Source organism: Chelonia mydas, chromosome 15, assembly GCF_015237465.2.
Source record: "Chelonia mydas isolate rCheMyd1 chromosome 15, rCheMyd1.pri.v2, whole genome shotgun sequence".
NCBI classification, from domain to species: domain Eukaryota; kingdom Metazoa; phylum Chordata; order Testudines; family Cheloniidae; genus Chelonia; species Chelonia mydas.
The window spans coordinates 15,019,700-15,163,878 of NC_057856.1; the positions used below are offsets into that span (position 1 = coordinate 15,019,700).

The window sequence follows — 144,179 nt, forward strand, 5'->3', positions numbered from 1 at the left end:
GCTTGGGAAAACATCTCCAAGGACAAATAAAAATGATTTTCTTACCAGCATTGCTGACTTTGCAGCCTGTCAGAAAACTGACTAAACTTGAAGCTCTTTCAGTCAGTCACTTTAAAATATAGTCAGCATTGTGTTAAAAGATGAAATATACTAATTCCAAGCCAGGGTTACTCTGCTGCATCTCAAGGAGCTCCAGTAGGAATATAAGTAAAACTATGCTGTGCTAGCCAACGTGACAGAAGAAGCAGTCACAAAATATTGAGCTTGGATCTTGTGTGATGGTGAAGGTAACCAGATCTGTCCAGCTAATAAAGAAAAGCAATTACAAGCAAAACCATCCACCTGAAAAGGTACCCATGGAAAACAGGAGATGCCCATTAAGATTTCAGATCCAAGAGAGCTCATCATTTCTTGCTAAGGCCATAATCAAATGGTATAAAAAGATTGGTCAGAAAAATAGCTTTGGTCCTTCAACTCCTTGCAGCTGAAATCTAAAATAAATATAGGCCAAGTTTTATCACTAGTTACACCAGTGTGAATCTGGAGTAAATCCCAGTTTACACTTGTGTAACTGATGGTGGAATTTGAACCTAGAATTCCCTTTAGGAAAGTGCCCTGTGTTAGCCAGCATGCGATCTTCTGCTTCCTTGCTCCCCAGTATGCATCTGGGCCACAAGATTTACAGAGGAAACATTTTGCAAGGGTCTCACTGCAGCAGTAGGCCCATGCACAAATCTCTTTGCAGATCCAGTTTTAAAATTCTTGTTAGGACACAAGTGAAAACGGGTTTGTGCGTCTCACCTTTATTCCTAGTAGGCCGTTCTCGCCTGCTTTGCTCAGGGCCCCTGCAGCAAGGGTCAGGATAGAGGTGCTTTTGTAGTGGGTGAGGGGATGTGATAAACATGCACAGGCCTGGATCTAGCCCTAGCCAGTGCAATTCAATCCTTTCCTGTACTTTAATGACCATCGCGCGTACGCACTGTGTAGGTGCAGTGGTGAGTTGCATAGTTGAGTTGAGCATTTTACTTCTTGCAGCAGGGCAAAAATTCCTGTTTTAAACACAAATGATTTTATGTTGGGGCATGCATGCACAGATATATGCTATACTGGAGAAAAAGTCAAATCCAAACAGAAGGTATAATTTTCAATCAAGCTTTTAATGAAAAGATCATAAAATAACAGTTTCTTATCACTGTACATTAAGACTGTAAATTTCTGAATGCTGAGATCATATTATAGTTTCTGTATATTTTTATATGACACTTGTGTTGGAGCCACAACAGCATGTGGCTCTGACCTGAATTCAAGCTCTTGAAGGAAATGAACAGAACATTGCAGGAGTGTCGGTCCCCCCTCAGGAAACATCCAGGGCTCTTGGGCTGACATAGTTAAGGCTTAAAAAGGAGATAATGCAAACTCCCTTTTCCAGTTTTATTTAAAAGAAGAAGAAAAGAAAACCCACCCAGAACGAGACCCTCCTCCCTCCCCTCAGGAAAAGCCAATCCAAGCTGTTTGGGAAGTTATAGTAAGAGTGATCTTGGGTGCTTTGATTGGCTATTTGTGAATAATGTTTAAAAACATCCAACAGTTTGATGAAAGCAAAACCTAAAAAGTTTCCCCAGTGCCATCAGCACATTGTAGCAGGATGTGGTGCCCTATTCTAAATCTTCCCCACTCCATCCTGTAGGGAGTGCTCAGTAATATAAGCATCAGCCCCACCAATGCCCACATGTTTAATACTGGCCTACAAAATGTGTGGCAAATTCCCAATGGGGGAAAAAAGGGACGAGGGAGTTGGTGCCTGATGAAACGGCAGCAGTGGGGTGGAATTAATCTAACAAAGCCACTTCCTCCTCTCATTAAGTTCATGGTCCAGCATCTCAGAGCAGTAAATTACAGTAAGGAAAAGTGTGACCGCAGCAGGTCTGCATAGGACCGAGAGGAATCAGGGTCGCTCCTCTCTATGAGGTCCAGCTCAGAGCTCTACGCGAGTTGGAAGTGCCCAGTGGGAGATCTCAGTGAAGTTCTGGGCACCATCTCCTTTCAAAAGAAAAGAAGCAATTACAGAAACCAGTGAGAGAAAAATGCAGTTTCTCTCCCTGATCTACAACAAGGGAACACTTGGAAAGGAAGGGGCCTGGAAATCCGACACGGCCTGCCTATGCTGCTCCTAGAGAGTCTGGAGAACTGTGTGTTCTGTAACAAGCTCGTTAACTAATTAAATTAATAGGATTTTGAAGGTTTGCTTCTAGAGAATATGGCTAGGCATAGACTGCGAGAGTGAGTCTGTGAAGGGGAAGTGGTTTGCATGCATGGTCTTTGCTGTGGACCTGCTTACAGGTTTGAGGTCTACCAACCTCCCTCCAAAATATTCCTTTTGTCTTAAGCCAAGCACTGCTGATTGGAAGGGCTTTTTTGTTTTAGACCCCAGCTATGACTGTCTATCTTCAGCAAGCTTCAGTTTACATCTGAAGTGTCACAGCCAGCTATGTTTTATACAGATCTTGGACTCCACATAGCTACAACAGTGAATGCAGTGCTTCAACTTAAAATTGCAAATCCCATCACAATGCCAGGATGCTCTTTGGCTGCAGCTGGGATTAGACTTCTTCCAGTTATCTTGGGCACCAGCTCCTCACCTTGGAGATCCTTACTACTTTCACAGTAAGTATCGAGAAGATAGTAGAAGAACAGGCTATAGAGGCAAGGGAATGCAATCATCAGTCACCAGTTCTAATCAGCAGTGCCAGACCATCCTTCCTCCCCTACATTTACCCCCTCTCCACGTTTTTCCAACAGTCACTCAGAAGCCATAGGTTTTGCTTTGCAACATGCCCTGGATGTTTCCCTGGCCAAGCCCCACACTCCTGCATTTCAGAACTGAAGCAACACGGTAAAATACTGTTAACCCAGACTTTGAACCTGCACTGCTCAAAAACAATGCTTTCCACGCACAAGAGAGAGGAAAAAAATAAAAATAAAGACAGGAATCTTAAGAGTGACATAACTGGAAACATTTAAATACAGCGAAACATAAATTCCTCTTCTATGCAAAGCTACAAAAGTCCAGTCTTTGTATTGTCTTCACAGGTTATGGTTTATGGCTATGCTGAGTCTCTGAGATTTTTTTTTTTTTAATATATTTTTTCTTTTTTTTTTTTTCTCTTTTTCTTTTTCTTTTTTTTGAAATCCTGTAGAGAAGACCCTGCGGACACATCTTTGTGTTTGCAACTGTTCTGAATTTCATTGCAAAACTGTGCATACAGAATCTGAGAAATAAATACATTCATTACTGCACATACATATTGATACAAAAAACAACACTGTCAAATAGTGTTTGCACCATCTTTGTTAGATATTAAGACCAGGCAAAATTAATGTTTCATTTTCCATCAGCCTCCCTCAGGTGTTTGAAGTGGCTTTGGTGTCAAATTTTATAAACTAAAAAGAAATCATCAAGACTATGGGTGGGGAGCTTTTAGAGGGTTTTTTTTGTTTGTTTTGTTTTTGGCTTCAGCGGTATTTTAACAAACCATCGTCATTGGCAATCTTTAGACTATTCTAACATGCAAATCAAGCGTATGTTTCCACATGGGTTTTGACTGGGCTCTTCTACACAAGATATTAAGGTTTGGAGTGAATTAGTAGAGCTATCTTAATTAACAGAAGGATAAAACAGTCCAAACAGTTTGGCTCATGCTTCTGCACTATCCTGAATGTAGGAAGGGCGCTATATGTACAAATATACTACTTCCCTCAATCCAGACCATTAAAGCTACCCAGGTTGGCCTCTTCATTCCAGCAGGGAGTTCTGTGGTCTCTGCAATAGTTTTTATTCAGTGCAGAGGGCCAGTTGAAAGTTGCACTTTCCCTTCTCTTCCACAGCGACGAAGACTCACAGAAGCTGCGTGGCAAGAGCTCTTTGGTGTCTCCTGTGATCTTTGTGGCTTCTCTCAGTTACCCTACAGCACAGGGCTGGGCTTTTGGGTTTCTTTTGGCAGCTCCCACTAAAGGGATAGACTGTGAGATTAGCCCAGCTCTTGTGGCCAATGTTAGGGAAACGTGCGGGGTACGGTGGCTGGAGTCATTTGCAGGCAACATCAGTCTCTCCTTTCTAGAGTCTTGTATATTCCTCCCCACGCTGCTGGTCACACAGCCAGACCTTCAGAGGAAGAGCCGGGCTGCTTAGGACTAATAGCCACTCTCTTCTTTCTGCACCCGTTTCCCATTGGCACAGACCCACGGCCTACTCTACCTTAGTTGTCAATGATAGACTGTGGAATTTTCTTTTTGTAACTTAGCAACGAAACACATCAGATGAGGCTACCCACCCCCTCAACAAAGACTCCACACCCAACACAACCCTGCAGATGTCGTGTCTTTTTTCTCCTAAGACCTCTCTTATGGGTTATGAGGACAAAAATAAAATAAACCCATTTCCCTACTTACATCTCCCAGACCGTAAGTCGTGTTGGAATGCAGTTTGGTTCATGGCTGACTTTTTGTTTTTGCGTGCTTCTAGTTTAAGAAATGTTGTTATAGTCTTCAAAGACAAATCAATGGAAAAAGCAAAGATTAATTTTGACTGGCCCCTAGATCTGTTGAGGTCTGAAACTGTAAAAGTTTATGTAAACAATGAGATAAATATATTAGTATTTTTCTGAGCCAAGTGAGGTTCCATACTCATTCAAATGTGCTTTGGTTTAAAAAATAGTTTTGTGAATTTGGGTATGAGCTTTTTTATTTTTTATACAACTTTTGCTATTTTATCCTGTTACTCCGAAAACATTCTGGAACTAAGTGACTAAAGCATATATTTAAGCTGCCTGGCCTCTATTTTTGTTTTTAAATTGTTTTATTCCTCTTGAGGCTCTTTGTGTATCTTAAAAAAAAAAAAAAAAATTAAAAAAAAATAAAAAAAAACAAAATTAAAAAATGTAACTCCCTCCCCCCAACCCTAAAACTCTTAAAATCTTAAATATGAAACTAGTGTTTTGCTTTCTCATTAAAATACAGAAAAATGTTTGATACAATACTATGTCGTACAAATGCGGTTGAGTGTTCAGGCCCCCAAGCAGGCCTCAAACAGTCCCTGAAGTTTTGAGTATTACTAGTTATTCATCATTATTACTGTCACAATTTGGAAAATGTTGTTTAGAGTCAGTCTATGGAACACACCTCTAACACAGCTACTTGAAAAAGAAAAACAAATTTCCTTTTGTACAATACTCTTGCTGTACACAGACTTTATGTCGTATTGTTTAAGTGCTGAGGGGGGAAAAAATAAAATAAAGGAGGCTCCTTTACAAAATATATAGCATTGGGTCCTGAGCTTCAAAATGATTCTCAAGGCTTAAAAAACAAACCAAGGAGGGAGAAAAAACAAACAACCACCCACACACACCTGTAAGTCTAATCAAACACGGGGGAGTGGGGTATCTGCTCAATAACAGGGCCTAGCTCTGGTCTTAGCGCTCTCTGTATCTCCGGGCTATTCCACGTCTTGGCTCAGTCAGTCACAGCTTGAGCTAGTTTCCGAAAGCTGGATTCTGCGCACACACTCCCCCCGCCCTTCCCATTACCAGCTTTGCTCTAGCAATTCCTAGCCTGGCTAGTCCGGTCACTGATGCATTAGAGAGGGTGGGAGCGTGTGGCAGAGGCACCTCAGGAAACTGCAGCATGGAATGGAGACATTCACTGTAGCACCACAATCAGGAACAAAAAAAAAAAAAGGCCCCACAAAGGAAGCAGCAAAGCCCCATTGACAGCTGTGTTCCTGAACAAAAGAGCTGAAAAATCATTTTGAAACTCTGGACTCGGTGGTTTCTTAGCCAGCCAGTGGCAATGGGAACTCTGCACTGGCTGCACTCTAAACCAATATGGGATTCAATTCAGCTTTAGGAATTTTAGAGGGAGGGGAAAAGGCGGAAAGGGGGATAAATAAAAGCCTAGATGCTAATCTTGCACTGATGTTCCTTGGCCCAGCTAAAGACTTCTCTGAGGAGAAGGTGGATAGAAGAGGCCTTCACTATTCAAATGTTTCAAGGGACTTTCTCAGGAGGGTTTGGCAAGGGCTCAGAGGAAGAATTTTTTTTTTTCTTTTAAACATGGAAATGCTAAAGACACTAAAAAACAGCGCATCTCAGCACTTGGATCAAGAGATCCATTCTCCCCACGGGTGCCCCATGACTCACACTGACAGAGTCTAGGAGCAACAAGACAATGGCACTAGAACCACCATGGTGGTGTGGGGAGGGCAAAGGAGTGGGGACAAGTGTGTTCTGTGGAACATGACACCAGGCCAAGGCTCAGCAAGGTTTGGTTTGTCTATTGCATGGAGCCTGGATTCCAGTTTCCTCAGTTCATTCAAATGACCCAAAAAACTTCTTATGGACTAGTCTACCTTAACAGAAAAACACTAGTGAAAATGAAGCTTATATTTCTTTGTTTTAATTGAACATGCTCACTTGTCTTTTTTTGGTCTAAAACTTAAAAAAAAAAAGTTTTTTGTTTTGAAAACAAGACATGCAGGGTTCAGTGAACCCTACGGATACAGAGGACAATAGTTTTGAGCCGGGAGGGAAGGGGGCGGGGGGGGAGTGTGTAAACCTTACTCAGTTCAGAAGGGATGATTCTACTGGCTGTGAATTTTTACCACCACACTCCACCAGTCATGGGAGGCTTGAAATAAGCCATAGCTTTCCACAAGGTCACGCCAACAAAGTTGAGGGGCCAAGAATCGGCAGGCTAAACTCTCTGTCTTCTCTCCTAAACCAATAGCAGCTGTTGGCTGTGATGTCTTAGGCAGATGTTGCAAAAACGTTTTGTTGCTTTTTTCATTTTGAGGTGTATGTGTGTGTGTGTGTGTGTGTGTGCGCGCGCGAGCAATTTTCTAAAAGGGAGGATATGAAACACTTTGGTTTTTTTTTTTTCCCCCCTCCTCCCCATCTTATTGCACTCTGGATTCTAGTAAGTTATAGGCTGCTACTCCCCTCACCCTCTGTCCTGCCAGGTGTTTACACACTGACCCAGATGTGCTGGAAGAATGGAGGATGAGGGGACCTTTTTTCCATAGCATCCAGGTTCAATAAACAAAGCTGGAAAGGGCCCAAAAGCTCTAAGAAGTTTCCTTCCTTTTATCTAAAAGTGACTAAAAAAAGCCAGGAGTTTGCTGAGTGAACCATTCTAAGCATCTATGCACTGGGTCTCTGGCTTAATACATTTTTGTCTTTGGCCGAGCTTTGCTTTAATATTTTTCTAGCTGACTTTTGATGGAAGGACGGGGTGGTAAAAAATCCCTTAATTTTAATTTAGCTTCTACTTTATACATTTACTTACAATAAAAAAAAAATACCTGCCTAATCTTTCACTAACCATCTTATTGTTCTCATGAATTCAAGAGGTAGCAAAGGTAACGGGTCTGTTCACACAGACTCGCTCTTTAGTGAGGGAGGAAAGCTAAAAACATACACACACACAAAAATAAAATAAAAAAAATTTAAAAAAAAGTACCTAAGGAACTTGTAGCAAGTCCAGCCTACATCAAACCCCTTCCCTACCCCACCCACCCCAAGAATTAACCTCAGACCTTCCAGTTCAAACATTCACATAAACATTACAATGGTTTTTCCTTTAATAAAACAAGTACCTCTAAGCAAAGAATATTCATACGAAACTACTAGAAAAGTAAAGACTACCCCCTGCTCACTGAAAGAAATTTCCAGGGCACCCACACCCCTGTTCAGTCATGGGTAAGGCTGCAGAGGTGGCGAGGAGGGGTGAGGCATGTGGTTAGGTATGCCAAGGTTAAAGACTAAACCCAAAAGGGGGAAAAAAAAAAAAAGTGTTGCTATTTCCTGAACTGAAACACTACGTGGCACACACCTAGGTAGACTGCTTTAGCCATCTCCACCTCATGGGGAAGGATGACGACTCCCATCACCATCACAGCTTCCCACAGAATTTAAATGGGCTGCCAACCCTGTCACAGTCAGTCCACAGCTTCTGCACTGGGTACAGCAAAAGCAATGCTTTGTGGTTTTGTAGCACATTGTTGGAAAATGGGGTTCATTTTTTTTTTTTTTAAATTTTTTGTTTTTTAAAGGAGTCGCAAGAAATGCCCTTATTGAATCTGGTTGTAAGGACATTAGTAATGTAACATTAATGCAAAAGGAAAGGCAAAGCCCACAGAGTAGCCAGTGGATAACACGTTCCACTTGCACTTTTTGTTAGTGCAGAAAATAACACTTGATCAATGTCTATAAAGCACTACAGGAGTGCCAAGGAAGGGGGGGGGGAGGGGGAATAAAGAGTTGGTACAGCCCCAGCTGATCAGATGGAATGTCTCTCCCCATTCCCACTTACCATCCAACAGGCAGGAGACCTCACTCCTGCTACCTGGGTGGAGGGATCAAAAGAGAGACCAAGTCAACACCCACAAAAATAAATGGCATTTCTTGCCACGCCATTGAGATTTAGAAAGGGGGTGGGGGAGGGCGGGGAATGATTTGAGAAGGGCATCAGCTTGGCTGTGGACCTATGTTTCTTTGTCTTTTATTTAAAAAAAAAAAAAAAAAAATCTTAAAGCTACGTTTGTTTAGGCCGCCCATGACTGAACAGAGGAGGGGAGTTGCCCTCTTAAGCAGCAAGTCTACAGAAAGGTAAATCACTGCGGATGGGCTTGAAGCTCATTCTGGAGTCTTTGGCTTATGTGGGAGAGGTATGCATTCGCAGGTGGCTGATCAGATTGCGCTGCTGGGTGAATTTCCCACCACACAGTTGACATTCGTAGGGTTTTTCTCCTGAGTGGACACGCATATGCTCTGTCAGTCGGTACTGCCGGGTAAAGCGCATCCCGCATTCCTCGCAAGCAAAGGGCTTGAGCCCTAAATGGCTGCGCATGTGCCGTGTCATGGTGCCCCGCTGTGTGAACATCTTGCCGCAGATGTTGCAAGGGAAGGGCCGTGTCAGCCAGTGAGTCTTCTCATGCTGCCGCAGAGTGGCTGGATCCTTGTAGCTCTTCTCGCATACTGAACACTTAAAGGGCCGGGATTCTGCAGCATAGGGCTGGTTAGGGTTGGACAAATCCTCAGCTTCCTCCTTGCCGCCATATGTGCCTTCCTCCTTGATGTAGAGGTCTTCCTCGGTGTGCGTCTCCACGTGGGCGTTGAGCTGCTCGGAGCTGGGGAAGCCCTTACCACAGGGGATGCAGACATACAGGTTGTCACCGTAGGCCACAGGCTCAAACCCCTCCTGCCGGTAGACGTAGTTGGCGCTGGTGTGCCCCCCACTCTCACACTCGCTCTGTCCGCTGTCATCGCTCATCTCCTTGCCGTTTTCTATCTCCTCTTTACACTGGAATGCCTGCTCCGGGCCATAGGCGTTGCTCAGGTTCCGCTCGGCCGACTTGGACAAGGGACCCACCAGGATGCCATTGGGTAGCCCCTCGCCTTCCTCGCCACCTTTGCCCCCCTCTTTCCGGTCAAAAGCATTGTCTTTCTTGATCCACTCCTTCTTGCGCGCCGAGTGCCGGAGGCTCTTGCGCTGGCCGCTCTCCGCCAGGGAGTGGCTCTCCTCGTTCATGTCCATCTCCATGGGCTCGCTGCTGTCTGCTGCGCTCTGGGGGGCTCCGGCTGCAGACTCGTCGAATGATGAGGCACTGTTGGCTGCGGGGGCTGAGGCAGATTGGGGAGAGCCGTGCTGGCTTTCACTGTGCTGTGTGTCGTCCTGGGAGGCTGCCGCAGGGAGCGACGGGCTTTTTTTGGACAGGTCGAGGCCGAGCTCCTGGTCGCCGCTGCTTCCATTTGCACTGCCGCCGTTCTTGCTGGCTCCCCTGCTTAAGGAGTGAGAGTTCTCTTGGTTAGAGCTGCTGATGAAGATCTCATCGTCAGAGACCTTTCCCTTTGGCAGCTCCTTTGAGTGTGAGCCCTTCATGCCCTCAGTTGACCCTGAATAACGAGTTTGGATGACTGAAGTGGTAGAAAGCCTCTGACTCCTGGGGGGTCTCCCGACACTGGGGCCGCCGGCCCTGCCAGCGAAAGACCTCCCATTCCGCTTCAGCTTCTTCCTGCAGAGAGCTGCCAGGTCGTGCAGTTGGAGGTAGCTTGCTGCGGTGAGGAGAGCATTAAAGTTCTGTTCACCGGGCTGGTCAGTCGTTAAGAGCTTCCCAGTATAAATAAAGTCCAAGATCTGTCGGAACACGGTGGGGTTCACCATGTCCGTGTCTAAGTTAATCAGGTTGTCATGCAGGACGAGGGATTTGAAATACATGCTGCTGGCTGCCAGGATGTTCTTGTGGGCACGAAACAGGGCATTTTCTACCACAATAATCACATCACAGAGGAAACCTTTGGCTCGTTGCTGGTTCAGCTGCAGTAGCAGTTGTTTGGCATGATTTGGCAGTTCCATCTCCACCTTCTCTTCCTTTCACCTTCACTTTACCACCTACAAGACAAGAGAATAAGATCTGTGAGCCCACCATTTCCACTTGGACAAACCTGTGTTTAATAGACTGGTTTAACAGACTGCTGTTTAATATTAGGTTTGACACTGACTAAGGAGTTCTGGGTGCATTCCAGCACTGCAAGCTGTGCTCCTGCTAAGAATACAGGGAGAAACATTTCTCATGCTAAAGCCTCGGGGTTTTTAAAAAATATATATATTTTTAAACACTCATGATAGGCTGAAACTACCTATCCAAAGATCAGCAGGGAAGCAATGGTTAGCTTTCAGTTTGTTTTTTTCCTTCCGCGTGAACCCCTTTAAGGGGGATGGGGAAAAAAAGCAAGCTGTTTCACCATTATTCGTATATTTGAAACATGTAAAATATTTATCATAAGCAGCAGCAGCTTTCATTGCTTTAAATATGTGGTTTCTGTCTTTGGGGTTAAAAATAATACACGCAGCAATTTATTCCATATGCAATGCAAGTTAATTACATAAGGTGGGAAATCGGGGGAGGGGGACGGGAGAGGGAAGAGAAGAGGGAACTTGTAAGAGTATAAAATGTGAGTTTAAAAATTTCCCCCTGTTCAAATCCATATCCTGGTCCCCAGGAAGACAAGGACGACAAAACCAGGGCTCCAAATTAATTAGCATTGTTAAAGTTCTTTAAAGTGCTAAATGTTCTTGTTACCACTCCTAAAAAAAAGCTAGTCAATAACTTTACATTATTTTCTTGGATTAAAAAAGAAAAATGAAATAATAGTACACAAGGGTTTTGTTTAAACAGATGAATCGCCTATCTCATGTTTCCTCTCTCATTCTGTCCCCTGAATGATGGTGAGATTAAAGACCACAAACACCTTTTCTATCCATATATTGCATATTTTTTATTACACACACACAGAGTGCTAATATATCTGGACTTTTAATGTTGGCAGCACGACTGACTTTTAAACATCATAAAAATCCACTGGCTTTCCAAGCACTATTTTGTCTTTTGAAATGCATGGCAAGGGGGAAAATCAAGATCAATTACATTTGTGGATTTCCTGGGTATTACATGGAATACTTGACACTAACCCTCTATTATGCACATTGTATTTGGATTTCCAGTTCCTTTTATACTTCATTAGCTGGATTTCATACACACAGAATCCAGCCCTGTACTTCACTGATCTCAGCATTCAAATTCTGTGGAGGCATTTCCCTGACATCTATTTTAAAAAGTACCTGTTCCCTCCCAGCCAAACAAGTTTTGGGTAACCAGTCTGGGGTTAATGAACTTCCTCCAGATAGAAATGTAAGTTTCCTCTTAAAAAAAAAGTTTGTGATTTTTCTCATTATAAATGGTTGCTTAAATTCATTGATCTCTATTAAACACCAAACATACAACACACGTCAACACGTTCTCTAGACCTTGGTTAATTAGTTTGTAGATTATCCTCTATTCTTCTCCCTCTAGTGAACCTCAAGAATTAATTCCAATTAACTTTTGACCCAGATCTGGAATAAAACCACTATCATCTTCATTATGAAGCTCTTACCCAGGGAGAGTTCATACTGAAGTAATTGAATATAAGGACTGGTCTCCAAAAATCAGCAGTAAGCAACATGAGAAGTGAGAACAGAGAATTAAGCAGAGCGTTTGGAGGCCATAAAAGTTCTGGCTGGATTCTCTGGGATATACAGCATCTGCCAGAGCGTGTTCATGCTTTTAACCATCTCTGTGACTTGGGCCTGTTCCACACAGTTTTTGTACCAATTTAACTATTTCAGTTAATGCTGTGATTTTATACTGATATTGTTAAATCAGTACAACCGCTACACTTGACACACAAACAGTTATATTGGTATAAAGGCACCTTATACCAGTAGATCTTATTGCTATAACTTTAAGTACCTTTGCACTGATATAACTGTCACCACACTAGATGTGCCAACTTAACAAGACCAGTTTCAAATCAGTCTAGTTAAAGCAGTCCAGGAATGGAGGGTAGACCAGCCCTTGGATTTCTAAAAGGAAAAGAAGGGAAACGGGCTGGGCAAAGGCTGAAGGTTCCAATGTGCTGACAACTCCTTTAGAATACTCCAAAATATTCTCCCTCCCATTTGTCTACATCTTTCTAGTTCCCTCCATGCTCATATGAAATCCAGAACTGTAGTGAAAATTTGCTTCCACTAGGTCTCTTTCAGCATTACAAGCTTCTCTCCCACTCCCCATCCTGCTGTCTATCATTCAAATGGCTTTCTCCAAGGAAATAGGCCTGGAATATAGCAACATTCTGGTAGCAGTGAAGGGGTTAACTTCCTCTTTTTAAGCTCAGTAAGTTAGTTACCAGTTAATGTTTTTATTACTTGTGCTTCCCATTACCCCATTCAGACCCACCTTATCCCTCTGGGTCAAGTCTCATGTACTCAGGCTAAAGAAATATTGAATTATGTTGTCAATCTCGAGGCTTGAAGGAAAAAAAAATCCATTCTACCATTAGCCAGTGGTAAATGGTTAAGAGTTCCCTGTCAAGGGTGGCCTGTGCCATCAATTTCTGTGCCATGCAGGCTTTCACTGGACAGCGGAGTTTCTAGCTCTTATGGCTATATAGAAAACCTTCCAAATATAAGCCAATGCAAAGCTTTCTTCCCAAGTCGGCTAACAGGCTGCTCCTCCGGTGCTTCCACGGCTGCTAATAGTTTGCAAGGCAGTCAGTTTACTCTTCTACAAGACTCATTTTTTACATCTGGCTAGTAGGTGGATCTGACAGTGAGTAGGTGTTTGGTAAAATTTTCAAATCATGTTCATTATCCACATTCATCCAATCCAGTGCTCGCGCACACATACTTGGTATTTAAATTTAAATACCAAGAGCTACATTCACTGGTACACCCTGGCTGTTTTATATTGTCTCAGTAACACAAGGCAGCCAGAGCGTACTGGTGAATCTGGCCTCTACTGTGCAGAAGAGTAACACTGTTCCCAGAGATGGGTGGATGGGTGGATGCTAGAAAGGGTGGAGGACTAAGAATAAAATACAAGCCTGAGCAAAATAGTAATTATTCATTTCTTCTCCCCTCCCCATATGGCATTTCTGTCTGCTAGGGAAGCACACACTAGCTGCATGAAAGCCCTAGGAGACTAGGGTCTCCACTATTTGATACTGACAAGCACTTTAAAAAACTATGCATGCTGTAATTAGCCAAACTGGAGAGTCGCAGCACACATCCACTTTGTCTGGTTTTCATGGCTTGTTTCCGGAACTCCTGATTAAGGGGAAGAGACAGCAGCACACAAAAGCACCAGATACCCACATTTATCATCTAGTCCTGTAAAATATGACTAACTTCTGCGTCATCGAGCCATATGGACAGGGAAGGGGAGAAAAACGTTACTTACAACATAACTAAATACAACACCTACACATAAATAAATACCTATTGCTCAAGCAGAGCAAATGGTCAGCTAGTTGCATTGTTTTCACTAACAGTATGATTGTTGTTCTATGTGCATATAACACCCCTTCCCACAAAAAGAGAGTGATTTTAAGCTGTTCCATAAAGGAAATATGTGGGAAGGAAAATGAGAGACAATAATAAGTCTTGCCTAGCCAGACAAATGAGAAATTTAGTAGGTTACTGAACTAAAACCCAACTTATTTCACAGTTTGTGTCACTTGGAAATAGTGATGTCCAGGCAAATTTGTATACACAGAACATGCAATATGCCTGAATTGCAAATGCCAGTCTGATATAAGGCTTTGCAGAGATTAAAGGGCTCTTGCAGTTGCTCAGGGGAAAGACCTTTGATTAAATCATATCAAATAAATCAGGGAACTAGCTGAAGTAGCTGGCATATTCATTTCCACGTTACAGCACAAATGCCAACTATGGAAGTAACTATCCTAAATGGGCAAGTCAGTACTTGGAAGGGTGGGAAGAAAGAAGTTTTGAATTTTAACTCTTATTTATGAGATATGAAAATACATCTGACCTTCCTTCCTAAGTCAGTCTTCTTTAGTTTTTTTAGCATGGTGCGTGTTCTTTAATGATGACTGCTTATTACAGAGCTTCAATTTTCCTTATGTGTCTTTGTGCATCAGCATCACAAGTATTAAGTAATTACTACCACACATTGCTATTTTGTGGCACTCATGAAAAACAGTGAGCTTTCTAAAGCAATCATGGAGTAGCAGAGATGGGGTTGAAGATTTTAAAACCAGTAGTCAATTTTCAACTCCAAGCACTCCAATGCAACGTAACGGATTAAGTGTTCCCCAGACTAGAGATTCCAGTTGATTTAGCAGCAACAGTGTAGTGAACTCCATGAAGCAGCACTGTCCCAGGCCAGGTCTAGAGGCGCTTTGCCAGTATAGCTATATCAGTATATTGTACTAGCAAAAAGCTCCTAGTGTGGACACAGCTTATTTCAGCCTCCCCCCAAGCAAAATAAGCTTTACCAGCAAAAGCAGGTGGCACAACTATGCCAGCAGATATTTGTAGCGTAGACCTGGCCCTTATCTGTATCTTCTCAAGTGCTCAGCAAATCATCATAAATCCATTACAGACACTGGTCCAGAACTGACCAGCTCCAAACACCTACTTAACAGGGATGCATCCTGAGATGGAGTGCATCCTCTTGTTCACTAGATGGGTGCAGGAATTGTTCAGCAATCCATAGCATTTAGGAGACTATACAATCCCTAGGATGCTCCCAAACAGTAAGGAACAGCATAGATCCAATTAAAAAAAAATACCACAGCATTCCAAATAAATAAATGGTGAACATTACAACTTTATTATAAATACCTGGTGCACCTGTATCATAGCTCTGAAAGGGGACAGGATATTAAAGCTTTACAACTGTATTAGTGCTGAATGCTCAAGAGAGAGCTTCCTGAAAAAACCCAAAACAACAACTGTGGAGCATCAAATGCTAAGATTGTTTTTGGACCACTGAAAGAAGCCTTGCTCTATTCTAGGGGAAGGAAATAAAAAACAAAAGTTGTTCCATTCCAGGAGTAGCATGGCCACAGTGGGATTTCAGATGCTTTTCCATTAAGAAAGATACTTAAAAACATGGCAGACTCTCTTTGCTGAGTAGGAGACTTATTACTGACATTTGTGATCAAACACAGTGGAGCGTCCTTTGCATACTGTCTAGGACCAAACAGAACTAGGGGTGTATTGGTCACATAGTAGTAGAGATAACCCAGTTATAAAGGAAGGCTCCTGCCCAGTTTCAGTGACCCTGCAGTAACAGCAACCGCTTAGCATACACCGTTTCCAGAAGTGTGAACCTCATCAAGGATCCTGATGCACAATAAAGGAAGGAAACAAAATGGGAGTCTTAGCGTTACAGGGAATTCACCCCCACCCACAGCCAGAGTCTAGCTAATGGAAAAATGGGAGAGAACAGAAATGTTATGCTTCTAAGATGATATTACACACAATGAACAGCATTAAAATAAACCTACACTAACTAGGAGCTGGCAGTGTCTTCATAAGCAATATTGCCTAAGGAACTGGATGCTTGTGAGAATTGATAATCAATTTATTAAATCAGTGGCTCAAAGCCAAACGAGGGCATATTCTGGTCTGATGGGCATTGAATACAGCGTAGAACATACCATGTGCTCTAAGAGCTTTGCTGCTTTATTACAAAGTGATAAGACCTTCCTTTCCATCAAGACTTCGGAAGGAAATTGGTTAAAATTAGACTGTCAAAACACATACAAACAGTAACAAAAAATAATTACTTAGGATGAAATACTAAATGCCACTACAGTGCTTTAGGATTGTTTAAGGACCATAAAAAAAAGATAATTACACCCATCCCCAAAGCAAATCCCAAAGAAATGAAGAATAACTATCTTTGCAACCTATGGCAGGAGACGCTATTTGATTTCAATGCTGAGTTTCAGACTGGAGTGTTGGACAGTGTTTATATTTTGAAAGGAACACCAGTGAAGCAAAGAATTGTTCCAAAGCAGACCTAACGAATCCCTTGCTTCATTTAGAGAATTTGTGGGCGGCAGAGAGGCTAGATATGGAGAAGTTGTGTATTGAAGTAACTCTATGATTGATAAAAATCTAACATGTGGAGATTAGAAGCTCTGTATCAAATTAGATGCCATTAAACTTTAGCCTGCCTTGCACATTTTAATATACAAAGGAAAAGGTGGTATTCTCCTTGACTGCCTGCTGTCCCCAGCAGCTCTGCAGCACTCTGGTGAACATGAACAAAACAAACAAAAAAAACAAACAAACAAACGGGAAGTTTATTCCCTGTTCTGCTTTCTTCTTCCACCAATTTATTTGGGTCCCTCTAGCCTTTAACAGACAGAAGAATGCATGCTGTGTCCAACTGCCACCAAATTCCTGTGGGCAAGTCACTTCACTTCTCTCTGCTTCAGCTTCCCCATCTGTAAAATGGGGTGACAACACTTAGCCCTTTTCGAGAGGCTTGGGTGAAAAAGGGCTTTATCAGGATGTATTCCTACTCTAACGCTCCCTTCACCCCACGACCATCTGCGCTGTGGGAATACTGCCCACATGTTAATTTCATTGTGGTCTTTGGGACGAGGCGTAGGAAACGTGGGCTCTCACGGATGCTCACCTCCCTGCAGACTGGTGGTGCCTCACGGGTTCCCCTGGGGAGCTGCAAATGCCCCGTAATTAAACACACATGGGGGGCATGGGTTCAGCTCTAAAGCAGTCAAAGCTGGCCCTAGGGATGTGCTGATAGTGATATCCCAAACGGCAACCTCCCATCCCTGAACACAGTCAAAGCACTGGAGCTGAAGCAGCGTCAATAAAGTCCCCCTTTTCATTCTCTCTCTCTCTCTCTCTCTCTAAAAAAAAAGAAGAGGATCAGCAAAAGCTCTAGGTGGAAGGGGTGAAACCCCAGGAGATCCAGGTGGGAAACTGGACACAGCACCATGGTGTTCATGGAGAGAGAGTCTCACACTTCATCTCAATATATTTCAGACTAGCCCTGCAAGCAATACAAGGGCAGAGGTGTGCACAGCAGGGGCCGAGCAGCATGCACAGTAGGAACCGGCTGCACAGTTAAAGCGGTAGGAATGGGGATGGGGGAGAGAAGAGAGGAGTGTGATATCTTGTCAAACCGTAGGGTAAGATGTTGGGAAATTAACGTGAGCCACACTTGGGCTGCTGTGGTGAAATTAGTACTGTGCAGAACTGCTCTCAAAAAGAAAGGGAGTCTCTGCTTACTAAAGCAAATGCCTCAGAACTGCTGCAGAATCTGTTCTGCTTGGTTTTTGACACAAGCATCCTTGGGTTTGGTAGCCTGTGCTGTGATGTCTGGACATGAAGCATGAGGGAAAAACAAGCTCAGCAGCTAGGGACCCCTGGCTTCTGTCCTCAAAATGTGAAAAGCAAAAAGGTTTGAGGATTCCTGCAGCACTGTGTCCTCCTGCCCAAAAGGTAACAAGCAGTGCCAGATACCTGATGCATAGCAAACTGCACATGGGGCAGAAAAACTCAAGAGGGTGAAGAATGCAGGGATTCCTTAAGGCTAGTATGTGTTGACAATACCAGGAAAACAAAGGGCGATCAGGTCTGCGTGAAGCTGCAGCAAAGCAGGGGCAACTTGTTATGTGTTGAAACTCTGAGCATTAGAATGCACGTTAACCACTTTGTTGCCGCTTACCATGCCAGGTACATTGGGCTAAGGGCACCTCCATCCAGTGCTGCCTGACGTGCCAGGTACATCCCATGATGTTCCATTGAAATCACAACAGGCCATCAATAGAACGTGGCTGCACAGATGCTGAATGAAGAACCAGCAGGGACGCTGTTAAATGCAATTAAAAAACTGCAATCAAAATTGAAACGTACATTTCAAATGGCCACCTAATTTAAAGAAAACAACAACTGCTTCTATCGTTAACCCCCTCTCAGACTGTTGAACTGCACAGGGCAGGGATGTGCAAACATTATGGGGAACCCCTTGCAAACGTCTTGGATCCTTTTCCCTGGCAACCTCCTTTCTCAGAAATACAAGAACCCGAAGAGCTTCAGATGGGAACATGGAAATGCTTCCCAGGGAATAGCTGTCCATAAGACACCTTCATCACCTCATTTTGCCCCCTGAAGGCTATCTAGCAACTAGATACTACAGTGATGGGTGACATAGAAATGCTTCTCCATTGTTGAAGTCTTCATGCCACAATCTTCAGAGTCCCATACTCTACACGATGCTTTTCGCATGGCTTTGAAGCAGCACTTTTAAAAGCTGCCACTGCCCTACCTTGAAATCCGTCTGTCACAGAGCTGCCATTGCGTTAAGCCAATCTGGTTTCCTGTGGACCCAGTTATATACAGAAAGGGAAAGAGTCCATTATTCCAAGACCAAACCTCAGGGCATGGCCTACTGTACTGGCACTACAGTGGCACAGCTGCAGCTCTCCCGGGGAAGCACCGTAGCGTAGAGGCTTCTTGCACTGACGGAAGAGGCTTTTCCATCTACCTAGTTAATCAGTCTCTCCAAGAGGCAGCAGGTGGCTGTGTTTACACCAGGGATTAGATCAACCTAACTACAGCACTCACGGCACAAAAATGTTCACAGCCCTGTGTGACGTAGCTCTGCTGATCTAATTTTTAAGTGTAGACCAGGCCTCAGTGTACCACAATGATAATGGAGCTCTTTGACGATTTAAGACTTTCACTGTGTCTCAGTGATTGAGGATTAAACCGATTCATGGCAAACTACATCATGGTCCCCACCTAAAACTTAGGTCCATCAAACTACATTGTTCAGGGCTGTGAAAACGTTATGTCCTGGGCGACGCAGATAGCTCAACCTACTCCCCATTGCAGACACAGCTAGGTGGACAGAAGAATTCTTCCATTGACCTAGCTACCGCCTTGCAGAGAAAAACCCCTTCCATCATTGCAGGAAGCAGCTACACTGCAGTGCTGCAGCTGAAGGTTGCTATACATTAAAAATGTATAATTCCACCTTTCCTGCCGAAAAGAAAAAACTTACGCGACCTCCCCATTTTAAGTGAATGTTACATAGATGCTCCAGGCTTGTGAAACTTAGTGCAACTCCTACAGCCGCAGAGCCTCCTCCCTCAGGAGTTAGCATAATCAAATAAAGAAGGATTACTGAGAAGGATAATCCTTTGGATGAGACATTAAATATGGGTCCCTTTACAGGGCTGTTTGTAAAAGAGGTATATACCACTTGTGAAATCAGGGAAGTAATTAAAACTAAATTTTGCCTCAAATTGGAGGAGAGCCTGCAAAGCACTTTTAGTGCTGTGAATTTTGTTGTCAGGTGAACACAGTTACACAATATGTCTGGGCCTGATAAACCAGGGGTTCAAGGACAGAACATGGCAAACATTCTTTCCCTTCCCCACACTGTCTCCCAGCATCCCTCCTACTATTGGTCTACCTGGAAGCCTGTGGACATTCCTGTAACCCCCCCCCGCCCCCCCCCCCCCCCCAAAAAAAAAAAAAAACTCGGCCGGGGGGAGGCAAGGTAGGCTTTAAAGGAGGACAAGGTAAAACTCAGGAAGAGGAAGGATGGTTGGAAAGTTCCTAGACAGCATTTGATTTTTGGGCTCAGGCCTACCTGGCTTATCAGGCATAGTTTTTATGAGGGACAGTGTTGATATTTCATAATTCTCAGCAAAAGTAGAAATTACAATCTACAAAGCTTGTCCAAGAGGAAATAAACCCCCTGCCTAGCTTCATAGATACTCATGGACTAGAAACCTTGCCTAGCTTCACAGGACTCTCAGCAATGAGGTTCTGCTCCCCCGTTAGGGAGCAACACATTATACATTTGCATAGCTCTAGTTCTTTTTGCCTGCCTTGTGTGCCTGTCCAGCTGGGAGTTAATGATTGGATAGCACTTCTCAAGTTACGATCCTGGCCATCATTTCCATGTCCCAGAAAAAAAAATCAAACTGCAAGACACCTTCACTGTAATGAATTTCCTTAAAAAGGGATTGATAGTAAATGAGGACCACTGGCCTTGCAGCTATAAAGCTCCTCCCTGGAGAGGATACAGAATGCAGAGAGAAGGTTCTTCATTCTGCCTGGAGGTGTGCTGGGTTCAGGCCCGAAATATACAGAAAGCCGAACCAATACCACCTGTCACTTTTGTAACTAAATCATTTTTATGCTGAAATAACAGGCCTTTTGCATTAAGATTACAGCTGTCAAAACAGGCCAGATTGATGAAATCTTGTCAATAAAACAAAGGTGAAATTTAAGCACGTACACTCCTACTGACCCAGTTTACACTGGACCAGGATCAGCAGTGCAGAACCAGTTTAAAATGGACCACTGCCAGTGTGAAAAGCTGTGTTTAAACAGAGTGTCTGTATTAGCTTAGGCACAAGGGTTTCAGCCCCTGTGAACTGGAACCTTTACCTCTCGTCTCTTTCTGGAGTAAGCCAATGACATCCAGGCTGTGGGTAAGCTACTGCTGAGTACATAATGGTGACTGCATGTGCCAACACTAACTCTGGGAAGCACGTGGCGATACCCAGCTTAGGAGGGGGGTGCTGAGCAACGCATTAAAGCATTTCTGGAATCTGGAGTGAGACAGCAGCTCAAATGCAGATTTACATACAGATTACAGCAATTTGCTACTAGCTACTGTGAAGCAAGAAGCTCTGCTCAGTGGTTTCTGCTGCAAGGGAAAAACAGCTTGCGGAAACAACACAGAACTGTTTAAATAAAGATACATTTCTCACTGGTGGAGCCTCCCCATTCACACGGAGACCAAGCTTCCCACTGGTCTCTGCTTGTGCTGCCCATCCCTAAGCAGAAATCTTGTACAGAACACGTTTGTCTACTGCTGCCCGCATGAACCAGCACCCATGAAGCAGTGAAACCCTTGTGATATTTGCCAAGCATGATGGACTCCAGGGATGTAGCAGAACCATGAAACAAAAACCACAGGAGACAGGAGGAGCAGGTAGCAAGCAACAGACGCTGACACTCCTGCAACTCACAACTGGCTGAACAAGCTCACCAAAACCTGCATTTCGACAAAACCCACCAGACAAAGGCAGCCCTAAAGCCAAGCTGTCGTCTGACACAGCCTCTTATTTCAGAAAGACGTCCATATCCTTAAGCAGACCCAGCACATACAAGCAGAAGACACCCCTGACGCACCTACCAGCCAGGTCCCTTTGCCAGAAGCTGGAAATAGGTGACAGGGGATGAATCACTTGATGATTACCTGTTCTGTTCATTCCCTCTGGGGCACCTGGCATTGGCCACTGTCCGAATACTGGACTAGATGGACCTTTGGTCTGATGCAGTATGGCCGTTCTTATGTATGCAAAAATTAAGTATGCATCCGATGAAGTGAGCTGTAGCTCATGAAAGCTCATGCTCAAATAAATTGGTTAGTCTCTAAGGTGCCACAAGTACTCCTTTTCTTCTAGCTTCTTACAGTCAGTTAGCTTTGGGCCTTGATATACAGAGTTCTTCCTTTAAGATTTATCTGGATGTCTGAGACCTTTCGAAGACTTTCTTGCCTGGAGCAAGTCAAATGGTCAAGGTTTCCCCTACCTGCCCTGGCTTGCCATGTTTCATTTTAGGATGGCAGGCTAGGGGACTGGGCATAGAACAACTCTCTGCCAAAGCTGGCAAGTGACTCATGAGAGGTGGAAAGAAGTCCAGGAGATTCTTTGCCCATTCAGGGGACGGAATTTACTATGCTTGTATCTTAGAGCTTCAAGAATTAGCACATTTCCTCTTTGGGTTGTAGGGTTAAAACTGAAGTCAAAAACCTCCAGGCAGGCAGGTTTCCCCTTTAACGATCTTCCTTTGCATAAAACTAGTGTGACTGCCAAACCAAGCACCATGTACAATGGCAACCAAGTCCACCATCAACACCAGCAACATGCCTGCCTGACCCATGCTGCATCACATAAAATCAACGTCCAGACTCTACAGCCACGAACTAACCTATAAACCATGAGAGCTACATTCTTCAGCCCCATCATTCGTTCTCTCAACCCCTCCCGCACACCCTTTCCAACAGGACACTGCACATGCACTGGTGCTATAAGCAGCTCTGAATACTCTGCTGAAGTCCTGCTCCAATGTGAAGCCATGCCCCTCAGCGAACCCCAAGCATGACTATCCTTCCAGCAGTGACAGTAAATAAAGAGGTGGTCAGGGATGGGAAAGGAGCAAACATTCCTCCTGTCATAAGAGGAGCTGAACATCAGTGTGCTGGACAGCCTGGAGGAAGGAGGAAGCACTGGCTGCGGAGTTTAGTTGGCAAGGGAAGAGAGGAAAATCAGGTTTTAGATTTTCAGCCCTGGTCTACATTTAAAATTTAGATCAATCCAGCTACATTGCTCGGGGCTGGGGAAAATTCACACCCCTGAGCACCACCGTTAGCTGCTGTTAAGCTAAACTAGCTCCCGGTGCGGACACTGCTACATGAATGGAAGAATTCTTCCATTGACCTAAGTACTGCTGCTCAGGGAGGTGGAATACCTACACCAACAGAAAAAAAGCAGTTCTGTTGATGCAGGAAGCACCTACTCTACGGACACTACATTAGCACAGCTGCAGCTGTGCTGCGGTAGCACCCATAGTGTAGACGTACCCTTTCAGGATCCCGGAGTGGGAGGGAGTGCCCCACTCAATCTTTGGCACTCTCCTTTGCCCGACTGTGGCTGTGCCTACACTAGCAAACTTCATAGCTGTAGCTCCACTATTCCGATCTACTACCACTTGCATTGTTGCAATTGCCAGTAGAGAATTAAGAGTTATAAAGTTTGTTAAACCAGGCTCTGGAGTGCTGAGGGAACGGGGCAGATCTGGAGACAGACTCTCCCACACAAGTCCCATTTATTGTGTGTCCTCAGCGAGCTTTGCTGGTTGTGTCACGAGAGGAGCATTCCACACAGAGCTGGCTGCACAGTGTGACAGTGCAATAACCCCATACACTCATTGCTGCAGCAGCTGTATTAAAAACTCAGTGTGAAGGCAATGATGGCAGGGGCTGAGGAGAGGAAAAGGTGTATGAGCACATTTTGCGCTGCCATAAGAACTTAGACCAAGCTGTCATTACACTTCTACATCCTGACTACCAGAGAGCACAGAAGTTGGGTGTCCTCAACAGACAAAGAAATAGATTTTGTTATCACAGGTATGCGATTTTTGCCTAGACCCAAATGTCTGTGCAGCTAGCGATGACGTAATGCATTAAACAGCAAAGTCGTCATCCAGCTCCTCAGCAAGAAATGAAGGAGGTGCCTTTGGCGCTCAGTTACCTTGAGCAGCCATTATGTACTATGAATGGTTTGCTAAGTACTAACTGGTTCCTCAGCCCTGTACAGATTTCTACACCTCAGAGAAGTCTCCACTTCTGAGTCAGCTGCTAGAGATTCTTGTCCTGGAAAGTCCTCTCCCTCCCACCAGTAAAAGGCAAAAGAGTAAAACCAGTGAAAGATGAAATTGGCCACAAATTCTGCAGAACAGGGCGCATGCCTTACTTTGTAAAGCACCATTTAACTTCACAGAGTACCAAATAAGGAGTAGTAAATAATAAATAATCATCATGGAGCAGAGATGCTGTCTGTAAAATTGCAAAAACACTGCTGTTCCAAACCTTAATCAATGCTGTTGGTAGGACTGCTAGAGATACTGCTTGCCCTCACCTGACTTACTCTAACAAGCACCCTGTTTTTATTTTAGAGGTGATTTGGAAGATTTCCTATGCTGGACATCTGCTTTTATTGACACTGTTGAGATTAATGTTTTAACAGAGAGGTGATGAGGATGATTAAATATACTGTGGGAGATTTCTCTTCCCTTCATCCAGTAGAGTCTAATTTGCCAGTTTGCATCTGTGTACCACTAATGATTCATTTACAAAGCATCTGTGTCTGTCTAGGCTTTTATACCATGCTGAGCACCATGGTAGCTGAGCATATCACTTGCCAGTTGCTTCATATAGTTTGGAGGACCAGATTTTGCTGTTACTCCATGAGAATCTCACCCTGAGTTGGTAGAGCTAGAGTCTACAGCACAGTGATGAAGGGTTCCCCACCCTGGCTCTCTTTTAGTTCCCCACCTTCCCGTGTCGCTGAGTTTTCACGCTTACGTGTTCTGGCACCAGTTTCAAATACTGAGAGAATTCAGTGTGGCACAATCTAAAGCAGATCCAACAGCACCGCTTGCAAAATTCTGTCTGCTTGGGGTGTGCGATTTTTTTGTTTTCTGGACAGGTGAGTGAGATGCCATTAGAATTTTCCATCATCACCACCACAATAAAGGCAAGTGAGTAGATACTGACCTAGGCAGGTATATTGTCATAATTCTATAATGCCAGTTTAAAGTACATTCTATGGGTTACAAAACAATCAAGCCATGAGTATGGGGCAACTAGGAAAGTCCCATTATCAGGATTACCTATGGGTGTTTTGTTGGTAACTGCCTGAATACCCAGGGTTAAGTATTTCAAAAGTCATTCATCTTCAGTTACCACCTATGCAAACTGCTACTTTAACTGCCTATTCATTTGCTGAAGGACAGAAGCCTCAAGGAACATTTTATATGAAGACAGAATGGATTCCCTTAGTTCTTTAAGATATATTAGCACAACCTCATTTGGCAATTGCCCCCAAGGGTGCTGGGGAGCAGAGGGGTGAGGCAGATTCTATTTATAGAGGATAACCCTGGAAGAAACAGGAGCTACTGGAGAATCAACCATGAGGGGTGAAGCTGTGACAATGCTGAATCTAGCAAGAGGTGCAGACGCATAGTCTTTGTGCCAAAGAAAGCTCTCACAACATGCAATAGGTGGGGCCACGTTCAAGTTTTAGGCTTGGCTGGCAGGTTTCTTAGGCACTCCTGATGAGAATTCACAGAGGTGTATTCCAAAGCTGCAGGAGTGAAGAACTAAAAGGCTATTTAAATATAAAAAACTGCCAAGTCACTTCCTATAGAGCTCTCCCCTTCCCACTTGAAGGGGCAGGTGGTAAAAACAGCAGGTTGGACTGATTTACACTGGTTTAAATGGAGTAGTTGATCCCAGTACGTTTACAGCCATATCACTGATATCAGAGTCTGGCTCAGCTAAACAGAACAAACTATCAGTAACCACCTCAAGGAACATGGATGCTACATATCAGGGGGGAAAAGAATGGTTACCACTCTGCCATTTCCATCTGAGCTCACTAAAATAAAGTAACAGCATCAAGGAGCTCTCTAGAAGGGATGCCGATATGCTCTTTGGAAGAATATATTTGGACTAAAACTTTACTCTTGGCATGGTGAATTCTCAAACACCTGTACCCAGTATTTAACTGCCATTGCAGGACCTTGGCTGAACAGCATTTAACCACATGGTGGGCTAACTTAAATTTAAGCATCATTGTGCCACAGTGCAGGTGCATCAGCACAATCTGCATCCTTGCTGCCTCAAACAAAACACCAGGTGAGACTCAAGCAGGTGAAGAAACTGCACTCATCAAGAACCCTAACCACACTAGGTAGGAAACAGTCATACTCTGATGAAATCCAGCTGTCTTCAACCCCTGGTTGGTTGATTGCCTGATCAATCTACTACCCTAGCTATACAGCATTCAAGGTGATTTCTCTAGAATTCCGCAGAGATGTCAGTCTTTAAGATAAAATACACTGCTCAGCCATTTTAAAGAATTAGAATAGCAAAAACCACCTCACCATCCATCCATCCTGCAACAAGGAACTAGTCCATCCTGCGACAGGAGGAGAAGATAACGTACTAGTAGTAGGTCTTCTCCATCCCCGACTACTATGATGCTGATGTTTTCGGAGGCTTTTCTCCTCAGCTTCCTTATTAATACCAGTGTTCCTGCAGACCTTAGAGTAACGACGACAATGCACCCGTATCCAAGAGTCCTCGTATCTCTGAGTTCTCACAAAGTTAGTCCTTGCATATCCAGGTCTCCCACTGAAGTCAATGAGAGTTTTGTAACAAGGTATTTACTGGGCCCCTCGTCATCTTACACAGGGGAGAAATCCTAGATGGCTGGGAGCAGCCTGGAGAAACATTCCACTTTCAAAGGGGGTTATTTCCTTTTTTAAAAAAACACTAACTTTTTTTAGCCAATTTTTCATCAGTCTGGTTTAATGCATCCCAGCTGTATATGAGAATGCTGGCTCCCTCACAGAGATATTCCCAACTGTACATATTCATTTCTGAACAGGTAATGGGTCTTGGCACAGCGGCTGGATCTTATGCAGGAGTTGGATGTGACATGTTGGGAAAGGGGTTGAATTCTCATCTCCTGTTCTAACAGGAAGGCCATTCAATGAATACACCCAAGAACCTGAAACAGACACTGGTCTAAATTTGTGACTTTTTTTTTTAAACTACGTTTTACTGTTAGCATTTTTATTTTCAGTGCTATTGCTCTCTCCCACTCATTTTGCCCTGACTATTTAGCAGAGAGATTTTCTGACACCCATTCCTGGAGTTGATAACAGGGAGAACCCTACTTAGCTCTGTTGGGTTTAGCTGGTATACAAAGAACAGACATCACTGACAGCCACAGAAACATCTACAATGCTAACAGCAGGGTTTATGGGTAGCTTCTGCCCCTCAAACTGCAGAGCCAAAGGGATCTTGGACAGCAGGTTGGTGTGTCTCAGAAGAAAACTGACTTTTTAAAAAACAAAACAAAAAACATGGTCTTAGTAAGAAAGTGGAGGAAATAAACAGAGCTTTGGAATTCTGAATTCCATGACTAGGGTAGTTTTAAGAGAAATTCCTGCATTGGGCCTAAACACACAAGCTGAGATTTATAAAGGAGCCTAAGAGTATGTCTATACTACAATTAAAAACCCATAGCTGGCCCTTGCCAGCTGACTCGGACTCAGGCCAAGGGGCTGTTTAATTGCAGTGTAGACGTCCAGACCTGGGGCTCTAGGACCCTGAAAGGTGGGAGGGTCCCAGAACTCGGGCTCCAGCCCCAGCCCGAACAAATTGTCTACACCACACTTAAATAGCCCTGCAGCTTGAGTCAGCTGGCACGGGCCTGGTGTGGATCTCTAACTGCCATGAAGACATACTGTAAGTGACTTAGGAGCTGCTGAAATCCCCACCCACAGTGATTATTTATACATACTACAAATTTTAGAAACTGATGAATAGTATTCCCATTTTAGGATATAAAACAAGTTTTTTTTTTAAAAAAAAAGATATGGGCTTATCTAAAACACATTAGAACTTCAGGTAGAAGAAAATCCAGGTTCAGATCTGAATTTTACATTTAGGACTGCTTGTATTTAAGAAACAAAACCTAAAATCTAAACCTCCATAATTTTGCGTGAGCAAGATATTTAAATCTCCAAATAGGTGTTGGTTTCAAAGGCTTTTTTCCCTGGTTTGAATTAAAAAACAAAAAAACCACACAACTGTAAGGATCCATCCCTCTTTCCAGTTCTGGCAGCTGAAATTTCACAGGAAAATGCCAGACTTTGCCAAGGATGGTGGAAAGTCTCATGAGAATGCTAACCTACTAAAAAAATCCTCCACTTAACATGGCCAAAATCCCAGTGGATCTTGCTGGATCTCAGCCATTTGGAATTCAGCACCATTGAATTCAAACCTTAGCCCCCAGTGCATCCTTCTTGGATCATTGCTAATTAAAAAAAGAAAATTGTTATTCAACTCTGCTTTTTTTTTTTAAATTAATTGCTATTTTCCTAGAAAGAGTAAAGAGTATTTTTCTTTTAATGAGTCAAATTATTGGAGAACTCAGTGACAAATTATCTTAAAAATAGTTTGAAGGAAAAAAATAAATTAGAAAGAAAAAACCCCCCACAAAACAAGAAGCACTTTACCACCACAGGGTTCCTTTCCCCTGCTGTGCACAACCATTAAATGCCATTCTGCCTCCCCATTTGAGACACTGAATCTGAAAGATCCAGCATAAAAGGCCTGGTGAACACTGTGCCCGATAAGAAATGTTTTAAAAAAAAGATGGTTATAACGACACTGAAATAATTAGAATATTCACAAAAGTTCCCCTTGGATTCAAGTCAGCATGTGGGAGTGAGGGATTAAGATAAAGTATTCACAGCATTTCCCGGTCAGATGCTGAGATATCAAAGCCTGCGTACTAAGGTGTACTGGTGTAGCGGGGGTGACTACCTAATAGCAGACACTGCAAGCAGCGTGAGTGAGTGAGTATAGTTTGTTTTTTTAAGTTTGTGATCTAGTTTTAGTGCTCATATGAGAGAGTAACAGCTCTAGCCTAGTGTAGGCAGGCTCTGGGCAAGCTTTTCCCAAACCTCTCTGTCAACATATGCCAAACTTGAATTAAATCAGTACTGCTCCTTGATATCGCCCACACCCCCACAGCAAGCCGGAAATGCCAATTCTGTCAACTTCTTCAGTCAACAAATTGGGGCCATTTTATTGTCTCTTCTCCTACATGACAGTAAACAGAGTTACTCTTTGATTACAATAAAGCAGGAAGCCACCTGAGCAATGAAAGTATAGTACTGAATTTTGTCATCACCTTCCGTACCAGATCTCAGCTTTTCACAAACCTTCCTGGACACGGCTGTGAGGGAGAGTGAATGAGCGCATTACTCCCATTTTACAGCTGGGGAAAACAGGGCACAGAGAAATCAGTGACTTCCCCCAAGGCCATACTTCAAGTCAGTGACAGAGACTAGAACAGAACCCAGGTTTCCCAAGCCCCAGTCTGATGCTTTAGTCACTAAATCATTCTTCATCTTGTGGAAGGGAAAGGCTCCTTTCCATAGAGTTTGCGACTCCCTTTCTCCCGAATGGCCCTGAAGCTACAGCTAGAATCTGCTGCACGGGGGCCGTGCATTGTATCAGCCGATTCAGTAAGTAACAAGGTCTTCTGAAACCAAGTCGAACAGCTCAAGTGATTTAGTGTTCCTGCCTGGGCTTGCCAAAAGACCTTAATGCAAATACAGCCCCAGGAAAGTGAGGGTGGGCTCTATGGTTCCCTCCCCCTCAGGGCTTTTTCTTCAATCCCAATGCACTTCATTACAGTTACACTTCAACTGAGAATTCAGTTTATTTTCTGAAGCAGGGAAAGTGGGTTAGTAACCCACAAAGAGCGCAAACTCTGGTGTTCCAGAGGATTTGCAGTCATCTCAAAGGGGTGTTTTGTCCATTGACATGTTTGCTGTCACATGAGCCACTGGATTCCAGGCAAGTAAAACAGGCTCACTCACTCCAAGGAGTGACACATTCACACATGGCATTACTTTTCTTGAAGGTATTTACAGTTTACTTTTTAGTGCTACTTTAAGTTCAAAGGGTCTAGTAAAGCCCCATTAAGCCATTTACATCAAACTGGTTAGTTAATTATCCTGTTGTAGACTTTAAATTAGTGATTTATAACCCTTTCCCAGAGATGCCAGTATTTGGAAGCACTTCAGCAGGGCAGGGGTTTTGTGGGGTGGGGTGACAGATGGAAAACACACAGACTTGTGTTGCACTCAATTAACTTTTTGGAGGAGAGTGGGGGAAGACACCCCACTGTTTAACAGGCGGCAGGGTTCAGGAGACTATATAGCATGAGCTCTTCCCTCCTTTATAAGTCTGTCTCACTTCAATACTTCCTCATTTGTTTTTACATGGTGCGCTGGAACATCTAAGTTGGACCAAAATCCACGTGTGCTAGTTCAGATATAAAACCAAGGGCTGGATTTCCAGAAGTGGCCATCACGCAGCGGGTTGAGCGCTTGGAGGATCTGACCCCTTATTTTGGTGCCTCAGCTTTTTCTGAAAGCCCAGAACGTAGTGGCTAGAAAGGGAACCCGGTGACCTGCTCCGACCAGGGTTTATTTGGTCATTCCTTTTCAGAAAGTGCTCTTCTGCCAACCACCTCATTTTCAGCTGACAGCAGTTTGCTCTCTAGCACCTTTATGTCAAACTCAAAAAGCGCTAGAGAAATCCTTCCACTAAGCCTCATACGTAGGTGCTGGAACTGGGGTTGGGGAGGGCACTTGCAGTGCTGCCGCACCCCCTGGCTTGAAGTGGGTTCCATGGCTCTCAGAGCCCCTCCCCAATACAAACCGTTCCAGCGCCCCTGGCCTTATCCCTCTCTGAAATGTGCTATGCCCATTTTATACAGAAGTTCATCAGTTCAGCCAGGGGGAAGCCACAGCATGGATCAGTGGCAGAACAAAGTCTAGACCCTGGGAGTCGTGACTCCTAGGACCTTGTTCTAAGGACACCTCATTTTTAAAGGATATTTTTGTTCCAGTAGGCTCGGGTTATTCCCATTAGTCCTTCCAGCCCATTCAGGGGTTTTCACAGGTAAGTGGATGGTGCCCCTCAGACTGTGCCCCTAGGCCCATAACCACAAAACGCTGGTCAAGCCCCACAAGAACAGAAAATGGACAAATGTTAGTTTCTCTTCGCCATCCCTAACAGCTATTACCGGGCTAGAGGCAAATGACCTATTGGACCAGTATGCTGAGTTTTACTGACCAATTAAAGTGGTGACTTAAAACCACTGCTACATACAGACAGACAGACAGTTAGGAAGCAACTTTGGTGCCAATCCTGCAAACTGCTTTATGCTGACCAGTCCCTGTGCTCATCTGCAGCCATACAAAGTTCAGGGATCCAGTCACACAGGCCAGCTTGCAGATTAGGGCTTTCAAAAGGTGACCCATTCTGTTTTACCCTCAAATGAAGGTGAGTGAAAAAGTCAAAGAGTGTTTCCATTCAAAATATAACGAAGTGGTCCAATTGTGTGGAAAAGTCCCACAAAATGTAGTGTTTTTTCTACTCCCAAAATGGTCCCCTTTCCATGGAAAAGAAATCTTATTCTCAAGCAAACCCAATTTAATTTGTCCAAAAATATCAATTCACGTTGGAAAACTTTGAAACTTTTCATTTCACAGGTTTTTGATGTGAAAGCAGCCATTTCGTGAGGATTTGGCATAATACCCCCAAAGTTTTAGGGTCAAAAAGTGGTCTGGAACAAGAGGATGAAACAGTTTCACACAAAGTTCTGTGAAAATATTATCGCTTTTTCACAATTTACTGCTGCTAACTGCAAGCTCGAGGTCTTCTAATAAAAACAAGTAAACAGAGGAGTACTTAAATTGTCAAATAAATAATAAAACATTCTCTGAATTCCCCCGCCTTTTCTTGGAAGGAGTTACACCCAAACCATCAGTCACGGGTATGTCTACACTACAGCAGTTATACTGCTGTAGCACTGTAGTGTAGACTCTTGCTATAGGGACAGAAAGGGTTTTTCCATCGCTGTAGTAAATCCGTCCCTTTGAGAGGGGGTACCTAGGTCGATGGAAGAATTCTTTTGTCAACCTAGTGGTGTCTACACTGGAGGTTAGGTCAGCTTAACTATGTCTGCCAAAGCACACTTACATTTTAGGTGTAGACCAGGCCTCAGTCCAGTAGCTGTTCTGTTGTGCTAACCCTGCCGGGAACACATAGTAAGGTAAGAAAGTTCAAATGCAAATCTCAGCCACCAAACAGCCCATCACAACCTGAACATTAGGATTCTAAACAAAGAATATCAATTTTTCTAATTCAATAGGAAGGAGGGGAGAGAAGAGGGAAACCAGTGTGGATAAATGAGCAAACCTTTCTTTTACCTCCCTAAAACCTTCCATTTCTAAGGCATGCAACAGCCATGACCACTTCTAGAACAGGTGTGTCCCATTAAATACTTCTCATGTCACACTTGTGTCCCTTGGACACTGTTCTAGGGATTTAGTACCACTGCACACCAGCTGTAGTTCACCCCACAGAGGTATCCTGTAACACCCTACAAAGGGGGGGGGGAGGAGGAGGGGCTACTCTCAATTGCATGCAAGAGCCCCTCACCATATGACCTTCTACAGTCATTGATTGGCATCTTACAAACACTTGTGCTCTCAGTGCATGCACAAATACAGAAGCAAAAGGCATGCCCTCCTCCCCCAGACTCACATAACAACGAGTGTATTTCCAAGTTAAATGTACAAAGGGTTTCAAATAATTATGCTGGTTATTTTTCATTTATTACTTGCAAATCCTTGGCTGATTTTATGCCAAATGAAAACATGGAAGATCGCCTTGAAGGAGGGTACAGAACTACTTAACTAGGGAACAACTGCTCGGACTCACTTCATAAGCAGGAACTGCTATTCAAATATTGCATATGCAGGATCATCACAGGCTGACTGGCCCTTTAAGAGGAGTTGGGCTCAACCGTCCCTGAAGCAGGCCAGCCATCCTCCCAGCTGGTCCTAATGGACTAGGAATCAGAGGGCCCTGGTCAATTATTGGGCCCAGCTGGGGAGAGGTCAGAGGGTTTTTAACAACACAGCTGGGCAAGCTCAGCCAGAGGGAAGCCAGAAGGATGGCTGGGTTCTCTGGGACCCCAGAAAGGCTGGGAGCAAAGCCAGGGCAGACCCTTAGAGTGGATGAGCTGGGCCTGGTAGAAGATTCAGGTGTTTCATTTGGGACTTTGATTACTGTGGGAGGGAGAGTTGAGCCCTGGAGAAGCAGGTGACCAACCATCAGTTTTCTGTTACGTTAGGACTCTGAGGGAAGCAGCCTGAGAATCAGTGCTGTGGTAAAAAAGACTGGAAGAGGACAGAGTCTCAGCCCACAAGGGCCAGAAGGCTGTGGGGGCCAAGCCATGTGCATCCGCAGGAGTGACTGAAAAGTTGGATATGTGGAAACTGAGGCAGGGAAGCCACAGGGCCTCAGAGGAGGTTAAACTGTGACAAGAATCTGGAACAAAGGAAAGTGAGCAACATACACATCTAAAAGTAAGTGAAAAGCCACCCACATTGGGTGGGTGGGTGTTATTATTGGTTATTCGTTTTACTGTTGCACCTAGGGACCCTAGTCCTAGACCAGGTCCCCATTGTGCTAGATGCTGTATAAACAGAACACAAAGACTATCCTTGCCCTCCTGGGTGTACAATCTAAGTATAAGACAAGAGACAACAGATGCGGGAGTACAAGTAATCATGAGACAATACTGGTCAGCAGGATAGGGTGTAGTCTCTGCACACCATACTGCCTGTTGTCAAGTTTTCTGTAGCCACTGTGATAAGGGAGGGACTTGAAGGTGGATAATGAGGTGGCTTTATGGATGTTTGAGAGGATGCCACCAAGCGCAGCATGGGAGAAAGCACTAAGGTATGTGTTTGAAAATTCATGTGGGCAGTGGAGGCTGGCATCGTGGGTCGATCAGAGGCAAGCACCAGCAGTGTGATGGTGAATCAGAGATGGCAGGTAGGGTGGGGATTGACTCTGAAGGGCCCTGCAAGTGAATAGAAGCCGTTTATGTTTGATGTGATAGAGAAGTTCCAATTTAATTCTTAAGAAACTGTTAGCCCAAGACCTGGCATTTGCCAAAGGGACTGCAGGTTACGAAGAGGAAACTTGAGGCAGCAGGTCAGTAAGTGCCATCGCCTACAGCAGATACCAAGAAAGGGCAAATTGAATAGTAAAAGCTTCTGGGTAACACAAAGAGCAATGCTAGTTTGGTGGCCGGTCGTTACTTCTCTATCCTCCTCCACCAAAAGGGGCCAGCTGGACATCCCTACACATGTATACGGTCACTGCATCACCTCCTGCCCCACAAAAGACAGCTCAAAGTACGTGGTGGGGAGCCTGGGGACCGCTGGTGCCAAGCTGTCCCAGGATATCATAGGCTATAGCAACGATGCCCAAACTGTGGGGCGCAACCCCTAGGGAGGATGCGGAGGGAAGTTCGGGGAGGCATGGCGGGGACTAGGTCAAGCCCCACAGGAGGTGGGGAGGGAGTACCCCCAGCCATGCTTTGCCCCCAGATCCGCTCCGGCCCTGCTCTCAGTCCCCAGGGGGTGTGGACGGGGGAGGTGGGGGTGTTTGAGGACCACTGGGTTATAGAGTAAGGCCAGAAGGGACCACTGTGACCATCCAGTCTGACCTCCTGCATAACAAAAGCTAGAGAATTCCACCAAGTGATTCCTGCATCAAGCCCATAATTTCTGGCTGAGCTAGAGTATAGTTTAGAAAGGCATCCAACCTCAAATTAAAAAGACTCCAAGTGATGGAGAATCTGCCATACCCCTAGGTAGACTGTTCCAATGGTTAATTCAGATTGAACCGCCTGAACTCACATGAGTAGGGCCCTACCAAATTCATGGTCCATTTTGGTCAATTTCACGGCCATAGGATTTTTAAAAATCATAAATTCCATGATTTCAGCTATTTAACTCTGAAATTTCACAGTGTTGTAATTGTAGGGTCCTGCCCCCAAAAGGAGTTGTGGGGGGGGGGGGGGGCTGGTTTTGCAAGGTTATTGTAGGGTGGGGTCACGGTACTGCTACCTGCACTTCTGCGCTGCTGCTGGCGGCGGCGCTGCCTTCCGAGCTGGGCAGCTGGAGAGCGGCGGCTGCTGGCCAGGAGCCTTCAGAGCCGCTGGCGGCAGCAGTGCAGAAGTAAGGATGCCCTGCTACGGTATTTCCACCCTTCCTTCTGCACTGCTACTGGCGGGGCGCTGCCTTCAGAACCGGGCACCCGGCCAACAGCTGCCGTTCTTCGGCTGCTCAGCTCGGAGGGCAGCGCAGACGTACGGGTGGCCGTGCTGTGACCACCCCACCTAAAATAACCTTGCAACCCCCTTTTGGGTCAGGGCCCCAGATTTGATAAACACTGGTCTCCCCCATGAAATCTGTGTGGTATAGGGTAAAAAACACCCAAAAGACCAGATTTCACGGGAGACCACCAGGTTTCACGGTCCATGACGTGTTTTTCATGGCCGTGAATTTGGCAGGGCCCTATAGATGGGCATATCTGTCCACCCATACTGTTGTGAAGGTAGAGAGAGCTTCAGAAATCATGAGTAGCCTGCAGGCATGAAGCAAATGGATGCCCAAGTGCCTGTAGTAGGGCTGGGCAGAGTCCAGAGTTCAATCATCTTCTGAGACCCAGCTTTTTTAGGACTGGGTGAGAGCAGCTTAGATGAACCAGCTCCTCAGTCCAGTTTAGGTCACCAGTGAAGAGAGGAGTCCTTGGTTTCAGTCTAGGCCTTAGTAAACCTGCATCCATTTATCCCACAGAATCTCAAACTGCCTCTGTCTGCGCCGGGGAAGCCTAGAGCTGGGGCATCCTCTGGCAGTTCTGATTTGAGGTTTGTGTAGGCAAAACACACACCTAGCTCTAATCACTGTTCTCTCCCCTCTTTTCAAGCGATCCAAATTCATACCTACACAAACAGCTGTCAGCTGTACCCTTCTTCTTTACTCAACTTGGTCTTTGACCAGGAAAAGATCTATGGCATAACAACCACCACCCGGTGTTCTGTCACAACTGAAGTTCAACAGTTAAGCTTTTCCTAACCCAAAGATTTTAAACAGTTTCCACTCTTCACTGCTATTACAAATTTATTTGAGCATAAGTTTTTGTGAGCTACAGCTCACTTCATCAGATGCATTCAGTGGATATGCTCAAATAAATTGGTTAGTCTCTAAGGTGCCACAAGTCCTCCTTTTCTTTTTGCGAATACAGACTAACACGGCTGCTACTCTGAAACCCGCTATTACAGTGACTGCTACGTCAGGGATTTCTTGGCAGAGTATGTCTACACTGCAGCTGCAAGCCAGCCTTGAGCTAGTTCTACACAAGCTAGCATGCTAAAAATATCAGTGTGGACGTCACAGCTCTGGCGGAGACTTGGTTTAGCCACCTGAGCTCAGACCCATGGGCTTGAGAGTCTGAGTTGCCGCATACACACTACTATTTTTAGCATGCTAGCTAACACGAGTCTGTCTACCTGGGCTTGGAAGCTTACTTCCAGATGCAGTATAGACATAACCCAGCTGACCACTAAGGGTAAGGGCCCAAGTCACTCCACAAGAAAATGAACACACAACGCAGCTCTTCTGCTGTTTACCAGAAAGCCAAAACGCAGGATGTTAACATTCCAGCTACTGAAAACCAACCACAAGATCACATCTGCCTCACCTGGAGAGAAGTTTAAACCCAATTACTTTTCTGTTCCTCACAACAAACAGGATACAAATCTAGGGAATCTTTCATACTTAATTGCTACTTGGTTAGATATAGTCTTATTTAAGAGAGAGCAATAAAATATATTGTCTTCAGCTCTAGTACAATCACTCACTTTCTTTGCTAAATACAAGTGTCAGGAGTGGAAGAACTCATACCACCATGGACAAGGTCAACTTATAACTCTATCCGAACGTGCCCACATCTGGACTGGGATAGTACACCTTTCTGGGTCTTAATTTCGGTGCAAAGGGGGGAAAAATAGCTAATTTCAGCTTGATGCACAAGGATTTAGCTGCCAGTTGCTAGCTGTGTGGGAATTGAGCTGTACAATAGCCTACGTCCAGGACTCAGTCCAAGCGTTGAACTCTCACTGCTGCCAGCATAGCTAAGCACCTAATCCACTCGATGTTCTCCGGCAAACTATAGCTATTTTGAGAAATGTCAGTCTTGGGGGTATAAACTCCTAGCAACATTCCCTTTAAACGGGACTGAATGCATTATGTAATTGAAAGGAGTTTTATTAGTGAAACAGCACAAATCCCACTGCCATTAAGAATAAAAATTCATGAGCTACTGAACAGCAATGATTATTCAGAAGGCTGTCATGTTTGCTGTGAAACCATAGCCATGAATTAGGCTTTTTTAAAAATGTAATGTATAAATAACCTACATTTTAAAATAATTTTACCCAGCAGCTAGCTCAGCATTCAAACCGTTTTACCATTGGATGGACTACCTTTCAGATCACGTTTTTCCCTTTCCTAAATCACAAGACCAAATATACGGTTAAAGGGTTAAAAAAAACAACCCCTTAGGTTTTCTTTTTCAATACATAGAGCACAGGAAGACAGAACAGCTGTACATGAATGCTAGCATCCTGACAACACCAGATCACTTAAATTTTGCTCTCAGATTCCTATAGTTGATTTGCTCCCTGGGAGGTATGGAAGATTGGTGTTAGATGCCTGCTATTCCCCCTTCTTCTTTTTAAATTTTTGGGGATGAAAGGAAAATCCAAGGCTATGCTATGTCTGTGCATAATATTATAAAACACTCACATGCAGAGTGGGTGCCACTAAAGTTTTCTTGACATTTGTCATATTACAGTATGTGTGCTATTTCCTGTAATAAACTTGCCGTGGTGGTTCCTATTCTTAACGACCATGGGTGGTTAGCAACCACTTCTTCATGGCACCTACTGTACACTTCCCACAACCTCCTCCAGCCTTCTACCTATGTTCAATGCTGAAAGTGTAAGTAATACTAAAACCACACCCAAAAACCCCAGAAAATGCAGACAGTTTCCTGACCATTTCCATTCTGCTTTGCTTTCCATGGTGTAATGATGGAGATGCTGATGTGCTGGATACTGGTCACGCTGGAACCTCCCCCACACTTCCATAATACCCATTATTAGAAAATGGACATTGTGTCAGTTTAAAAAAAAAAATCATAATTTTCAATTAATGGTAACCATTTAATCCTGTTGTCAATCTACATTTCCTTTAGCTGCTTGGATTAGGGAGAGGAGGTTTTGGAAAAATATAGGACATGTCCCGAGTATAAAGATGAAGCATATATTGCCATCAGGGAAAGTATAAAAAACACACAGCCTTTTTCCTGAGCAGAGCCCACTTTACATGAAGAAGCAGAAGACAGGTATTCATCACATTGTTCCTATGGAAACTGACACTAAGCAACTTCCCTGTTCTGCCTTTTGGCTGTCTGCATGTGTGCCCACAGTACTGTCTGGAGCATCCATCCCTTAAAATGTTCTCTCATCAGGAGAGAGTGAAACTGTGCAGGAGGACAGCCACATTAGAGTCAGGGACTGGGACAAAACTAGGAGTGAAAATTAATGAGTCCTGCAGCTTGTTGAAGAGAACAAACAGGAGAGTAAGAAGCTGGCATGATGAAGAAGGGAATGAGATTTATCCCCACCTGAGCCTTGTCTATACTAGTAAAAAGTATAGCTTCTCTCTTTTCTTACAAGATAGCTTTCTCATTGTAAAAAACCCACACCATTATGCTTAGAATAGACGTGGCCTTTGACTGAACCTGTAAAGCCTGGAAAACAGAAGTGAAGCAGAGTTGTAAGTTCTCTTCTTATTGCACACCCAGATTTGACGTTAGGCAGCTGGTTAGCACCCCTGCAGGTGTACCTGGACTCTTTTAGTGGAAAATAAACATTCCGCTAACTGATGGAGAATAGTAAAAAGCTCACAGAGTCTTGTTTAAAGACTATAGATAAACTTATTACTCTCATAGCAAGTGGACATGCTAACGATTTCCTGCAGCTAAACCAATGCCATTGCAAAGCTAACTTGTTTGTTTTTTAAATCAAGGGACACTGATCCTGTGATGAGGTTTCTTGCCCAGCAATGTAGTTTCTCATACATCAGATGAGTGATTTAATCTGATGGCTGTTGGTAGAATGAGTTCTTCATTTTACCCCGTCATTAATATAGTACACTCTGATTGGCTTTAGGAACAGACCTCTTGTACACTTCAGCCAATCAAGAGGCAGAGTTAACCATAGAAGTACATAATAACTAGTCTGGTCCGGATTTAGTTATTAAGATTAAAACAAACAAGCAAACAAAAAAAACCCCATCCCACCCCACCCCACCCCACCCACACCTAAAGATCAGCCATCCAGTAACCTGTTTGGTGTAATTACAATGATAAAAGAAATCCTACATCAGACTGAACTAAGTTTTCCTAATTCAAGCATGTGTCAGGACAAGTGTGGCAAACGCCACTTGGCCACTCACACTTTCTGTGAGGTTAACTATATTGTTGGTTTTCAAATGGGGCGTGAAATCCTGGGGCAGGGCAATCAAATGGGGCAGGGCAATCAAATCCTGAACTTTAGTATTATGGACTGACTAGGCAGGAGAAAGAGGGGGGTATGTGGCTTACTTGTCATGTATTTTTGCTGCTTGTATTGTATGATGTGCAGGCCTGGTGTGACTCACCAGAGCATATGCCCTGGGTGGTGTAAGAGTTGGTGCTTTCCTAGTGCCTTCCACATGGGGATCTCAAAACTCTTAACACACACACGAACAACCTTTTTTAAATTGACTAATGGGGGAGGGGAGATTCCGACGGCGCACACTTCGAATAGAAGGTCCTGAAAATTAAAATTCAAGACCACATCTGGCCAAATAGTGAATCTGGTGACTCCTTTGGAGCTACAAATTTGTTGCTATCTATATTAATTCTTGTTTGCGTGTGAGTGGGGGGCAGGCAGGTGGATGGTTCAAAGACTAGTGTACTGTTCCTTTACACAGGGGCTGGAGGAGGTTCTGGGCAGCAACTTCAGAAAGAATGAAGAGTTTTATGGACAATACTACTTCCCTTATCTAATAAAGTTCTTCGTTCAGTGTTAGAAGAAAGTGACTTTTTGCAATAGTTTACCAATGTCCATGACAATTCCCTTAATAAGGAGGCAGAGGGGGCTGTTCTGGTCCCGTTTGGATAGGTCTTTTCTGCAATTAATCTGAATTACAGTAGTAATACCCATTGGCCCCAACTGAGATCAGTGCCCCACTGTCCTTACAATCTAAAGAGACAAGACTGATGGAGGGTGGAAGAGGGAGAAAACCCATGAGTAAGTGACTAAAAATATCCATCGGTTAAAACCAGAATAAGACCAATATTGTGTGCTTGAGGCCTTTGGAATTAAAAACCTGCTTAAAAAGGAGGAGTTACTTCCACGCTTGTTCAGTCCTGTCAGATAGGGAGGACAGTCCAAGACTGTAGACTCCCAAGAACCTCATTCCACAGAGATTTTAAAAGGTATTCGCGCCTGCCTGGTGTTAACCAGAGGGGCACCAAATCAGGCACACTGGGCAGGTACAACACTCCTTTGCCGACAGAAGGGTTGAACAATTGGGTTTTACTCAGACAAGTGTTTGCAAAAAAACCCAAAAAACAAACAAAAAAACCCCAACTACTCTTGTGCACTCCCAGTTTTTTGTTATATAAATCAAACAGACTAATTTCATCTTGGCACAACAGGAGCTCCCCCAAGACCCTTGCTAGAGCCCTGGCACAGAGGTAATTGTGAGAGCCAGGCAAAGACCTGACCACACCCATTACAACTACTTTGTGTGAATGGAACATTACATCAGCCCATAAGCATTACCATAGCCTAACTTCTCTCTCTGAATACCACCTCAGGCAAGGACTGTGTAGCCCAGAATGGGGAAAAACATTTCCAATTTTCTAAGATTCCCAGATCCTGCTTATCTTCAACCTTTCCCAAAACTACTGAATCCCTAAGACATGCCTTCTCCGAGGCTGCCTCCAGATGATAAAATTACCCTCTTCCAATCAGGGAACAGAAAAAGTACAAGGTAGCCTATATGACCAATCATAAATAGCAGCGTGAAGATTGAACAGTCACACAAAGAACAGGAGCAATTCATAGAGTAAAATAACTCACAAAACAGCTGCCAAATAAAATGTGACAGTGACCATCTGCTCATGGATATTCCATGGGCAGGAAGATGGGCTAAATTCACTGGGCTAGCTATTTGCTGATCATTGGGAGAGAGAGCCTGTGCACCAAGAAGCAGCTAGCACTGGCTGCTGGGAGTGCTCTCGGCCAAGAGCTGAGCATCAGCATGTTCCACCCGCTACTTTGGATAGGTACCCAGGGGGAGGTGGTGTGTATGCCATGTTAGCCAGCTTCAGCATATGCCAGGGAAATACTTTTTATCTCAGTCTAAACACACAGTTCCAGCTAATCAGGTTTCCAACAATGGTTTGGCTGGATACTGAGGATGCCATAGAACGTGACATGTTCTGACCACCTTCCAGGCCAGGTTTTGCTCTGTCAGAAGCCCAGTACTGACAGGACTTAGGTTTGGAATATTTGACAGAAACTGTTTGTGGAAAATGCATTTAAACTCAGGCCAGGTCTACACTCCAGACTTTAGTTGATGCAAGTTACATGGGCAAAGAGCTGCTAAAGTTGATATATCATTTGTGCACAGGCATAGATGGCTGTTTGGATTGGCACCATGCCTACTCACCAGGAGTGCTTTAGTCAGTGTAAAGTGTGGTGCACCAGAGATAAGTATCCCAGCATGCTACGTGCTGCCATCTAGCGTGAGGCCTTTTCACAATGTGTTCTGGGGTAGAAATCACTGTCCCAGGAATCTCTGGGAGCTAGGGGTCAAGTTCCCAGCATGCAACTTTTGCCATCCCATAATGTCATCCATGTCCCATAATCTTTTTGCCCTTTTTTTCCCAAAATCCGTACAAAAGTACAGTATTTTTGGCACTAGCCCACCTTGCTACCAAGTACATAAACAGAAAAGGCTAACTTTCTACGAGTATGCAAGTGTTGGTGGATCACACGACACCAATATCCAAGGCGGCTGGTCAGGGAAGACGCATGACACTTGAATCTATAAGAACACAGGACTGTTCATAAAGCTGCAGACAGGGGCATTCTTTCCCAGCTGAAATGCCCATAGTTACTCTGGGGACCCAGACTCCCTCTTGCTCACAAAGTCGTATACCAGCCACCTTGACAGCACCAAGGAGAGATTCAGTTATTGGCTCAGCCGGTGCCAAATGACTGTTGAATGTGCTGTTGGTAGACTGTTGGGATGCTGGCAGTGAGAAAAATACCAATGGTTAGAGCTGCCTGTAGTGACGGACGCTATCCAAGAGGAAAAGCCACAGCCAAGGTGGAGGTGCAGCAGCTCTCTGACTTTGAACAGCTAGACACAAGGCCCATTACAAGAGCTCAGCTTGGAGTTATGCAGTTGAGGGAGGTTTTGAAAAACCCCTTCAATGGTCAGCCACAGTAATGTTCTGTGCTGGACTGTTCTCCATGCCTGGAGAACTGGTGCTTCTAGGAACTATGTAGTGCTTGCTGTACATTTATAAATGTGTATTTCCCTCAAGCTAGGAATTATGCAGTGCTTGCTGTACACTTACCAATGCTGTGTGCTTTGAGTACCGCTGTGCATTCTGCAACATTTCTTGTGAACTCAAAGATAACAGTATTCTTCAAAAATAGAAATTTATTGACTTGCAAAACCAGTGCAGAAAACCAATGTGCAAAAAACAGCAGGCAATGAAATACAAACTTTAAATTTAACAGAATGGAACTTTGACATTGGAAAGGCAGCAAACATTTCTGCCCATTTCAGTGCACAAATGTAGTCTGTTGTGGCTACACGTACACTGACATGTAAGAGCCAAGGTTGGTGTACGTGCAGCTGTGGTTTTCCTTGCTGTCACCCAATGTGGAGTAGAAAGGCTAAGGATGCAGCCTGTGATGCCATGGGGGTGAGGGGGGGGATGGATGTAGGAAGCTGCTACCATGGAGTTCTCCAACGATGGCAAAGGAAGAGAGTCTGGAATCCTTGGATCTGTAGGTCAACCAGGGTCTGCAGCAGTTGGGTTTGCTGCCTGAGAAAATCCATTATGTGCTGGATCATCTCCCTCTCCTTTTCCTGATAAGATTCTGGGCCTGTCTCCTGTCCATTCTTTCCTTCTCCATGCCATCTGCCATGTTGGCCCTCCAGGCCATTTGTTTGCAGTGCAGCATTAGCTTGCAGGATCTCCCTGAATATGTCCTCCCTATTCCTCGTTCTCCTCCTAGTCAGGGCCAGGAGTTTTGTGAGCAGGGGAGGGGTGCCCCTCAAGGCTGCAAAAGCAGCAGCTGCTGATAAAAAACACAGATGTCATTGGATTTACAGTCCCAATGGAAAGGGAAAGAGTTTCAAAACTCCCTTCTCTTGTTCCCATAAACACTTAATATGAAATGCTTATAGATACTTCAGCTTTGGAGCCCAGCCACAAGGAGAGCAGCCCACCAAGGGCGAGGAAGGAATTTCAGTTGCATGAAAAAATAAATGTTGGTCTCTATTCCATGGTTACATGTGCAGGGCAACGGCACTGAATAGGGGCACTATTTTCCAAGGCAGCAGGAGTTTTAGCTGACATCTTGCCCCTGAGGGTAACGAAGGTATAGAACACTCAGCTGCCAGTGGCTGCCTGGGTCCACATGCCTCTTGCCTGTTCACTGCAATGGTGTGGGAACACGTCCTACCATGGAGGAAGAAATCAGCCATCCCTGGAAATCTTCAGGAGAGGGTTGCAGAGTCAGGAGAGGACTGCAGAGTATCTCCCGGATACAAGAGACTTCCCTATGTACATAAACAAGCTCCATGTGGCTCCCCTACCAGCTCCCACCTCTAATCCAACAGCTCTAACTTGTCTGGCAAGAGCAGAACAATGAAAAGCAGATACCTTTGTCTTAACCAGGGGATGGGCCAGGTGCCATCTTGAAATTTCAACATTGTAAAGAAAAATGCATGCTTACCGGAGGTCCCTTCCCCTCCACTGGGCTCGTCCATGCTCGCCTGCTGGGACTCGCTAGATGGGGTGAAGTCTCAAACAGGTCCTGGCTCATGACATCGTTGGAGTCTCGTCTCTAGTCTCTTCCTCGTCGCTGTTCACAGAAGAAATCTCTGGCTTCTCAGAGGTATCCATGGTGGTCTGTAGGGTCTCCGACAACTACGGCATGCCGCTCATTGTAAAAGCGGCAAGTGTGTGGCTCAGCACCAGATTGTTGGCCTCCCTGTCCTCGAGATATGCCTGGCCAAATTCCTTCGCTTTCATGTGGTGCTGCAGCTGGTCCCTATTATGCCCCTTTGCTGCAACCCCTGTGCAATCTTTTCATAGGTGTCTACGTTTCTACGGCAAGGCGACTTATGTCAACCTAACCTTTAGGGCTGTCTACTCTTAACTGAAGATATTCCAGGAGATTCCCCCCTCCCCCAACATTACGTAATGTCGTTTTCTTAAAATATCCTATTAAAATCTCCTGGATTGCTTTCAATAGTCTGTGGGAGATTGATGCCAATTCCAGGAGACTACAGGCCAATCCTGGAGGGTTGGCAACCCTGCTAACTTTGCAGCGTAGACCAGGTCCTAGTTCTGCTAGTGTCCTATTCCCAATGAAGACAAGTGTTTAAGAAGTGTAGCCAATAACACTGTTAAAACACAACACACCAGAAAATACCACTCCAGTAGATCCTCCACATCTTCATAATCTTTGGCCCTGAGCAGCATAGTACTTGAAGAGAAGTTATTGCTGCTAAGAGACACAGGCACTTCTGAAAACTTTACCCATAAGTCACATGGACTGGGGGGGGGGGGGCGGGGTGCGGGGGGGGGGGGGTGCGGGGGGGGGGGGGGAAGAGAACTTTGCAATTTGGGATGAATATTTTGAACAAAGTAAAGCAATCACCAACAAACTGATGTTGAATAAATACAAGGAATCAAATTCGTCCTTTATAGAGATGAGTTATAAAGACTGACAAGTCTGAAATGACCTGAAATAATAATTTTCCATGTACATGAATATTTCTAACACAACCATCCAAGGGACCGGAGAGAGAGTTTATTGCCTCTTAAAGGTGGACCTTTAACTAAAAAGGTTGAACAAGATTATAGTGGAAACCCTGAGGATACTTTGAAGTGGTTTTGCTGTGTTTGGGCACACCATCTAAAAACCACACTCTTGGGATTTTCCAGCAAGCTAGTACTTTCCTTGCTCCACCAACTTTCCTCCCCCCCCCATTATTAAAAGGAGAGTTGCTTGATAAATTAAAGTAGTATACTGAACAGAGAAACCGTGAAGAGGTTAAGTAACTTGGCCGAGGTCCCAAAGCATGCCCAGTAGAAGAGCATGGTCTACAACCCAACTCGCTGTCCTTTTGTAACAAATCCAACATAGCAGACAGGCAGTTAAGTAAATTACGTATCTGCATAGTTTGGACTAGAGCACTGATCTTTCAGCTCCCCCAAAACACACACAATGACGTCTATCACTTGGGCTAAAGCTGCTCCCCCATAGCTTATAATAATTAATAATAAAGCCCCTCTTCTTCTGAGGGCCAGACACTAGAGAATTATATTACAGACATACATAGGCAGTACATTATACACAGATCTATAGGGTGAGCCATGCAAAATGTAACATTTAAGGTGCCTATCACAGAGTTATCTAAATGCAAATATAACACTTTATAGAGACCAGACAAAAGCTCCCTGCCCTGAGTTGCTTACAATGTGTGTGTTCAAGTGAAGCAGAGAATCCTGCAAGGGGATGATAATCATGGTGATCACTGAGAGAATGATTTAGGTTTGAGACTGGAGGAAGGCCAGCTGGACTAACTTGTTAAGTGCTGTAGTTAGAATGGAATGGAGAAGCTCTGTTCCACTCCCGTCCCCGCCCCCCCGGCACTACCTCCCCCCCAAAAAAGGGGTGGAGGGAAAGAAGAGTCCAAAAGAAAAACAGAACTAACAGTACCCATGTCAGGAGTAGTATACCAAATATACCAAGAACACCATCATGAGCTCTCTCTCACAAAATAAATTCTACAAGAGCACCTCTCCCCTCCGCCCCCCGAAACACACACATTCACTTCCAGTCTTAGAAGCTCATATCAAATTCCAGGCCAAAATAAAAGTTATAAGCCTCCTGGTTCTTAGAGTCGGTCTTAGACAGGACTGTCCTGACACAGCATACACAGATTTTTTGTAATCGTAGGGACTGTTCATATGTTAGGGGTATTACACATAAACAAACTAATGGTATAAAATAAACTTGGTTTAAAAGTTGTAGCGTGGCCAGGACCTGTGTATCAGTTACCTGCATAAACAGCTCCAAACATACTTTGTGTTCACACATCACAAGGTTAATTCTTGTGTGGCAACTGGTAGCTTACAGTATTCCACCCCTGCCAGAAGAGAAAACGGGTCTTTCTATAACCAGTTCAATGTAGTTTTTTGCATGGTGAATAGAACAGCTCCCCCTACATACTCTATTGTGCACGTGTAACCAGTTTTTCTATTTCTACTCTCTCTCAACTAATAGTAATAGGGTATCATAGTGTGTAATGCCCCATTCACTGCTAATGCTACTCTAGCTGTAGGTCTTCCAAGAACACCCCTGAGACAGTATGGGATTGTGTTCCAGAATGCAATTATAGAGAGTTAGCCATTGTGATAGATGTCTACACCAGGGGTGGGCAAACTATGGCCCAGGGGCCGCATCCAGTCCTTCAGACATTTTAATCTAGCCCTCGAGCTCCTGCCGGAGAGTGGGGTCCACAGCTTGCCCGTTCCATGCGTGCCGTGGGTCCATGCGGCTTCCGGAAGCAGCAGCATGTCTCCCCTCTAGCTCCTACACATAGGGGCAGATAGCATCACCCCTGCAGCTCCCATTGGCCGGCAACCACAGCCAATGGGAGCTGCAGGGGGGATGCCTGCAGACCGGGCAGTGCACAGAGCCGCCTGGCCATGCCTCTGCGTAGGAGCCAGAGGGGGAACATGCTGCTCCTGGGAGCAGCCCTGATCCCCCTTCCATCCTCCAAACCCCTCGGTCCCAGCCTCCTGCACCCCAGAGCCTGGAGCCCTCTCCTGGACCCCAACCTCCAATTTCATGAGCATGTATGGCGGGCCATACAATTTCCATAGCCAGATGTGGCCCTCAAGCCAAAAAGTTTGCCCACCCCGGTCTACAACGAGGAAATGAACAGAGAGTTGTGCTGTGAAAAGAGCTGCTACGTGGACATAAAATTAACCGATGCTTGTTACAACACAGTTGAGACAAGAACTCGTTAAAAAGCCACGATTGTACTTGTAGCATAGAGAAGGCCTTATACACATGCGACATTTTTGCACTTTAAAACCTCTGGACAGATTTTCTTCAAATTTGGCTTATTCCTCAGATTTAAGTGAGGTCACAAGTCAAAGGGATCTTTGAGCTTTCTATGTTCATCCATTATTAGCGTAAAAGATTTCTGATCCAAAAAGGATGGAAAATGCCTAGCACATTAGTGATGCTAGGCATTATTGACTAAATTAAACACACACCTGACAAATTCTCTCCCCTCCCTCCACTAAACAGATGCAGATGTAAATAAAAAAAAATAGAAAACTTCATTATGTGCAACTGAAAGGGGAAATGGAGGAAAAACACAAACACTGAAATTCAGCCTTCACTACAGTGTGCACAACCTATGTCCACTACTATGTGAAGGCTTGTCATGCGCAATTGCATTAACACATTCATAAAGAATGTTTTTACATGGGCTCTGCACGCTTTTAAGGAAAGTACAAGTCAGGCCAAGTTTGGAATCCTCCAACCTATTCAGTCTGAATTACAGCAGCCCAAATTCAATTCCTTTGTGGAACTCAGATTCAAAAAAAAGAGGGGGGAAAAAAACCTCCCCAAACTTGGATTATCTAAGGATTTTATCATGAAGCCAGAGAGTAGTAATATTTATTGACATGCCAAGAGTCTTGCAGCGCAAGAATTTAGGAAAACCCAGAATACAGATACACCTAAATATCTTAAACCACCATTTTGTTTTATATAATGTAATCTTACAAGTGGGGATGATCACACTGCCCATTAAGGTTGCTTGATCCATTTCATCATAAGATGGTGTTTTCAGTTGCTCATAATTTTACCAGTTTGTAACTGATTGGACTGAAGTTTACCATGCTGTCTGCCTCAGGCTGATATTTTTATTTATTTATTTATTTTAAGAAAATTTGAAAGGAAAATAGTTCAGCCATTGCCAAGGGAGGGTGGGGGGAAAAATATATATTGTTTGGCCCATATTAAATTCTGGCAAACTTCTCTTTGAAAAACTCCAAGCCCGCTATGTGTTGAAGGTAGAACTTGACTTTTAGCGTGAGGGTGGCCTTGGTGAAAATCTGACCAAACCTGGCCAAGTTATGGAATTTTTTTTTTTTTTTTTTTGGGGGCGGGGGGGGGAGAGAACCCATGTTCTGTCATGCTCAGACTTCAGATTTTAGCAGCTTAATTACTACGATTATTAATACCTTTTCCAGAATAGCTATTCTGGTAAATTGTCAAGTATAGACAAACCCTCAGACTCTGTCCAATATCTGTGAAACCCACTGGCAAAGTGTCCCATCCTCCTCTAGTGCCAGTCCGCACAAGGTAACAGCCTACTACAGTTATCAGTTACTCTGTTTGCTCAAGCGGCAGAGGCCTGTTTGGTGCATCTGAAGGGTCCAACCTGCTGATGACCTACTTAGGTGTCAATATGATGGAATCAGCTTCTTCAGTTCTCTCTTTCTTTTTTTTTTTTTTAAAGTAGGCTATTAAAACACCCACAACCATGTTAAAAGGACATTAATGTCACAAAGTCAAGCCCTCAGAAGTTAGGAAATGCCAGAATTAAAGTGGCCTGTGCAGCCTTAATTTGGTCCCCTTGAACGTATGCATAAGTACATATTTTCCACAGGCCTCCTGCCTCATTCAGTGCCCAGGATGGATGGCGCTCACTTAATGAGCGGCTATTCACGATTTTGCTTTCTCGTTGCGCAGTGTGTGGCCCTGAGCCTTATTCACTGTATTCTATCCAAACCCTGCTCTGAGGCAGAGTTATCAATTTCCACAGTGGTTTTTCTATGATGCTCGTCACTACAGGCGGAGTACTTCAGAAACATTCATGAATTTATTTTCACAACACCCTGTGAGCTGAGGGAACACCATCCCCATTTTGCAGCTGGGATACTGAGTCAGATTAAGGTCAAAATTAACACTGAGTTTGGGTGTACAATTTGAGATGCCTAGGCCCTCGGAGCACTTATCATATCACACTTCATTTGTTCAAAGCAGAGCTCAGCTGCTTTAGTTGCAGCTGTGGGTGCCCGGCACTTCTGCAAATCAGAACCAGGGTCTCAAGCAGAGCACCCAGAAAATGAGGAACAGACAATTAGTGAGCACCTGTGCAATGTTTGGTTTAAGTGACTTAACTAGCATCACACAGGAACTCTGGCACAGGCATCAATAGTCACGTTCCCCAGAAATCAGCTGTCTTAACTGTGACACTGTCCCTTCTATGCCAGCAATCCCCCGCCTCACTCATGACATTCCTTCCAACTGCTGCAATAAGCAAAACATGGGTCCTACAGAAATACATAATTCTGAATCATCCCCAGAGCAGGTCCATCTGCAATATATGAGACAAGCATCCTGTGGGGAAAAAAAATACTATGATCATGTAATTAAATCCTCTATCAATGCATATGCACAAAAGGCTGACTTAAGGTTACACAGGCAACCTTAATAGTGGCATTTCATAACTTGACTTTGCAACCTTACTAATGTTCTTTTAATGTAGTGTTGTGTGATTGCTTTTGAAATAACATTTACAGACCATCTGTGAAAACACAAACTTGATTTTTCTCAGTTGAATTTGCCAGGTTTGGGGGCTGCTCAAGGCTATAAAAAATTGGAGCCTGAAGCAACTTTTGTGGGTTCATTTCCCCAGAGACCAGCATAGCTAAGAGGAATAGTCAACCTAATGGAGAGCGGAAAATTATAGTACGTGTAAATCAAATAGGGTCACAGAAGTAAACTGAAACCAGTTCTAATCTCTGTATCCCACAAATCCCTCTCCCATGTGCTCTCTGGCACCACTTCAGAGTAACCTGGGGAAGAAGCATGTTCACCTGTTTCAGTGTACACGATTTCCTCAGTGGCTACAGAAACAGGCACAAAGAGGATCCCACCTGGAACAGCCATTGTACTTCCTGACCAGAATCTTGCACATGGTAAACTTTATTTTGAAGGGGAGGAAAAGAACAGCCAGCCTGTGCTTGTGCCCTCTCTGTCTTCTTTGAAGAACTAATATCAGGAGATTTATATTCAGGGCAAGAGCCCATGCTGGCAGGAGAGGAAACTGCTTCTGAGAAGGAGGGGGAGGTGGGTAGAGGGAATAGCCTCCAGTTTCTTGGCTTGTGATCAGCAAGCTGGGACGCATTCTGTGGAACTAGGCCAAAGTATTAGTAGTTATATTCAAAAGAATACTTGAATCCCAGCTCAAGGGAGCCTAGTTTGTGGCTCTCATTTATGCTGTACATCAATTGAATATCAAACCACATTTTCTGCCTTCTGAATAATAAAGCTTAACAGTTTGGGACTCCCATATGGTCTATTGTTAAGATATTTCCAAACACTGGCGGCTGTTTTATTTCTGAAGGAAAGACGACTTCTCCCTCCTCCGAGCTTTACTTGGTAAAAATAGGCATGTGGCAAAATAAAAATAAAGTGCATCAAAAGTTCTGAGAGGAGCTTAAAAATGAAGGGGTTGAAAAGATGGGAAATACATTTTGAAATGTAAGGGGGGGGGGGGGAGGGGAGAGCCACTGTCTCATGCAAATGCGTGTTTCAGGCAGAAGCAGCTGGTGCCACCAGGCTCTGTAGTACAGAACAGGGGGTGCAGAAGCTTTCAGAGCCCACGAGCTGCCCTAACAAAGGAGGACCACACAGATTCAAGCCATTCACAAAAGGAGCCAGGCTGATTATTTGATGATTACTTACAGGGGGTCTTTGCCAGTAATGTAGGCAATAATACCGGAGAACCTGTTTAATGTGTAACCTGGGTTTGTCTTTTCACACGTCCCTCTTTACTCAGCTACTCATTCTCAGAGGGCAAGGCTGTTGGATGAAATCATCAATTTTCTACACAAGACACTAAAATTGTTAATAAATCAATCTACAGTGCAATACACACTGCCACTATTTTACCTGAACATTCAGGTGAAGACAGGGAGTATTTTTATTCCCACTTCACAGACAGGACAATGAGGCAGAGAGATGTTAGAAAACTTACTCAAGGTCAGAGTCATGGTCAAAGCCAGGATTAGAATCAGACCTTGCCCACTTCCTGTCCTGTGTTCAGACCAGTTGGCCACAAGGCCCTCTTTGAAAAAGAGTAAGTCAGTTTGTACTGTAACAAAATTTGACAAGTGTGCCCAAGCACCCAGTTCCATTCAGTAAAGGCCAGCGAACTGCTCAGAAACCTCTCAAGTCCTATACTACTAACAGACCGTGCTGTTAGGACATCCAACTGAACAAACTCCTGCTCTTAGCGAGAAGCACCACAAACTGGCCCGAAAGAGGGGCTATCCAGGCCTCCTCACGGAGGAAGATGAAACCCTGCATCTTGACCATCCATGGTGTAACATACTGGACTGCGTTTAAGCAAATGATCCAGGAAGATAAAAGAATTCTCATACCAGGCAGGGGTATGGGGACAAGCAAGATCACCAAAACCTAGCAGCCACTAGACTCCAAGGAACTATGGGGGCAGGAAGGTTAAGGAGAAGCTTTTTTTCCCTCCTGCTGTTGTCACTACTTCACCCTTGCCCCACAGCACCTTCTCATTCCTTCCTCCTCCCTTCCTCACACTCCTGCTCTAGAGAAGAACAGCTCACAGCTGTCACCTGCCTCTTCCCTAGAGCTATGCAAAACCCAGAATTTCCATCCCACAGGGAATTCTGACATTTCAACATTTGTCTTCATCCCGAATCAGGGCACAAAGTTGAAATTGTGAAACTTTTTGCAGAACAGAAATTCTGAAAAATGTGTTTCCAAAAAGTTGTAATGTTTCAATTGGACATTTTCCATCAAACCAGTTAGACACTGAAACTAAATAACTTCAGTTTGGGCAGTTTACTGAACTGAGCTGAAATGTTTTATTTCAAGTCAGTGTGCTATTAAACCTCAGTCACAGGAAAATCTGCGTTTCATTATGGGAAGGCATAATCCCCAGGGATTCTGCCCCACAGAAGATAAAGATGGCTTGAACAACTCCTCCCAAAAGGCAATGCGCTGTCAGGGAAATGCAGTGTAATGTTTTGTTGAACTGACCGGAAACATTTTGTTTCCGATCAGTTTTAACATTTTGATTTTTTTTTTTTTTTAAACTCTGGTTGAACCGACCCAAAATTTATTTCATTTTCCTAACCGGGGGGGGGGGGGGAGCTGAAGATTTTCAACAAAATCAATTTTCCCCACAGAAGACTTTGATTTTGCAGAAACTGCATTTTCCATTGGACAATCATTGACAGAATTTCCAAGTAGCTCCATGTCTCACTATGTATAAATGGCACTTCTGGGAAGCATAACGCAGAATCGAGGGGCACAGAAAGTATCCTACAACCCCACGTACACCCTTACCCACTAGTACAGCCTGCACCCCTTCCCTTGGCACCTATTCCCAGCCCTCATTAACTTCATCAAAAGTTCCATCAAATTTTATACCGAAGGATAACTTCTCTGTAGAGTTTCCTGGATCCTCCTAGAATAAATTCTCTCTCTGCTGTAGAATTCTGGGATACCTTAAAAATAAACTTTTGATTGAAGCTCATTCTCTAGAACAGAAATTTCTCTAAAATGGTATTTTAGACTTGAGTCAGTTTCACAGCTATGGAAAGGGTCTTTAGAAATTAGGGAAAACACCCCTTCCCTCCCCCCCCCCCCCCCCCCCCACGACCTCAAAAGGATTGAGGTCATCGTAAGACTGGACTGTGGGGTTTGGAAAGAATTTTGAGAGCCTCTACTATAGAGGTTACTCAACACAGGTGCCCGTAGGTAGATCCCATCCTTCTACTGCTTGCACTGTTGATGCTTCTTTACTCACTGGGTTGAAGCAGTGAGTGTGTATGGAGGTTCTTGAGGTTGTAAGTTCTTTCTCATCCCACACATGTGCCCAGATCATCCATAATGACACAATGGAGGATCCTACTGTTAGAAGGAGTGCAGGGTTACCCTCCCACTGTAAATAGCAAGATGCTGCATAAGGACCAATGTGTATTCCTAATTCTTATATAATCTTGGGAAAGGGGAAATGGGATGTGCATATATTTTGATTTACTTTTTTAAAAAAACACTTAGCCCACAGAATTCCAATGTTGGAAACTGTAATAAACCTCTTTATAAACCCCATAACCTTGTGACTGTTTTATAGTTGTAAGGAATCATAACCAGAGAAAGATTTAGTCTAGCAGTGATCTGCCCTCAAACATATTAATCTGTCACATCTAATATAAAAGCAACAAGGAGACTAATGATTTCACAGAGTAACTTATACAGACTGAGTATGGATTTAATGGGATCTTAAACTTAAAATTACCCCTGAAGCCAGAGTAAATCTCTCAGCCCAGCACCTACTAGCCCAAGGACTAAGCCTACTAGCCAGAGTGGAAAAAACACTGTTTTTATTCATGATTTTAAGCTTTCAATGTATGTTTTACAGTTGTATTTTACTGCTGTTGGACATTCTCCATATGGCTGTGACACACATGACCAGATTCCTTTTTATTTCCTCCTTTAGCTGGGAGATTTGATTTTTCTGTTTCTGACTACAGTAAGATATGCAGTGGGGGACGGGGCCTTTGCCACCATGCACTCCCCACAGCTATGCTGCCTGACATGTAAAGGAATACAATAACAATGCATTGTATACAACATTTTTAATAAAAAGAAAAAGGAGTACTTGTGATACCTTAGAGACTAACCAGTTTATTTGAGCATAAGCTTTCGTGAGCTACAGCTCGCTTCATTGGATGAAGTTGCATCCGTTCATCCGATGAAGCGAGCTGTAGTTCACGAAAGCTTATGCTCAAATAAACTGGTTAGTCTCTAAGGTGCCACAAGTCCTCCTTTTCTTTTTGCAAATACAGACTAACATGGCTGCTACTCTGAAACCTAACATTTTTAATATCAATTCTCTACTTAATATTTGAAATGTTAGTTTTTTCTTTTCTAGCTTCATTCCACTTTCTTTCCTAGCACAGATCATAGGGTAGGTCTTCTTGCCTTGTTTTTAGGGTATGTTTCATGTCTCCTTCATTTCCCTACACCCTAGCCTCTCTTTCCCCTCTATTTTCTCTCTCCTGCCTTCTTACTTGAAATCTGTCCTCTACTTCTCTTCTCTAGCTTAATAATTCAATCATCATCTAGATCTTAAACCTCTCCCTTCTTTCTCCTACCCACTCACACGCTCCTCAGTACCCTTCAGCGAACAGTTCTGGCCCACTCCACATTTGGTTCCTTCCTATCCTCCAGAGAAGTAGCAAACAGCTCCTAGGGATGTGCAACTCCCCACTCTTCCTCCAGAAAGGAAGACAGCAGCTCACTCAGTCCTCCTGACCCCGGACCTGCTACTCAGCCCTCTAACCAATCCCAATTAACCGCTCTTGCAGAGTGAACGGGCAAGTAAGTTTTTCCAAACAGAGATTAAGAGAACCCTGAATGCATTTTATAGTCGCTTGCATATAGAAGGAGCCTGTCCTGAAACCCACTACTGATGCTTACAAAAAGTCTTTTGGTGTTGAACCAGGGAGCCCTGGTTTCAACAGTAGCAAGACCAACGAAACCAAGCGTGTCAGCACGGCTAACTTAGGATACCAAAGAGAGTTTTCTACACTCTCACGTAGTGCTGTAATATAGACGCCTATGCCAACAGGAACGTTTTTTTCTGAACAACGTTGGCTAGGTCAGCAGACGCCTCTTAAGTTGACATAAGCCCCAATGTAGATGAAACTATGTCAGCATAGCTACATTGGTCGGGGTGTGGGTTTTTTCCATATCCATGACCTATGCTGCTAGGCCCACATAACCTTTCACGGTAGAATCCCATCAAGAACTTCAGAACATATGGGGAGGGACATTGGTTCATGTGGTGAATAACTGTATCCAGGAAGCAGTTTCCTACTGCTTCAAACATGAATTCCTTCTGCTATCAGGGAGCCAATCACCTCCCTGCTCAATATTAAATTGTAACATTATTAGTGCCTAGGATGAACTTTTAGTTCCACTCTACAGCAATGGACAGACTACAACATGTTGGAGAGACAGAGAGAAAAAAATATCCAGGTGTGAGACGCTTATTGCTCTGGCCACTGCAAAAAAATGAAGGCTTGAGCTCACATTTTTGCCTGATTGCATAGCTGTCTCTGCTACCCATCTAATCTGCTTAGAAAACTGGTTTTGAAGGATATGGTTCAGACATACCAGTCGGGGGGGGGGGGGGGGGGGGGGGGGGGGGGGGGGGGGGGAAGCAGCGAGAAGTGCTGCAGCTGCAAAAGATATCTCAGAGGTTGCAACACAAGCTCTCTCCCCCTCCTCCACATACAGTCAACTGCACTGGGCGGATAAGCTAGAGATTCTACAGTGTAAGCAAGAAGGCAGAACAAGGTGTGAGAGCTTCTCCCACCCCCCCTTTCCCTAATACCCACACCCTTTGGGGGTGCAGTGGAAAAAGCAAGAGGCTGAAAGTCCAGCCACCAGAAAAAGAGGGAGGTGGCAGAAATACCTGTCCTGGCTCATTTCAATTGTGAAACCACTTTCATGATGGGCTGGAGGGAAATACATGTCACTAGATGTTATACTGAAACAATATGTGGATAAGGAGTTGCAACGTCTGTTTGGTGGTTCGGTTTTGAATCCTTATTGTGTGACCTGATTTTCTCCTATTATCCAGACCATTTTGCAAACTCCAACACAAATTCAGTTGAGCCATGTGTCCTGGAAATTAAACGTATCAAGGGGGAAGGAGGGAAATCCACTGCATTTTTTGGTGACAATATCTAAAACTCACACACAGAAATCTCATTTTATAGGTCACTGCCATCTCTAAACTACGGCTGGACGATAGAGGGAGTATAATTTTAAGCGGCCCTTGAACACCACAAAATAGGCCAAACATTTCAGTCTATAACACGAATGGGTCACCAACAGAAGATGAAGCAGCAAAATTAGCGGACCAGATTCTGGTTGCACTTACATCACATCAGTTAAGTTACTCCAGATTTACAGTAGCAAAACTGAAATCAGAATCCAGAATCAGAAGCACGTAAGGAAGGCAGCTGCATTTTTTGTTTTAAATGCGTAGGACTTCAATCCAGTTTGCTTTGGTTCAGAAGTTTGCGCTCCCCTTTTCCGGGGGGGCTAATGGTCTTTAGCAGTTGAAAGAAGACTTCTAAACATTAGACATGCATGCTTTTTGTCTTCTTTGTGATGGCCAAAGAAGGTACAGGATAGATACTGGTATTTGTCACTCTCTCAAAGTTGTGGTTTTTCCTCTCTGTTTGTCATCTTCCTCTTCCCCCTCCCTCCTTGGAAATATCAGGAATGTGACACTAGTCATTAGGAGGGTCTCTGAGGCTGTATTTTGTGAGCGCGGACTCCTTAATTGGTGCAAGCGTATAGAGTCTTAAACAAAAACTTCCTCTCCCCAAAATGATTATCATTTAAGTTAAACAGGTGTTAATGAAAAGAATTTGAGTCTGACTAAAAATCCCTTTTCCCGCTTAATTGTTCAAACTATCACTGTCTTAACTCTTGCAAGGTCACCATTTCATTCTCTCTCAAGTCCTCAGAATCTTTCAGGCCACTCTTTCCTACCAAAGACCAGACAAGGTTCCAAGTGCAATTCTAGCCACCCACTCCCATTTGCTGGTCATCTCCCCCTCACGCCCCAATTTTTAGGTGTATTATACTACAGCTGGCTGAAGTACACAGGTATTATAGATGTAAATGGAAGCCAAAAATACAGCCAACGCAGGGATGCTTAGAACATCTGATATCAGGGGACACCCAATCCACTACAGCATACCACATGGTGTTGATAGGGCAAAACCCAACCTGCTTCTGCTGAAGCACAAAGCTAAAAGACCAAGTATTTTTCGCTATCCAGAGAAGTGCCGTTTTTTCCTCCTGCTTAACTCCCGTCCTCAGCACAGGGTACAATTCCGAAAAATCATTAGTAAAAGGTATTTGCGACTCTAGATAACATGACTAGTCCTTTGTATTTAAATAGGTCACTTGATTCAAGAATGTCATAGCGCTTGGCAGTGCTATTTGCCACTTCACAGATGTGAGGTTAGATGACTTGCTCAAGGTCACAAAGCAATAAAAGGGGGAAATGCCCAAGGTCAAAAAGCAATAAAGGGGGAAATTGGACATGGAGTCCAGACTTCTCCAATTCTGAACCCACTACCCTAACCTCTAGACCAAAGGCGTCAAACAATGGGGTCTGCAGGCCAGATCAAGCCCAGCCGATGGACTTGTCTGGTCTTTGACACTCAAATACTGCAAAATCTGAAGCTTTTATTTTGAAAAAAACATTTCTAGTCTTCATGGTTATGAAGGTAACAATCCAAATAAGCGTGTGAAGCCCAACAGCAGCATCCTTCCAGGGCTGCAGGCAGCCTGAAAGATGTTGACTGCCCACCCCCCATTAATCTCATTAGGATATTAATGCTGAAGCCCAATGACAACACTTCAGTGATCAGCAATTAAATGGTTAATGCTTCCATTTGAGCAGATGGAATGGGAGTTACTGTAGGGAAAAACAGAGGTGGCACAGACAGGGAAGGCAGAGAGAAGGAAAAGGAAGATGGGAAGACGACAAAAGGTGCAGAAACAGCAAAGATCCTGACGGGCAGCATAATTTCCCTCCTTGGTGCTAATTAGCAACCAAACCATGCAGCTTCTAAGACCCTCTGCAGACTAAGCTAGTCAGGACACGTTAGCTAAACATCACATTTCTAAATCCTAGTCGAAGCATTCAAGTCTATATAGATCAAGTTTCTGATGACATCACAGGGACCAAGAGCAAAGCTATAATGTGGTGTGAGGTCACTGGGATGACAAGCAATAGAGAGCACCTTGCATCTATGTTCTGGTGTATTTTATATTCGACAGACAAGAATAAGTTGTACTTCTCAGGCTGAAGGTTGCATGTGAAAAAGTTAATATTTCAATTTCTAGTATCATTTTGTAGTTAGACACTACCACAAGGCTAGTATTCTCTCTGCTGCTTCATCCAAAGCCCCATTACCCAATGGAAAAAGGGATTAAACTACTAGTTTGCACTCCCCTCGAACTTTCCAAATCAAAGGATTTCAAATTGCTTTAAAATCAATGACTCACCTACCTTGAACGCAGCTATAAATAGTATACCCGTTTGATAGATGGGTAAACAGTCCCTCTGAAGTCACCGAGATTGCAAGGCTGTGATTGAGGGCATATTTGACCCAAAGATGTTGACTTCAATGTGAGTTGTGGGTGCTCATCATTTCTGAAAGGGAAAAAAACAAAAAAACAAACAAACACCAATCAGGCTACTTTTACTTAATTATTGAAGCCTGGAAATTTTGGCTAACAGTAGGCACCTAAGTGACTTATCCAAGGCCACAGAGACCAAAACACTCACCCCCCACCCCACTTCAACAAGGGGACTACACTTCTTGCCAATGGTCTCTTTGTTCTCTAGAGCTGGGGTCGCATTATTAGGGGCACGGTCTCCTTGGTCTTTATGGCTCCAGAGAGTATATAGAAGGAGAGCAAGGAAACTCTAAAACTGAACTCTGAAGTTTTATTTTGTGGGAGTGTGGCATATACTTATGGGATAGGGGATTCTATCTGAGAACCAGTGATTCAAAGAGATTTGGGGTCATAATGGATAAGCAGCTGAACATGAACTCCCAATGTGATGCTGTGGCCAAAAGAACTAATGCAATCCTGGGATGCATCAACAGGGGAATCTCGCATAGGAGTAGAGAGGTTATTTTACCTCTGTATTTGGCACTGGTGCGACCACTGCTGAAATACCGTGGCCAGTTCTGGTGCTGACAATTCAAGAAAGATGTTGATAAATTGGAGAGGGTTCAGAGAAGATTAGAAAACCTGCCTTATAGCGATAAAATAAATAGATTGAGCTCCTTGAGTCTAACGAAGAGAAGGTTGAGGTGACCTGATTACAAGTCTAAGGGCTTGTCTACACAGACAGCACTGCAGCTATGCTACCGTAGTGCTTCAGTGAAGATTATGTCGATGGGACAGTTTCTCTCGTCGTCTTTGTTAATCCACCTCTGCGAGAGACGGTACCTATGTCAATAGGAGACGCTCTCCTGGGAACATGGCACTGTCTACACTAGGGGTTAGGTCAACAGAACTACATCACTAACGGGTGGATGGCCATAGTATCTCCATGGGGAACAAATATTTAATAATGGGCTCTTCCATCTAGCAAAGGTCTAACACGATCCAATAGCTGGAAGCTGAAGCTAGACAAATTCAGACTGGATAGGAGTAAATATTTGACAGTAGGGGTAATTGTTCCAGTGGTTAATTTACCCAGGGTCATGGTGGATTCTCCATCACTGACAATTTTTAAGATCAAGACTGGATGTTTTTCTAAGGGATATGCTCTAGGAATTATTTTGGTGAAGTTGTATGACCTGTGGTACACAGGGGGTCAGACTAGATGACCACATAGATTCCAAGGCCAGAAGGAGTCACTGAATCCGTAAGAAGGGAACTGGACTTGCCCCCTTTCCTCCTCCAGTGATGACCAAAGTGCTTACAGCAAGTTTTCAAGGGGCAATAAAGATGATGCCCTGGATCCCAGCAACACCATTTTCACAATTACCCGACTTATTATTCAAATACACAGAGTTCCCCCTTGCTGGGGCAGCATCACCCATCGACACAGAGCCGGTTCAGAGTTATTACAATAAATACCAGAAGAGTTATGAATCTTGTGGCGTCTTCTAGCCCTTTCAAGCTGACAAATTGTTCCCCAAATACTGCTGGAAGACTGATAATTTCTCATTGCTTGTCCTGGGCAATAGGTGTGCCCCTCACCAAATAGGCTTACCACTTAAAAGCTTAATTGCACCTGTGGTTTAAACATTATCCTCAACAGCACTTGGGAGTATTTGGATTTGGGCGTTCCAGGTGTGGGACTCGGGCCTGCATTCACAAACAGAGCTGGGCAAGCGGGAGTGGAAGCTGCTGGTAAGAGCAGGTTATATACACCACAGGGCAAAGGAGTGTTTTTGTTTTGATCAGATTTGGCTTGACTTGCATTTCCAGCTGGGTTTGGGTAATGTCCACCGCATTGTTTGTGACTAAGGGCAGGTTTCCTGGTCTCAGATTTCATTTCCACAACAAAAAGATCAAAGTTTGAGCCACTTGTACAGCTTGGGTGTTTGCAGCCAGCAAGCGGTAAGTGCACAGCAAGCACACTCCGCTGTGCTCCTTCATCCCACAGGCTACGTGAAAAATGGAGGAAGAGGAAATAGCCCAGGTCTGACCTGGATTACAAACTTGCCATCCTTCCTTTACAATCTGACGTTTTACAAAAAGGTTAATACTCCAAGATTAAAGGCACACTCAAATGCTTCTCTATAAAACCCTTTTAAAAAACCTGCAACCTACAGAGGCAGTCCTCCTTTTCTCCCCTCTCATTTGGCAGATAGGGATTCCTATACCCCACAGTTCTTCTGGAGAACACCACAGAAGATCAAGTTCCTTTCATTCACTCATTTGTAGACCCATTTAGTCCATGCAATGTAGACATGCAATGCACTCTGTTTCCAGAAAAGATTTTGTGCTGCTTCTTCGGAGACGGTGGGAGAAAACAAATAAAGTAGGCCTTGAAACTAGGTACATCATAGTAGCCAAACTTAGAGCCAGGGACCAGGAATCAGCATGTCTTAAATTCTAATCTCTGTTTACAGTGACTTACCATATTAACTCAAGCAGCGCACAAACTTTCCAGGTCTCAGCTCTGCAGTCTACAAAAGGGAGAAACTATAGGGTGTTGCATGGTTTTATTATAGCTCAGATATGGGGAGCTTTGCCCCTCTGAGGGTGTCTGAGCCCCTGTTGATGCTGCCTTTGTGTACTCCAGGATCTGGAAGGACCATGCCCACCTACAGGGGTCGGACTCCCTCCTTACTCCCCCGCCATAAGAGCTCATTCTGGGGGAGCCTACCCTTCTGGAAGGGTCAGAGGCCCCATCCCCAGCCAGGATCTGCCCTTTTGAGTGGGGGTGCAGAGAACAGGTACAGTTCATCCATATCATAGGCTCTAAAGCACACGAGAGGGATGGAACACCCAGAGAGATGAATGGAGCAGTTCACATATCTCACTGCTGTTTCAGGTTGTATTCGTCTCCATGGGGTGTTCTCATTCAGCTCAGACCATCACAGTGTGAGGAATGGACCACTTCAGACCTTTCAGAGCCTCCAATGCTACCGATGGCCAAGCAGAGGAGCCTTTTCCCTCTATCGTCCCTCAAGCCCTCCTGTTTAAAGGATGATGATTGTAAGGGCTTGTCTACACTTAAAATGCTGCAGTAGAACAGCTGCACCGCTGTAGCATTTCCGTGAAAATGATACCTATGCCAAAAGGAGGGCTTCTCCCACGCAGTGTAGGTACTCCACCTGCCCGAGAGGCAGTAGCTATGTCAAGGGGAGAAGCCCTCCCATTTAGTTCGGGATAACTGCGTTGCTCAGGGGTATAAATGCCTGCATGGATTTCCTTGAAATTTGCTATGCTTTGTGGGAGTGCAGGGTAGGGTTACTGACCCACATTTGGAGTCAATCGAGCCAGGGGTTCCGGAGATATAATCCCGGAGAAAAAAAAATAGACATTTTTGAAAAAGTTTCTAGGGTTTGACTTGTTTTGCACGGAGCTGAAGATCAAACTATTGCTGTGATGTGTGTCAGAATGGTCTCCAATCGGTCAGTTTTCACCCGAGGTAGTGCATGGTACCCACTAAGTCTTTGGAAAACCCAAATTGTGAATGGTATTTAAGAACACGTTCACTTCGCTTGCACAGATGTGCAGTCTGGAAGGACTGAAGTGTGCATGCGCCGATAAAGAAAAAACAATTTCTATGCAGCCACTTTGTGCTTGCCTGCGTAATCCAAGGGAATGTGCTGACACCAGTGCCCCAGTGAACACCTTGCCACTGATGTTTCTAGTCCGAACCTTTGTACCTCTGTGCACAAAGAGGGAAAGTGGCCTAGGCAACTTCTCTCCCCCCACCCTTTTTGTCTTTTAACAGTGTTAGACTGAATCCTTTTAGAGTAGCAGCCGTGTTAGTCTGTATTCGCAAAAAGAAAAGGAGTACTTGTGGCACCTTAGATTGAATCCTGTGAGTGAGTGTGAGCAGGCTACGCAAAGAGCTTGGACACTGTAGCAACTGTGTGTTAACGGGGCATAGCTGAAAAGAGGGCAGAGTTAAGATTATATGGACAACCTTAAGTGAGCATTTCCTGGTTTTGAGAAGTTTTAAATTTTGCTCAACTCTGTGTTCTGCAAGAGGCTCACCTACCACCAAGCAACCATAACTCTGTGTTAATGTAGTTTTTTGCCGCTGAATAAATATATTTTTGGGAAGTACACAGATCTTCATATAAAAACCTGTGGCTATGGGCAAGGGATCTGTCTGTCTCTTGGGCAGGGTAGATTGATTTAAATCAGCAAGCAGGAAACCCTGATTTAAATTATTGATTTTTAAATTGCATTTTGCACTGTACTTTATTTTCCTGAAGTAGGTGGATTCTTGTTAACACACGTTATTTGCAACTAAATATAGGCTTTACACTAACTTTGATGCTTCTCTTTGCTAACCAGGAGACTACACTATATCGATACACAATTAAATTATATAGCTCAACTTTATCTTTATTCAGATTCTTACTTTTTACATTTACTATGTTAGAAAATGCTTGAAGATGCAAGAAAAAATTTAGTAAATAAAAAATGTGATTTGTGTCAAGCTCTATTTGGATGGAAATTCAATTCAAAATATACAAACAATTTTAATTTTTTTAAATTAAACTACCTTAAAAGTGCCTGATATATTAACTCTTTTCTTACCAAAAGATGTTTTGATACGAAAATTGATTAAGCAAAGGAAGTATGAATAGTTAAGTAACTGAACTGATAGATTCTGGCCACCCTGTCCTTCAAGATTTTAGAACTAGTAGATCTTACCCTCTCACACCTAGTTTTTAATTCATAGATTGGAAGAGGAAAACAAACTTTCCTGCATTTTCAACTCTCAGTTGGTTTCCTCACCTTTTTAAATGAGCTGAACTAAAATGAAGAAAATATTCTCTGCATCTGCGGGAGAGATGACTGTTAAAAGCTGGTTTCGCTCTTTAACAAGTGTGGTTACAGGTGTTTAGCCTGTAACTTCCAGCAGCTCGTGGTTTGACTTTCTTTAAAACTTGGCAGCAAACGTACTGCTTAATTTTTTTGTATTAAATTATTCTAATAGATTATAATAAAAGTGTAGGCCTTAATGTAGGTTGTCATAATTTTCAAATTTAATTTTAAATAGGTTTATTGAAAAAAACCCCTGTATTTAAATGAAATCTAATTTAAATAAAACTGTAGGGTTTTTTTTATTATTATTATTAAAAATATGATTTTTATCCATCCTGCTCTTGGGAATAGTGAATTCCATGCATGGATCAAAGAGGGCATGTAGAGCTAAGAGAGACAGCAATAGGAGTTGGTTCTGTGTTAAAAAAAAAAAAAAAAAAAAAAGTTAAACTAGATATCCTGGAAACGGAGTATTGTCTACCAGGTTACAGCAGCTTTCAATTAAAGTTACATTTTATCCTTAGGCAAAGTTATACAGTATCTCTCTAATATTAGTGGGGCACATTTTCACTTATGTAGATCTTATTCCCCACACACCACATTAATAATAGAACAACATTGTGAACATCAACCAAATCATCTGGGAAATAAGAATTTTCTCTTCCCTCTCCTCTAAAGAAATATCCCTCCTCTAGAAATATCACTGAGCAACTGGAGTTAAGGGGGAGGGAAGTGGGGTGAAAATGCAGGGGGATGTTTGCTTCCCAGTAACGTGTACAATAGTGTGGCAGGAGTTCACACACACTATACGTTTTTGTGCAGCATGAATGACTGAACCCCCCACCCCCACCTCACACATATGTTAAGGCTCAGCTTCTGCTTTAAGCCATCATAACCAGAACAGAAGTAACACCAACATATTGTTTTGAACATGCTTCAGAAAGGTCTCGGGCTCTGGCCACGACTCTCCGCGAGTATTGCAGTCCAATGACAGAGGCAGCATTAGAATGTGATCTACAGCAGAGCCTCTCTCATCCCCTACCCTGCCTGGGAGGCATGCTGAGAAGGCGGCTCTTTGCAGCAAGTCTCCGGAATGCAGTATGGCCCCAGGCAGCAAGAGTGGTTTCCAGAGAGGCTGTTTGCCAATTGTTTCTTGTAGGGTCCCACAGCTCTATTCTTTAATATTAAAGACAATGGGGATCAAAGGCAATGGAATCTGTGCCTCTCCCAGCCCAGCTCCTGGGGAAAATTCTGAGCCTCATTAGCAGCCTTACCTTGCTGAAGAGGATTCCCATTCTAGGCACGGAAGGCAGTTGTTGGCAGCCAGGCAAAGGAGACCTTGAATAAAATAGTCAAGAGTCCCTGTATGATGTAAGTTCCTAAGTCACTTTAGCCTGCTCCGCACTGCACGGTTAGGTTGACGTAAGCTGCCTTGTGTCAACCTAGCTGTGGAAGTGTCTCCACTTAAATTTGGCTACCGCCAACATAAGTGCCTCTCTACAACAGGTCTACACTACAGACCTATATTGGTATAACTCAGGGGGGAGGACAGGACAGTTATATCAACCTACTCCCCCCCCAGCCCCCATTAGACAGTGCCGTGTCGATGGGAGAGCTTCTCCCACTGTCAGAGCTCCTGCCTCTCAGGGAGGTGGATTAACTATGCCGATGAGAGAGCTCCCTCCCGTGGTCATTGCAGCATCTCCACTTAAGCGCTACAGCTGCATCAGCGTTTTTAGCGTAGACCTGCCCTTAGCGACACCACCTCCCCAGGCCGCACAGAGCCAACGCTGATGTAGTTAGGTCGACGCAGCGTCAGTGTAGACGCAGCGTTGCTTACATCAACTGTTGCTGGCTTTCAGGAGCAGTCCCGCAATGCCCCGCACTGACAGAACAATCCATACAAGTGCTCCTGGTGAGGGACAGGCACTGCCGACATAAGGAGCCAAGTGCGCGCACACAAGCGATTTAATAACTGCGGTGACTGTATGCCGATGTAAGTTAGGTCCACGTAATTTTGTGGCATAGACATAGCCTAAGAAAGTCACAGGGACTAATGATACTAAGTCACATCTGAATCTGAATCCTTCCCATGCCATCACATTTTGCTTAGGGCAGTGGTCACTAGTCAATCCTAGAGAATCTCCCAGTCAATTGCGATCTCTGGCGGTGCAGCCGCTAAGGCAGGCTTCCTGCCTGCCCTGGCCCCACACCACTCCCAGAAGTGGCCAATGTGGCCCTGGGGACGGAGCGGCAGGGGTCTCCTTCCACACGCTGCTCCTGCCTGCAAGCACCGCCCCCGAAGCTCCCATTGGCTGGGAACAGGGAGCTGTGGCTAATGGGAGCTGCGGGGGCGTTGCTGGAAGAGAGGCACGGTGTGCAGAATCACATGCCCCCCACCCTCCAGGGGTGCGTAGGCCCCTTCCGGGAGCGGTGTACGGCTGCGGTAGGCAGGGAACCTGCCTTGCTGCGCTACCAACCAGGAGCTGCCTAAGGTAAGTGCTGCCTGGCGGGAGGCCGCACCCCAACCCCCAGCCCCTCCTGGAGCCAGCAGCCCAAACCCCCTCCTGCACCTCAAGCCCCTGCCCCAGACCTGAGCCCCTCCTGGAGCCAGCACCCCACACCCTCTCCTGCACCTCAACACTCTGCCCCAGTCTGGAGCCCTGTCCTGCATCTGAACTCCCTCCCAGAGCCTGCACCCCTCACCCCCTCCTAAACCCCTACCCCAGCCCAGTGAAAGTGAGTGAGGGTGGGGGAGAGCGAGCAACAGAGAGAGAGGATGGAGTGAGCAGGGCAGGGCTTTGGGGAAGGGGTGGGGTAGATCCTAGGTTGTCCTTAAATTCAAAAAGTGATCTTGGGCATACAAAGGTTGGAGACCACTGGCTTAGGGCATGAACAAGACCCCACCCTCTCTCCCTCCCTATCATGTTTGGCAGAACACCTACCTTGTGTTTCTATAACTTAACTTTTTACTGGGACAGGTTAGGCTGGAGGGCCAGTTGGCTACTTTTCCGGTGGTCCCTACCCTTTGACAGTCCTCCCTAGAGTTAAAGCTCCCACCAGCATTGCTTTAAAGGTCACTTAAACACACAAGCCTTCCTGCTGCATCTCATGATGTAGTCCCCAGGGAAGACCTAAGTCACTTAAGCACTTTTAAAATGTTTAACTTGTATCCCTGCATACAAGCTTGCTAACCTCAACCATGCTTTTTGGAACAATGCTGGAATGCTTGTTGCCTTGTACACTTGCTATTAAGCTTTCACCCCTGGTTCAGGTGCATGCACTGGCTGTATATACACTAGGAAAACTGGGACCTAGATTTTATTAATGGTGGTAGCAGCAGTGGAAACCATGATGTAGACGTGACTCAGACACTTCCAGTTGCATCATCTAACTGCTTAGAACAGGTCCAGAAAGGGCAGCGAGGAAGAATGCACATGCTTTTATGTTGTTAGCATTCGTGCTACAGCAATGGTGGGAGATTTTCAGAAAAAACACAAGCAACAGGATCATTACTGTGGATACTGGATGTTCATGACATGGGTTAAGAACTGCTTAGTGTATCCAGAGTCCACGCTGCCTACTTTTAAACACCTTCAGTGTCAAGCGTGGTGTTGTGTCTAGGTAGCGGCATGTTATCTAAAACATGGAACTGGTAGCAGCCTGTCACTGAATCAAACCCCAAAAAACCAACACCTTACATACAAAGTGGATGGTTAGTCAGTCAGCTTTTTCCAGCTGACTTCTGCACATCTACCGTGATAACTGACTGAAAGGCCATACTCAAAGAGCAGTTATCAATGGCTCATTGTCAAACTGGTAGGACATATCCATTGAAGTCCCACAGGGATCTAGCCTGGGTCAGGTACTAGTCAATATTTTCAATAATGATGGATGAAAGAGTAGAGAGTATGCTTATAAAATTTTCAGATGACACCACAGTCAGAGGAGTTGCTAGCACTTTGGAGGACAGGATTAGAATTCAAAATGATCTTAACAAATTGGTCTGAAAAATCAACAAGATGAAAAAGTCACTAACGAGAAGTACAATATTTACGGAGGGGGAAAAAATCAAAAGCTCCTATGCAACATAGGAAATAACTGGCTAGGCAGCAGTACTGCACAAAAGGATGTGGGGTTATAGTGGATCACGAATTGAAACAGTCAATGATGATGATGCAAAAAAAAAAAAAAAAAAAAAAAAAAACAACACCATGCAATATGTAAAACAGGGGAGATAATTGTTCCACTCTACTCAGCACTGGTGAGGCCTCATCTGGAGTAATGTGTCCAGTTTTAGTTTTAGGCTCCACATTTGAAGAAGGACATGAACAAATTGGAGAGAACTGGGGGCGGGGGGTGTTTAGAAAACATGACCTATGAAGAGAGGTTGACAGAAATGGGCATGTTTAGCCTAGGGAAGAGAAGGCTGAAGAGATACATGACAGTCTTCAAATAAATAAAAAGCTGTTTAAAAAAAGAGGACTGATCAATTATTCTCCATGTCGACTGAGGCTAGGGCAAGAAATAATCTGCTTAGTTTGCTGCAAGGGAGATTTAGATTGGATATTAAAACTTTTTTCCTAACAGGTTATGTAAGGAGGTTGTAGAATCTTTATTATTGGAGGCTTTTATGGAAACAGGTTACACTAACTCCTGTCAGGGATGGGTCTGGGTATATACTTCATCCTACCTCAGTGCAGGGGGATGGACTAAATGACCTCTTGAGGTCCTCCCCAGGCCCAGATTTCTGATTTTATTTTAAGAGAAAAACGTAGCCTCCATGGTGGCTTATCCCTCTCACTGAACAGCAGCCCCCCCCAAAAAGTCAATTTGGAAAGTGTCACATTAGAGGAAATTGGATATACTATGCCCCCACATCTGCCCCCCCAGAATTCAGTTAATTGGCACCCAATTCATCTCCATATCTCATTTAAGGGCCTGGACATGAAGATACATTGCAAAACCAGAGCATGAGAGGATTTACATTTTTCCCCCAAACAAACTTCTTTGTAGCAGCATCTAAATTCCCTCTGGTGATCGCTAAAGGAAGGGCACAACAGCCAGGGAAGTGTACTTGGACATCAGTCCAGTACTGTGTCAGGGTTAAGGTGTCCAACACTGACCAAGAGGCACTAGATTCTAGTAGCAGGCAGGAACAACTCTCCATCTGTCTTAGTTTTAGTGAGTTAAACATCAGCTTTTGATAAAGAACGTGATGTCCTAACCTTAGAAGTTTGCTCTTCTCCTTGATTTGGAGTTTTTCCACAGAGCAGGTGTTTTTCCCCCTGTACATGTATCTTGTTTCCTCTTATTCCATCTAGGCATTTACAGCACCCATCACTGGGGTATTCCACCTGCCCTCTCTAACTACTTAGATGCATTCACAAAGAAAATAAACCCAGATTTAAAAAAACCTCTCAGTTATGTCCGCACACAGTTGAAGTTTAATTAGAATTAATTAGTGGCAAAACAATGCTCTATCTACAAAGTCTCACATTTATTTATAAAAAGCAAAATTTGCCCAGGTCTATAATACAGGTCTTGGGCACAGCAGCACTGTAATAAAGTCGCCTGGCACAGTGCTTACTGTTGACTTTAAAAAAAAAAAAAAAAAGTAGTGTTGAAAGTGTTTAGTTGCAGAAACATCAAGGATGATCCATCTCTAGCAAAACATGCTTCACGTGCATGGAGAAGTCCCATTTTGTAAAGGAAGGGACAGAGCCATTGCTTTTCATTCAGAACACAACTGGAGCCTACCAACCAAGAAAGTGGGTTAGGATTGGTGCGGGAGGGGGCTCTGGGCTGGGGTACAGGAGGGGATTTGGGGTGCTGGCTCCAGGAGGGGGCTCTGGGCTGGGGTACAGGAGGGAGTGAGGGGTGCGGGCTCTGGCCAGGCAGCGCTTCCCTTGGGTGGCTCCTGGTCAGCGGTACAGTGGGGCTAAGGCAGGCTCCCTGCCTGCCCTGGCCCCATGCTGCTCCCGGAAGTGGCCGGCATGTCTCTGCAACCTCGGGGGGGCGGGGGGGGGGGCTCTGCACTCTGCCCCTGCCTGCAGGCATCCCCCCTCCCCCCCTTGGCCTCAGTTCCTGGCCAACAGGAGCTGCAGAGCTGGTGATTGGGTGCGGGGGCAGCATGCAGAGACCCCCTGGACCTCCGCCCCAGGGCCACAAGGACATGCCAGCTGCTTCTGGGAGCGGTGTGGGGTCAGGGCAAGCAGGGAACCTGCCTTAGCCCCGCTGCGCCACTGGACTTTTAGCAGCCTAAAATCTTCCAGTTTGGCTTCAGTAGCCTCCGACAGATAGAGTCCAATTCCGGGAGATTCCTGGCGAACCTGAGAGGGTTGGCAACCCTAGTAGTGGCCCTACTGCTCCCTCTAGCAGATCCCTGCTTTACAGGCCTATAAAAAAGGACCCAGAGACTATTTAGGTCAACTCTCCAAACCACACAAACATTGCTGAGCATCCCTTCTGAGTGCTCCCTTGCTGCTCCTGTCTCCATGCTGCAAAACATCTCCCGTCTTCATCTGAGGCAAAAACATAACAAAAACAGTGTGTAGGTGTCCAATGTAGAAAAGATCCCAAATTGCATCAGTGGGATAAAACTTCAGACCAAGAAGGGACTGAAAGTCTATTTCAATACCCCTGACCAAGGCTGGAGTCTATCTGTCCCTGCTGGAAGAGGTAACTAATGGGCATTCAGGAGGCACTTGAGATTTTGACATCAGAAGTCGAACAAAAGCTGAACATGCTGTGGTCGACAGATGGCCACTGATCACTGAGGCTCAGACTATTCTCAGAATTTCAAACTTGTCACTTCCCTTAAACACCAACAGTTCAGTTTTAAATACAAGAACGGGGAGAGGGGAGAAAACTTAAAACCACCTGAGTCAAATACCAAGAGCCTTTTTGATTCACAGTGCTTTAAACTGCTCAAAGACCAAAGATTAGTCTAACAAGAAATTCCTCTTTATGAGTACACGGCAGCCCAGATGACAAAAATTAAACTGCCACTCAGCCCTAGTAGAAATTCACCTATCTTTCACCTCCCACTGACATCATTAGCATGCTACTGTCAGCAATAAAGAGCAACTGAGATCAAACACAAAGGAGCAACACCACTCTTCCTCTGGTCTCCCCCTAATGGGTCAGAATTTTTGGCTGGAGCTGGTCTTTTCCTGATAGGGCGAGTTAGTTCACTTTTCCGTTCGTGCCACTGCTATGATACAAAAAGTACAGAGCCAGGAAATCCCATGTTCACACCAACGCGGTCCTTTTCATTCACACCTTTTAGCACATGGAACCCAACATTAGTCATCTAAATGCAAAAATTAATCTGTTTTAAATGTGGGTTTGGGCCTATAATCAAAAGCCTCCCCTGTTCCCAAGTTCTGAGGCCCTTTCTTAGATTTGGGATAAATTTTTATAAATCTCTCTACCACTTGATTTGTACAATAGTTTGCAACGCTATTTTTAAACTGCCAGTAACTAAGCTAAAACATGGCCTGAAACACCAAACCAACTGCAGTCACAGTCCAGAAATGTTGGGATTTTAAAACTCAAGTCCAGTCCTGTATAAAGGGGCTGCACACACATGTGTCAATCAGCCACTGTGGCAAACAGAGGAGCTCAGGCTGAGATTTCAGAATGGCACAAACTTTTTTTGTGGGGAGAGAAACTGCCAGTCCCCTAACACATCTGGAACACCCTCTGAATTGTTAGTATTGACTCCGGGGTTGGTACTTGGAGAAGCCAGATGCTACTCCATTCTAGTTTTGTTTATCTATCTCCAGTTTCACACAAAACGACACTTTTGGTAGTGACGAAGAAAAGAGGGAAAGAAACCAGTTATATATAAGCTATACAGGAGCTAAGTACTGTATGAATGAGAGTTTTACAGACTTAAACTGCCTACACTCAGGGCTTGTCTACACTTACATTTTATAGCGCTCTAACTTGCTGGCTCAGGGGTGCGAAAAATCACCCCCCTGAGCAAGCAAGTCTGAGCGCTTCAAAGCGCTAGTATAGACAGGCTCCCAGCGCTCAGAGCTAATCCCCTCGTGGAGGTGGATTACCAGGAGCACCGGGAGAGCTCTCTCCCAGCGCTCGCGCACGACCACACTCGCACTTCAAAGCGCTACCGCGGGAGCACTTGGAAGCTTCTAGTGTAGCCATGCCCTCAGTGTCCGGACATTCTTCAAGAGCTGGTCTGACATTTTTTACTTCAATCCGTATGAGGAAGCATCATGAATCCCCATCCTCCCGCTCCTAGCATCAGGAAAAAAAGAAGGAAAAAAGGAAAGCACCTACATGGTATTTATGCAGAGTGGTAAACAAACAGGTGACAAATCCCTGAGGTGTCAAGGCAGCAAAAAGCCCTGGCAGGAGGGCTGATATTGCCATGCGTTTGGATGCTCAGCAAAAGGCTGATAATTAAGAACACAGACCTAAGCCTACATGATATTGCAACAGCTCAAGTACTGTTCTGAAGCAGGTAAACTAATATTGCTTGTACCTGTTCCAAACCACATATTAATACATGGCTTCTGTTTCTACAAAGCCTGCTGGCAGCTCTCCTGGAAGGAGCTCCTATCTCCAAGACGATCTTGCATTTTTGCCTGGTTTCTGAAAAAGGATCTCAAATAAGTGGCTGGAGCCCACAGTTTTGGAAACCCCACTGTGTTTATCTTTACTGATAAGCCTGCAATCTTGGCTGGGAGTGCATCAGCCCGTGTCTGCAGCAAAACCCTCCTCTAGCCAATGCCTTCTTACAGTACGGGCTCTCAGCCTGGGCATTTCATTTAACCCCTTACTGGCCTGTGACTAATGGTCTTCTGCATCAGTGCCTTTGTAAAAAGGGCACAGACAGAAATAACTCCTTTGAGTCAAACCATCGGATCAATTAAGTGGGTTTTAGCCCACGAAAGCTTATTCCCACATAAATTTGTTAGTCTCTAAGGTGCCACAAGTACTCCTCATTTTTGTTTTCTGTTTTGTTTTTTGCTGATACAGACTAACGCGGCTGCTATTCTGAAACCGGTCTCTATTGAGTCAATCCCTGAGAGCCCTTTGGTTTTCTGAAGCTGGAGAACAGCGCAATGCCGAAGTGTAGCTAGTAGGTTTGATCCTTTGCTAGGGGACTGAAGGTCTGCTCGTGCAGGTTTGTTAGTACTTGAGCGTTCCATCCACATACACAAACCAAGGCTAAATATCAAGAGTCCCTAGGGACTTCCCACGGTTGTGATGCCTAGAGCTTGGGCAGCTGAATGCTACAAACAAGAGACTGTTCTCTCAGAACAGCCTCCACTTCTTCTCTTCCCCACTCCCCCCCCTCCAGTCCCCTTTCAACACACATGAGGTGGCCATCACCAAGCTGGTTTCAGTTAAGCATGTGCCTTGCCAGAGGTGTTTTTTTTAAATGGTGTTTTCAAAAAGTTATTTTTATTTATATTACGTGCATACAGTGCACCAGGCTTTCAGAAGCAGTACAAGCCTAGAGAGGGCCTTTGCACTCATGAGCTGCTGCAGCCTTTATTCCAGACACACCTCTTGCCAGGTGGAAGAGCATTTACTCATTAACTGATCCATAGAGAACCACTTTCCCTAGGTCTGCCTGTCCCCATATCCTAATCACATACAAAGAAAATAGCACAGCAAAACATACTACCTGTCTCCCCACTGCTCTTAGACAGCCAGCCAGCCGACTGGAAATTCCAGCTGAAACATTTTCATCTCTGTTTTGGAGCAATACAGTGGGTCCTGGCCTACTAGTCCTCCAGCAGAAATGAGACGCCAGACAAAGGATTATAATGAGTCTACTGGAATTTCCATTAGAGCATTACAGCTCGGAGGGACACAGTGCAATAAATAGAGCTGGGAATGCTAGCCGGTCAGTGTTCATATGGCCTGGCACTCCTTGAGCTTGACGAAGACAGCAAGTTTCTTCAGCAGCGTTTGCATGGGTTTATTTAACTCACGTGACCAGTTTCACACTTTCTTACTAAAGGAAAAACGAGAGCACAAAATTGTTTCTGGGCAGAAAAGCGTGCCCATCCAGAGAGACACACTTTTACTTGAGTGCCGATCCAAAAAAATCGTTTCGTGTGCAACTCTGCTGGTTTTGCTTTCACATCCAAATGCAAAGATAGCCGAGTTTCACTGTGCAGGTCCTCACAGCAATAGCTGTAAGTCGCCCATTTTCCCCTCACCCTTGGCTTGTCCTGCACAATCTAAATAAACCTTTGCCAGACACAGCCTTTCAGATCACAAAATAAATTCCTAGAACCTGAAAAATGACTTTCCTCTTCTGAAATGATCCAAACTGAAACATTTTGTCTTAATTGTACAAGTGGCTTAAAGCAGTGATAGAGGAGGAGTGGAGATGTGCTACAGAAGTAGAGAAACAGGAGGGGGCAGGCTGACCCAATTGCTAATGCCACTCAAAGCCCAGAAACCCTCACTGAAAGGGTCAGCTGCATGCTAGACTGCTGCTGGACAGAAATGGGCTCACTCTTGGGAGGTTCTGAACAAGTTTGTGCAAACTCCACTAGTCCTGCATTTGCCCTCCACTTTATTTCAATCCATTGGAACCATGAACGGTACAGCCATGTGCGTGTGAGTACAATATGGTTTTGGGTCCAAGAGCAACAACAACATAGGAAGGAAGAGAAGGTAACATTAAATCAGTTCCAGACAGAGAAAAAGACAACCTGTCACTAGTACATAGAGACTCACAGAGCACTCTCACATAGAAGGGGACCAGGCCAAGTGACTAACCACCCCCAGCCCATCTCTGGAGAAGTTTGATTCTGGAACTGCATCCAGATCTGAACTCCCTAGCTCAGGCCCACTAACGCTCTTGCCAGGTTGCTGAAAAGAGGGACTCTCAAACATCTTAAAGTTGTATTATTTGTTTGGATAGTAATGCCGAGAAGGCCCCCTTGGGCTGAACGCTGCACAAACACATAACAGAATCCCTGCCTCAAAGAGACTATAAGCTCTGTAGTACAGCACTATAACATCAAACGCCATACTATGTAACTTAAATACGTGCATTTACATAGTTTTTCCATCAGATGACCTCAAAGCAAAGCACTCTTCAGAAGTGAGGATTTATTATACCCAGTTTCCAGATGGGTAAACTGAGGCAGAGGTTAAGTGATTTGCGCCGAGGCAGAGCAAGCGAGAACCCAAGTAGTCCCAAATTCCCCCTTTCCAGGCTCTAACCACGAGACACACTGTCTTACATTTCACCTTTATACTGTTGTATAGTAGGCCAGAAAACAACTAACCACAGGTGAGCAATAAGGTCCCTCAGCTGGCATACAAGTCATTGAGCGGGGGTTTAGGGTAAGAGTATTTGCCAAGGTGAGTATGCTATGAAGCAGGGCACCATTTCCAAACACAGTATGTGCTAGTTTTATATATTGTCCTTATCACCAGCATTTTTTTTCCCCTGATGGTGGCAGTGAGGTGGGGGACTGGGCGAAGAATTTCTCTAATTTATATCAATAATTTAAAAAATAAATTTGTTGAGAGACACGCCTGCCACAATGGAATATTCCACCAGGAGGAAAACTCCCCTCCCAAGCGAGTGTAGATTGCGAAGCATTCTGTGAGCAACGTCCTTAAGCTAAATACAATACTGCTTCAGAATGCTGGGGAAGCCTGGGCACTGAGTGACTGCAGAAGAATTAGCAAATCAGAAATTAAGATATGCCACCCCCAGAGGTGGATACTGGTCCTGCCTAAAATTGGCTTCTGCCTCAACACCAGAAACGGAGTTGCTGCTTAAGGTCTTGATCCCCTCGAGCAAGGAGCTGACAAAGCCTCTCCCCCTTGTGCTGTGTTGCTTTGAGGCTATTTCACACCAGCTACCAGCAATATTGCTACGTGGCAGGACACACTGTTTATGCATGTAGTTGGTGATAAAGGGTTTAGCTGCTGGAAAACACTAGGCATGGGAGAGAAGATAGGGAGTTCTTATCTTGTCCTGCAATAGATGGTACTCAGTTATTGAACTCAAGTCTGTACTGAATGGAATGGATCAGCAGCTCCCTCCCATTCACTGGTGACAGAGAGAGAAGGAAGGGTTTATGCAATGATTTACTGAACAGGAAAAATATTGATGTGTCTGGTTAGAGCATCTTGGAACACAGTCTCATGAGATGACCATCTCCATAGCAAGTTATTTTAAGGTGTGGAACATCCGGCATGACCAACAGAATTCCAGGTCTAGCAGAAATAAAAAAAGATTGAGATTCAGGTAAAAAAAAAAATTACAGCATGAAAAGACTTTTGTAGGAGTAGAGCAAGAAAAGATTGGAGCTGTTTAGTTCACTGCGAAGACATAATGGAGGTTTGCAAAACAAGGAATGCTACAGAGAAGAAAGGCAAGCAGGCACTATTTATCCCCCCCTCAATAACTCAAAATGCATTTGAAACTGAAATACAACAACATGCAGTTAGCCTATGGAACTCATTGCCACAAGATACAAGAGGCTGGGATCTTAGGAGGATTAAAAAAAAAAAAAAAGAAAATTTAAAAATGGATGTGAATTCCCAGCTACACAAATTTGAATACAAATCTGATGGATAAAAGACCTCGTGCTTTAGTACATAAAACCAACTACTTGCTTCCCCTACGAGCAGGTTATTCCTTAACAAATTTACTTTTATTGGTCCTGCCACCTTTCTCTGAAGCATCTGGCATTTGCCTCTATTGGAGTGGATGCCAGACTAGACAGACAGATCCTGGTTCTGATCTGGCATAGCAATTCCTGCATTCCAAGCTGGAAAGGAAAGAACATGCTGGGGAAAGTGTAGAATATTAGATAGCAAGTTCCATTAACAGACAGCCCTGTTAGATAGCCTTTGCTCCCCATCAGGCCCTGCACTCAGGCTAGTGGGAAGCAGGAGAGCATGGCAGTGGGTAGGTTGCTTCAAGAACACCAAGGGCCAAACTTGGACTTCAGTTGTGGGTGCTTAGGGGGCTAAGTTTGGCCCTTTAAGCCCCCCTCAATGGGGTAAGGGGTACACTGGAGTAGATGTGTTACAAAATAAAAGAAGGACCAGCAAAACGGCCATTTGCAGACTGTACTGTAAAATGCTAGATTTAAAGCAGAAATACTGACAGCACCAGACATGAAGGTCCCAAGAGCGAGCTTAAAAAACAAAACACCCCAAACCAATCACTCCTGTGCCACGAGTGCTTCTGCAGCTAGAAAACTTAGTTTTCTTAGCGCTCTTTCCTATTAGCCTTTGGATGAGCCTCACCTCTCACAGCAGAGCGGTAGGGCAAATTCATACACCAGTTTGTAAACCTCAGGCCCAAGACACACTGCATCCACTCCAAAGGGGCATTTAAGACAATGGCCTCTGTCTTCCTCTTGAGCTAGGAGGTTCTGAGTCAGCTGAGGAAATTGCCATTTGGGGGAAATTAGGCCCATGTCTCTGGATGAAGCTTCCCCATTGGCTTTGGCTCCAAGCCAGATTAGCCCTCAGATTGAGGCCTTGCAAGGTGTACTCTACAGAAATTGCTACCGGATATCTGCCCAGAGCAGCATCCTGGAAAACCAGCTTGCTCATACCCCTGCTTTGCGGACACTCTGCTTGAAATCAGCTGCCATTGTTGCATTATTCATTATTAACTATTATCATAGCACCCAGGCACTCTAGACATGGACCAGAACCTCACTGTACTAGGTGCTATACAAACACAGAACAACCCCTCCTGCCCCCAAGTCCTCATTCAACTACCCATGCCAGATATCGAGCAGCAGGCACCGCCACAGACAAGAGACAAATAAACCGATCAACATTAAAAGTAGTTGCAACACTAGCTAATAAAAGCCAGGAAATCCAAAACCTACAAGTAAAGATAATCTTGCTTATTGTAAAACAGAGAAAACTACATTATTGTCCACACGGATGACTGACTATTTAACTTCATTTGAATTTCTTAACTCAGTTACTACTAGACATAAATTTGTCTAAAATGGTTAGCAATATTTCAATTTAATTCATTAAAGAAGAAGAGTTGACACAATAAACTTATTTTTGGACCAAAAAGGGCTACATGAACGAACCAAGGTTTATTCCATTATCTCATCAAATCAGTACATAAAAATCAAATGTCTCCATACAGCAATAGAACAAAATCCTGAGTCTGTATCACAAAAGAAGTCCTCAAAACATTGGGAATGGGGAGGACAAATTTGGCAGGCACAGGGTGACTGACAAACCCAGTTACTGTATATGTGCATTAATGATTCCCTTGCCTCTTAAAAAAAATACTACTTACTGTTATCCTTTAAAGTTGTACATAGGGTTGCCAGTTTTCGTTGGATGTATTCCTGAAGGTTTCATCACATGACCATCTTTAATTCCTAGAGACCTCCAGGACAATCCTGGAGGGCTGGCAATCCTAGTCAAACTTGTACATCATGGCCAGGAAAACTGCTTTTCGGAACATCTCATTGTTCCTTACTAACCTCTTTCCACCCCTCCAAAAAGGGCAGTCTATAGAATTACCCCAAAAGCTCCGTACAAGGGCAATGGTAACAAATCCATTAGGTGGAGGGCAAAACTACCATGTCTCTTGTCCTCTCAAGGCACATGTGTAACACCTTATTAACAATTAATAGGTTAATACCTTGCATTTATATAGCATCTTTGGTCTACAGGCCTCAAAGTGATTTACAGAACATTGGGATGTGTTCTTACCCCTGGTGAAACTGAGGCACGAACACACACACAAAACAAGTCAGGTGTCTCACCCAAGATCATGGAGCAAGTTGGGGCAGAGTAAAAATAGAAACCCAAGTTCACTGACTCCCAAATCCTGGATCTAACCACTTAACACTGCATCCTAAACAACAGGAGCTATGTATGTATCTAATAAAGAATAGTCCTCATCACCAGGGGTATTTAACCCATCACCCTGGCTCTGAAGCAGCTGAATATTAAGCATATCTGGTATAAATTTGTGCACCCTTGAAAAAGCAGAGCATTTGAAGCCCATTTGAGTTATGAACACTATGATGTTACAAGGAAGAACATCCACAGAAAAAACCTGTAGAATCAGAACGCTTTTACCTCGAGAAAGGAGAAAAATCCTGCTACTAATCCTTCAGACATTTTAAACAAACCTGCTAAAGTGAAGCTCTCTCTCTCCTTGGCAGGAGGGGAGGGGGGAAAACAAAAATCTTACTTCAACTGGGGGTATAAGATCGATCATGAAATTAATTTAAAAGCACTGAAGTAACAGAAACAAAAAAAGTGAGTACTTCACTTCTCCTCCTCCCCAACTCCCATAGCAGACAGCAGAAACAAACAGCTCACAGAGGGCAGAATGGTCAGACTCAGTTTTTAAAATATTAATAAGAAAAAAATCCACCCAGTGCAGCTTTAAAGATGAGAGCTCTTTATATTATTATAGATACACACACACACACCCTAGATTCCGGGGGGGATGAGAGATTTGGTGGCTACTAGCATTTGTCAAAGAACTGTAATGGAAATATTCTAAAATGCATGCAATAGTTATAGGCTATTTCATGTCTCTGGAGGGGTGGGCATGGAGAACAGTAAAAAGAGGAATTAAATCCTGTAGTTTTTTTTGTTTGTTTTTTTTTTTAAAAGTTTTCACTTCAAATAAAGCTTTGTTTTAAAATGCATACGGCCAGCTGTTAGTGCATTGAGGTGGAGGTCCTGGGTATTAGCCAACTAGAGCCTGTGAATTGTGTTTAGTGAGAAGTTTATTAGCTCAGTAAACACCATTCTAGTTCCCCTCACCCCCAACTGTAGAAGTTAAACCATGAGGGCATACGGGACCTCGAGCACCCAGAGCAACAGTTAGCTAGATTACAAGAGCTTTTTAAAGCAAGTTACTATAGCATTTACAGCAGTGAAATCACAGCACAAATGGTAGGTAACATTTGTGATGGTGGTTATCATGTTGTGGCATCAGTAAGCTAGTTTTCCTTTGGTAATTTTTATGAGGCTAGCAGTACCAAACGTCATCATGGGGGCACTTGGCAAGGCAGGACAGCAACTTAAATACTAGTGCGATAAGTAACAGAGAGGTGGGGGGGGGTTTGAATCAGAAAACATTCCTCGTGGTCTGTGTTTCTTGAGTGTGACCAATGACAATTCACTGTTTTAATCTGTTGGTGCTCTGTCACCAGGAGGCATGTATGGGAAAACCTGTCAAGTTCTTGTTCTGAGAACACACAGCAGGGAGGCTCAGTGCAGTCGGCTGTAGCTCAAGAGATGCACCATCAAGAATGACATCTTATCACTTGACCCAATCAGAGAGCTGGCAGAGCTTAGAAGCAGTCCGAGTAGGATATACGCATGCCAGGGACGCTGAGAGGGAAAGCAAGAACTGGGGGACCGCATGTGTTGGCAGAGCTAATGCTACACTGCAAGATAATTAGGTTTCGAGAGCACGAAGCAATAGGCAGAGTATCTTCAGACCAGCCAGGGCTCATGACAGCTGTACAAGACATGAGTGCAGAGATGACTTGTTTAGCTGAGCAGAGAAAGCTCTTCCCAAGATGTTCTGGACAGAAAGCGTAACTGGTTTTGACCAGCTACAGGCAGTATTTCAGTTTAGGCTATGTTAGACAAAAGGGAAATCTGGATTCCTGGTCACTGAAATCTTTCCTTGACTGACTTCCCACCCCACACCCAGCCCCAACAAGCAGAAAATGCTCGTGACCAGTAGGATATAGACAAACACTGCAGCCTACACAGATTAGTAACTAAATAAAGGTCCATTAAAGGGAGCCTGCTCCATTGGTGCAGTGAGTGAATGAGACAGTGGAGCCACATGTGTTTTCTGATTGCAGCTTGGATTCTATGGGTACGTCTACGCTGCAATTAAAAATCCACAGGCAGCCAGTGCCAGCTGACTCAGGCTTGTGGGGTTCTGGCTAAGAGGCTGTTTAAAGGCCATGCAGACATTTGGGCTTGGGCTGGGGCCAGGAGCTAGGACCCTACAAGGTGGGAGGGTCCAGAGCTCGAATGTCTACACCGCAGTTAACAGCCCCTTAGCCCAAGCCCCTTCGCCCAAGTCAACCAATTGCAGAGTACACATACCTGAAGGGGTGAAAAGCAGCAAAGCCAGGACAAATAGCGGTGAGGAACCAACTCTTCAAACCCTCTAGCAGCTAGGCTCCTCGCTGTTGCCTCTCCCTTTCCCACTCTGAGGACTTCCAGAGCTGTAACTACATTTGAATCAACACCAAACAACTTGGAGAACATAATATTTTTGAACATAGTGATAGGTGGGTAGCTGTTGTCCACGCCTTCCTGGATGGACCTGCGTGACCAAGACCACAGCTGCTCTGCCTTTTATATTTTCTTCAACGTTCTCCCATGCAAGGAGTTAGGGAAGGACTGAGAATCCAATTGTTACATTAAAATGTACAGTGAACTGGGAGAGCATTGGTGCATTCACTACCTGCAGAACTGGTATTCGTTTTCAGTCATTTCCCTAGCGAGAACTGAACATGCAGTTATACTTTAGCTGCCTGTCTGAAGGGACCACGAATTTTACAGTGGGTGAAATTATGAGTTATGTGTTTGCTTAGGGAGCCAAGACTTGGCCACTTGCAGCTGGAGACTTATTCTATAAAGATACTGGGAAAAAGATGCATAGGGCACATTCTGCGCATCCCAGAATGGCCACATCAAGTTAATGTTTGGGGTTTTTTGCCACAGATCTCCTCCAGCACAGAAAGTCCTTGGGGAAGTATTGGCAACTAGGATGGGTTATATCCAAGAGCCCAGGGAGAGGTCTACTTGCGGAGCTGGGCACCAGGAGTTCTAGATGTCCTTTCATGATTGGTCATTCTTCTTACGTAGCATCTCCTTTAAGTCAAGTAAAGCCTATCAACTTTCTAAGAGACCACAAGTAAGTTATTTTCACTTAGTCATCTAGGAAAATGGGAAGATGAGTGTCAATAGCCTCTTCTTTCTCTAATGGCTTATCTTTAGGGGGAGACACGGCTATTCTGGAACATTTCCCTGCGTGGACACACTGTTCTGAAATAAAGTGACTATTACAGAATAATTAATCCACTCATAAAGCTAAATTCTACCAGGATAGTTATAGTGGGATAGTTTCTTTGGAACAGCTTGATCGGTCAATTAGACAAGGCCTTAAGACAGAATTTCAAGAGTCCAAGTAAGAGGACTGAGACACAGGGATTTAGGAAAGAGTGCATGTTTCAGTAGACAGGGCTCTGCCACTCACCTGCTGTGTGAAACTGAGCCCATTAGTTCACCTCTGTGCCTCTACTTCCCCTCTCACCCTTTGTCTTGTCTATTTAAATTGTAAGTGCTTGGTGGCAGAGTTTGTCTATTACTTCGTTAGTACAGCACCTAGCAAAAACTTTAGTGACTTCACAATCCTAAACTAACATGGCCCTTTAGCCCCTACCTGTTTGAAGCTAAATTAGACAAGACAATAATTGCGACTCTCTTTATTAAAGAAATCTCATCTTCCAAAGTAAATGTTTTCTAAGTTGTTGCTGCCAGGCTCTGAGTTGAGGACCCCTGGATAAGGAAGAGCTACCTAACCAAACCAACCAAAGACACGCCAAGGCCATGTCAAACCCACAATAAAGCAGTTCCAGAGAGCACACTCAGTTCAATCCCCTCCTCCACCAGCAGCAGTTAAAGACAAGACATCCAGCTCTTTAAACTTAACCCTCTCCCTTCCAAAGAATGTCTGGAATTTCTTCTATTTCCCTACAGAGAATGGAGAGGAGAGGATTGGCAGTGGGGTGAGACAGATAAGAATGCTTGCCTTAGCTGCAGGTTTTGTTAAGTCCACCTGGATGCTTTGGGCATGTGATGGCAAGAAGGAGACAGCCTGGAAAAAAAGGGGCAAATTTTTAACAGTGAGGGTAATGAACCACTGGAACGTGGTGAATTCTCCATCACTAAGTCTTTAAATCAAGATTGGGTGCCTCTTCTAACGAATACACTGTATCTTAACCAGGAGTTACAGGTTTGATACAGGAATTACTGGGTGAGGTTCTCTGGACTGTACTATGCAGGAAGTCAGACAAGATGGTAATGGTCCCTGCTGGCTTTAAAAACCTATGAATCACATCTGCAAAAGACTCAGACTGCAAATAGCTGGTATGATAGCCAAGTAAACAGAACCTGTAGTTTACAGCATGGTTAGAGTATATAAAACACCTCCATAAAAACAACAACAGTATAATCCAATTGCTGCAGGCTTCATTTATGAAGCAACAATAAAGTTCCTTTTCCCCCCCTCCAGAGTGTCCTTTAGGATTTGCTAAGATGTTGTATAAAGTGCCAAAAGAGGGCTAACAGTAGTTACTGTTGCTGGGAAGCTACGAAAGGGTAGCATGCTGCAAGCTAGACCCACATGTTTAAAAGCCTGTAGTGCAACCATACATACACAGAATTTCCTGTGTGTGAATGCAAGTCCCTGCGCCACTGAAATTTGGGCCAGGGCAATTTACTTATTTTTGTAATCCTTTCCCAAAGCTGATGATATATGGTATTTAAAATGGTAGATATAAGACCACTGACCAAACTATTAGCTGCTCTACATCATGCATGCACTGTTTAGAATGCATCTGCCAAGCCCCACTGACACAGTCCCATAGTAGCAGGAGATTCAGCGTACACACAATGTGTTTTTTGGCAGTCCTGTAAAACTAAACAGTTGAGTGTGCAATCTAGGGGTCGTACTGGGTCCTGAGATCGTCAACTATCATCTGTGGTGGAGATTTTCTGTCTGCAGTCAGCAAGGAGCAAGGGATTTTTCCCCGCTCAGATAGGGTCTTTACCTGTTAACCATGTCTGTGTCACCTCCCTGTTGGATTATTGCAATGTACCCTTCTTGGGGCTACAGTACTACTTTGAGGCTTCAGCTAGTGCAGAATACAGCTGCCTGCTCACTTAGCTGCATTTCTCACAGAAATCACATAGGACACCTGGGTTCTGTGGTGGCTTCCACTTAGTTACTGAGTAATTCCAGGTGGTGCTTTTAATTACTGAAGCCCTGCATGATTTGGGTCCTGGCTAGAGATCAGCTCTCTTCTTGCATATTAACGCCCGGTTTTCGTTAGCAGGGCGGTAGGCTGGTAGTTATGCCACCCGATCAAGAGTCTATCTAACAAGCACAACCAAATTCCACACCAAAACTGTGGTATTTAGTATTGTAAGATTACCAACATACTAAAAAAATAAGGCTGCGAACAGTAAACAAAGAAACCTGGAAATATTTCCACTGTCTCGCAATATTTCTGTAGTCAAAAAATATTCTTAATACAATCTGCATCTTGGGGACAGAGCGCGAAAGACAGTAAGTGGAGTAATATTGTCATCCCTACCTGGTCACTTACAAAGGGAGAGACTGCACAATCCTACACATCTTAGGTGATTTCTGGATTCTCTTTCCCTCATTCGTGAGCCAGGAAGAATTAAAAATATCTGCCTACACTAAGCTAAAGGGAGCCCTCCCCTCACTTCAGACACAACCACAACAAACATTCCCAACAGTCAATGGCTTAATGGAGCACCACTTTGCGGTTATACCCACCACTGGGATTTCATCATGTTGAATTTATTGCAGCTCACATATCAAGTCAAGTCAAAAGGAGGCGTTCAAGATTTGGACTGTTTTTATTTATTTATTTTTTTTATTTTTGAGGGGAGAGTGTAAAGGACAGGACAGAGTAGGGACTGCTGGGGTATGTCTGTATATTTATAGACCTGCAAACTTGTAGACACTGAGAAAAAAAGTTATAAAAAGAATCAATTCCATTAAATAGCTCTATAAATCAGTTCCACCCAAAAATCAATAGGAAACTACATCCGCTAAATGCTAGGTAACACCCACACTGGGTGGAGTGCAGCTGTCTGTGAAAGCGGCCACGCCAAAGCCCTCAGTAGCTGCTCTTCACCAGGTTACTTGCACGACCTGCAGTGATACTTGTGTTCCCCACATTTCCCCCTCACCCAGCTCTCTGTTGGCCTGCATTTGTTCTATTTTAAACAGAGTATAGTATGGAGCTACAGGGTATATCTAGGCTGGAGCGGGAAGTGCAATTTCCAGCCCAGGCAGACATGCCGTGCTCTCTCTGATCGAGCTAGGGTGCTAAACACAGAAGTGTAGCCACGGCAGGACGGGCTAGCCACGGCAGGACGCGCTAGCCACCCCAACAGAATACCATCCAAGACCTCAGACCTGTCCTCAGGAGGCTAGCCCCTCTCTCCAACTGTGCAGCCACAGCTACGTTTCTCTTCTCACCATGCTAGCTCGGTCAGAGCTGGCAATTACACCTCCAGCTCCAGCACAGACACACCAATTGACTAAAGAGGATTCAGTGTAACCCCCACCCCAAAGAGTGGCAGGAGGACACCTTGACCAGAAACACAAACATGCACCAGTTTTATGCTCTTTTCCTAATAGGCATTGACTCCATGTATCTAGGCACTTGAAACCCTAGCGTTTGAAAGGAGCTTAGGCCTTTAGAAAGAGCTTCCCAACGTATCACATTATAATTAACTCTCTCTTCCTCCCCGCTTTGTGGATAGCTGTTGTCGTTACACCAGGCTGTGGTGTCAGGGGCCAAAGCTCATCCTCCATTTTGGAACAGAGGGCTCTGGCTGGCTTGCTGCGGCAGGCTGCTGATACCACCTCACACTGGCTGCTGTTGAGCTAAGTTACGTAATGATTAAAACGGAAACAACTTTTATTTGGCGACAAGCTCTCTGTGCCTAAAAGAGAAGAACACTACAGACGCCATAACTCTCCCCAGAGACAAGTGTCCCAATACTAGATGTCAGCCTTCACGTGGTTAGGTATCTGCCCATTGATGGTGATTAGCTACCACGCTCTCACTTTCCAGTTGCGATTTGGCTGCAGCTTCACGATCTTTTCTACAGGGGAGCAGATGTCTTGCCCCCATCTTTCCTGGCAGTAGAAAGCTCTGTAACTTTCATTTTGTCATGGCACAGCTAGAAGGGTACAGAAAATTCATATTTTATTTCAACCAGCAAGAGATTGACATACTAAATAACTGTACATGCTAACTTTCATTTTATGCACTTCATATCACAAATCGTGTCAAACCAACCTGATAGCTTTCTTTGACAGGGTAACAAGCCTTGTGGATAGGGGGGAAGCTGTAGATGTGGTATATTTTGACTTTAGTAAGGCTTTTGATACTGTCTCGCGTGACCTCAAACAAAATCGGGAAATACAACCTAGATGGAGTTATAAGGCGGGTGCATAACTGATTGAAAAATCATTCCCAGAGAGTAGTTATCAGTGGTTCACAGTCATGCTGGGAGGGCATAACGAGTGGGGTTCCGCAGGGATCGGTTCTGTTCAATATCTTCATTAATGATTTAGATAATGGCGGAGAGAATACACTTACAAAGTTTGTGGACAATCCCAAGCTGGGAGGAGTTGCAAGTGCTTTGGAAGATAGGATTAAAATTCAAAATGATCTGGACAAACTGGAGAAACGGTCTGAAATAAACAGGATGAAATTCAATAAGGACAAATGCAAAGTACTCCGTTTAGGAAGGAACAATCAGTTGCACACAAACAAAATGGGAAATGACTGCCTAGGAAGGAGTACTGCAGGAAGAGATCTGGGGATCATAGTGGATCACAAGCTAAATGAGTCAACAGTGTAACGCTGTTGCAAAAAAAGCAAACATCATTCTGGGATGTATTAGCAGGAGTATAGTCAAACAAGACATGAGAATTAATTCTTCAGCTCTACTCTGTGCTGATTAGGCCTCAACTGGAGTATTGTGTCCAGTTCTGGTCGCCACATTTCAGGAAAGATATGGACAGAGAAGAGCAAAAAAAATGATTAAAGGTCTAGAAAACATGACCTATGACGGAAGTTTGAAAAAAAATTGGGTTTGTTTAGTCTGGAGAAGAGAAGACAGAGGGGACATAACAGTTTTCAAGTACATAAAAGGTTGTTACAAGTAAGAGGGAGAACATTTGTTCTCCCTAACCTCTGAGGATAGGATAAGAAGCAATGGGCTTAAATTGCAGCAAGGGCAGTTTAGGTTGGACATTAGGAAAAAACTTCCTTACTGTCAGAGTGGAAAAGCACTGGAATAAATTGCCCAGGGAGGTTGTGGAATCTCCATCATTGGGGATTTTTAAGAGCAGGTTGGACAAACACCTGACAGGGATGGTCTAGATAATACTTAGTCCTGCCTTGAGTGCAGGGGACTGGACAAGATGACCTCTCGAGGTCCCTTCCAGTCCTATGATGCTGGGTGCTGCGTGTTTGCCTATTTTCATGCAAAATTTATGAAATTCAGACAAAGTTTTTAAATTGCAAAAGCGAACTTAAGGCTCAATTTTTTCTTTTCATATTTTGTAGTTATCCCAACAGGGAGGCTCTCGTCTGGTGTTATAGATGGGGCCTTATCATTTAGTCTGGGTTCCAATACTGCCCAGGGAGGCAGTGGAGAAGTGGACTGTACGTTGCCTTCCTCTTCGGTTCCATGGCCAAGTGAAGAGCTGATGTGGTCTGTGGGTTGCTGAAATTAGGCTTAAGTATTTATCCCACCAAAGCATCTGGGGCCCTTGTCATGGTCCAGGATGCCAGCATACTAGGCGCTGTATGAACAGAGAACAAGAAGATGGTCCTGACCCCCAGGGACTTACAAGCTAAGTAATTGCTGCAAGATACTGAGCACCTTCAACTGACTGATATCAGTGGCATTTGAGGGCATTCAGCATATTACAGGATCAGGCCCACAGTCACAGGTTCCCCCCAAAAGAGATAATCACTAGGCCCTGGATAGCCCTGAGGAGGCCAGTCCAGGAACACACAGATGGCACCCTGGTGGTTAGGCTGGATGTTTTTAAGAACAAGAACAAGCATGAATTGTCCGACTGAAGGCTTCAGTTTAACCACTGGCATCCAGCAAGAACGAAGCACATGCACCAACATCAAGCTCTCCTGCTTTCCTAATAGGTAAGAAAAGCAGAAGCAGCAGCAAACGGACACCCCTCACAAACTCCATCTGAACGGTGGTCAGGTATTCTTACAGGCCCAGTGTACACAGAGCAGTTCAACACAAACAGCCTACAGTCTATAGGCACAAGCAAGTGCAGCACACAAAGCACTGTAGGGGACTGTTATAAATGCAACGCTTCATGGAGTAGTTCAGTACGTATTAGATGGCTCGCTGCTCCATATAAAGTGCAGCATGAGACCCAATGCAAATCTGAGTGGAGGAGACAAAACAAGACGACGACAGACAGGAATGAGCAAGGTGCTAAGAATGGGAAGGTGCACAGGAGAAAGTAGGGCAGACACGAAGGCAGAGTTGGAAACAGAGGAACATGCAGAGTCTGGGGGCTCTGGAAGAAAGGCAAAACTTGACTTTAAAAGACATGGAAAGGGGAAGTCAGCATGGAGATCAGATGGTCAACTGGAATTTAAGAACTGGCATAGTAAAAGAGTTAAGTCATGCACCAAATTGTTTAATAAAAGAGACAGGTCAATTATGAGGACTGCCGTAGGAGAACTGGGTTCAGAGGATTGCAAATTATTTGACCATTAAAATTCTCCTCCCAACCCATCTCAGTCACTCAAGCATCAGAACTTAAATCCCATCTCCATCCACTACAAAGCTAAGCTAAGCTTTCTATGAATGGGATAGAAGTTTTTTTTTCAGAACAGTGCATGTTAAACAGCACTACTGTGCTGGTTCAATCTTGGACAGCATATTTTATATATTTATTTATTTTGATAGAACTGGATCAACAAGGTGGCTGACTTCATTCTGTCAATTCCTAGAACAAAAGAAGGGAAACAATACAGAGACTTTTAGGAACCAACTTGCTCAAATCCTCAAGCTGCCTACCACCCAAAACAGAACTGATGTTCGTTACCAAACAGTTCTCAAATCAAGTGACACTTTTGTGCAGTTGTCCATTGTAGATTCTGCTTTTGAGGGAGAGATTGTTCACTCTAATTCACTGGTATTTGAAACTACTATGCAAGAGAGTCTCCATTTTACTAATTACTGCATAGTGAAGAGTTGCTCTTCTATTAGGGACAGCTCCATTTCTGTTGACTCTGGTGCCTTGCAGAATCAGGTCCCATTAGAAAGCCATTCTTAAAACAAGTACAGTAACTCCTCACTTAACATCCCCCCGCTTAATGTTGTTTCGAAGTTACATCGCTGCTCCATTAGGGAACATGCTCGTTTGAAGTTGTACAGTGCTCCCTTATAACATCGTTTGGCTGCCTGCTCTGTCCGCTGCTTGTAAGATTCTGTGGAAGAGCAGCAACTTTACAAGGGAGCATTGCACAAGTTCCTCTTCTCCGCCTCCCCCCCCCCCCCCCCAGTACTTCCCCCGCTGCCAAACAGCTGTTTGGCAGCAGGTAGGACTCACTGCATCTCCACTCCTGCCCCTCCCTCCCAGAAAGTCCTAGGCACCACCAAACAGCCGTTTGGCAGCAAGGAAGCACTCAGAGGGAGAGGAACAGGGACGCGGTGTGCTCCGGAGAGGGGGTGGAGTGGGGGTGAGAAGAGGTGGGCCTGGAATGGAGCAGGAACAGGAAAAGGCGGGCCCGGAGCATCCCCCAGCAAAGTCAGCACCTGTTCTTCTTGGGGGAAGCTGCCGCTGCACAAGGTGCTTCCTAGCGTCCTTGCCTGCAACGGGCTGTGCTTGTGTGGGGTAAGCCAGGGGCACCTCCCAACCACAGTACGGTACTGTACAGTATACAATGCCTTTTGTCTGCCCCCAAAAAATTTCCTTGCAACCTAACCCTCTGCATTTACATTAAATCTTACGGGAAAATTGGATTAGTTTAACATCATTTCACTTAAAGTTGCATTTTTCAGGAACATAACTACAACGTTAAGTGAGGAGTTACTGTACAGTATCATTTTTTTAAAAGGTGGTTTTTATTTTATACACCAAAGTGATAATGTTTGATTTAAAAAGTTGACCAAGGTGACTGATTAGCAGGAGAACTGCAAGTAAGATAATAAGTTGTCCATTTCCCTGCCCTTCAAATGAAGGTTTTATGTTCTCATCAAATGCTTCTTTCACATTATTGTGTGTGGTGTTGTTTTAGCTGTGTTGGTCCCAGGATATTGGAAAGACAACATGGGTGAGATCTTTTATTGGACCAACTTCTGTTGGTGAGAGAGACAAGCTTGCAAGCTCTGTAAGTTTGCAAGCTTCTCTCTCTCTCACCAACAGAAGAGATATTACCTTGTCTCTCTTTTACATTATGTCAAGTAAGTGTTGCATGTCCTTGAAATTAGGTAGTTTTCAGAGTAAATCCAAAAAAAAAAAAATCTCTGGGTCCACTGGCCCATCAGAGAGAAGGATTTTTGGTAATTCACTGACTAAAAAACCTATTCAGGAGGTTTTAGGGTTTTCTTCTTTTTAAAAAAATAAAGACCGACAAGAAGAGCCAGAGACTTACTGGGAATCACTCATGCCAATCTATTTTACATGGAAGGCACTGACATTATGATAATGGGCAATAGGACAAAACCCTGAAATGCGTGTGCAGCTGGAAGAATCATGTCTTATCTCAAACCTCTACACTGTGGCCTGAGGCCGACTGGTCGAAGAAGAAAATATGCATAGGGTTCGGACTCGAACATGCCTTCCCCAGACGGTCCCCTGCAGCGTCTGAGCCAGTCCCATTGCTAGAGAGAGGAGGTAGAAGGTGCCGCTTCTCAAACTGCCCCCACCACTTCCTCTGCAGCCTCACGAGCAACTGTAATGTCAAAATGGACACCCCTTTCCGGTCGCAGCTCCCCCTGCTGCAGCACAGGGGAGGGACAAGAGTGGCGCTGGCTCTACCATCTGCTTCCCAGCCAGGCTCTGGGAGAAAGGAGGAGAGCCGGTCTGAGCTCAGCTGCCTCTGTCTGAGCATAGGGGCGCACCTAGCAAAGGACAGTTCCCCTCCCGGATAAAGGACAGCCCGGGAAGCAGGAGAGTGGGAGGAGTGGGGACTGAAGTAAGAGAAGCTGAGAACCCACACCCAGTGAAGACTCTCCAATGCTCTGCGCCAGCCCCAATGTGGGTTAAAGTGTGCTCCAGACACATGCCCCTTCTCACTTCCTGCACTAGGGACTATAGCAGCTCCACACCTGTTTGAGCCTCCTTCACATTTTGAGAGAATCTCCAGCAGGAGACTTGCAGGTGGTTTCCGTTCCCTTTACAGAGCACAGGGAGCAGAACAGGACCGAGAAGCTGTCCCAAACTATCAACTGTGACCCAGGGACCATTTTGAAATAGTATCTTCAGCTCCTGGCCCAAAAGACTGGACCACACCAAGTGTCAGTTACAAAGTAGGAAAAAGTCCACTAGACTTTTGCCTTGGTAGTGTACAAAGCATTCACCCATGTGAGAACCAGGCCTTTGCCAAGAGCCCTCTGCATAAAATCACAAATAATCATAATAATCCACCAGCAGTTCTCTTTTGTTCAACAGCTACAATGTCCCCACTCCTTGGACTGGACTGTGCAAGCCCTTACTCCAGCAGAGTCACACTGACTTCCGGAGATGTGCCCAAACGTTTGCAGAGTCTGACCCCAATCAGTTATCTGTCTTGCACCTATCTGAGCCTTTGATTTGCAAGCTCCTTAGGCCAGGAAGGCAGTCTGGTTTTTGAGTACATTCTATCAGCTGCAAAGTGCTCTGTGTCCATCTGTGGCACTAAGTCTAATTTTTGGTGCAAAGAGCAACTCTACACTCTATCATATGCTCATAGGGGCTTTTTCCACTGAACATTTAGCTCTGACCAACAATTAGTTTGCACTAATTAATTGATTTCTTTATTTTACTGCAAAAGTCGTGTGTTCATATTACCACTTGTTTAATATTCAAACCCTGACCCTAAATTAAAAGAAAAAAAAAAATCAATCTGCAAAGTACGGGCTTGCAGAAATACCTATATGGCACAGCACTGAAGTCCGTGCAATGCCAGGATACCCTTTGCACCTTGGCATTCCCTCCTTCTGGAAGATTTAAGAAGAGTGGGAACTGAAAGTTTTTCTAGCACAAACATGCCCAATTAGTTTCCAATAATTTACACTAAATTTAGCAGGGACTGGGTTCTCTCTCCCACTGCCAATATACGAGCTCCTGGCCAACACACGAATCACTCCTCCCCCACCTCGTGAGGCGCAGCTCAGCATGGGGGTGGGGCAATAACATGGCACAGCACGTAGCGATTCTTATTTTTGGGTGCGGGGGGGACTTTCTGAAACTTCCCCTGAATTGCTGCATGCCACAAAGGACAGCTGTTACCTTCTCACTTACAAAAACGTGACCTCAGCCAATCAAGCTACAGCCCTAGGGCTGTAAGATACCCTCTTACTCACCACTTTGACTGGCCAAACCTAGTGAAATAAGGCAGCTTTCCTCTCAACCTCAAACAGGCATGTGCATGAGAGACAGACAAGCGTGGGTCTATGTATGATCAGTGAGGAGACAAAAGGCAAGTCAGCAAATATTTTGAATAATGTCAGAACAACTACACATCAGTAAACTGGCTTGGACCTATCTGGACTCCTGTCCCTTCTCTCTTGTCTAACCAGTTCACTGAGAGCGGGGGGTGGAGTTGGGGGGTGAGATGAACCCCCAAGCGTCTAACACATACTACTGGACATGCTGGGCTGATTTGGTACACTGCCATCAGTAAAGTCGAGCTCTGCCAGGGATGCAGCTGGTTTCCCTGCCCTTGGAGGGAGTGGGGGGATATTATGGGTGGATTTGGTTTCTCAGGACTCTGTTGGATGAGGCTGTATTTCACAAAACCCTACTCACATATGGTTCAGATACAGATCCCACTCATCTGAATCCCCCAGATTCCGGGAGGGGAAAGGAGTCACAAAAGATTGGTTAAGTTTTACAGTTTAGTTTGCTCTACGTGGAGAGGAAATATGTACCATCACACACACTGATGGTGTGACCTGGGCGGGGTTGAGGGGGTGTCGGGGAAATCACAGCATTACCATATTTCAGATCTGGAAATGCAGGCACAGAGGAGTTAGTACCATCAATCTGACAGTTATGTTTATAAAGCACTTTGAGATCTTTGGATGAAAATGCTATATAAGGACAAGTATTCTACCACTTCCAACCTGTAACCACCACTGTTTTCATGTAAAGCTACTGTATATATTCCTTTTCCCATAGCCTACAGTAGCTGGCCACACCCTTGAAACAGCTTTCCATTTAACAAACTGCTTCCCACTGCAGCAGTATTGCAAGTTCGAACTGCTTTTCCTTAACAACCAGCTCTCCTTGGAGATATGGGCAACTGAACCAGAAGTGTTAAGCCTGAAATAATTAGGCAGTTTTCACCAGAAGAAATTAGACAATGGTAGCAGCTATTACTCCTTTCCTTTCATAAAACATGAAGGAAAAAGCCCAGGAGGTCATCTAGCCCATCTTTCAAATATCATGCCCATTATACAGATGGGGAAACAGAGGCGCAAGTGACTTTCCCAAAATTACACAGCCAGCGAGTGGCAAAGGAATCATTACATCCAAGCCTTTGTTTTAGCCACTAAACCAGGGATTCTCAGACTCTTTCCCTGCTGCGTACTGCAAGTTAACGAGGAGATCCCCTGGTAGCCTTCCAAGCATGGACCACCTTGCCTCTAACTGGTGACGGAGTAACAGCACTATGGCAACTACAGCAGCTGATGACATTTAATAACTGGAAATGACGAGTGCCAGCACCAAGTGGCCAGCCAGCTGTCTACTAACCACTATCAAGTGGTCCACAGACCACAGTCTGGGAAACTCTGCATTAGACCATGCCCTTTCCTTTTCAAGCAGTCCCACCCATTATAACAGGCCAGTATTTTCAAACACCTCCGCAACTTGGATGGATGTAGAGCGCAACACGCATTAAACTGTTCTTCTTGGAGTTCGCTTAAGAGTGCTGCCAACTTGTAAACAGTAGAGTCAGTTTGCTGCCAACATAATTTTGACCTAGAGCAAACGGAAGTGCTTTTCCAAGAATCTCGAAGGCTGTTGAGTCACGCTGTATGCTGGCACTGGACCACGTAACCCAAGAGGGGAAAACAAACACAAGAGAAGAAACCACTCCTAGCAGAGGTTAAAGGGGGACAGATGACTGTTTTCAAATTATTCGGGGACATTTCCAGGAAAGAGGTGGTGGTGCAAGAGACTCTTTCCGAAGAGCTATTCGCCACAGGGGAACAAAATCGCATTCGTATTTTCATCGTTGTGGTAAGGTTAAGTAGATTTGATACTCCGGATGGTAAATATTCATGATATTTTGCAACACTGATTTAATAACCGTACAACAGAGCCTAACAAGCCCAACTTACAAGAGGCCTGGATATCAAGTTTTGCATAACATCATTGACTTAGCCCTTTAGGATGCATCAATAGTTTAGAGGTTTTTTTAGGATTATTATTTGTATTATGGTGGCTCCTAAAGGCCCGCAACTGAGGTCAGAGTCCCATTGTGAAAAGATCTAGTAAAATACAGTCCCTCCTCCAGAGGGCTGAGAGCTAAATAGACAACGGACATCATCCCCATTTTACAGATGGGGAACTGAGGCAGAGAAAAATTAAGTGACTTGCCCTAAGTCACACAGGAAGTATGTGGCAGAGCCACAAACCAAACCCCGATCTCCCAAGTCTCAATCAAGACCATCCAGAAGAGCTGACATACAAGCCACTGGTGCATTCATATGCACCAACTCAGGGCAGAACAAGGTTTTCCCTCTTTTTAAACGAACAACGTCAGACCAGTTATTAAACCAACTCAGCAGGTATAAGAAGCTTTCAGCTTTGGGAAACTTGGGTATAACTGGATTTCAGGTCACAAGTGAAATTACTTTCAAACCAATCCTAAGCAGACATCAGTCTATGAACCTCACAAAGCTACAAAACAACTGGTCGTCTCTGACGAAAGGAAACCTTTTAAGGACATCACCCACAGGTCAGGATTTAAATGTACGAGCAGAGCTCTGAAAATGCATATGTGGGAAGTTAATGGATACATTCTCTGTGTCATACAAACATTGGTAGGCCTGGTCCCGGCCCCAAAACACTTACAGATTTTTCTTTGAAAAATAGGTTGTGTCAGGTCAGCAACATCAGAGTATGAAGAGCTTTCGATCGCCTCTGAAAATGGACAACAGGTTTTTTTCAGGGACTCAAAGAGTTTAATTCAAAAATATTCCCCACAAACACTGCTCTGAACTCTTTATTGGACAAAAGGAAAGGTTTCACAGGGTCAGACAAAACTCAGACGGGCCAGTGGCATACTGACAGCACGTGGAAAGACTAAAATAAGCATGATGATTTTAGTCCTGTATGACAGTATCTTCTTGTGGCACATTGAAGACTGGATCCATGTACAATGAATGCTTCTTTTATTTAAAAGAATAAAGAAAAGCTACAAACATACATTTCATGAGTGAGAATTTTCTGTATACCTAGGTGAAGGCAATTTAGGGGTGAGCTGGGCTTGCAAAATGTCAAGCAGCATAGTAAATTAACTTCTGTGATGTGGCATTTCCAATGGCCACCATATCATGCATCACTTTTAAAACCCAGAGTTGTAAAAGCAAAGGGAAACAAGGAGAAGTCTATGGCCAGCGGAGTTAAGGACAATAAGGAGTTTTTCAAAGTATATTAGAAACAAAAAGAATCCAAACAATGGTATTGTCCACTGGTGGAAATTATAGAATTATAATGCAGAAGAGGCAGAAGGTTTCAATAAGTATTTCTGTTCTGCATTCGGGGGGGGGGGGGGGGGGGGGGGGGGGGGGGGGGGGGGGGGGGGGGGGGGGGAGAGGAGGAGATAATGTAGTCATATCATCGGACGACACTCTTTCCATTGCACTAGCATCTCAGAAGGACATTAAACAGCCACCATTAAGGGGACAGAAGCTTCTCTTTTACCAACAGAAGTTGGTCCAATAAAAGATATTACCTCCCCCACCATGTGTCTCATATCCTGGGATCCACACAGCTGCAATGCCACAAACAGCAGCTACTAAAGTTAGACATCTTTAAATCAGCAGATTCAGATAATTTGCATCTAAGAATTTTAAAAGAGCTGGCTGAGGAGCTTACTGGACTGTTAATGTTTGATTTTCAGTAAATTGTGGAATACTGGGAAATTTCAAAAGACTGGAGGAAAGCTAATGTGACAATATTTAAGAAGGGCAAACTGGATGACGTGAGTAATTATAGGTCTTTCAGTCGGACATTGATCCTGGGCAAGGTAGTGGAGAAGCTGATATGGGACTAGATTAATTAAGAATTAAAGGGGTGATAATATTGTTAATGCCACAGGGGTTTGTGGAAAACAGAGCCCATCAAATTAACTTGATTTTTTTTTTTAAATGAGATTACAAGTTTGGTTGATAAACGGTAATAATGTTTATGTAATATACTTAGACTTCTGAAAGACATTTGGCATAGCACAACATTTTGATTAAAAAACTAGAAAGATATAAAATTAACATGGCACATGTTAAGTGGATTAAAAACTGGCTAACTGATCGATCTTAAAATAACTGTAAACAGAGAATCACCACTGAGGAGGTGCTTCTGGAGGTTTCCCCAGTGAGCAATATTTGGCCCTCATCTGTATAACATGTGTGTGAGAGACCTGGAAGAAAATAAAATCATCACTGATAAAGTTTGAAGATATCATAAAAATTAGGGGAGTGGTAAATAATGCAGAGGACAAGTCACTGACGGAGCAATCTTGTTCACTTGGTAAACTGGGTACAACCAAACTATGCATTTTAATATGGCTACATGTAACAAAGAACACAGGCCATACTTACAAGATGGGAAACTCTCTCCAGGGAAGCAGTCACTCAGAATAAGATGTGGGGGGACATGGTGGATAATCAGCTGAACATGAGCTCCCACTGCAATGCTATGACCAAAAGGGCTAATGAAATTCATGGATACATAAATAGGGGAACCTCGAGTAGGAGCAGAGATGTTTTCACCTCTGTATTTGGCACTGGTGGAATACTGTGTCCAGTTTTGATGTCCAAAATTCAAGGAGGGTGTTGATAAACTGGAGAGGGTTCCAGGAAGAGCTATGAGGATGATTACAGTATTAGAAAACACGTCTTATAGTGACAGATTGAGCTTGTTCAGTCTACTTAGCTAAACAAAGAGGGAGTTAATAGGTGACTGGATTACAGTCTACATGTACGTACATGGGGAACAAGTATTTAACAATGGGCTCTTCAATCTAGCAGAGGAAGGTCTGACACGATCCAGTGCTAGAAGCTGAAGCTAGACTAATTCAGAGTTAATTAAGACACATTTTTGGGTGGTGGTGTTTTTTGTTTTTTTTTTTAAACCAACGAGGATAGTTAACCATTGGAACAATTTACCAAGGTTCGTGGTGGATTCTCCACCATGGACAATTTTTAAATCAAGATTGGACGTTTTTCCTAAAAGATCTGCTCTAGGAATTATTTTGGGGAAGTTCTATGGCCTGTGTTCTACAAGAGGTCAGACAAGATGATGACAATGGTCTCTTCTGGCCTTAGAATATAAGAAGAGCTGCTTCGGTTTCATGATAAGTTCATGTATCATTGAAAGTTACCCCTTCTTCCTTTACCTAAGAGACTGAAGGACAGATAATGCCTCAGGCCAGCCTGCTAAAGCGCAATGCTTTCTACCTCTCTCAGCCAGAGGATGAGCTAGGGCAACAGTGGAAAGTTTTTAAAACCTAGTCCTGCCGGACGACACCTGCTTTAGCTAACGGGTGGAATCACACCTAGCTCTTGGACAGCACTATCAATACATCCGAAAGCTGTCTGCAAAGGAAGCAAAAAACGAATAATGAGGCATCCCAGTTTTGGGTCCAGTGGTATTAGGAAAATGAGCCACTGATGACAATGTTTTTCAGACGTGGACTTCCTGCTTTTCCGTAAACAGTTTTCACCGCCAGCTGAATTGACAGAGTAGGGAGACAGAATGGATCAGTATCTCCATCACGCTGGCTGTTGAGCCTGGTAGAACATCAACACTGTAACAGAAAGCGCGATGGAGATGAACAGTTTGTTCCAGCTATGCTAGCGACAGAAACCCATTCAGCACTGGCTGAGGTGGCTCCATTTCTGACTACCATTTTCTACAACAGATCTGTTCACTAGCAGAGACAGGGCCTTCGGCTCTCAGGTTACAATTTTAGTTACTGTGTAAGTGCAGCCTTGTCTCTTCAAGTCCTGCAACATACATTTCAGGTTGCCTGATGGGTAAGAGACGTAGGCTTGGGTAAATCAGATTCCCCACTGCTTTCCAAACTTTTTCAATAACTCAGATCTGCAAGTAGAGCCCTTGTTTGGGATCTGCAATTACCAGGATCACTCTCCACCCCTTCCTCCTCAAACAATACGGGCTCTAGGAAGGCACGAGGGTTGTCATTTCAATAATGCAAAACCCGGTTGCTTCCACTCCAGAACAGCTGACTGCAGGTGCATAGTAGGCTGTGCTTATTAACAAAATAGGAAATTGGATATATAGAAAGAAAACACTGAGGATTAATCCTGGATTGCAGTTTGTGGCCAACACTGGGCCTCCATCCAAACACCGATGACAAGGAGCGAAGTTTTCTCCCACCTGTCACTTAAAGCAGGTACAATTATTGCAGTGTTGTAGTCTCTCTCCCCTACAGCTATTGTGACAATCACTTTTATATCAGTTTCACATTCATGACGACCTCATTATTTTGTTTCTTTCTTGTTTTGCCAACAACCAGCAATGGAGGGTGAATTCTCCTTCCACAAAATTGCGAATTAAAAAAAAAAAAAGTGACTAACTCTTACAAATTTTGACAGCTAGCTGCTAATGCACACATTCTTCAGGGAAAATATTCTGGTCTTCAAATTGGCATTCTGGTGGAAGTTTGATGGGCCAATTTAACAGGAAAACGCAACTTTAAAGAATATTTTGAGGCAGATTTTGAACTACTCCAGGCAGAAGAAAAAATAATTACATGTACCATTGCGGCAGCTTAAAATAGTTGCTTTAGCACCGAAGCTGCAGAGCAGGAGACAAATCTCTATCGCAATGCACTATCCCTGAAATGGAGAGTGTATTGTAAACTCACTTAAGCAGCCTCAGTGATACAGTCAGTCCTTTTCAATCACAGCCAACCCAACAGGGGAAGGCTTTTCAGATATTTTTCTCAAAAATATTCTTCCGCTTGTAGTTGGGCCAGGACTCTGGTGTTGTAAGCAATTCCACAGCTGAGCCCTGTTAATTCTTCTCCAAGCCCAGCAGGCTAGGCATGTCCACTGATGCTGAAATGGTCCCCCTTCTCACTGAGCTTTGCCTGTCACAGTACAGCCTACGTAATGGCTGCATTGCAAATGCAATTCCATTTTCTCCCACTCTGAGACTGTATCTGCTGTGGTGTTGAAACCCAGGGACTCACTTTGTGGCAAGTATTGTTGACTGCCATTAAATCACAAGATGCAGCAGCAGCTTTGGGGTACAATGAATCGTTAAGTTACAATAAAGTCCAATTTTGCTAGTGTACCAAAAGTTTGGTGTCCTGTGGTAGGGAAACTGAAGACCATCTTTCTAGCAGTACCACGACCTGCTATCTATCAAGCCATGATACATCCATCAAAAGATGGCAGTGCAAAACACCATAATCAATGCAAATAGGAATTCTGATTCTAAAGCAACTATGCATCCACTAAAAAGCATTATCCTATTTCTCTATACCTATTAGCCAGAAGTATGGATGGGAATCAAAACAGAGCTATACATTCCATTTTCTACAAGGTCAAAAGAATTAGTAATATGCAATTTAGGTTTATCGCTACAAGCTTTAAAAATGCTGGAATCTAAGAACTCGCAGCAACATCCTTTAGTCAAAATTTGGATTTTCAAATCTGATCAGTATTTTTGGATTGCAGTGGTTTGGGGGGCTTTTCAATCCATTCCACACCAAAACAGATTAGCCATAAAAAAAACAAAATAAAAAAAAAGTACCATGATGCTAATCAAAGTAAATTGAGCCATGCACCTTCTAGGACTGATGCCTCCTCACCCCCTTTATCCTTTCACTCATTGGCCTCTGCCAAACAATTCAGTACAGCCACTACAACACAGCACATGACAGCAAGTGCTTCAAGCATCTTACGATATTTATTACTATCTACAGGTCTATAAGTCATTTTGCACAGCAACGTATGTGGACACTAACATGAGTTATTGCATTAAAGATGTAAATCTCTCCCAGATCTTTGGCAAGAGAGTTGTTTTTAAAGGGGGGGGGGGGGGGGGGAGGAAGAGATAATTTTGTATTTTTTCTACATTTCACCCAGAATAGAGAGGATACACTAAGAGAACAAGTGCTACAGGCTCACACTCACTCCCTTTTGCACCCCACCACACTTAGATCAAACAAGATATTTTAGACCCCAGAGAACAAGGTATTTATGGTTGGTGTCTTCTCCCCACATTTGAATGGAAAGTAACAAATGTAAGCAGCCGTTTATTCTTAATGCTGATCTCCCCTATAACTAAAATGATATGCCAGTGGCAGGTGGCAAGTTTGAGGGGGGGATGGGAGTTGTTTCTTTTCTTTCTTTCCTTTTAATAAATATAACAACAAAGGGCAGCCAGATTTGACCTAATGGGTCAACCATCAAGAGTTAAACTGATTTAAATAATTAGACCTAGAATGTCAGGCACCACCACAAATAATTGCTCCTAATGCTTTTAGGATTAGATTGCTAATGAAAAGGCACAAAAAAGAGGCCACTTGCAGTTGTGGAAATAAGTCAATTTTCCTTTCATATGTCATTTTCTCCATGCAGAGCTGCTGTGATATGATCCTAAGGAGCCATTTATGGTTCCCTCTCCAGCACTGCTGCGGCATAAGCAATAGCTTTAAGTCACAAAAAATTCTGACTGTGCTATTTATATGTACAGTGCATTTATTAAACATAAAAATTAAATATTTTTGTTCAAAGTTCAGGATGTTTTTTCAGTGAAAACTGTGAGGAGCAGCATATTGTTATCTCCCTTAGTTGGTATATAAATTCCACCAGATTATTCAAAGAGCATTTTGCAGTATTTTAAGCTTCCTTCAATCAAAAGATAAAAACAGTCATTTTGTAATAAATTGTGTTCTTATTGGTTTTTGGCTTGTTGCATGAATATATTCCATAATTAAGTAGTATCCAGTGGGATCTGAGTAGCCCTCTGGTACATACTTGGTTTCATATATAATTCATTAATTTTATGTAGAGCTATACACCCTTACACTCCCAAACACTGAATGCAAAGTTACAGCTCTCTCAGTGACAAGAGGTAGCGGCTTTATTTGGTTTCTAAACGGCAAGTTTTCCTAGCAAAAAGTTCGCAGAAGTTATAAAAATCCCAGAGTATATTCTAGGGTACACAAAAGACTCCAAGCTGCGCCTAAATAAAAAGCGCTCTGCTCGCATTAGCGACGAACCGACTAGCTACTCTCTCTGCACTGTATCCAGCACTGCTGTGAAATGACCAAATAGGAGCGCCCAGCTGGCAGCACTGATAAAGGGATAAACAGACATGCTGGAAAACCCTCCACCCCTCGCTCAGATGCCCACTTCTACGTGGGACAAGTGCAGACCGAAGTAAATTATTGACTTCTCCCCTCTCGCACCGGTCACGATCAGCTCGGACTGGGTGTTTACAACACGCACCGAACTGCGGCGAGCATAATGGGCGCCTCGGAGATCGCCCCGCAGCAGCTGCCGAGCGTGGTCATTTCCCGGGCGCGAGAGGTTTTCATTCAGAATTCGGCCGGGGCAAAAGATTCACTCACACGTCTCACAATTCTTATTGATCTGGGAAGAGGGAGCCCACGTAAGCCTCAGAGCCCCCATTGAGAAAAAGAAGAGTTCACGGCTTAGCCATGGGGATCCCACCGGGTCTTGCTTTGTAACCGAGGGGAGGGGGGGTATCGTATACAGCTGAAGGGGGGCAGAAGCCCCACTCAATGGCAGATAAAGTGTTACCCTCCGGTCTGATTTAACAGCAGCTTGGCCAGGTTTTAAATCTTTTCCCCAGGTAGCTCGTACACTAAAGGGACTAGGGGGGGGCCGCACCGGGAAGCCGGGTCCTAGCGAGCCCCAAACAGTGGGGCTGCGTAGTATCCTCAGCTCCGTCCATTGCATTGGAGACGGTGCAGTCGGTAACAAAAGCCAGAGACACCCCCCCACACACACACACACACAAACACACACAGCAGCAGTGGCGGCTCCGTCCCTCCTTGATCTCAGGGCGGTGGGGAGGAGGAGATGGGGCAAAAGTTCAATGCGATCCCACTGAGCGGTAGGGGTGCGTGTTTGGGGGAAGGGGTCAGCTTTATGGGGAGGAAACCTGGCCTCCGGGCTCCGGAGAGCGGCATGGGAAGAAGAACAGTGGCCGGCGATTGCCACCCCTATCTCGACCTCCCTCCTGAGCGCTCCGGGGGGAGGGGAGGGTGGAAATAGGTGGACCGGGGGGGGGGGGGGGAGAGATATTCATGGGAACCCCTAGCACAATACAGGCAAACGCAAAACACGCCCCCACCCCAATGCACTGCACCCTCCCTGCCCAAGAATGGCTCAACCGCGATCTCCACGCAGGGGGCGGGGAGGGGGCTGGGGCAGCTAGCGACTCCAGGGGCTGCTGGTCCCCCTTGGCTCCTCCAGGCAGCAGCTGCCGCAACCTCCCCGCTGCCCCCTCCCCCCGACCGCTAGGCATCGAGCAAAAGGGGCAGAGCACCCGGGGGGGGGGGGGGAGCAAAAAGTTTCCAGCCGCTGCCACCAAATAGCAGCGATTTACCATCCAGCGATCCATCCAAATTCACCCCCTTCCCCGCCCCCTTCCCATGCAGCAGGGGCAGCACATGGGGGGGAGAGAGCAGCGGCTGCCAGGCACTGCAAGGCAGGGGACCCCCCCCCCCGCGCCCCTGTGCGTGGGCCCCCCCCCCCCATTGCACCCGAGCAGTGGGCACATAAAGAGCACGGGGCAGCAGGGCTGGGCGGAGAGCCCCGAGCAGCAGCAGCCGCTGGGCTGGAGTCTGCCGCGTCCGGCCCCCGAGCGGGGAGCCCCGGGCCCTCCACGGCGACTTTGCCTCGTTACCTGTTTTCTGTTTTATTGTACGGGCAGCCGCGGCTTTGCTCCCCCTTCCCCTTCGGCTCTCGGGCTATACCAGCCTGTTCCTCATCTCACAGCCTTCCTCCCAGCGCCATCTTGCAAGCTTGTGACGTTGGGAGCTGCTCACCCCTGACCCACATTTGAATAGAAGCCAAAATGAAAAAAAAAAGGGGGGGGGAGAAAGAAAAGAAAAGGAGGAGAGGGGGGAAGAGAGAGGGAGAGGGGGAAGAACAAAAAGAAAGAGAAGGAGAGAGAGAAAGGCAACAGCCAAGCAAGTGCTGCGCCAATAACACATCAGCTCCTGCCCTCTTGCCAGCTAGTTTAGTAATAAGCAATTTCCTGCTTTTGCAATAAATGTTGCAGCAGCAGCGCTGGGAGAGAGGGACAGCGAGCTTTGTAATTCCCATTAAAGGACGCAGGCTTCCCCCACCCCCCTCCCCTACCACCCACACCTCCGAATTCAATCCCGGAATCCTAGCACTCGTTTATGGCAATCTAAATATTGCTACCCACGCTCCGATTTTCAGCAATTAGAAAGGCATTTGTGAAGATTATTTCCCCCTCTCCTAGTGAGATCTAGACTGTGTCTGTAAAATAATTATAGGGACTATAACCTGTAAATGTGTTGAGATTTTATTTTAAAAAAATTAGTTTCATGCTGTATGCAAAACCAGAAAATTTTACAATGCAATCTGTATGTTATTCGTTTATTACCATTATTTATTTGTTAAACACTGCCAGTGTGTTCTGTATCATACAAGACAGCAATAGAGACATAGCCCTTGCCCCAAGGACTCAATAGGAATTTGAGATTTCTTTTATTTATTGGAACTGTATTGGAGGAGAAAGTTGTTTGGGATTTACATCCCTAGTCCTGCAAGCATTTACACGTGTTTAATTTTACACACATGAGTAATTCCCTTGAACAAAATGGGACTAAGTGCTTAAATTGAGCATGTGCATAATTTTTTTTAGGATTAGGGCTTTAATTTTAAAATTTTTGAACTGATAGGTAAGCGTCAACTTTTCCACATTGATGAGCATGGCCAGCAACATGCATGTAATGCTGAATAGGAATAATATTTAGTATTACATTTTCAAATGTGTTACATTTTCCAAATGCTATACGGAACTTAACTAATTAACCTCTAATAATGAAGCAACATATATGACCACATATTATGGCAATTAGATATAAGATTCTTTTGCTCCGACACAGAAATAATTGGAATATTTGCAAGTGTGAGATAACGTTTTCTTTTATTTGATATGTTATATATTTATTAATAAAGGAGGAAATTATTGTGCCAAGGAGGTTTTGCCTCTCAGAAGCAAAGTCCTCAATATCGCCCAGGACCCAAGTCCCTTTTACATTGGGCAGGGTGATGACATTACTGAAGTTGATCCTATAATTTGTAATGTCTCTGAGAATTTGATGGTAGCCCTGGCAATATCAAGTATTTCAGGGGCTTCTTGTGCAGATCCAGGCAGTTAAGCTCCATCATAGCCCCACAGCCTATATTAGCCTTGTCTGATAATAAAGTTCCTTTCATAGTTGCTCACCTGGGGTTTTTGCCACAGAGGTCTCAGTCCCACCATAGGGGCCTGAATAGACAAATAAAGATAAGAGAGATCACAACCGAGTGTCAGAAGGGTCTGGACCTGCAGTACTCTCACCATACTCTCAGTAAAGAGCAGAAAACCTCCGCTGTGGAGAGAACAGCAGATCTGACTGTGAGTACAAGACACAGCAAATTAGATCTAGATCAGTTCAAGATTCCTGCCTCACTGATGCTCACAGGGAAATGGTGATGGGAGTGGTTCCCAGCTATATTTTAAAGCTAGTGGCCTTGCAAAAAGCTAGAGAGGTGCAGAGAGCCATCTTACTCCATGCTGTGCTGGAAGAGTCATAGGAGAATGCCCAACCCTTGTGGCATGTGAACTAAGCAGGGAAGAGAGACTAATCTGGAAGCTGTTTTAGCCAAGTTTAGAAATTACTTTCATCCAAAATCTCCATGGGACCCTCTGTTCTGGACACACCCACTCTAAGGAAATGGAGACATGGACAAATACCTAATGGAGCTGAGACAAAAAACTATACATTAGGAGGTTGGCACGGTGGAAAATGCTAAGATAGGACACAAATCTGTGTTCAGCTTAATATATACATTAGAGTTATATGGCTAAAGAGGGGCTAATGAGAACGCCAGACTTGGACGTTCCATTAAAACTGTGGATAGCTGAGAATCTGCTGGAACAAATAGGGCACAGGCTATGACCACACCTCCATTTGAACAAGACTTACAGGCATACAAGAGAGATACCAAGATACTTATAGTGTGTCCAAACAAGGCACACAGCCATGGACGTTGCCATCCAAACAGACAGTGCCCCCAAAACACATCCGCTGTGGGCATGTCTAGCATTGGGTACAACATGTGCCAAGTAAAAGTACTACTCAGGCATGGACAGCAGCAATGCCAGGACCAAGACCAAATGAGAAAGACAACTCTGGCATAAATACATTGTTCCTGGGGATTGTGGTGTGGCACATAGGAGTAAGTTGGACTAGATGACCTCCTGAGGTCCCTTCCCACCCTGATATTCTATGATTCTAAGTTTTGAGAGATGGTTGGTACTCAGTGATATCTTGAGGAGGACAACCATTCCAGTTCTAATCAGATACTGGTGCTTATAACAGTTATTTTTATATATATATGCTGCAGTAGCCCGCTGAGGCCCCAATCAGGATCGGGGCCCTTTGTGCCAGGTGCTGTACAGACACATACAAAGATACTGACCTTGTCCTGTGGATGGTGGTGAATATGTTGAAGACACTGGATCTGATGCAAGTACAACAAACAGATTTCATCCTAGTAGTGTATAAATAGTTCAGAATAGAACCTGAAGAGCTAGTAAACCTGACTGGAATTATATCCCCTACTCACATTAGTCTCCAGCCCTTCCTCATAAACGTCTCAGTGATGCTGTTTCTGAGCAGAGAAGCATCTGTGGACCTTAATATTAAATACAAGATGGAGGTGCTGCAGGCAAAATTGGTAGATAGGTTTTCAGGGCTGTAGTAAGTTTAAAGGCACTCACCACGCATGGATGGACTTTAAAGCACCTCCAGCCTTTCAAAGCTATGCTGATGGCTGGCTTATGCTCATGGAGGAGGACATTGCTGTGATGTGTAGAGCTGAATCCCTACCCTGTGGGTCAGCAGTGAAGCCCTCACAGAAAAGAACATGTCACTGCAGAAAGTAAAGAGGACTCCGGAGCTGGTGTGCCCCTGTGCCCTGACAGCCATTCAGCACCACCGCTCCCAGCGGCAGTGGATGTCCAGTGCCACCTAGCAGGCAAAGCAGTTGTTTACAATAGTGAATGAAAAGGGTGGGTATGGGTGAGTTAAACTCGGCATCGGCTAGTACTGTGTTCTCTTTCTGCACCTTCTAGTGCAGGTGCAGATTTAAATAATCACTTTTTGCAGTTAGACAGCAAGGGAAATTTTCCAGCAGTGAAACTTCCAGAGAGGTACAAGAGACCCACTTCATTGGCTTATTGCAATGTCTTTATTGCAGGTGCAACACAGAAAATAATCTGACTGCAAGGTATAAAATGCACAAAGGAAGAAAATTTTGAACTAAATCAGGAATAAAATGCAGTTCTAGGAAGGAAGCAAAGTACGGGGGCAAATAATCATACCACCAAAGATTTGACTGAAAGGAAAATACAGGCAATTGCGAACCTATCAGCTCCACAAAGACAAGAAGTGGCTACAGCAGTTTCTATGCATGGTGTGCTACCTGATTTACTGCATCCCGAATGGGACAAGACTAAGAGTCCAACTGAAAAAACTGTTTCTTAATGATACGAGGATGAGAACATAAGATTGCCTATGAGCAACTGAAAGATGCATCTTTTTAGGCATTGGAGCTTAAGTTCTGACCTAGAACTGTGCGAATTGTGCTCAAGTAGAAAAAGACCTGTTGGTAATAGTATATGCAATGTAGTCATACCAATGTCTGATAAAGAAGTTCTTCTACAATCAGACCATAAGCCCCTGGAAGGCAAGTTCACTAACCCTCTGAACAAGAGACACTCCAGAATGGCCATGGAGGACACTGTGTTTTATGCCAAGATGTATTTGAAAAGCTTCTCCATCTCTTCTATCTCTTCATCTGTAAATACATCCATGCACTATTAGACTATTCTCACTAAGACCTCTTCATAATTAGGTTATTTCAATTCCCCACCCCTTTTTGTGGATTATTGCTACTCGAATTATTATTGCAGTTGATGGACGCTTGCAGAAAAATTACTTTTTTACCCTTGCATATAAAAACCTCCACCTCTAAAAAAATTCTTTGATAATTAAATTCTAGATAGTGCTGGAGTTCCACTTTCATTTTTCATGGAGCTTTGTTCCAATGGAATTGAAAGGCAAAACACAAGTTTTTAAGAAACACGTGTTTAATTTAGAAGGAATCTTTACTGGAAACATAATATGAATCCAGAGCTATCTAGTGAAGAGATGAATTGTTCAGGTCCCGCCTCTCAGAGCTATTGTTTTTGTGTGCCTAGCTGTAAACTCAGTGGGACAGTCCTGCGCTGGTTCAGATTTGGAAGATTCTCTTTGCAAACAGTTCAATATCATATACACAGTGATATATTATTTTAATTTTGGGGGGAGAAGGAAGGACAGTTGTATTGCTGTAGGATGAGTTCTTTTGTTTTATACCAAACATTTTATTAATGCACTATAAAATACCTATGTCTGAAATGTTAGTGGCTATAGTCTGTGGAGTGGTTTATCTCCATTAGATTATGGGTACACAATATCACAGGTGGAAGACAAGTGATCAGTAAGTGTGTGTACAAATTTCAGTCTGATTTGTTCAGTTCTACTTTTATTTTTGTACTTATAACATCTTTGGTTAGAGTTTTTATGTTATTATTTATTGCTAAGATAGGGGTACTAAGTCGTATTTTAGATTGTCTATAACAAACCATAGAACCAGCAGGTGCTTGTTAAAATGCAGTTCTGAAATACTTGTGGAGTAGATTTTCAGATTACATGTAGCCTAGAATTAATCTCTCTCTTTCTACATGTTAGAGATAAATATTAGAAAAGCAAATACAACAATATATAAATACTTTTTACTTTCTTTGTGTGTGTGTGCCTGTTTGAATGAATGTGTATGCTGCTTATATGAGTAATTAAGATTGCATGCTGAAAGATTAACCTATCATAAGATGGATAGGAAGTAGATAACATGGCCAAGAAAGCCATTCCAATAAGAGGAGTGCATTAAGAAGTAACATGTATTGGAGAACAGTACACTGGTTGCCAGTTGGTGTCTAGGTGGAATTTAAAGTACTGGTTTTGCCTGAATGCTTTGGGACCTACTTGGGAATGGTGTGAGATGGCTCATTCGCCGGTGTAAGCGTGATGGAAGAAATGGAATTTATTCCAGAAGAGGAACACAAAGGCTATGTCTACCCTGCAAAAAGAGATGTGTTCTTACATTGGGTTAGCTATCTCAGACCTTGTCTACACTACAGGTTCCTTCAGTATAACTTACATCGCTCGGGGGGTGTCAATAATCCACACCCCTGAGTGACATCAGTTATACTGACCTCAGTGCCAGTGTGAACAGTGCTATGTGGATGGGAGAGCTCTCTCTTGTCAGCTTAGCGCATCTCCACTCCACCACAAACTCTGCCGCTGTAAGCGCTGTAGTGTAGATATCGCCTTAGTGTAAAACCGTACTGGAGACATGTCACAGTCACTGTATCTAGTGGAGGTCAACCTTATACCCCTCCTACCTGGGGTTGATCTTGACTAGCAACTCTGAGGTAAAAACTACCCGTGCCTGTCTGCTCCAGGGTTTTACATGGAGATAGCTACCTCATTGTACAAACACACCTATCTTGCCATGAAGATGTAGCCAAAGAGAAGAGCCCTCATAAGGCTATTCAATGACAAGCCCTAAAAGGGTGGGGGAAATTGTCCAGAACAGAATTAAAGATCAAGGCAATGCTCCAGACTTGGACAATCCAAAGCAGTCTTCTGAATTAAGACGGTGAAGAAGGTAGTCACCAGATACAGATCAGACGAACAAGGAAGATTCTATTAGGTTCAATTACATGCAGAGACGATCCTGGCATGTTAGGACATATTGCACTGCAGCTGCATGGCAAAAGCTCCTTTTTAAAATCCATAGAAATGCAAACATCACTTTCTCTGTCTCATTTTATACCGTAGGGTGAAATCCTGGACTTGGTGGAGTTTTGCCATTGACTTCAATGGAATCAGAATTTCATCCATAATCTTTATCTGACTCTCTTCCATCAACTTTTTTTCTGGATCGTCTGTGTTACTCTTTGCAATGGGGTCTACTCCGTGCAGGTGATGAAAGGGTTAATGTTGGCTTGAGAGGTCAGTTAATCACCTGGTTGCACCTGGAGGGTGGGTCAGGCCTAATTAAGAATGAAACCCAGCTGGAGAAGATCTGGTTGGTGCTATGAAGAGAGGAAGTCAGGAGGAGAAGGGGGCTGTAAGGAGAGGAGAGAATGCTGCCGTGACCAGTCACTTTCTTGGTAGCAGAGAGTGGAGAAAACTGTGGGGACCAGGAAGGCTCCTGCCGGTGAGCAGGAAGCCTGGAGTGAAAGGGGAAAAGACACCTGAAAGACGCAGGATTGGAGCAAGCTCCTGTGCATGACCCTGACACAAGGGTAGAAACTGGACCTCTGGGGAGAAGTCTTGGGGGGTGCTCTGGTCAGAAAGAGCTCAGGAAGGGGCTGGGGGAAAGGCCTGTAGACGGCTAATGGTAGGAAGGAGTCATAGGAGGCAATGGTGAGGTGTCTGATGGAGCAAAACGTGGCTGCTTGTTCTCGGGATACTGGACTGGAACCCAGTGTAGTGGGTGAGCCTGGCTGGGTTCCCCTACCACTCTGCAGGAAGGTGCTGTGAAGCCCCCTGACATGGGGGAGCAAGGACAATTTAAAGCCCTGAGAGAAGAGTGTGAAGACCACGGGGCCAAGAGGTGGAGTGGACTAGGTGTAAAGACACTGGGTTTCCTATTGGACTTTCTTTTACCTGTCCAGTGGGCTGAGTCGCGGGAAAAGAGACCTGCCCAGGAACAGAGCGATTGCCTGCAGCGGGTGCTAAAGAGGACAGAGCGGCCACGCCATGCCCCGCAGCGAGTTCAGTCTCCTGCACCGTCATAGGAATTAGAACATGTCATGTGCAAACACACTGACAAGAGTGGGTGACAGTTACAGAGTGGCTACTTCTCCACCTGTGAAAGTGCCCATTGGCAGGTCAGCAATGCCTAGTGGCTAACGGTAACAAAGGCTGCTAAATGCTAATAAAACCCATATGTCCTTTTGCCAACAGGACGGCACTGGTTGAGGACTCAAGCCTCTATACCAACAGTGAGTCATCTTGTTTGGCACCAGAGCAGACTGTGTTTATTATGACCTAAAATATTAATGCAAAAATATGGGTGTGAAGTATGTGTTGCTTTATGCTGGCAGAGGATTTGCCTTGGAGGCCAGACCGCCTTACTCTACCAGATGCTTTGCTAATTTCAGAGGCTGAGGCAGTCGAATGCACCTGACAAAGGAGAAAATAGCTTCACTGAGACTTTCCCTTCTGTTGATTTTGATCTGTTTTCTTCTTGTCTTCTAAAAACCACCCTCCCGTCTGATCTTGATATCACTGTTCCTGGTGTAAATCAGGAGTAACTCTACTGGCATCCATGAAGTTATCCTGGTGTATGTCAGAGGAGAATCCAGCCCAGTGTTTGATGTGGTTTAAATGAGGTTATAAACACTCAGGGTCAGTTCTGAAAGTCATCTTCTGTGATTAATGCTGATCACCATGGAAAGCCTTGCAAGTCATTTCATACCGTGTAATGGAAGGTGACTATAGTTCAGGGGACAAAGAATAAAGGGGTTGGGTTTTTTTCAGCTGCAGACAGAAGACTGGTTATGAGCGTCTGGAAATGTTTAGTCTCCTGATTGTCTGTGTTGGCACTGAGGTATTAACGTGGCTTTCCGGCTGGCTTTGGGTGTGAGATACCAGTCCAGGGTTGATAGTGTGGGGACAGAACTCCAGTTATTAATTTTTTCTTTCCTCTCTTTAAGATTTGTAGTCTATTTTTCTTTAAGACAGAAGGAACATGGCCTTGCCCTCACATTGTTCAAGCTCAAAGGACAATTCAAGTCCAACGTGAACTGCTAAGAAGCTAAAGAAAGCACACAAAGCCCATGCCATGCAGTGTGGTCCCTGTACCCTCTCCTAGGGATCATATGCCAGTGGTGTGAGACAGAGCTTCCCCTGGTTTGCTCTAACCAGGGGAGAATGTAGCCTCCTGACTCAATGGGTGCACTGCACTAAACTCTAGTGTAATTGCAGTAAGTCACACAATAGCTTCTTGGACATGATTTTGAGTTGTAGTGAAGGAGGGCACTGGCCACCTGCAGCAGCACCCACTGCCCGGGCACTGCAATCCTAATCCTGGCCTGGTGTGGTGGAGGAAGGCCCTGGGGTGTGGTGGGGCAGGACAGTGAGCCCTCTCTGCACTTACCCAACAGCGGCACCTCCCCTCCCACGAGGCTGGGCCTGGCTTGCCATTTCAGGCATTGCAACCTGTCTCATGGGGTTGCAGCACCACTTAGATTTGGCACCCTTGGTTGTGTGATTTCTGTGCAGTTGAACCCACACTAAACCCACCCCGGCTCTAACTGATGCTGGGGCCAAGCTGGTGCAGAATCACGGAGCTGTAACTGGCTCCCTTACTTTTCTCCTGCTTCCTGTGCAAAGTGGAGTTCAGACGCAGGGGAGAATGGAGAGCTGCATACTGGTTTATCACCGCCATAGTTTCAGGCTGTTAGTAAAGTAACTGCAGCAAGAGGTACTCGGCAGGCTTTCATCTTGGATCTCTGCAGGGGAGAAGGGGTAGAGTACCTTAACTCTTTATGCTAACCCAATTCTCTAGTGTGATATTTGCAAACTGAATCGCATGTTACCAGGTGATATTCTGCTTAATCTAAAACCCAAGTAAAGATAAAAGTTGATGTAGGGGAGAGGGAGGGAAAGAGAGAGAGAAAATTGACATCATGAACAATAATTGCAAAACATATATCTCTGTATCATAAATAAAATGTAGCATTTACATAGTGCTTTTCAGCAGACAGTAGCTAAGCCTTCTAAGCAGACAGCCTTCTAAGATACAGGGCAGTAAATATTATCCTCATTATTCCATAAATGTGGACAAATTATTGCTTCCAGTAAGCAGGTGAACAAGGGCCTTCACATCTGGAACGGTATAACAACACTATGGTAATAATAATAATTAATAAAAGCTGCCTCAGAACTTCTAGTTCAGTGGTTTTCAACATTTTGTCATTTGCAAACCCATAAAAAATTTCAAATGGAGGTTGCGGATCCCTTTGGAAATCTTAAGACATAGTCTGTGGACCCCCAGGGGTGCGCAGACCACAATTTGAAAACTGCTGTTCTAGACCCATGTCAGCAGGGTTACGGTACTGGATATGCTTCAGAAACTACCCTTATCAAACTGGTCAATGGTCTTCTGAAGTGTCCATAATGACAGTATTAGATGTTTCAGCCGCTTTTAGTACTGCTAATCATGAGGTGATGTACTCATAATTAGGTCTCGGAAGATTGTACCAGGAAACTGCTCATTGCCATCATGCAGGATGCTGCGGGGTTCCATCTTATTAACCCTCTTGTTCAGTATGTATGTGGGGCAAGTCAGTGAGATAGGGCGGAGACATGACTGGTGGCGGCATCAGTATGTTGACGTCACTCCCTTCTATACCTTCCTGCTAACTAATCATACTGGTGCAGATGAGTCTTGCGGCAGGGATGAAGGATAATTGGTTGAAGTTCAATCAAAATAAGATGGAGGTGAGGAGAGCAAGTTCCACCTACCGATCACCAGAGGCAGTTGAGCTAGAGCCCACTTGATTTATGTAACAGGGAGCTGCTGGCAAGCCATTCTCCTTCCGTTTTGGAATTACTGCACCCTTTTGGTCCAAAATGGCTTAAATGTGTTGACCTTCAGGGCATGCTACTGAGACGATGTATTTTCCTGGATATTTGGAAAGGTGGGGTGTCATTGTATGGCTGGATTTCATTGGCTTGAATGATTTTCTGTATTTTAAAATTTTGTGTGCAATGTTTTACACCTGTGAAGGCTCTTAGGAGTATTGCAGAGGCACTTCTTTTCGTCTTTTAAAATATCATAATAAACAAATAAATGGAATCTGTTCCTGTTACTTTGCTGCTCAGAATCCGGGAGTGACATAAACTATTTTAAGGAAAATGAGAAAAGATATTTAAAAAAAAAAACAACAGACAGTGCCCTAATAAAAAATGCATGGATATCTGTTGGTGTTGTTTTAAAAGTAAGCCCCTGCACCTTTGTAATTAAGGATTAAAGTGTCTATATGCACATACGTACAGTGAAGACCCCCCAAGTGATTTTGAGATGAGGGTAAACTGTATTTTTTTTGCCTAGTTGGGTTGAAATTACTTACCACTTGAAGAGCATCTGCAACAGCGTATGGCATGGAAGCAATTTTTCTTTTGCAAGAAGATGAAAAAGATGTAAAAAAGGAGTCAAAGAGTAAGCTGGCTGAATGGGCCATTAGCACCAAACTCTAAAGATGTAGAAGTCAAATAGGATAGAAAGGCCCCATAAATTTTTACAACTCCTTGGAGAAAAACACTGTGATTATTAAAACATGAAACCTTGCTTTTCTAAAATGCTTAAAAGATTAATATAGAAATGTCATACTGTGGCTGCTGGAGGGATTATCCTTAATGGGAATGTTAGAAGTTATTTTAACGTGAAGCAAACATAGCCACTGAAGAAAGATCAAAAGTGGAACAAATTCAAGGCTCTTAATTTCAGGAAAATGAAAGGATTTCTACTTTGTTAATTAGAATGAGCAAATTCTCCATAAATATTGTCCGTATGTGACAACATCAAATGTGGTGACCTCATCTAATTAGTCATTACTTAGTCCAATCACTGGTGCGAGAGAAAAGCTTAGTTCTCTTTTGGGAGGAATGCAAAACTCCTAGTTCCCATTTCTACATGAGGAAAATATCCTTTTTTGCAGAAGTAGTGTTTTTTTGGTGAGGTCATGTGTGTAGCCAAATAATGTCTGTGGTAACGCATGGTCTTCAGGCAGGGTTAGGTACATCACATGATGCAATGGGAAATGATAACTGAGTTTGTGGTCTCTTCAACGCAAGCCCCAAGGTTACATTTAAGAGAGGATTTTTTGACTTTCAGTTTTCTTTTTAATCCAGCTTCTTCCAGCAAACTGGTCACGATGCTCAACATGCTGCTCTGTGCTCTAAGTAAAACTGCAAAGTTTAAATTAATGACTCGCTGTTAGTAAGAAACTTAATATTCTCTTTGCCATTCTGAATGGCACTTAATTTACTGTCTCTCCTTGTTTGGTCATTGCTGCAGTCAAACACCTGATTCTCTTAGAACTCCAGTTAGCAGCACAAGACCATCAATTCCAGAGGCTGTAATTGGTTTACAAATTGTGCTGGCGTCTACTTGTTTTTTCCACTAATGGGAAGCATGAAACCACACTACACCATGCTGCAGTCCTAACGCATTACTGTCCTTGTTCCTCTGTGAAATGGTTGAGCAGATGGAACACAGGTTCTCTTAATATTTATTTTTTAAATGATCCATCATCACGTGAACATTCAGTTTGAGTCAGCTCTCCTGCTGGTAATAGCTCACCTTACCTGATCACTCTCATTACAGTGTGCATGGTAACACCCATTGTTTCATGTTCTCTATGTATAGAAATCTCCCCACTGTATTTTCCACAGCATGCATCCGATGAAGTGAGCTGCAGCTCATGGAAGCTTATGCTCAAATAAACTTGTTAGTCTGTAAGGTGCCACAAGTCCTCCTTTTCTTTTTGCGGATACAGGCTAACACGGCTGCTACTCTGAAACCTAGTTTTGCAAGAAGAACATTCCTGGAAAGTGAAAAATAAAAGTGCTCTATCACTATATTCTGTCCCCACAAGTGCATTTAATACAAAGTTCAGTGATGTATATGCTGAAAACAATACTATTAGTGAGTAACCAAATAGCAATGATAACACGTGTCTTGGAAAAAATAGTTTGCAACTATTTAAAATAAAATCCTGATTCATCTGACAAAATCTGCTTCTTTGCATTGTCTTCCACAAGACAATAAATTGATGCCTAGTTCTAAACTCTGTTGAACACAGAGTGGGGTGGGGGGAGGTATTTTTTCATGCTTTGTGTGTATAAAAGATCTTCTACACTTTCCACTGTATGCATCCGATGAAGTGAGCTGTAGCTCACGAAAGCTGATGCTCAAATAAATTGGTTAGTCTCTAAGGTGCCACAAGTCCTCCTTTTCTTTTTTACAAAAACAGTGTCATTCTTTTTGACCTGTCACTCGTCTGCATTGTAAAATCATGCAATCCTACACATAATCACGTCGGAGTTTTTGGTTCAGTCAAAACAACGTCATCATCCAGTTATTGTTAATGTTCACTTAGGGACATTACTTCATGTTCGAGTTCTTTCTTTCTTATCCCTTTGCACCTTGGATTGCCTGCAGCAATTTCAGTTGGCTCCAGTGATGCAGCTTGCTTAGGCAGAGTTGCTCAGCTGGATTCAGTCTTGATTTCCATCCTCAGGAAACATGCACTCTCCCCGTATTTTCTACATTCTCTGCAAGCAAATGTCAACACTGATGACGAGGTGACACAGTTAGAGATGTGGGACTAACGGGTTTTTGGTTTGCTGATGGTTCTGATTAATAAAAAGAAAAAATAATAATAAAAATCATTTCCCATTGACCCAAAAATGAAATTTTCAGCAAATTGAAAAGCTGAAGGAAAATTTGCTTTGACTTGAACAAATATTTCATTCTGATTTCAAGCTCTTTTTCTGCATTTTTTTTAAATTGAAGGAAATTTTGAAAAAAAGTTATTTTGACCCCAAAATCAAACTATTTTGTTTCTAAAATGTTGAAACAACATACGTTCGCAAAACACTTCAGTGTTGGGGAATCCACATTTTTAACTCAAAAACTTTTGACAGAAGAGTTTTGTCTGGCTCCAAACACAATGCTTGAGATAAGGAGTACTTGTGGCACCTTAGAGACTAACAATAATTTTTTTATAGCTGGAAAGATTAACAATACTGTTGGGTGGGCTAAGGGAACCACTGTTGTGGCTCCTTGTGGCATGTAGTAGTTTAGTGCCCTTTTTCCTTTGTAGAGAAGCAAAGTTTGTGTTGTAAATGGCTTATCTAGTTTTTGTAAAATCTATCCATGAGGAAGTTTGTGTGGAAGGTTGGTTTTTTATGAGAGTATCCAGTTTTGAGAGCTCATTCTTAATCTTTCCCTGTTTGCTGTAGAGGATGTTGATCAGGTGGTTTCGCAGTTTCTTTGAGAGTGTGTGGCACAAGCTGTCATCATAGTCTGTGTGATATGTAGATTGTAATGGATTTTTTACCTTTAGTCCTTTTGGTATGATGTCCATCTGTTTGCATTTGGAAAGGAAGATGATGTCTGTCTGTATCTGTATGAGTTTTTTCATGAAGTCGATGGATTTCCATTCCATACGGCTAAATTCAGTGCCTTGCATAATGACAGGTTTCAGAGTAGCAGCCGTGTTAGTCTGTATCCGCCAAAAGAACAGGAGTCTCTAAGGTGCCACAAGTACTCCTGTTCTTTTTGCGGATACAGATTAACATGGCTGTTACTCTGAAACCAGTGCTTGTGATGTGCAGCTTAGTGGGGTATGCACTTGGCTCAAGAGAAGAAAGGTCTCAAAAGGGACAGAAGGAACATAATCAGTAGAAGTAGAGAAATCTAGTTAATTCCCAGGGATCTAAACAACTTAAAACATTCTGTCTTGGTTTAATAACTAATTGTAAATTTACAAAATCCCAACTGGCTTCTGTTGCAAGAAACTAGAAATATATCTCAAAATACTTTGAAAACTATCAAGGAGGAGAATGGGAACCAGGCTTTGTAGAATCAGAATCTTCATTTGTAAGTGGAAGTACAATCCACAGTTGTTCAGGCACTTGAATGCTTGGGAATGTTACCTATCAATACTGTATGAAGTTATTTGCACACCTGACTTTGTTTTGGCCACCACAGAAATCAATCTCCTACTTCTCCAGTCTGTTTGCAGACCGTGCTATATGGCACACATCCTAATTCTGGCATGCCAAAACAGTACCTTACCAATGAGAGAGCCTGGGACACAAGCACATGTAAAAGATTACTGCTAAGATGTGTAACAATTTCCGTATCTCATTACTATTATTTATATCCCCCCAATTCTCTTTGAAATAAAAGCAAGATCCACCTAGGAAGAGACATCACTTTGTCTCTAGTCCTTTTTCTCCATATGGTTTTGGGAAATGTGCTGCTAAGATAAAATGAAAGCACTATAATTTCCCGAGGTATCCTAATTGTGACAGTGCTCTTTTGTTGACAGAGCTGTGGTCTACAGGGTGACCGCATAAATAAGGTTGCTGTGGCAAAACACAGTGAAGCTGTACCTTGGCAAGTGTATACAGTCTCTAAAACTTAACAGACTTGAGGGCTGCACTCCTTGCCTCTCTGATGTTCCTTGAATTTGCAAGGGTAAGATAGCACAGTAAAAATCACCTATATGCCCTACGTCGTCATTAAAATATGCATATATTTTAATTAATGTAAATGCTCTGAATACAATACCAAATGCAGGATGTGAACCATTACATGGCAGTTCTGAATTCTGTAGATACCTAAAGCTTTACAGCCCAGTTCTGCAACCATTACTCACATAGCAAGTTTTACTCATATTGGTATTCCTGTTTACTTCAGTGAAACATTAATAAGAAGGGGGGCAAGATTAGACCCTTAAACTTCATCTACCTTGTGTGCTTGCATTTAGTACTCTCCACTTTCTGGTATCCACCCGTTTATTGGTTGCCTGACCAGTGGTTGAAAACAGAGGAAAAGACTGGAAAGTCCATATTTCCTAAAGTTATGAGAAGAGAAGAGACTTTTATTAAAAAACCTTGACTGTGTGCTGGGGAAAGACCCTAGGTTGGTTACACTAGAAATCTAAATCTGCTAGCCACAGCAGCTGCAGAATGTACCAGGACAGTGGAAGTTTCTCCATGCCACTCCACTAATGAGCCTCGGTCCTGACAGATAGCACCAACCTCTAGAATAGAGAGGACAGTTCTTGTGCTCAGGTGAAGTCACGATCCTATTGGAATCAATGAGAGTTTTGGCATTGACATAAAGGAGCCAGGATTCCACCTTCATGCCAATTAATCCTTGGCCTCTCTGCTGACTCTGCCAGTAAGACAAGGGGTATCAACTGTGGGTGTGGTTTTTGTGATGTGAACACATGTCCATAAGAACTTGTTGGCCTACAAGTCATTTCATATAAGCTGCTAACAAACAATTGAATTATTTCCATTCACTGCCCGGCCCAAAGCTGAACCAGTGTCCTCAGGGTGAAAGCATTTCATGCCATTAGGTGGCTGATTCTAACTAAGGACTGGTCTGTACTTAAAATTTAGACCGACATAGCTATTTGCACTCTTGACTGGTTTAGCTATGCCAGCCTAACCCCCATTGGAGACACAAGTAGGCTGACGGAAGAATGCTTCTATCACCCTAATTAATGTTGATCAGGGAGGTGGTGTTCCTACAGCGACATGAAAACCCCTGCTGTTGCTGTAGGCTGCATCTACACAACAGGGTTATGCTGGCATCACTACAGTGCCACAGTCCCTTACTTAGCCAATCGGTCAGGACCCTGGTCTTGAGCCCAGACCCATGGCGTTCTTGAGAAGCAGCTTGGGGCGTCATGCCACACCAATTTGTCTACATACCAGGGAATTCACAGACTTGGATGGGCCAGTTTCTAGGGTTCTGCAATCTGCTTCCTGATTGGGCACATGGTCTTCACCGTGACTGGCTGTGACCATATATAAACTTCCTGCTTTCTTTCTGGCCTTGTCTGAACAACAAGCTGTTGCCTGCTAGCGGCTATTTGGACCCTGCTTGACCCTGCCAGCTGCCTTGTTGTACCTTCCTCTTGGATTGGATCTCCTGCCTGTTGGACCTCTTGTGTGACCTCTGACCACTGATCTGAACTGTCCTTTGACCGGCTTGACCCCTGGGTATTACATTATCGCTTTCCATACCACCTTCCCCTTTCCCCCAAATATTTCCTACTAACAATTTATCCTGAATAATCCTGGCTTCACCATATGTTTTGATCTCCTGGTAGGCCATCAGCAGTGTCAAAAATAAGTAAAAAATTGCAGCTGTCATTTATGACCAGAAGAACAGAGGTTGTTGTCCCTCAACTTCAGAGTTCCAAATCTCCGGCACTCATACTTTTACACAGAGGCCTGCTCAACACTTCAAAATTAGATTGACCTAGCTACCTTGCTCAGGGCTGTGAAAAATTTAGTGTCCTGAGTTCTGCAGCTAGGTCAACAGAAGAATTCTTCATTGACCTAGCTACTGCCTCAGGGACAGGAGGAATAACTGTATCGATGGAAAAATCTTTTCTGTTGATGTAGGAGATATCGACACGATGGTACTACAGCAGCACAGCGGCCGTATTGTAGCTATGCCACTGAAGTGGATGTAGGGTAGACATACCCTCAGATACTAGATTGTTTTGTCCCAGTACTCTGTTATGGCAAGAATATTAAAAGTGCGCGAAGCCTCCACAGCGGCTGCCATAGGCTCTGTCTTAACCTATTTTTCAGGTTAAAAAATGGGGAGGAGAAGTTATAGGAGGAAAAACATTTAATGCTTTGCCTCAAATGCCTCTGGAATAACTAGAATGAAGTATTATTTAGCAGGGGTGTGTGTTAGGGATCAGATGGGGATGCTAACAAAGAGCCATGCTCAGCTGCAAACTGGTCAGTTATGTCTTGGGTAGGGAGCATCATGACAGACCATGGTCTAGTTGTTTGACTTGTGGGTTGCATACAGATAGCCATGAGCCGGGGGCCATGCAACTGCTCACACCGGCTTTTTTATCTCAGAGAGGAGGCCTCACTCCGTTCATCCAATATCCAGCCAGCTCTAAGACCAGAGTCAGAAGACAGAAGACAAAGACCATGACCTGCATGGTGAACCAGCTAGATCCAGCCAGCAAAGCATGTAGCAAAATCAAGAACGTACCTGGTGTGCGCACCCAAAGCAGTCAAGGGGTTCAGAACACTGGTTTGATCGAATTTGAATGATCATTTTAACAGATTATTACACTCTTTTTAAATGATCTTTTGAAGCAACCACAGAAAATAGCGTACGAGATTTCATGTGACAGGAATGGGGTAGCTGTGGGAAAATGTGAAAGGAGTAACTGGTGCATACGTGCGCAGTTCTATCTACAGAACTAGCACTTTTTAGGGAAGTTGGACATACAGCGAAACCTGACTTGTGATGACTCAAGGAATTGAGAGACTCAGTGAGCACAGTTGGTCTTCAAAGACGGAGTTCAGCTGCACTCAATGGGCCTGATTCACCACTCCACTCTACCAGCTTTGTACTGGTATGACTCCATTTAAGTCAGCGTAGCTCCATTTAAGGCAAAGGTGTTATGCTGTCATAAAACTGATGTAACAGCCTGGTGAACCAGACTCAATGTATAAGGGAAGGTACCTTAAAGCAGGAGATTGCCAAAGAAGGATGATCTTTTGTATACCTTTTCCTGTAGTAAAACTTGAGTTATAGTGTGGTAGAATGTGGGAGCTGCTTTCTGCTGCCTTGTCCCTTGTGTCGCCATTTACACCTGTGCAAAATGAGTGTAAAATGTTACCAATTCAGAAGAGCAGCAGTTTGCAGCCAGTCTGCACAGGTGTGAGCAGTTTACAAAGGGAGCAAAGCAGTGGAGAACTGGGCCCTTAAAGGTCCCAGATTGTTTTACACACTTCACTGTGCAGGTCCTGGTTACAGTGAATATCTGCTGACAGTAAGGCGGTTCTGTGGGAAAAAAAGACTTCTCTATAAGAGGGTTTCACTCTGCATGTATAGACAAGTGCATGGCTGAATGTACGCGTGTGAGAGAGAGTTGAGGCAGGTTTTCCAGGCCACCATTTTGTTCTTGCTCTGATAAAAAGCAACAAAATGGTTGCTATTAGTGCTCCCTTGGATAATGCCCCACAAAAATTCCAGATGTTAGCTCTGTGATCAGTCTGGATTAAAAGGAGTGCTTTCTCTTGGCCCACGTGTAATTTCTGTGCAAGGAACAGCAATTACCTGAATCCTAACTACTGTATAGGGATTGAACCATGCAAACAGGGCTTTTCTCATTGTGAATTATGGGCAGAAACTGCAATCTACCTTAGGCACAAACAGCTAATAAGCCCCAAATGAATGCACTCTACCTGCAGGGAAAGGGTTTATCCCACAAGCAGAATCCTGCAGTATTTTCACATTTCACTCAGGATGTTAACTGGCATCACAGTTCTCACTAGAAGGACACATGCTGCCAATGGGAAATACACATATTCACTTTCCTTTATTTTTAACGCCGTTCAGGCACAACATGGTGAATTCGGACGCAAGTCCCAGCACAGTTTCACGACCAGTTTGTAATATTGTGTTCAAATTTTTATTAACATGATTGTTCTCGCAAACTGCTGCTCTCTTGTACGTGATGAGCCCAGTTTTGAATTTCACACGGGGGAACTGTAAGTGAATATGATGCAGGTTGCTTAAAACATTGGGTTAATTCAGTGATTGTGTAATATGCTGTAACTGACAGGACCTCAAATGGAAGTGTCCACCAGTAACGAAAGTACAGTTAAAAAGGAAGAAACGTGCCTAGCGACACACTGGTAGGGAGTCGGCGAGCCGTGGAAATAAGGGGCTGAGAACAGCTATCCCAAGATGGAGAATTTCTCATTTGCTTGCTCGCACTGAGAAACAGAAGGGGTGTGGGGAACTAGGCCGGACAGCATAGTTAAGAAACAGGCCAGCTCTACAAATGAGGATAAAACCTTGCAGCCTGTTCTCATCCCTTAAAACACTCTGTACCCAGCTAACAAATTAGTGAATCAGAGCAGCGATCTCCTGACATCTTGTGGCTTCACTGCAAAATACAACTAACCCTCCCCCAGCCTGAAGGCACAAGTGTCAGCTGAAAAAGTTGACCTTGGCATTAACTACAGCCACAGGCCCTGAAGATCCTTATATTTATATATAGCCACATTCCTCTCTCAAATGCTGGTTGCTTTCCCCTCCATCCACAAAGCATGTATGTGTTCAAATGATGCTGCATCTTCCTAGGCACTTACATATGGGCTTACCATGCTGTACACCAGAGATGGCCACAAACCTAAATCCAGGAGCTGAATTGGATTCAGATTCTGGGCCTGCCACCCTGTCTTGAATGAATCAACCAAAGACCCCGGATCCAAACATCCCAAGCTTTCCCAGATTTCCTCCCTCATCTTTGCCCCAGAAACTCATTATTTCTCAGGTTGGTGTTGGCCTTCAGTAGAGACACGAGATTTTATTTTCCCTCTGTAGAATATAACTAATTCCTTGGCTTCAATGGCCCAGCTTCATTCATCTCACTCTGGGGGAACCAGCAATTTTAAGAGCATGAGATAAAGATTTCATTTTTTAAGGATTAATTTAGCTTTTTATTTAAAAATCCATTGTTGCTAACACACAATCTAAATGTACAGATTTTTAAAAAATCAAATGTATGCGTAATATCTGTCACCTGAAAGCATCGCCTCATTCTTGAATGGATTCATGAAGGAATCTTTTATCCTTCTTCTGAGCAGTTGTTCCTGACTTTGGTCTTTGCCCCAATTAATCTGTTTCAGAAGCTGGAAAGGAATGAATCACACTGAATAATCGCAAGCACAGACAGCAAAATCGCCTTCGTGGTGTCTGGGTCCCACTGGGTCTCCCTCTTGTTATTCGTTACACTGGAGTTTTAGATTGTGAATGGCACTGCACTGGCTATTAGAGACAACAGCCCGAGCCAGATTCGGAACCCCATGGGAATACCAACACTGGAACTGGAGAGAGCTCAGATTGCCCATGATGTGAGTGTAATGCAGAGGTGCTGGTTGTTGAGTACTAGGTGGGGAGATAAGATGCTTCTCATATATTTTACAAAGTGCATCGCACATGTTATCTACTCCAGATTGCCAGATTACCATACATGGGAAAATATATAAACTACACTATGCCCAAAATCCTTCTGAAGTCCAGGCAGGGAGGCGTACTCCATCCCACAGAGAGTGGGGGGCTCAGTTGCCTCTGTGGCACTGTCCCGCCCCCCACTCTGGGAGACAAAGAGGGGCAGGCTGTGAGCAGGAAGGCCAGAGTTGGAGCCATAGGGGATGCATACTGTTCCCTGTGAAGCCCTGAAGGGAATTCATGGAAAAGTAAGAGAGACAGAGGTTATATTGACATTTTTGTGCCCCCCGCCCCAGCCCTTCACATTGTCACTTTTCCTAGACAATGTTCCAGAGGCAGAACCCACGGGACAGAGGAGCCGGTGGCAGGGGATAACTGCAAGGGGCTAGGAAGCCATGGAGAGGCAGCAGTTCCCCCAGGGTCTGTGTGAATCCCAGCTGATTTGCAGGGTTAGGAGTTAGACCCACTGGTTCCTTAGCTAACCCTCCTATCACTTCCCAGGAGGATCTGGAGGAAACTCTCACTCCGAGGCCAAGAAGCTCTCTCTCTGGACTTTTCTATAGGGTGATGCAATTGGGCTCAGTATTACAAAATCAGCCAGTTTTCCAATTTAAAAACTCTGATAGTTTCTGAAACAGGACTAACTGACACGAGAGATTTCTCCCAGCCTTGGCTCATGTGTGAACCCATTTTAAATTCATATAACGTATGTACTTTATGAAGCATATAATGGATCAAATTCTGCTCTCTGTCACATCATACAACCAACCCTCTTAAGTTCAGTGGGTTTGCCAGGGCTCAGAGCCAAAATCTGATCCAATAAACATATGCAATATACCACAATGAAACCTGTGCTAAGGGTCGCCTATAGTAAATCACCTCAGTCTTATGTAAGCACTTGACACTATCACCAAAGTCAGCTTTCAAGTTTAACTATGTTAACCCTTTAAAGTCTACCACTAATATGCAACTGACTGTGACTTGTGGCTGCTCTCTTAAAACAGGTTATAAACTGAAGATGATTACCAAGTGTTAAATAAAACAAACATGTAACCAAATGGAAATTATTAAATGCTCAAAGAAATTCCCTTTCAAATATTTATAATTAGGTGTAGAGATTTCTCATATATATACAAACACACAGTCTGTACAAGTGTGAATTTCCTTGACAGAAACAATTCACACTTATGAAAATTTAATGGTCATCATGACATGTCTTGCTGCTCCAAACTAAAGTCATCTGTTTCTCTCGAATGCTAAACAGGGTAAAGGCAGCTGCAATTTGCACTTTGCACTGGCCAGCGAAAGTGGGGGAGGGGGGTGAGATGTCTTCCCTAACTTGGTCCTTGAACTAGCCAGAGTACAAGGTGGCTTTGTTAGAAGATGGGTTATTACTCACTGGGAAGTACTGCTGTGTTGATATTACTAGCTGAATTTCACTTAGTAGGACTCTGCACCAGGCTAGAAGCTCCCTCTCCCGGAGAATATACAGCGTCTCATATTGACTCAGCGCCACCTGTCTAGAAATACATCGTTCTCAGAACATTTCTTTGGCTTTTTCCCCTATAATTAGTATTTGTTTCTCTCTCAATTTCCTGTCAAATCATTGTAAGTGTGGCATTTACAAGAAGTGACATTTAACTTTTAGAAGTGGCATTTAACTTAAAAACACAACCCCCCTCACTCCCCATTTTAGGAATATCATAGTTAGCTACTGAAAAGACCAATTAGGTCATCTTTCTCCTTACATTTCCAGAATATAGTTAGCCTCCCAACAGGGGATGTACAGTAGCAGATATTAAAGTGATTCTATGCTTGAATGTGTACATGTGTGTGTGTATAAGTGAAAAAGAAAAATGTTACCTTACATCAGCAGCTGCATGTGGAGAAGAATTGACACAATGGCATGTGTAGGGGGCTCATTTGAATAAGTAGCAAGAGGAAAGAGAAGAAGAAAACCTGTGATTTATGTCCATTTAGTTATTTTAAGCGACAGAATGCTTATACACAAACTGGCTCCAACTGGCTTTCTTAAGTGAGCAAATACCCTCTTTGCAGCTGCTAGAGCTCAATGCTAGCGTAGCTAGTACACTGTAATAATAATATTTAACTTGTTTGTCACCATTGAGAATTTTTTCTAGTGATTATTTTTTCTGGTGTGTACGTACTGATTTTAAGATTTCAGAATCACAATGCAGAAGACCCATCAATATGGAAAGGCAATCTTGAATATACACATGCAGACTGTCTGGATGGATAGCCATATTTTTTCACTGAAGAATTTGTTTAGATTAAATAAAAGAAACAGGCAGGAACCCGGGGGGTTCATTTGGTGGTGCTCTCTCTGTTCTGCTTGGCTTCTCAGCTTTCAATAGATCCCAAGGTCAGGCAGTTGTTTGTTGCTAGGCCAAAGTGGCAGCCTCCCACCCTAACAATGCTGCTATCTTCATATCATCTGAGTGATGGGGGCAACATTGTGATACTTTGGCAGTGTTGCTAAGGAGGTTGCTAGGTTAGATTGATGTCACAATGTGGGTTATAAATTGCCTTTACCCTGCTGGCCCTTACTTGGCCCCATAATACAATGATCTAGTAGATGGCACCAAAGTCTTCAAATGATACATTGGAGCAACATGTTAAGACCCTGAACTTGGCAGCAAACACATGTGGTATCCATTGAACAAAGGGACCACTTGTAATATAGTAAAGTAAATAAGCAATTGCTTTTGATACTACAACCAAAATAATGATGCGTTCTTTCATGTCCAGGAATTAACAAAAGTGTAGTGACAGAATCCCCAGTTTGTGACCCAAATGCATGCACTAAAAACAGGGCATTCAGTTAACAAGGAAGTTCTGCACTTTACTCCCACTATTCCTGAAAGAAGAAAGTTTTTACAAGGCATCAGAGAGTGAGTGAGCTGAGGTATAAATTAGCCTGAAGTGTGAAATTTCCCAGCTTTCAGTGGCATGTGCCCATAACCTCAACAATACCAAAATATACCAGAGTCCTCTTTACATTAGTGTCTGTTTATTCTAGTACAAAAGCAACAGGACCTGTATTTATCCTGAATTATTTGCAATGCAAGCAGCGTCCACAGAGGATGCTTGCCACTTGCCTATTGCAAAAAATAATTGCTGAAGAGTCATTTTCACAGATTTTTTTCAAATTCATGAATAGAGCAAAAATTAATTTTCAGTCATTATTTTCAGTTCTACAGTGCCTACGTGTGTGTGTGGTTAATTTCATTTTTTAAAAGAATAAATAAAAATTGATCAACAGTCATGCCCTTCAGAGCTGTGCTGATTTAATAAGTAAATATATCATTAGACAGGCTTTTCTTTATGCACGATGTCTTGATAGCAGGGCTTTAGCTGCACACCTCTCATTAGTGTTAATGAAATTTATGTGGCTAAATCCCCATGCATTGCGTTGAGCATATACCTCAGTATATTTATAATTATTTTTAAAGACTGCATTACTCTCAAGACAGATCAGAACCCAGCTTGTACAAGGCCATTGTGGTCCATAGGGTGAATACATATTTATAAATGTTTTAAAAATGCATATTCTATTTACTCCACAGAGCATAACAGCTCTGCTAGCTAGCAACACATATTAAAGGAGATAACCAAAAATCCAGAAGAAATGTCTTTGAAAAATAGTTAATACACATGGGGTACGGCAGCCTTTTTAAAGATTAATTTCTTGGCCATTTATAATGTAGTTTTTATTATTAAAAGCCATTGGACCATATCACTCAAAAGCATGCTTTGTAAATTTCTTTTGCTCTTATTGGGCCCCATTCTGATCTCACACTGGTTTTATACAGACTTCAAAGGCATGAATTCTTGATTTACACCAAGGTGAGATGAGCATCAGGCCTACACAATTTGAGGATCACATCTAGCCCACCATACTCACGTGCAGTCCCACTGAAGTCACTTGAACTCACTGGGTACGTCTACACAGCAGTTCAAGCTGGCCTGGGTCAGCTGACTTGGGCTTGCCAGGCTTTGGCTGTGGGGCTGTCAAATTGCTGTGTAGACATCTGGGCTTGAGCTGGAGCCTGAGCTCTGGGACCACGTAAAGGGGGAGGGTCCTCCCAGAGCCCAGACACCAACCTGAGCCCAAATGTCTACACACCAGCTTTTAGCCTTGCAGCCCAAGCCCATGAGCCCAAGTCAGCAGCCTCAGAGCTATATTAAGGGCCATGAGTTGCTCTGCCACCCCGCACCCTCCATGAGAGAAAGGATGCTCTAGTTGTTAGGGTGCTAGCCGAACACCTGGGTTCAATTCCCTGCTCTGCCACAGATGCCCTCTGTGCTCTTGGGCAGGTCACTGAGTGTCTATCCTGCAGTCACAGGGTGGGAGTGCAAGCTCAAGTAACGTACCTGAGCAAGCTTTAACATAGCCCGTGGCAACACACGTTTCAGCACAGGCTAGCTGTGCAAATAAATACCCAGCGTTCCAGGCAGGCTTCTACAGCCTGTGCGGAAGCACATCTCGCCATGTCTTCACTGCTCAGGACCTGAGCTAGCTAGATGAAAGCTAGCTCGGGTAGGTCTACGCAAGCTGTGATTGCACCCCAGGACTGCGCTATAGCCATAGGGGGTCTCAGTCAGCCATCTGTAAAATGGGGATAACAGCACTTCTGTGCCACAAAGGGTGTTGCAAGGGTACAGTGATTAGTGATTGTGAGGTGCTGGGGTGGTGATGCGGGAGCCATATAAGTGCCTAAGATAGAGCTGTAAATAATTCTTCCTCAGCTCCAGAAAGCCCCTCTCCCCCGCCTTAAACCAGCTGCTTAGCATGGAAGACAGGATTTAGCTGTAGATAAACAGGATAATTTGCAGTGTATTTATTACGGCATAAAGAGCATGGGAGGAGGTATTCTCATTCCTGTTACACTACTCAGTATATGAAAATTCCCGTATTGTCAATAATACAGAGGCCTGATAACACAGGACATTCCAAGGTGACTTATTTTAATGGAGGTTACACACTACAACTGTGGCTTGGGGTGTTACTTTAACTCTGTGCCTTGATGATACAGTGTCTACCCTTAATACTGAAATGTACAGTTCTTGGAACAGGTTAAACGCTAACAAATACATTTTTATTTTTTTTAATAATGTGCTCCAAGGCTTTCACCGGCTATGCCAAGATTCAGTCCAAAGGGAATTTTTACAGCCAACTTGTAAATTCCCAACAAGAAAAGCTTAGAACAAGAAGTGTTGACATAGTCTTAACTACAGTGATAACTAAAGCTGATTTGTTGGGACAGAAGCAAATAAGTTTCATGCAGTAAGGCAAGAGTTGGGTATGGAAGGTGAGGCAGCTAAATTTTTCCTCTGAGAATCCCTGGAGGCTATTGTGTGAGACAGCAAGTGAAATGAAGCTGAAGCAGATCACAAAGCAGGCAGAGGAAGAAACTCGTTGGAATTTGTTCGTTTTCATTAAAGGCCAGGTGAATTTATCCATATATATATCAGAATTTCTTCCCTCAAAGGCGATCAGGGGTCTGCTAGCATGTCAGTGCTCACCTTCTAACCTACTATGGCTCTGACTTATTTCTTTGCATCATAGAGCCCACAGAGGAACATGCAATGAACTCTTGTTTGTAATCTCATTGCCTCAATGAGGGCAGGAGCAGGCTGTTTGTTTGCAATCTGTCCCATGTCTCTTAAGAGGAATAATAATAAAAAATCACTCCACCGGTGAGTCGGGTATATTTCCTTGTGGGACACATAAGAATCAGAAGTTTGAGATTTTAAAATAACAATCAGCAATACACTGATACCCTTTTGCACATCTGTATTGGGCCAGATTCTGATCTACATGTCAGTGGCGTTACCCCAGGCTTGTACTGCTGTAACTGGTAACAGAATCTGATCCACAGGTAAACACAAACAGTTCCTGAGACTGGGATTTTTGGACAATCATAGAATTTCGTAGGACTGGAAGGCACCTTGAGAGGTCATATAGTCCAGTCCCCTGAATTCATGGCAGGACTAAGTATTATGTAGATCATCTCTGACAGGTGTTTGTCTAATCTGCTCTTAAAAACCTCCAAAGATGGAAATTCCACAACCTCCCTGGGCAATGTGTTCCAGTGCTTAACCACTCTGACCGTTAGGAAGTTTTTCTTAATGTCCAGCCTAAACCGCCCTTGCTGCAATTTAAGCTGCTTCTTCTCCTATTCTCAGAGGTTAAGAAGAACAATTTTTCTCCCTCCTCTTTGTAACAACCTTTTATGTACTTGAAAACTGTTATCATGTCCCCTCAGTCTTCTCTTCTCCAGACCAAATAAACCCATTTTTTTCTATCTTCCCTCAAAAGTCATGTTTTCTAGACCTTTAATTATTTTTGTTGTTCTTCTCTGGACTTTCTCCAATTTGTCCACATCTTTCCTGAAATGTGGTGCCCAGAACTGGACACAGTACTCCAGTTGAGGCCGAATCAGCGCAGAGTAGAGTGGAAGAATTATTTATTTTGTCTTGCTTACAACACACCTGCTAATATATCCCACAATGATATTTGCTTTTTTTTGCAACAGTGTTCCACTGTTGACTTATATTTAGTTTGTGATCCACTATGACCCCCGGATCCCTTCCCGCAGTACTCCTTCCTAGGCAGTCATTTCCCATTTTGTATGTGTGCACCTGATTGTTCCCTCCAAAGTAGAATATTTTGCATTTGTCCTTATTGAATTTCATCTCATTTACTTCGGACCATTTCTCCAGTTTGTCCAGACCATTTTGAATTTTAATCCTATCCTCCAAAGCACTTGCAACCCCTCCCAGCTTGGGATCATCTGCAAACTTTGTAAGTGTACTCTCTCGGCCGTTATCTAAATCATTGATGAAGATATTGAAGAGAACCTATTACAAAAGGTGTAATGTAGACAGCTGGAGGGAACTATTTCCCCACCACACATAATGCCATTTTTTCATTTTGTTACTTTCATTTCCCCAGAGCCAGCCCATATTTGCTTTTATTCTTTTCAGTTTTCTCCCAGAGGTTACGTAGCAGGGGAAGGGAAAAGTTTTCAGTTCCTCTGGCAGCAGTACAATCTTCAGGGTGGGGTGTCAGTGTGATGGCTTCTCCCACTGGAGGAATCAATCGACAGCTGCGCCAAGCTCCCGCTCAGAGTGGTGGCTCGGGTCCAGCCTGATCCCACTCACGTTGCTTTCAGTGGGGCAGGGTCAGCCCGTCGCCCTCCTGCTTCTCCCTTAGGGTTTACTTCTAAAATGCACCATATTTCCTAAATGCTTAAGAGGGAACCTGACTCCCTCCTCCTTCCTCTTTTTAATGGTTACTTGTGGGAGGCAATAATCTAACTAGTAAATAGCAGGAAGGCTTGTTATGAGCGAGAACAATTTAGAATCACAACGTCGGGGAGAAAAGATTGATCCTGCTCTTCCTTTCCTCCCCCAATCCATGCTCCCTCCCACCCCCAACCCCTGGCAAAATCCGGGAGGGGGGGGGAGGGGAGAAGATGGGACTCGGAAGGTGGAGAGAGCTACAGCCTGACAGGGAAAGCCAAAACAAAACCCATTATTAAAGAGTCAACCCTCGGGCAGCTGTGCTGTTAAATGAAGGCTCAGGGCCAGACTGTGAACCGCTTACACACCCTGGTACGCAGCACATGCATCTGCTTACTTACGGGCCAAAGCAAACATGGTTTTATTGCAGGCTGATCATGCACCTTTGACAACAGGCTGCGTTTTTCAAAACAAGATCTCAAATGTACAGCAAAAATTTGGGGGCAATCTCCAGATTCTCCTTTCATAGAATCATAGAATATCAGGGTTGGAAGGGACCTCAGGAGGTCACCTAGTCCAACCCCCTGCTTTCAGCCTTTTCTAGGAACCAATGTATTAAGCACTCAAAGAAAAATTCCTAAGGTTGGGTGTGCATCTGCAACAATATTATTCACCTGGCCCCAAATTGTCATAAGTGAATTTGGCCGCCTCGATTTTCAGACATTCGGCTTGAGACACCTGACAATCTGCTTCCAAAACTGCTGAACACGCGCATTGCCAAGTCAAATCAGTGGGAACTGCGGCTGCTCAGCCCTCTTTGAAAATCAAGCACAGCGTGTCTCACGCTCAGCACCCAAAGGCAGAGACCACTTGTGACAGTGTTGCCATCTGTACACATGGTTCACAGACAGGTCAGAAGATACAATCCCTGCCCCAAGGAGCTCACAGTCTAAACGCACACCAATGCAGGATGCAACCTAAAAGGAGAGCGACTGAGCAGAGACGTCCTCCTAGTTCCAATGGCTTCTTAAAAATTTGTTTTTAATGGTTAAATTGTAATATAAGCTAAGTGATGTGAGACGGGGTGTCCGGTTAGTAGTGGGAGGCAAGCCATAAGGAGAAGGATTTGGGAAGGGGACTTGGAGAGCAGAATGAGACCCTGGAATTCTCACCTGCTCCATAAAAGCAAGGATTTGTGCATCTCCACATTTTGGTCTAAATAATGAACTCAGAGTCACAGCGCTAATGCACCAGTAGCGAAAACCCAGGATAAATAATGCAGTTAAAGCAATAGCTCGGGGGGGAGGGGAGAGGGAAATCATTTTTTTTCTTTGACAAACAGAATACATCCTGACTCTAAGTCAGAGAGGCTAGCTGTAGAATGAGCTTTTATGCTTTTCTTCAGAAAGTTCATTTTTGCTAGGTGTTTCCCAGATCAGTGAGTGCGCATCAGGTGAATGGAAAATAAACAGGCCAACAAGAACAGTGTGTTTAAATTGCAAATACTAAGTTTAAGATTAATAATATGGTACTGGCGTTTGCTTCCACCTTCTGCTTAACTGGGGGTCTCTTACAGTGCTTGTTAAGAGCACCCTCTCCTGATGCTAGGGTGAAAGAGAATATAGAAGTATTGTAGCTCAGGCCAGTAAAACAAATCGGTACACTGACTCTGTCTTGAAATCTGGTGTGGTTTAGTTATGCACTTTTATTGCTCTGCACTCCAAAATGAAGTAATATTTCCTAGCCAGGATGCAAGGACTAAAGTCTGCGTCTCTGTGAATTTGTTGTGGTGGTGGTGGTGGTTGTATATTTAGCCTCTGGTCTCTGTCTCTCACATAGGGATATGGCGTGTAAAGTAGAGTTATAATGACACAATTCGTGGAGGCATCCAGCCACCAGAGATCAGCATGGGGACACTTTCCCATGGCATACTGAGTCCCAGCTCATGACTATGACTCAAAGTATTGTCAGCAACAAAATGGCAGCATGCAGCACTGCAGGGGTTCGCTGCGGTATCGATACTGTCTCTAGGGGACTGATACGACTGTTTTCTCTTTAGGACATCTTTCCATTTTGAAGGAGGCTCCCTGTTTGTGGGCAGCTGTAATTAGAGAGGTGGACCGAACTCTGAATGTCACCAAGGACATATTCACTGTGCTCTCCCAGGAATACATCACCTTTTTTTTTGGTTTTTGTTGGGTTGGCTTTGTTCCTGTTGATCTAAAATCTGTGACATTTGCCCTGAAATTATAATGCAGCTCCATGTATGGAAGAACATTGCGTCTCAAACGCTGCTGCTGAGGAACCTTATCTGCTAATGCTTTAAAAAAAATCACAGCCTTTCGCTATTTCGGTTGATCATGATTTTCAGTAAATCATGTTTTAAAGAAAAAATCAGGGTATTTTCTGGACACGTGCATGCTCGGAAGTTTTCACAAACCCCAGTCTGAGCACAGCTGGCCGATCAGAAAGCTATTACTTCCTACTGAAACCCAACTGCTCTTCAGAAAAATCACTTCCCTTTTCCTACATAGCAAACCAGCCACTTTTTCTTTTCATGCACTAACTTCTTCAGTGAATTGAAAGGGATTTTTGAAATAAAAGATTGTGAACAGTGATCTAGGGTATGGAGCAAAAACAGAGACCCTCCCAGGGAGCCATGGGAAGATGTATGCGATGTATGCGATGGTTTGAAGTAAATAGGATGAAATTCAATAAGGACAAATGCAATGTACTCCACTTAGGAAGGAACCATGAGCTGCACACATACAAAATGGGAAATGACTGCCTAGGAAGGAGTACTGAGAAAGGGATCTGGGGATCATAGTGGATCATAAGCTAAATATGAGTCAACAGTGTAATGCTGTTGCAAAAAAAGCAAACATCATTCTGGGATGTATTAGCAGGAGTATTGTAAGCAAGACATGAAAAGTAATTCTTCTGCTCTACTCCCTGCTGATTAGGTCTCAACTGGAGTACTGTGTCCAGTTCTGGGCGCCACATTTCAGGAAAGATGTGGACAAATTGGAGAATGTCCAGAGAAGAGCGACAAAAATTATTAAAAGTCGAGAAAACATGACCTATGAGGGGAAGATTGAAAAAATTGGGTTTGTTTAGTCTGGAGAAGAGAAGACTGAGAGGGGACATGATAACAGTTTTCAAGTACATAAAAGGTTGTTACAAGGAGGAGGGAGAAAAATTGTTCTTCTTAACCTCTGAGGATAGGCAAAGAAGCAATGGGCTTAAATTGCAGCAAGGGCAGTTTAGGTTGGACATTAGGAAAAACTTCCTTACTGTCAGAGTGGTTAAGCACTGGAACACATTGCCCAGGGAGGTTGTGGAATCTCCATCACTGGGGATTTTTAAGAGCAGGTTGGACAATCACCTGTCAGGGATGGTCTAGATCAGTGGTTCTCAAAGCCGGTCCGCCGCTTGTTCAGGGAAAGCCCCGGGCGCGCTGGACCGGTTTGTTTACCTGCTGCGTCCGCAGGTTCAGCCTATCGCGGCTCCCACTGGCCGCGGTTCGCCGCTCCAGGCCAATAGGGGCTGTGGGAAGCGGCGCGGGCCAAGGGATGTGCTGGCAGCCCTTCCCGCAGCCCCCATTGGCCTGGAGCGGCGAACCGCGGCCAGTGGGAGCCGCAGTCGGCCGAACCTGCGGATGCGGCAGGTAAACAAACCGGTCTGGCCCACCAGGGGCTTTCCCTGAACAAACGGCGGACCGGCTTTGAGAACCACTGGTCTAGATAATACTTAGTCCTGCCTTGAGTGCAGGGGGCTGGACTAGGTGACCCCTCGAGCTCCCTTCCAGTTCTATGATTCTATGATTCTATCACTAATACATGGAGAGACAGGAGAACTGGAAGAGGGACAAGCTGAAGGAATGAGGGTGAAGGAATTCTCTTCTAAAGAAAAAGGGTGATGCCTTTGAGATGTGACAAGGGTGTTCTCTGCCCCAGAGAGTATTGGAGGAGGGTTTGGAGGGATCCCAAGAAGGGGGAAACTGAGGCTGAGCACCTACAGGGCACTTTCCTGCCATGCTGGGGGCACTTAAGGAGGACTTGGCTTGTTGCACCATCCCTAGTATGAAACTACTGGATAATACATCAGTGACTGCGTTCTTGCCAGGATTTTAAGTGAAAGGTCGCTCCAAACTAGACACAGTTTGTACCCAGATTTGGTTCTAAAATTTCAAAAGTTTTGGGTCAGGCCTATCGTTACTAAAACCAAGCACAAATCTCCTAGCTCTGTTCAGACTCTGCTGGCTAACCTGACTTTTGGAACATGTTGTAAGCATTGATTAGACTAGATCTACACCAAAATGAACTGTGGAGTCTCTGTTTGAATCGGAAGTCCCATTTTCATCCATAACATCACTCCACTGACTTCCTGAAGTGTACCCCAGGGAGGTTACACTTTGGTGTGAACTATTTGAGCAGCACAACCACGTCCAGTTCCATTCCAGATGTTTCCTCCCTTCAAACTTGATCAGGAATCCCATGGGGCCTATGCCATTTTTATTTCCTAAGATTATCTGAGAGGCCATGGAAAGATACTGTACCAAACCATAGCCACAAAAAAATTATAAATAGTAATGACCATCCCACACCTGAAAGAAGCAGGCTATAATGATGCAGGAGGATAACCAGTCAGAAAGATATCCTTTAAGTGAAAGGTAGAATTGCATGAGAGAACACTAATTGAAGACACCATGTTTTGATTATTAATTCCTCATTTGCCTGGGTGAGGGTATGCCACTCCTTGGCTGAGTCTGTTGAACTGTACAGTATATCACTCTGTCATTCTAATATCATCCTTCCGGCATGCCGCAGCTCCAAAGTCCTCATGTTAATGTCATCGGAGGGTTTGTAATGCTAGTACGTGCTTAGCTCACACACATTAACTAATGAGTGCCTGTCCAGTGCTTTGAAGATGTAAATCCAGAATGCAAGTGCCAAGTATTATTGTTATTAGGGATTGGGGAATGCTCTTGGGCCACTCAAACACTGCGGGTTTAACAAATGCCGATATTACTGGTGTTGCATTCTGCTTAGGAGAGGTTGTGAAAGGGTGTGGGGGAGGGGAGGAAGAGCCAGTAGATACTGCATATGACGGCTTGTGTCATCCTAACTTTTAGGAGGAGCTCTTCTATCCTTCCCATAAAAGACAGCACAGGTTTCCCTTTAGGTACAGAGACGGTGGATCACCACTGGGGAAAGAAAGGACTGATGTTACAGGAAACTTTGTTTACAAACTAGGCAGCAGCCTCTCCATAACTAAGGTTGGGACCCTCTTCCCTCATTCTAGTCCCATTATAACTTTAATGTGGAATGTTGGTTTGGCCTGAAAATTGCTGCATTTATTCTGAAGGCAAAAGAGTAGTCTGCAAAAAAAAAAAAAAAAAAAAACCCAACCCAAATCGAATGGTTTCTGAGTTACAGCTCATTGACATTTCAACTCTCGTTCATTTCTGATTTTCCCCCCTAAAGTTTATTTCTCCTTCCAGCTCAGCAACAGTTTATTTCTACCCCTTCAAACTTGTAGCTAGTTAAACTTCCTTGAAAACATTTGCTTTGTCTACCTTTGAAGAACATAGGAAGAAATTAACCAAAGTTGTTATTAATTCAGGGCCAGCTCCTACTCCCGTTGATACCATTGGGAGTATTTTGCCATTACTTTAGTGGGAGCAGGATCAGGGCACTATATTTTTGTGCAAAGACGTTTCTCTTGGCTGGCTGCAGATTAGAAGGAACATTAGACTATTTCTATAAATACCAGCCAAGAATCTTCCTTCCACTCAGGTAGCAGGGACCTGTTTTCTGGAGCTGGGAGAACACTTCCAAATCTGCCTCTGCAAGCATGGGCAGTTTATTATGAAATGGGGACAGTCTTTCCATAATTATAGCCACAATCCTAGTCCCATTATAAAGCTGATTGGAATTCCCTGTGGAGGGCCAGTAGTGCTAAAATAAATTAATTAATTAAATAAAATCCTCATGCTTTCAGATTTGTGGGACCAATTCATATTGTAAACTAGGAACTGGTGTGGATCTAAAGAAAATCTAATGACTTCATAAGCCTATCATAACTGAAAGGCAAGCAAGCTGGGTATCACGGAGGAAGCTCTTATTCTGCAGTTTAACAAAGAGAAACAGTTACTGAAATAGCTTTTGTGTGTGTGATAGTTATGCATTTCCCACCATATGGAATCAGAGCAGTTGAGTGCAGAGATGAAGTCTCTGCTTTAAAAAATTGTTCTATCCTCATTCATTTACCAGGGCTCATTTTACATTCCACAGGTCCCCCAGCAAAAGCAGGGTCCAAGGCGCTGGGGAAGGAACTGAGTTATGAATTGCCTCCCCCTTCTGTCTGGCAGATAAAGGGAGAAGGAGGATATGGACTGGGAGAGTTTCCTTCCCCTGCAGACTTTCTGCTGGAGGGGAGAGCAGGCTGGACAGTGAATGGCCAACTGCAAACCCCAAGTGGCTGCTCGTGCTCAAGGCTGGCCCTGAGCATACGAACATTCTGGACTTCATTAGGTTACATTTTGGAACTGAGCCATCGAGTTCTGAACATGTTTTTAAGTCTTTTTTTTTCTTTAATCATACACTTAATTTTCTCCCCTATAACTGTATATTGCAGAGGGGAAATCAGGAACATTTCATACCATGCATAGCAGCAGCCAAATCTGTCTTCAAAGATCCAGTTAAAAACAAAGAAGCCTCAATGCTTTTTTAAATCTGCTGTCCTGTCTTAAACTCACTCACACAAACATTCATGGACTTAATTTACCTAGACAACATGATTAAAAACCTAAATAGATCAAATGTACATGTGCGCAAAGCCTTCCATCATGCTCTCGGAAGGGGTTTATTTCACACACCCCCTGTTTAAGAGATCCATTTTATAGATTCAAGGACAGCTCTCTCCAAGAGAAGAAGAGATGTTGCCAAGATACCAGATGTGGTTCCATTCAAGACCACTCATAGGAGCAATTCAAGATGAAATGAAATTAGATGTGTTGGTTATACATAGCGCAGCCTGCTCAGGATACTAAATGACAGAGTTTGCCAATAATTAAGTGAAATCTCAGAGATGATGAGTCCCCAGAGCTCTGTGGGTTATGTCGGTCTAATTCTAAGTGTCATCATTATAGCAGCAGAGCAGAATATTCTGCATAGGCCATAGAGTGGGAATTGTTGCTGTGGGTTATTAGTTTTTTACATGCACTATTAGAGGGCAGTGCAGTGCTTCATTACATGTATCTCTGTTATTACACTCTCTTAACCTTTCTCTGTTATAAAGCTCCTGAAGTCTGATTGCCATTTAATAATTAATACTTAGCGCTTACTGTACAATGCCGTTTTCTTCTTCAAAGCACTTTACAAGCCTGTAATTAATCCTCCTCAAACCTCCTAAGAGGTAGGTAAGCACAGTTATCCTCTTTTTACAGATGGGGAAACTGAGGCAGAAAGGTTGTCACTTAACCATGGGCCACCGTGATACTGACAATGTTACAGCCAGGAGTAAAAATCAGGAGTTCCTGTGCAGAAACTGATATGGGACAAATTATTTTCATTTTGGTTCAGGTGCACTGGGGGAAGAAGATTCAGGGAACCCTTTCTGACCCTATAGCACGTGCAAAAGAGGCTGCTCTCATTTGACTGGAGAGTGCTAGGAGATAGCCAGCTAGGGTTACCACCTGGCCGGTATTTGACCAGCCTGGCCAGTTTTTTTTATGGATTTGCCAATTACCCGAAAAATAATTTAATCTACCTGGTTTTTTTTTTTTAACATAGGTCTAAAGATTTGCATTATTATCACAGTGCACTGGGATATCTAATGTTAAAAGTGTCTGTGTCCAACTAAAGAGGCTGCCGCATTCCCACGTCCACAGTTTAAGCGATAACAGATTAACACCGTTGACAATACAGCAGCGTCTGCCCAGCAACATGCCAGTGCACCGCACGCGTGTGCATGTGAGAGAGGGTTTGAGTCACAGGAGAGTGAGGAGACCTGTGATGGTACCAATCTTACCCATATGTGTTATCGCTCTGGATACTATAAGAGGCTGCTGAAAGGGGGGGTTCCGGAGTTGTCTTGTGGTTGGGGGTTGCAGTTGTGGCAGGCTTTCCTTGCGTGTAGGAGGCTGGGTTTTTTTTTTGCATTTGAAAGGTGGTAACGCAATAGCCAGAGCGGGCTCATCTGGGTGGGCCTACGCGAAGGGGACACTGCTGGGCAGTTGTAACAGTCCCATTACCCAACATGTTCCCCTGCCACCTCAGCAACATAGTGTCTTAGGAAGGCAAGACGGAGCTGTTCCCCTCTGTGCTGCACCTTGGGTGATCAGTTACACCTGTGCAAAATGGGTGTAAAACTGATGTGAGTGAAGAATTCTGACTAGGCTGCATTTACACCAATGGAACGACCACACAGGGGGACGAGCAGGGCAGAATCAGGACCAGTGCCTGCTTCCACCCCTTCTGCTCCCCCATGACCCCAGTGTAAATAGGTTGTGGGAGCTTCTAGCGCGGCAGTGGTGTTACTATTAAAAAAGAAAAAATCAGCCCACAAATAGATTCAAACAGGGGTGTTCGCTGCTTCAGTCTGTCTGCACTGAAAATACCGGTGTGTTCTTAACTCAGGTTAGCAGACTCCAAATAGCAGCGAAGACTCAGCAATTCATCTTTTAATGAAGATTAGCAGCTCAAGTTAAAACCTTGAGAAGAGCCTGGGGTTGAACTAGAGCTGCTGCTGACCTAAGTTTAAAGCCGAATTGCCATGTGTTCACAGCTGTTTTGACCCATGTTTGCTAACTTGGGTTAAGACCATACCATTTTGGTTTGTTTGTTTGTTTTTTTTTTGCAGTGTAGACATATCCTTCGTGAGCACTTCATGCAGATTTTGTGAACAAAAATGGTGGCAAATTGAATTGCAGGTTGGCTTGAGCACTCTCTGCAAAGAAATCACAGAGGAAAACATTTGTCTTTCTATACAGAACATGAACCAAAACTTCATAGATAATCTTGATATTTAAAACAGAGGGAAATAATCGTGAAACAAAGAAAGCCAGATTCAGAATGATTTGGATGGCACTGGTGACTGGGTCGGGAGAGGTATACTGCAGTTCAGTGTAGACATGTAAAATGCTGAGGCCAAAGGCAAGGAACTAAGTGAGTTCAAAATTCAACCACCATCATGTACATGACGGAGGAAAAAGATCTGGGGATTGTTACAGAAAAATCACTGTAGCCAGTAAAGTATATGACCACAGATAAAAAGACAAACACTGCGTTACATCAGCAGAAGGATGGAATACTAAGGGAAAGAGGTGATAGTGTTAGGGCCAAACCTGAATTCAGCAGAGTCATGGGTGCTCTCCACTTCTCCTGATTTAGCCCTTCCTGTATTCATTTAGGATTTTAGGCCTTGTCTGGACAAATACGGCGAGGCAACCTGGGGTGTACATCTACAGCACACTAGTGTTGCCGCTGCATACTAATTGCCTTGCTCCCTTGCACTTTGATCTACTCCCGTTTCGAAGCAGAGGTGATCAAAGTGCACTAGGGAATGTTTAGTGCACGGCAGCAGGGTCCACATGGACAGTTAGTGTGAGGCAAGCTAGTGCAGGGTAGATTCATACCCCTGCTTGCGGCATGCTAACTCTTCATCTAGCCAAGCCCTTAGATCTCTAATTGGAATCACGCATATAGTCCTGGTCAGAGGTGGATTGGGGTTTGTGGGGCCCTGCGCCAGGGCAAGTGGGAGCCCTTCCCCACCCCTTCCACCCGCAGTCACCCCCCCCCGGCACTCCTGCCGGGGAAATGGGGTTGAGACGCTTCCCCGCACCCCCCAGCAGGAGCACTGGGCAGGCAGAGCAGGGCAAGCCCCAACACCTCCACCCGGCTCCCCGGCAGGAGCGCTGGGCGGGCGGAGCAGGTCAGGGCACAAGGGCACCCATTTTTCTGGGGGCCCCCCCAATTGGTTGGGGCCCCTGGGCATGGGCCCCCTTGGCCAATCTCCCACTGGTCCTGGGCACCATCCCACAGGAAGTATATTGTTGCCTTGGAGAGCATGTAATATTAGGTGTGCTAATCTCTTTAGTATGATAGGTGTTAGGCGGGGAAAACATTAAGGGAGGTGGGCTTATTCTGAAAGGAAAGAGGCAACTTGGAGATGACCGGAGGAATGTTAGCAAATTTATGGGAGGTACTGACAAAGTTCTTAGGCATGTTCATGCCACTGCCAGTAAAGCGTTAAAACCTAAGGGGCGTACACTGAACGTCCGGGCACTCAGGCAGGGCTATTTTACAAAAAAGTATATAAAGTTATTGCCTAAAACACTAACAAAGGCAGCTGAAGCAAAACGTTTAAATGATTTCTAGAGACTGTGCCCCAGCTGAAGGTTATAGTGAGAATCAGCAGCGCCGTTAACCCAAATGAAGTCAAGCATGTTGGGCCTTAAGGCCTTTGCCCATTCCTCAGACTCTTTTTGTGCTTATAAGTCAGTTAGAAGGAAGCCCCCACCCCCAACCATTTAACTGTCTCATGAAGAAGTTTGTAACGTTTTTTATTTTTCTGCAAATTGTCTCCTACAAAGCAGCTTCCAGCATTTCAGGCAGCATGCGGCCAATGCATGCTTCACACTGTCTTTTTTCTCGTTTATCCTCTGCACATGCAAGGTACTTTATACGCTGACCGAAAGGTCTGCCTTGTCAATGTGAAATGCGGTCAGTACAAACACTGTCACCATTTAAAGCTGTACTGTATGATGCTGGAACCTTGTGTGGCTCCTCTCTCTCCCACCTACATATACTTTCCTTTACTTGCTTTCTTGTGCCTGTGTGAATGAGAAATGGACAAACTCATTTTGCCACATTTCCCATCCACTTGCACGCTACAGGCTGATGTGCATCATTGTGTCTTGGCCCTGAGTGTTACCACGTTCAGTGAATAGGAGAAGAGCTTCTATCATGATAAGCCCGTAAGCAAGCCCTTGTAGACCTAAGAGATACCAATGCAAATTCATTAATATATTATATGTTCTTTATCGGGATTTTTTAAAAAATAATTAATTCATTAATTATGTACTAGTTCATTTGTAAAACAGAACTTTTTTATACTTACATCTTCTGGGCATAAGGAATTCTTGAGTTCACAGGCATATCGGGGAAGGATGCTTTAACCTGCCATAAGAAAGACTTAGAATTCCCACCTCTTAAAGTTGGGGAATATTCTGGACTTGTTCACCACTCAGAATGCTCTGGTAATGTGTCTAGTCATGGGTACTGTGATGAGGAGTGTACACCATATGCATAATGAAGGGGTTAACTGGAGCTGGCGTGTTCAGTTAAGGCACATAGTTACACCTGGAGGATGGGCCAGGCCCAAGTAAAGAGGAATCCCAGCTGGGGTGGAGCTGGGTGGTCAGTATAAAGAAAGGAAGCTCAGAGTAGAAGGCTGGCTATGGAGAGAGCGGGAAAGGACTTTGTAGTCCTGCTCTTGGTACTAGAAGGCGGTGAGACTGGCAGGTGAGCAGTTAATCTAGCAAGCAGTTGAAGAGGAGGCCAAGGGGGAGAGTTGGCCTGGTGATACTCTCCTGAGTAAAGAAGTCTGTTAGGAAGTCAAGAGAGACACAGAGCACTTGCTGGGGTGGAGCAAGCTCCAGTGGTGAGCACTGATAATAGGGCAGGATCTGGACTTCCAGGGAGAGAGAGCTCTGGAAACTATTCAGTTGAGGAATGCAGCAGGGGAAACAAGAGGGATGAAAGGTCAAGTCTGAGGAGGGCAGAAGTCAGTTTAATTTTTTACTTTTGATTCTGGGGCTCCAGGGGGAGAGTCCTGTGAGTCCTGGCCCTGAAAGAAGGGTGAACCTAGAGAGGCTTTGGAGCTTGGGAAGACAGAGGGGCCAGTTACTTACTGGAGCACATGAAGAGATTCCTTCTCAAAGGAAAGAGAAAAAGAAGGAGGTAGCTGTCTAGGCATAAAGTCACAGGCAGAGTGAAGGCTGTGATCTTCCTCCCAAGCAGTGTCATAGTAAGGTTTAGGAATCCCACTATAGGTATGAGGACATCTGAACAATCTGAAAGCTGTTAGTTACTGTTACAACTGTTCCTCGCGGATTTGTCCAACATCTTCACTCTTCATTGTGCCAGAGGTCTCATTTGATGGGGTTTACTCTTGGTTTCTTGTAACAGGAATCCTTACCCTTCGAGGCAAAATAAAGATCTGTCATATTGGAATGAATATACATGTTACCAGAAACATTTAAGTGAAAGTATTACAGATGAACTTAGAATGTGCTCCTTACTCTGATCCCTGTTCTAAGCCTATTCCCCTCTCTTCCAGTTTGTTGAAGTGTCTCCTTCCCCAGAAGAAATGGATATTATATGACAAATAAACTGTATTACAAATAAACACAGAAAGAGATGTTATTGCAACATTAAGGTTGCGCAATTAGAGATTTGGGAAATACAGATGTAAGGTTCTAGGTCAATGTTAACGCATCCACACACGCACACATGCAGTCCTGCCTATTCTTGTTTTACTGGTTACATGTGTAGCTTAATATAACTCTCTCTAAATACATACCTCAAAATACCCAGGACGTGCAATGTGACTCAATTTACTGGGCTATTAGAAAGTTAAGACTCATGTTTCCAGGCTATTTTAACTGTGCAGTTTGTATTAATATAGATCTTGCATTTAATATCCTGGTCGTTTTAAAGTAAAAACATGGTCACCAAGTTTCCAGGGTGTCAAATCTCCAAGTGAGGTAGAGGATTGTTCCATGGTGGCTTCTATTAACTGGTAGTGTACCTAAGATGAAGTGGTACTGTAAAAAAACACCCCAAACAAAAAAACCCGAATGCAAAACATCAAGAATTTCACACACATGCTGATACTGGCAAAAAGCCAGAAATATGTTGGTTTCGCTTGGGGTGTGAATATGTTTGAATATTGGAATTCAAAAGCATTTTTTTCAACAGAAAGAGACAGTATGTTGCAACGGACTTTGGAGTGATAAATATCAACTGTGTCATTTCTCTCACAAAAGGGGTTTTCCCACGGTGATATCATAATATGCAGTTGAAAAGGCCACACTGAGATGTATAGAGCTATATATTTTAAAAGTGGCATGTGAGTCATTTTGTTCGGCTCGAGTGTTTGACATGCAACCTTCACAGTTCTGCATGACTGAAAAAACAGCCCCATGTCCCAAGGTTCCAACAGACCTGAAGTGATTAGTGACAGTGTGTCAGTCAGGTCATACAAATTTGTGTGAGCAGTTAATCTAGCGAGCAGTCATTTGTCATGTGACTAGGCACGTTGGGAGTTTTAGAAGGTATTTGGGCAAGTAGATTTAGTAACCACTGGTAAAAGGCCACAACTCCATTCAAACCAATGGAGTCATGCCTGTGTACAACAGAAGTGAATTTGGCCATGGCCGCTTGCGGAAGATAATTATTATAGTTGTGGGTTGAATGAAACATCCTTGAAGCTGGTGGACAACTGCAGACAGCTGTAAGAACAGTTAAGCTCCTTTATAGCAGCCCCCGCCTAAAACAAAGGTACATGGAAGTCTCCCCAGGAATTAGAATATGTGAGTGGAGGGCTTCACTAGGTATTGTTTTGGGTAAAGGTGTGTGAAGTAGTAAGAAACAGGACAAGAAAGAGGAAGCACACTGAAATGCAGAGAGAAGGAAGCTATGTACAGAGCCTGGACAAGCTGGCTAAAAGAGGGTTGGGGCTGTAAGCAAAGAAACTGTCTCCTGTTGTTTGGTTCTTCCTGTGCTTGGAGGAAAGAAGGATTTGTAAATTTCCTGGAAGTAAACAAGATAGCATCAAAATTACCTGACTTGTCATCCGTTTCTCCTCTTAACGGGAACCACCTGCAAAACCCTGAATTCTTGCTTGGCGGCTCTGTAATATTATTTATGCTTACAGTGCCCAAAGTCAGGCTATATACTTTACAGCCCAGATAAAAAGACATGGCCCTTGCCCTGACGCGTTTTTAACCATAGACTCTGAAGGACTATATATCTCCACAGGAAATGTGTCCAGTTATACCTATATAATTATACCGGTATAGTGAGACCACTGCAATTAAGCTCTTAAATGATTTTATCTTTCTCTATCCACTAAAAGTAAGGATTGCAGTATTGTCTCTATGCAAGCATTACAAAGCACAGAAGCCAGCATTAAAAGGGGACAAAGTCATGACCATCCTGT

At 44.1% G+C, this 144,179-nt stretch overlaps 1 protein-coding gene and 2 long non-coding RNA genes across 8 annotated transcripts; 2 read left to right on the top strand and 1 right to left on the bottom strand.

The window, feature by feature from the left end:
- Positions 1 to 3,495: 3,495 nt before the first annotated feature.
- Positions 3,496 to 102,804, bottom strand: HIC2 (HIC ZBTB transcriptional repressor 2). 6 transcript variants are annotated; one of them, XM_043529301.1, is made up of 5 exons: positions 102,415 to 102,794; positions 58,267 to 58,410; positions 31,826 to 31,877; positions 18,107 to 18,250; positions 3,496 to 10,443 (listed from the first exon to the last, which is right to left on the bottom strand). In XM_043529301.1, exon 5 carries the CDS (start codon positions 10,405 to 10,407, stop codon positions 8,707 to 8,709), a length of 1,701 nt encoding a protein of 566 aa, XP_043385236.1. In that variant the 5' UTR covers positions 10,408 to 10,443; positions 18,107 to 18,250; positions 31,826 to 31,877; positions 58,267 to 58,410; positions 102,415 to 102,794; the 3' UTR covers positions 3,496 to 8,706. The 6 variants fall into 6 exon arrangements, with proteins under 6 accessions (XP_043385236.1, XP_037734256.1, XP_043385239.1 ...); XM_037878328.2 differs by lacking the exon at positions 31,826 to 31,877 and having other exon boundaries at positions 102,415 to 102,791; XM_043529304.1 differs by lacking the exon at positions 18,107 to 18,250 and having other exon boundaries at positions 102,415 to 102,766.
- On the top strand, positions 93,125 to 94,699 carry LOC122463026. The gene is made up of 2 exons (XR_006285974.1): positions 93,125 to 93,516; positions 94,375 to 94,699. It is a non-coding gene; the product is annotated as an uncharacterized LOC122463026 (long non-coding RNA).
- Positions 102,805 to 108,982: 6,178 nt separating the features above from the next.
- LOC122463022 lies at positions 108,983 to 112,722 on the top strand. Its single transcript, XR_006285968.1, has 3 exons — positions 108,983 to 109,167; positions 109,832 to 109,869; positions 110,612 to 112,722. It is a non-coding gene; the product is annotated as an uncharacterized LOC122463022 (long non-coding RNA).
- The last annotated feature ends 31,457 nt before the right edge of the window (positions 112,723 to 144,179 follow it).

What these genes read in the sequence shown, in the direction of transcription:
- HIC2 (XM_043529303.1), bottom strand. Translation starts at nt 10,407, where the DNA reads ATGGAACTGCCAAATCATGCCAAACAACTGCTACTGCAGCTGAACCAG.